The sequence below is a fragment of the Talpa occidentalis genome, unplaced genomic scaffold, assembly GCF_014898055.3.
Source record: "Talpa occidentalis isolate TD23 unplaced genomic scaffold, MPIMG_talOcc4v2.1 talOcc4.15, whole genome shotgun sequence".
NCBI lineage: Eukaryota > Metazoa > Chordata > Mammalia > Eulipotyphla > Talpidae > Talpa > Talpa occidentalis.
The window spans coordinates 57,702,524-57,838,092 of NW_023601543.1; the positions used below are offsets into that span (position 1 = coordinate 57,702,524).

Genomic DNA, 135,569 nt, shown 5'->3' on the forward strand with positions numbered 1-135,569 from the left:
CAATGCTCAGCACAAAACAGCACAGCTTGGGGCTCCCACCCGCCTCGTGGCCCTGAGCAGGCGGGAACACAGAGAGACATAATGGGCGAACCTGAGAGAACCTGGAGGACAATTGTCCCCCAAGTTCAAAACCACCGCCCACAGCCCAGAAGACATTACAGTAACAGCCCCGAGGCCTCAGTGCTCCCCATTCCAGTCACGGAAGACAGCGCCCGAGGAGACGCCGCTGTGGCTCCGCCGCCGCCATGCACGCCCACTCCGCGCACAGCCAGTGACCAGCTTCGTGGGCACGGAGCCCTGGTGCTGCCCCCGCAGCAAACCGCACAGCCAGTCCAGAGCCTAGCCCCCGCCCCCCATCCCGATGGGGACCCGCCTTGGTCCACCAACGCCGGCCGGGCCCAGGCCCGGCCTGCTTCTGACCCCCAACCCAGTGTGGGGCGAGCAAACCACCCCCCAACACCCGCCCCCACCTGGCGAGAGCGGTGTCCTTGGCCGCTGTCCACACGCTCCAGTAAAAGCGCCACGCAGCAGCGCCGACCTGCTCCAGCAGCCAGGGCTGGAACTCCTCATCCAGGACAGGCGGCGCCATTTGGGCCTCATCCAGGGACACTCAGCTCCCCTACCGCTGCCCTCAGGCGGCCTGACTTTCACCCCTACTGTCTCGCTGCACCCCTTGCTCCCCTGAGCAGATCCTCCCGCCAGCGCCAGGACACCTGCAGTCACGCATCACTCTGCCCGGGGAAGCCTCACCCGCCCGCTGACACGTGTCTGTGGAAACGAGGTGCCGAGTGCACCCCACAGGAGACACAGGACAAAGGGGGCCGCGGGAGCCACGCTGGGGGCTGTTCAGGTGGGTCAGTCCCACGAACGGGGCCACAGACCCCAGCACGGAGGCCGCACCCCCTCCTCCCTCCACTGCTGCAGCAGGAAGCCGTGGCCGCCACCCCTACTGGGTCAGGCCGTCTCACGCACAGGGACTACGTGCAGCCTGGCACCTCCGCCCGACCTACCCTCCCAATGCCTGGGGCTGGTTGGCCTCACTCTCGCTGGCAGCAGAGCGCAGCCAGCGCGGCCTGTCACAGCCCCCAGGCTGCAGCACAGACTTGCTCACCAGCCATGCGTGACCCCTCGGAGAAGCCCCAGCTCTGTGCCCCGAGCCTCAGCCAGACTGGCGACTCCCCCTGATCCCCTGATTGCCACGGCGACCTTTGCCAGGCCCGCCAGGACCGCTAGTAAGGACTTGGCCAGCATTTGAGAGAAATTGCCCCCAAAACTGTACTACTGGGGGAGCCTTAAAACACATACAGAACCCCCCCTCAGAGGGGACAGAAACAGTCACCAAAAGGTGGGAGAAACAATCATCCAAAGAAAACACTAATCAGAGGCTAATTAACCTGGGAGGCTCTTCATTGGTGTGCTGGCCCCACCTTCTTCCAAGGCCCCCAAGACCCCCTCTGAGGCTGCCCTAGAAAACTTTGCCACAGAAAAGGAAGGAGGGAGCAGGTGGTCTCCCAGCAAGGTCACAATAGGCACGGATTGTGTTATACAATCGAGGTCTATTTGGGACATAACTTGCCCACCGCTGGAAGGTCACATATGTGAGTTTCTAAAAGACTATCAGTCAGTGTCGTTTAAGGACCCCCCCAATTACCAATTGGTGTGCACAACTGAGTGTCCGCATTCTCAGGAGATCAAAGCAAGGTTTTTTTTTTTTTTTTTTTTTTTTTAGGGAAAAGAAAACAATGCCTGCAACTTAGCCTCAAATGGTTTAAAAACAATCCTAAGACAAAAAAGAAAGCACATGAGGCAAAAAAATTAAAAATTGGTGAATGTAAACAGTTTAGATCAGACTTTTCTCTTCTATTCCTTGTAAGTCTGAAATAATGTTTTTAAAAAGTTAAAGAATGGGAAATTTATTTATGGAAATAAAATTGGAAATTTATTCATGGAAGTTCTTTCTAACCCCTGATTTCACAGATCATGTAAATGGGGAATAAGGACATCTGTCTGTGCTCAATCTCTGCTTCTCCCTGTAATATTTTTTCTTTTACCTCTATTTGGGTATACTTGGTATACAAAAAACTATGCACATTTAATGTATACATTTTCATGAATTTGGACATATATGTACGTCATCTCCACACCCCAGGTACATATCTATTACAACTGTTTTTAATTTTTGAAAATTTTTTTATTTTAATTTTTGGACTTGCTTTTTGCTCTTTCATTTTTGCACACATTCCACTCGTCCTCCACTAAACAACCCGTTTCCCATACCCCATATCACGATGGAGGCTAGAAAATTTAGGATGGAAGCTTCACAAGGCCAAAAACTGGAGGTTTTGGCAGGAGAAATAACTAAGGAGTCGTTAAACCTGCTCTGGAATATTTGTAGGCAAAGACGGAAACCAGAGGTGGGGAGATGGAGAACTGAGTCATTGCAGAGAAACATCTGTCCTTACAGGTTAACCCAACCAGAACTTAGAGTTGATAGATTTCACAATAGATTAAATTCCACAAAGAATGAAATCCCCAAAGAATACTATATGATGACACTCCTTGCTCTGGGAAAATGCAGAATTTGTCCCAAGACTGCCCCCCTGTGTCTATGGAGTGTCCTTTAATAGCCTGTCCCTTTCAAATGCAGCTCTCTGCCCTGTTCGATGCAGTGCCTCTTTTTTCTTTTCTTTTTAACCTAATAATCCTGCTCTTTAAAAATGCAGCCTTTGCTTTTGTGTATATGCAAAGGTCTTCCTTACAAAACTCGCCACTGAATAGGAAACTGCAAAAATCATTCTCAAAGAACCCACTCACTGAGACTCAACAACAACAAAGAAAATAACCCAGTCAAAAAATGGGCAGAAGAGCTAAAAAGAAACTTCTCTGAAGAGGAAATGCAAATGGCCAACAGGCATATGAAAAAATGTTCAACATCACTTGTCATCAGGGAAATGCAAATCAAAACTACCATGAGATACCATCTCACACCAGTGAGAATGGCACATATTAAAAAAACTAGCAACAACAAATGTTGGCGAGGGTGTGGAGAAAAAGGAATTCTTCTGCACTGTTGGTGGGAGTGCAAACTGGTCCAACCACTGTGGAGAGCTGTGTGGAGATTTCTGGACCTACTAAACATAGAGCTTCCATATGATCCAGCAATTCCACTCCTAGGTATTTACCCAAAGGACACAGAAACATCAATTCCAAAGAACACCTGCACCCCAATGTTTATAGCAGCACTGTTTACAATAGCTAAGCTTTGGAAACAACCCAAATGCCCAAAAATAGATGACTGGATCAAGAAGATGTGGTACATATATACCATGGAATATTACTCAGCATTCAAAAAAGATAAACACATGCAATTTGCAGCAACATGGATGGCACTGGAAGGGATCATGCTCAGCGAAATAAGCCAAAAAGAAAAAGAAAAATACTGATGGTCTCACTCATAGCAGGAATCTAGAAAACTTAAATAAGGGACCAGGAAAATGAATAACTATAAGAAAGTGAAAATCAAAATCAACAAAAAACTATGAACCAGAGACACTTTTAGGGGGGCAGGGGCGGGAGGGGAGGGATTGGGGTCAGAATGGGGGGGCTGCAATTGTATGGGAATATAAAAATAAAATTTATTATTTTAAAAATAAATAAATAAATAAATAAAAACAAATAAAAAAAAAAAGAACCCACTCACTGAACCCCAACACCTGAACCCCATCATCAACTGTTAACTGGAAACAGTGTTAATGATATTTAGACAAAGAATTTATTGGCTAAAGTGTGGATATGAACGCTGGAAGCAGGTCCAACAGCTTTTACTCTGCAAGAACTATTCCAACAAACACAAATTTGAATTTAATTATTTAGGAAGGAACCATGAGTGATTGACATTAAAAATGTAATTATTGGTGGGGGGAAAAAAAAGAAAGAGAAACTGGTGGGTGACTGAGCCAGGATTTGAAGCTAAGCTATAGGGTCAGCCCAGGTTTTTGGTTGTGTGTTATTAGGTAGATAATTTTACAATTTTAAAACTGCAAGTTTTAAACCTTAACGTATTTAACTATCCTTTATCTGTTTACCTTCTAATTCTATTAAAAAGGAACAAATATAATTAGTCTTGACAGGGGGCATCTGGGCTAAATAGTTTTTTCTTTGTTTTTATGTTTAAACTTTCTTATTTTCTAACATTGTTGTTCATTTTTGTACAATATTTGATTTCTCCCCTTGGGTGTAGTAAATCTCCCACCACCACGTCACCTGTGAACCATCACCATAGTCTCCTGTGCTCTTCCCTCCCCTGTTTTGTCCCTCTCCCTTTCCCTCCCACTCCCCTGCTGTATGCCTCAGATCTATAGTTTGCCTGCAAATTTTGTCTTTTTTCAACCCTTTGTTCAGTTTCCCTATATTCCTCCTATAAGTGAAACTATCTGATATTTTTCTTTTTCCTTCTGACTTATTTCATTTAGCATGATCCCTTCCAGCTCCATTCATGTTGCTGCAAATGATATGAGTTTATCTTTTTGATTGCTGAATAGTATTCCACTGTGTATATATACCACATCTTCTTGATCCAGTCATCTATTTTTGGGAATTTAGGTTGTTTCCTTATCTTTGGGCTAAGTTGTTTTGACCTAAGATGTGCAGATGTACAGAGAAAGGCATGCCGGGATATAATCTCTTTCTAAAGAAAGCACTGTGGAGCTGCAAAGGGGGGTACCCATTATTAAAATCTTTATCTGGCTCCTTGGTCTTTAGTGGGGGTTGGAAAGACTGGCTGTACTGCAGACAGTAGACTTTGCACAGATGTTTCATAGACTTCAAGTCTATGCGGATGGCTTGCTCTCATCTACTAGAGAGGGAGGGGTTGCTCTCAGAAAATTTTGGGAAAGGTCACATTCTCCTCTCTTCATCAGATTACTGGTCACTTTGTTAGTTGCATTTGTGACCAATGTTGCACCTTCTATCCAATGCCAGGGTCGCTCTTGCATCTGCATCTTTCACTTGGACTTCAACTAAAGAAGTATGTCACATCTTGTCTACCAACACTTATGACCCAAACCTTGAGCCCTCTGTTGTCTGCCCTTCGCGCCTAGCGCTGTATCTGGAAAACAAAGCCAAACTTACATTTTTATATGTCGTTGTGCATTGAGTAATTCCATGTATTGGACTATTATAAATCAAGTGTCTGGCCATTTGTTACTTTTTTTAGGCTGGTATTGCTTATAACATTTATAAACTAGGAAAAGAAGCAGTAATAATAATAATAATAATAATAATAATAATAATCCCAGTACAAACATCATATTTCTTAACTAATTTGATTGTCTGAGCGCCTGTTTTATGCTAAGTCTTGCTGTGTCCTGAAGAACGTCAGTGAACTGACTGCCCATTAAAAAAAAAAGTGCAATTTCTCCCCAAGGCATTGGGTTTCCATGGAAATAATTCTATTCAGAGGGTTTAATTCAATCTTCCAGTCAATCATATCGATTTTATTCAGGTTGTAATTATGTTAGATAGCTCACAGCCAGATTAAACAGCTGTATCCAATTTCTGGAGGCAATACTATAGGTGCAAGGAAACAATAATAAAAGCTTTCTTTTATGGAAACAAAAGAAATAACAAAAGTCAAAGACTGAAGCAAACCACCAGTTCAGCCAAGAGTCCTAAGGGCAGTCTGTAAGATTCTTAGATGTCATCAGGTATTCAGAAAATGGCATTTAGTTATGTCCATGCACACTTGGTGGTTATCTCTCTAAGTTGATATCAAGTTTTCTACATCCAGTTTATGTGGTTTAAGAAAAGGACAGTAAGGGTTTTAATCAATCTAAGTTATAAGATTGGGAGGGAAAGAGAAAAGACTAGAAATGTCAGTTCAGAAAGTTATACCAAGACATTAGGCAAATTCAGGATCCAGTCTAGTCCACAGATTAAAAAGTGAAGATTTTTCTCTATCTGGAAAAAAAAGTAAAACAAAGAACCAAAACTATTTTAAACAAAGTTATTCACATTATATATAATATATATCATTTATATTACACTAGTTACATTAGTCCTCCATAATTCATTTAGTACCATGTAGAAAATTTTGACCCCTGGTTAGCAATTATGATGTTCTGAATCCAGTTTTGTTCCTTATAAGCTCTGCAATTTCTTTTTTAAAGATTTATTTATTTATGCATACAAGAGCCGGGGTGCAGAGATGAGGTGGTGGGGGGAGTGAGAGGATTCACCAGAGACAGAGTGGGGAACAGAACAGGCAAATGTACTGAAATCCACTGCTGAGGGGAGCAGAGGGCAAGACAGGGGAGGTCTGCTGCGCCATGTGGGTCACCTCCCTGGCCAGGGATCAAACTTGTCCTGCAGTGGCTTCAAATAGCTTCATAGTGCTGCATCTTAACCCCTTGTGTCACCAGAGAGGCCCAGCTCTGCAATTTCTTGTCCTCAGTTCAGATGAAAGAAAATGAATATTTGGTTTCCCACAAATATATTATTGATATTATAGTAAAATTCAAAAAAACTCCTCAGAACAAGTCATTGGATCTTATCTAGTTTGAACACATAAAGTTCTTTTTATAAGATATCTCTTACAAACTCTTTGTACATTTTAAAATATCATTTAATTTTTAAAATAACCAGTTCCACCTTGAGACTAAATCTTTCCTCAACAAAAATACCTTCCTGGGGCCTCCCTGATGGCACAGGGGTAAAGTCTCATCACTATCACCGCTAAGGCCTGAGTTAGATGTCCTGCAAGGGAGCTACCCACATGGTGCAGCAGACCTCTCCTGTCTTACCCACTGCTCCCCTTGGCAGTGTATTTCAGTAGATCCACTTATTCTGCTCCCTACTCTGTCTCTAGTGAATCCTCTCACTACCCTACACCTCTGGCCTGTACCCCAGTTCTTCTATGCAACAAAAATAAATCTTTAGGAAAAAAAATACCTTCCTTTTATTTTAACCAAACACATACATCCTGCATTCTTTACATATAGTTGTTTCCCTTATTATTTTTACTAGTTTTAATTTCACACCTTAATTAGAACTTTTAGCCCTTAAAACCTTAATTTCTTAATTTCTAGATTGTAAGCAGTTATAAAATCTGTGCTGTCATTATCTCTCAAGTAACTAATAATGTGCTAGAAAAGGTGCTTCAATTTTTCTAGATGACACATTTTACTCATAGACACAAAATTCCTTTAGTCTGCAAGAAGTCACAGGTAAACTTAAAAGTTCAGTAATTAACATTTCAGCAGAATGAATTAGATAGTCAATGCATTTCCATGATGAAACAGTAAAACCTTAATTTTCCAAAAGAGATTTTGGGAAATTACTTAATCATGCTAAAAGAAATAGATTTTAAAATGAACTTATCCAATTTAATTGATCTAGAATTAAACCAGCAAGGTCATTTTGCCTGAAATAATCCTTTCTGATAGCCCTGTGCCACTCTCTACAAATTCTCCTTCTGAAAGATTTATTCCACTTACATTTACCTATTATTTTTTTGAGTTTAGAAATACTTCATATAGGTCCCTTCTGAATGAAACACCAGGGAGTCACCCTGAATTATTGACCAGGACCTGAAGAGATGGAGCAGGCAAAGGAAGATTTTGGAGAGTTGCTTTGATAAAACAATTTATGAAAGCTCCTATACACTTTTGTCTGGGGAACTGAATCTGGCAAATTAGGTGGAAAACAGGAATCCCATCAGCTAGACTAGGGTCAGCAAACTATGGTCTTTAAGCCAAAGGCAGCCTGCCTGCTGTTTTCACAGAGCCGGTGAGCTAAGAATGCGTTCCCATTTTTAAGTGATCAAAAACTATCAAAATAAGAATATTTGGTGACATGCAAAAATTACGTGTAATTTATATGTCAGCATACATAAAGTTTTATAAGAACACGGTATGGCTGCTTCCATGCTACAATGGCAGAGTTGAGGTAGAAACACTCTGTGACCCCAAAGCCTAAAATATTTCCTAGCTAGCCCTGCATAGAAAAAGTTTGCCTATGCCTTCACTAGACCACATGAAACACATACAATTTCTTTAGACCAGCAGTTCTTAGATAGGAATAATTTTGCTACCCAAGAGCCATTTGGCAATGTCTGAAACATTTTTGGTTGCTTTAACTGGGAGTGATACTACTATATCTGGTGGATCCAGGCTAGGGATTCTGGAGGGCATCCTATAACGCACAGGTCAGCCCCTACAGCAAAGAATGAGCCAACTCCAAATGTCCATAGAGCTGAGGCTGGAAATCCTGATCCAGAGGACAGAGCCACAATGACATGTTTAGGGCTGGATAGCATGACCCCACCCTGAATAAACTGAACATGGCTCCTGCCCGGCACTCCGCTCTATGACCAGCCTCCACCTCCCCACTGCACAGGCCACTCCAGTCTGCTTCCCTGCAGGGCATCAACCTACTAAGCCCCACAGGCAGGCCTGCAGCTCCCCTGGGGAGAGCCATGCTTCACAGATAGGTGGGATCATGGAGGACTCTAAAGAAACGGAGCAGTGAAGACATGAGGTGTGTGTGAGGAGCCAGTAGGGCACGTGTCTAGTCGGGCAATTCAGCGGTTAGTGGAGAGGTGGTAAAGCAGAGGTGAAATCTAAGGCCGAGTGAAGCATTGGGTAGGTGCTGGGAAGGGAGGTGGTTGCAGTCCTGCACATGGGTGGCATGGCGAGGGCAGCTCAGCAATTAGGAGTCCTCAGAAGTAGATAAAAATAACAAAGTGGGCCTGGGGACATCATTGATAAGAAAACAGTAATCACTGGAAGAGGGTGTCTTTGAAAATTTTTTTCAATTTTATTTATTTTGCTACATCTTTGTTAATTTTTGGATAGTATTTGATTTCTCCCCTCCAGTGTAGTCCCTGTAGTTCTCCCATCACCATGGCATCCGTGATCCATCACCATAGTCCCTAGTGCTCTTCCCCACCTGTTTTGACTCCTTCCCCCTCCCACCATGCCTCAGATCTATGGTCAGCTTGCAAGTTTTGTCTTTCTTCCTAACCCTTTGTTTGGGTTCTCTATACACTGCATGTAAGTGAAACCATCCTATATTTATCTTTTTTCTTCTGACTTATTTTGCTTAGCATAATCTCTTCCAGCACCATCCATGTTGCCGCAAATGGCATGGATTTATCTTTTTGATTGCTGAGTAGTATTCCATTGTGTATATATACATCTTCTTGATCCACTCATCTGTTTTGGGGACATTTAGGTTGTTTCCATATCTTAGCTATTGTAAATAGTGCTGCAATAAACATAAGAGTGCAAGTTTCCTTTTGGATGAGTGTTTTTGTTCCTTTGGGTAGATTCCTAGGAGTGGAACTGTTAGGTCATATGGTAGATTCATTTTTAGTATTTTGAGGAACCTCCACACAGCTTTCCATAGGGGTTGGACCAGTTTGCACTCCCACCAGCAGTGTAAGAGAGTTTATTTTTCAACACATCTTTGCCAGCATTTGCTATTTGTGTTTTTTTTTTTTATATATATGGGCCTTTCTGAAAGAGGGTGTCTTTAAGGTACTTTAGAGCTGCTCCATGATTTGGGTAGAAAGAGCATTTCCTGTTAAATCCGCAACTGTCTTTATCTGTGTCTGTCATTCCAGCCCAGTGAACAGCAAGGTTGCCTTTCTCTTTTTTGTTCTGAGCTGATTTTCAATCTTTTTGTCCCAAAGAAGTTTGTATTTGCCATTATCCAGGTTCTATTGACCAAATACCAGCTTAGTGAACAGTCTGTAGTTGGACGAATGTCTGTTCTTTCCATTCCTTCAATAGCAGTTTGGTGTGGGATCATCTGACTGGACAGTGGCCACACAGTAGCATTTAGGATTTGGGGGATCCCACACTTGAACACTATAAAACAAATAAATACTAGGAGAATTATTATGATCAAATTATGTAGTGTGTTTCTAGGTCAAGAGCCAAGCTTACCCAAGTTAAATGAAAAGATTCCATTACTAACCTGAAGACTATGCAGAACCAGATATGAAGACACTAGCAAAAATACCAAATATCTTGATTGTTTGTTTATTCCTTTGATATTTTTAGTCATTGTTAAAGACCCCAGAGAATCTATTGGAATGAAAGTATAACATTCTTTTTTTTTAAAAAAAGATTATTTATTTATTTATTTATTTTATTTATACAAGCACTGGGTACAGTCAGAAGCGCGGGAGGGTGAGAGAATTCACCAGAGCCAGAGCGGGGAGCAGAGCAGGCAGAAGGACCGAAGTACACTGCTGAGGGGAGCAGCGGGCGGCAGGAGAGGTCTGCGCGCCATGTGGGACCCTCCTCCGGTGGCCGGGGAGCAGCCGGGGATCGAACCGGCACTGCAGAGGCTGCGGGCAGCTTCGCAACCCAGCGTTCAACCACTGCGCCACCGGGGAGGCCCTAACATTCTTTTTTTTTTTTTTTAAAGATTTATTTATTTGTTTATGCAAGCACTGGGTACCGTCAGAAGCGTGGGAGGGTGAGAGAATTCACCAGAGTCAGAGGGGAGAGCAAAGCAGGCAGACTGATGAGGTACACTGCTGAGGGGAGCAGCGAGAGGCAGGAGAGGTCTGCGCGCCATGTGGGACCCTCACCTGGTGGCCGGGGATCGAACTGGTGCTGCAGAGGTTGCAGGCAGCTTCACAACCCAGTGCTCAACCACTGCGCCACCAGGGAGGCCTGAAAGTATAACATTCTTTACCCTGAGAGGCCAAGATTATATCTAAAGTGGCTGTGTGGTCAACCCTGCTTGTCTAATTTCATGAGCCTCTTGGGCAAAGGTTTCTATGATCTTAGTGACATTGTCTAGCTTTTCTACTCTTCTATGAACAATAGCACGTAGACCACACCCCACTTTTCAGCCTTTTATAAAACATGGAATGAAGAGGCTTGGTGCTATAAGTACGAATCCAAAATTCCTCTTGAGTAGTTAAGTCTTTGAACTCAAATCAAAATCCAGTTTCTCTCCATGAATCAAATTATCTAAAGACATCTTTCTCTAAAAATAGATCTTTTTTGTAATGGGCCAAAAGAAATCCTGGGTGACATCAGGGGCTGCTCTAAAGGCAGACCAGTAGTTAACCAAGATGGCAGATCTGTCTTTGAGCAACATAACCCCTATGGGGTTGTCAAATTTTTGCACCTTTTAGCAAGAATGATCTAATGCCAAGCATTGACAATTTTAGTAATAGAGATTGACCATAAAGTAAATCTAAACCAAAAGAACTTGGGACTGTGCCTATGTAATATGCCTTTTTAAATATAAATTATATAAATGTGAGACAGTCTCTGAATATACACCATCTCCTCCTCAAATCTGTCCCAATTCTATTTTGGTGAAAGTTCAGTTACAAAAACATTAAAGTCTATAAGATAATCCCAAGCAGTGTTTCAGTGGAATAGTAATCCCCTTTCCTAGTTAGGTTAAGGAGTTTTAGTCTTTTGTTTGTCTGGTCTGTTGAGTTGTTTGACATCTAAAAATTCTGTCAGTGGTGAATAGAAATGAGGTGGCATATATACACAATGGAATACTACTCAGTTATAAAAATAGATGAAACCTTCCCATTTGGGACAACAGGGATGGAACTGGAGGGGGTTTATGCAAACAAAATAAGTCAGAAGAAGAAAGAAATACTGGATGATTTCACTCATATGGGAGCTATAAAGAAACAAAGCAAAGGAACAGACTGAGCTAAACCAAAAGAAACCCTATAAATCTGTAGAATTGAGGCTACAGAGGGTCAGTGGGTGAGGAACAAAGGGAGGAAGAGACCCAGTAATCCATGGTGGAGGATATTGGTGCTTTGGTGGTAAGTCTGCAGAGGCACGAGCCCATTTCCTTAAATCTTATATAATGTTGTGAACCAATATTGCCCCAATAAACAATAATACAACTTTTAAAAATAAAAATGAAAGAAATTCTCTCAGTGGTTGAGTCCAAATACCTTGAAAGCCAATTGATCTATTACGAGGACTTGGTTTAAGCAGAGCTAGGTATCATCCACAGAAAGTTGAGATAAACCCAACAGTGAGTCTTAATGTACACTTTAGTCAAATCGTGAAAATATTATATTCATATGCTGAAGTCACCATGGAGTGGATAAGGATATAAAGAGAAATACTAAGGATGGGGCCTTACATATACCATAGTTAGTAGGTAAAAAGTGCTTGTTAATAAGTCAGAACCCTAAGCTAGGAAAAGGGGAATAAGAACTAGAAAAATAATAAACAGTTTCTGCAGACTGAAGTGTGACTATGTGACGCCAAGCATTTTGCTCCATAGGTGTTGGACAGAAGCTCTACCTTGCTGATCTTGGATGGAGGTTTTCACCTTCATGCCAATAGATCAATGGTCTGTATGATGTTTTCAGGTGGGTCCCCTAAATTGCAAAGAAATGATAATGGAAGATTTCTCAAACCAACAGCACATGTGTATGCACTGAAGGAGAAAAAGTAACAATGTATAGTCACCATTGCTGATTGTGGAGGGTGGAATTCCATATATGAAAGGGCTTGTACTAGTGAATATCTGTGTGTGGGGGGGGGCACACAAATGGGACCTCAAGTTGAGTTTGAGAATGCGAGCTCGGAGAGGGTGGAGGACGGGGGCGGATATCCCTATGGCGGCATTTTGAACTAAATAAAAATGAAAATACAACATATCAAACTTTTTGAGATGCTGCTATGAGACCTATTTAGAGGAAAATTCACAGCACTCAACACCCATGTTAGAAAAGAAGAAAGGTCTTAAATCAGTAGCCTTAGCTTCCACCTTTAGAAATGAGAAAAAGAACAGATGTAACTCACAAGAAGCAGAAGAAAGGAAATAATACAGATCGAGGCAGAAACCAATAACAGAGAACAGATGAGAAAGAGAGAGAGGGAGGGAGAGAAAGAGAGAGAGAGAGAGAGAGAGAGAGAGAGAGAGAGAGAGAGAGAGATCTGGTTTTTTGACTGAATTGATAAAATTTATAAACCACTAGCTAGCCAGATTCATTTTTTTAAGATTTATTTATTTATGCATACAAGAACTGGGGAACAGACTAGAGGTGTGGGGGGTGAGAGAATTCACCAGAGACAGAGTGGGGAACAGAACAAGTGGATTCACTGAAATACACTGCTAAGGGGTGCAGCGGGTGAGACACAAGAGGTCTGCTGTGCCATGTGGGTAGCTCCCTGGCTGGGGATCGACCTCGTGCTGCAATGGCTGCAGATAGCTTCATAGGTTGAGTCTTAACCCCTTGTGTCACCAGGGAAGCCCCTAGCCAGATTCATTCAAATTTTCTGTGCCTCATATTTAAAGCTGTCGCACTAAGAAATGATCTTGAAAGTTACCGCAACAATGATGAGTCCCTTATCCTTTCCCAAGTCAAATCAAAGGGTCAGGAGATTGACATGCAATGTATTGGGTTGTCGGAAAAGTCATGACGTATTTTTTCTGTTTTTCCATGCAAAAATGCCTCATGACTTTTCCATCAGCCCAATAAATTATGCTCCTTCTCTAGAAGTCGTCCTGGGTAAGTGCCTGGTATGTGGGAAATAGGAGTAGCAGCAGTGTCAGAAGATAGTCATGTGGAAAGGACTCTGGACTGGTAATTTGGAGAACTGGAATCTATTTCTTGTTTGCAAGCAACAATTTTGCTGACTTGGATGACGGAGTAAATAACGTCACATCTTTAGACTTGCCTCAGTTTCCTCTGCAAAATGAAGGAGGTAGGCCTGAGGATTCAACTCAATAAATCACCATGCACTGAGGGTCTAGTTTGCTTTGACCCGGTACTAGGTAGCTGTTCTCTTGTATTGTATTACGTTGCAGATAAAACGGATATCAAGCAATTAATTTCAAGCATGATGACTCTGAGGAAATGGGACTATCGGGTGCTCTGGGAACATGTAGCAGGAAGTTACATAGAAGGGCAGTTAGGGAAGATCTCCTTGGGTAGACTTGGTTTAGAGGCTGAGTGAGCGGGAGCTGGACAGGTAAAGATTCGTCTGTTATTTCTGTTGTGGATTTCTACTTTAACTCCATTATAGTTGAAAAGCATAGTTTGGGGCCTCCCCTGGTGGCGCAGCGGTTGAGGGCTGGGTTGCGAAGCTGCCCACAATCTCTGCAGCGCCGGTTCCAACCCTGGCCAATGGCGAGGGTCCCACGTGGCACACAGACCTCTCCGGCCCCCCCTGCTGCTCTCCTCAGCAGTGTACTTTGTCAGTCTGCCTGTTCTGTTCCTCGCTCTGGCTCTGGTGAATTTTCTCACCCTCCCGCGCTTCTGACTGTACCCAGTGCTTGTATAAATAAATAAATAAATCTTTAAAAAAAAAAAAAGAAAAAAGAAAAGTATAGTTTGTATGGTTTCGATTCTTTAAAATGTGTTAAGACTTGTTTTATGATCCAGGATATGGTCTATCTTTGTGAGTTTCAGGTACACAAAAAATATGTACTCTGCTGTTATTGGGTAGAATGTTCTGTAAATGCCAGTTAGGTCAAGTTGGTTAATGTTGATGTTTGGTTATTTTATATCTTTACTGATTTCTAAATATATATATATATATATATATATATATATAGGTATTTTTACTTTTATTGGTTAAAATATTTTGTTTATAAGCCAAAATAAAATATCTCCTTTTATATAAACTAACTGATTTGTCAGTCTTTTTTTTTTTATTTATTTAATTTTATTTTATTTTTTTTTTGTTTTTTTTTGTTGTTTCTTTTTTTTTTTTTAAATATTAAATTTTATTTTTATATTCCCCCATACAATTGCAAACGCCCCATTCTGACCCCAATCCTTCCCCTCCCGCCCCCCCACCCCCCAAAAAGTGTCTCTGGTTCATAGTTTTTTGTTGATTTTGATTTTCACTTTCTTATATTCATTTTCCTGGTCCCTTATTTAAGTTTTCTAGATTCCTGCTATGAGTGAGACCATCCGGTATTTTTTCTTTTCTTTTTGGCTTATTTCGCTGAGCATGATCCCTTCCAGTGCCATCCATGTTGCTGCAAATTGCATGTGTTTATCTTTTTTGAATGCTGAGTAATATTCCATGGTATATATGTACCACATCTTCTTGATCCAGTCATCTATTTTTGGGCATTTGGGTTGTTTCCAAAGCTTAGCTATTGTAAACAGTGCTGCTATAAACATAGGAGTGCAGGTGCTCTTTGGAATTGATGTTTCTGTGTCCTTTGGGTAAATACCTAGGAGTGGAATTGCTGGATCATATGGAAGCTCTATGTTTAGTAGGTCCAGAAATCTCCACACAGCTCTCCATAGTGGTTGGACCAGTTTGCACTCCCACCAACAGTGCAGGAGAGTTCCTTTTTCTCCACACCCTCGCCAACATTTGTTGTTGCTAGTTTTTTTCATATGTGCCATTCTCACTGGTGTAAGATGGTATCTCATGGTAGTTTTGATTTGCATTTCCCTGATTACAAGTGATGTTGAACATTTTTTCATATGCCTGTTGGCCATTTGCATTTCCTCTTCAGAGAAGTTTCTTTTTAGCTCTTCTGCCCATTTTTTGACTGGATTATTTTCTTTGTTGTTGCTGAGTCTCATCAGCTCTTTGCAGATTTTTGTGATCAGTCCTTTATCATTAGTGTTGTGTGCAAAAATGTTCTCCCAGTTGGTGGGGTTTCTCTTTGTTTTTGTTATTGTCTCTTTTGCTGTGCAGAAGCTCTTTAATTTGATGTAGTCCCAGCTGTTTATCTTTCTCTTCACTATCACTGCTTTGGGTGATGTGTCTGTAAAGATGTCTTTGATGTGCAACTGATTTGTCAGTCTTAATGTAAGCATTGTTCTATGATACTCAGGTTTTATTTATTTATTTGTTTATTTGTTTATTTATTTAAGATTTGTTTATGCATACAAGAACTGGGGTACAGGCCAGAGGTGTGGGGGGTGAGAGGATTCACCAGAGACAGAGCAAGGAGCAGAACAGGTAATACTGACTGAAATACACTGCTGAGGGGAGCAGTGGGCGAGACAGGAGAGGTCTGCTGTGCCATGTGGGTCTCCTCCCTGGCCGGGGATTGAACTCGTGCTGCAGAGGCTGCAGACAGCTTCATAGTTTGTGTCTTAACCCCTTGCGCCACCAGGGAGGCCTGATACTCAATTTTTTAAATTTTTATTTTCATTATTGAGGTAACATGGGTTTACAATGCTGTATATGATTCAGGGGAACAGGCTCACACCTCCTCAGATGTGCATCGCCCTGCCCCACCCCTCTCACTCCCTTTGTTCCCACTCCCACCACCACCCCCCCATGTAGTAGCCTCAATTCTACAGCCATATTTATAGGCTTAGTTTTGTCAGTTTCTTTGTTATAGTTCTTTATATTCCACGTAAGAGTGAAATCATCTGGTATTTGTGTCTGTCCCTCTGGTTTATTTCACTCAACATAATCCTCTCTAGTTCTACTCATGTCGCAAATGGCAAGATTTCATCTTTTCTTACAACTGGGTAGTGGTTCATTTTCTTCTTCTTTTTTCCCCTCTAATTCACTTTTAATTTTTTATTATATAGTTATTTTATATATTTTTTACATAGTTCTTCATTTTTTGTACCATGTATGCTTTCTCTTCTCAGGTGCAGTCCCTGTGAAATTCCCACCACCAATTCACCCGTGCACCATCACCATAGTCCCTTGTGCTCGTCCCATCCCTGTTTTGATCCTACTTCCCTCTCCCCCGCTGCAGAATGTCTCTGGTTTATAGTTGCTTGTGGATTTTCATAATCATTTTATTGTAATAACTCCCCCCCATCCCTTATTTGGATCTTCTACATTCCTGCTATAAGTGAAACCATCCAGTATTTTTCTTTTTCCTTCTGGCTTATAGCACTGAGCATGATCCCTTCCAGCTCCACCCATGTTGCTGCGAATGGCATGAGTTTATCTTTTTTGATTGCTGAGTAATATTCCATTGTGTATATGTACCACATCTTCTTGTTCCAGACATCTATTTGGGGGCATTTATGTTGTTTCCATAGCTTACCTATTGTAAATAGTGCTGCAATAAACATAAGGGTGCAGGTGTTCTTTTGAATTAATGTTTTTGTGTCCTTTGGCATACCACAACTTCTTAATCCACTTCTCTGTCATTGGGCACTTAGGCTATTTCCATAGTTTGGCAACTGTATATAGTGCTGCAATGAACATAGGAGTGCATATGTCCCTTCACATTAGTGTTTTTGCATTCTTTGAATAAATATCAAGGAGTGGAATTGCTGGGTTATATGGTGGATCTATTTTTTTTTAAATTTTTTTAAAGATTTATTTATTTATTTATACAAGCACTGGGTACAGTCAGAAGCGCAGGAGGGTGAGAGAATTCACCAGAGCCAGAGCAGGGAGCAGAGCAGGCAGACTGACGAAATGCACTGCTGAGGGGAGCAGCCGGGGATGGAACCGGCGCTGCAGAGGCCTCGGGCAGCTTCGCAACCCAACGCTCAACCGCTGTGCCACCGGGGAGGCCCCGTGGATCTATCTTTAACATAAAATATGTATTCTTTTTCTTTCTCCCAACCCATAATACATATTTTTCGTTTTTCACACTTAGAATTTATATTTTCAAAGCTCACATGAAACCTAGAAACGTTTCTCCTTTATATTATTACTACATGTTCTACATCTATGTGTCAGTTATCAATTTATTTTTGCAGCTCTGAATACACTCTTCAATAGATGCCCTATGATAAACAGTGCATTTTTTTCCATTCAAGTGAGCACAATGTTAAGCTCTCTCAGTAGAGGGCGCTCGAAGGATGTGACAGGAGTGCTTCCTGCAAATTCCTGTGTAGGAAAAGGAAGGAGTCTGCCCTGTGGGTATCCAAGGCATCTTCTGGTGCCTGCTTGAGCCACAGGCCCAGGACATCTCTCTGTGACTTGACAGCTCGACCTGGCAAAAACTTGTCCACAGCCTTCTCGACACAGATCTGCCACTCCTTCTGCACCTGCCACCCATAGCTCTACTGTGCAAACCCTATGTTGCAGGGGTCCACAGTGCAGCCTCTTCCTATGCAAATTCTCCCTCCCCACTCAGCCCAGGTGTGCGGAAGACCTCTGTCCTAGCAAGCACCCAGATCCCTGTGGTGCACCCACACTGCAAGTTGCTGATCACCTGCTCCCCCACCTGCACTCCAGAGTTTTGCCTATTTGTCTGGAAACTTCAGACCAGCTCTATCTAATCTAGCCAAACTAGGAAATTTCTCTGCTGTCTGGCTGTAGGGACACTTTCTTCAACAGGGCCTGAAACTCAGTGGAAATATGTAGACCAAGAGAAACTGAGCTTGAGTTTAAGGACCACCTAAAAGTTACATTACCTATCTTTCAGAGCCTAGACATTCTTTCAGCTACTCTATGAAAACATGGCCACCTCTCAAAGAGAATTTTCGAAATGATTTTAATCAATGGATGGAGCAAAAGAGAGCATCTGGCCAATGTTAGAAGTGACGAGTGAAGGCTTTTGACAAATTCTTCCCTACAGATTTATTCAAAACCAGAAGTGAAGACATAACTTCAGGAAATATGAACTGGCCTGGTTCCCATGCTTGTTGAAAATGCTGTGGAGTCCCCTGTACCACGAGCCAGACGCCCTTGACACACCACATTGTCTGAGTCCCAAGGTCTCAAACCCTCTGGGAGACCCTGTCAACTTACCTGAGCAGAGGACATCTGGACACGAGTGCAGCTGCTACCTCCAGTAGAATTTAATTTATATACAGGGAGGGATAGCACTGGAATGGGGCAGTCACCTCATCTAGCCCACTTCTTACAGATAAACTCTTGGGGCCTGAATGGATAGAGAACTTGACTTATCCAAGGGATGGAGCTTCAGTGAGAAGGGCCACTTCACTGTTTAACTCCAGGAGAGCCATTCACTTCACGGTTTAGGTGAATGGCACTCACTGGAGTTCCACAGTAAGCAACCTGCACAGCTGTACATGGTGGCGCCATCTACAGGAGAGATCAAAGAGTGTAACCCGGGGAAGGAGAGAACTTTTGAGAGTTCAAGTGCCAGCCAAAGTAGCAGCACGAGCTTGGGATTTGACTTCACTTTATACATGGTCTTGTTGTTCATGCATTGCCTTGAAATTCTTTTCCTCACTTCTGGGAAAAAATTTTAAACTTCCCTCGTGCATTTTTTGTTTTTTCTTTCTGAAACTTCAGATATTGAACTTATGGATCAGTCCCCTAATTTTCTTTTTCTTTGTTTCTTTCTTTGAATGTTTTCTCTAAGTTCTCAGAAATTTCCTTGATCTTTCAATCATTCTATTGAATAATTTTATATTTGCTCTTGCATATACTTAATGACCCAAATTCTATTCTGTTCACTATTTATGAATAGTGATCTCTTTTCATGAAGGCAACACACACACTCTCTCTCTCCCCTCTCTCTCTGATGATAAAAATTACAACTTGTTTAAAGTTTCCTTCTACTTCCTGCATTGTCTCTATTTCCTCTGAATTACCTATTTTTAATGTCTATCTGTTTTCTGTCTTTCACATTGGAGCTTTTCCTCAAATACCTGATGGTGCTTACTCGTCCAGTTATGTTAAGGTCGATGTTGTATGAAGCTAGTTGGAGACTCAGTGGCATAGATGAGATTTGTCAATCAGTATGTACCACCAGGTACATATATGGTATAACCACTTTGGAAAACAGCCCAGCAATTCCTTATAAAGTTAAGCACACATTTACCATGTGAACAACATTCTATACCTAGATTTTTTTAAATCGTGATTATTCATGAACTTTTATTTAACCATTTGTTTGGAATTTTTTTAAAGATTTATTTATGCATACAAGAACTGGGGTGTAAGCCAGAGGTGTGGGGGGTGAGAGGATTCACCAGAGAGAGTGGGGAGCAGAACAGGCAGATCTACTGAGATACACTGCTGAGGGGAGCAGCGGGCGAGACAAGAAAGGTCTGCCGCACCATGTGGGTAGCTCCCCGGCCAGCCGGGAATTGAATTTGTGCTGCAGTGGCTGCCGATAGTTTGATAGCGCTGTCTTTAACACCTGCGCCACCAGGGAGGCCCCTACTTGGAATTTTTATTTATTTGTTTTTAAAGAAGTGGCATTTTCTTACATCCTTGTTAATTTTCTGACAGTACAGGATTCCTCCCCTTAGGTGTGGGCACCGCGGCCCTCCCACCCATAGTCCTCCACCATACTTCATTGTGCTCTTCTCCACCCCTCTCCTTCTTGGATGCCTCAGATCTATGGTCAGCTTTCAAGGGTTTATTTTAAGGTTTGTCTTTGTCTGACCATTTATTTGGTTCTCTGTATTCCACAGATAAGTGACACCATCTGGTATTTATCTTTCATTTTGAAATAATTTTAGACTTACAGAAAATTGAAAAAATAGCACAGAGAGCTCTTATATTTCCTTTGCCCATTTTCCTCTCATGTTAACGTATGGCATGGGCATGATATAATTATTATTATTATATAGAAATTAACAATAGAACAATAGTATTAACTGACTTACAGATTATATTCAGATGGCAGATCGCACCAGCGTGTCCACTGTCTCTCTTCAACTCCACTATCCAACCCAAGGTACCACATGGTATTTTGTTTTCATGCCTTTTAACTTTCCTTCAATCTGTAGGTTTCCTGTTCATCTTTCCATGTCTTTCATGACAATGACACTTCATAAGAGCACTGGTCAGTTATTTTGCAGAATTTGAGTTTGTCTTCTATCTCACTGTTAGATTGAAATTATGCATTTCTGACATGGATGCTACAAAGTGATGTGCCCTTCTTAGTGCGTGATGGAGAGGGCCAGGCACTTAACACATGTCATCATTTTACTGATGACGTTAACCCTCAGTGCTTGATAGTCCTGGGGTGTCTGTTAGACTTCTCAACCATAGACTTGCTATTTCTCTCCCTTTGTAATTAATAAATATCCTGGGAAACATATGCTAACACTATGCAAATGCATTGCTTCTCATCAAACTCTCGCCCACTAATTTTAGCACACGTGGGTGTATCTTGCCTGCAACAATTATCACTCTGGTGTTCTAATAGTGCTTCTACTACCCTTATTTACTTTGCATTTAATTATAATTATTTTGTAAGTCATTTCTTTTTCATTTATGTATTCAATTATTTGTTTACATCGATTTGGACTCACATATTTGTTTGTCCTGTGAGTTTTAACAGCATCGTTATTTTCTGTCTCAGGTTGTTCCATCTTTGGCCAGTGCAGGCTCATTCGGGTTGTCTTTGTTATCCTTTTGATATGCCCACATGTTATTTTTAAGCACTTCTTTACTTTCTGAGATATAAGTGTTCCCTGCCCTAATTCTACTTCGTCGAGAAACTCTGATTCATTTTATTAGAGAACATTTAGAAATGTAGAGCTGGTTGTTATGTATACTTACTAATACTGGGTTATCATTGCTTGCAGGCCCTCTCAGCTAACTTGGAGGCTTGGAGATGTGTGTGTGTGTGTGTGTGTGTGTGTGTGTGTGTGATATAAATCCTTGCAAATTTTCCTTCTTTCTTTTTCTTAGAGGAAGAGTGAGGATCAAAGTCCGAGAGAACACATCACATCCTGAGTGGACATCACCCCAGACTTCTTTCCGGATTCCAGCTCATCTCCAAGATGATTCCAAGTGATTCCAAGCTCATCTCCAAGCGATTCCAGCTCACTGCCAAGATCTCAGTCACCCAGCGTTACAACTTCCAGAAGCTATTGACCTGACTTCCTGAATAGGGCTGCTGCTGAGAACTATGGGTGGAACTAAGCGCCCATGTTGGCTTGAAAGACTAAACATGTTATGCTCTCTTGTCTTTCCAGTCTGGGCTCACACCCTGGCCGCCACTCAGACGGCACAGCTGTATGGTGGACAGCACCTGGCCACCTGCATCTCAGTTCTTCTCCTTTCTTTCTCTCCTCCTCTGCCTTCTCCAAGCCTTCCCCAAGCCTTCCCCCTCCTGCTTCTCCTCTTCTCTCTCTCTCCCTCCTCGCCCTCTCTCCCCTCCCTCTCTCTCCCCCCTTCTCACTCCCCTTATAAACAAGCTATTTTAAAATTAAATTTCTTTGTGTGTCAGCTTTTGAGTCTTGTCTTCTTAAGCATGCGGGTGAGGACTCATAACCTGGGTCACCTCCTTTTACTCAAGGATTATTGCCCTGTAACCTTCCAACCTTCAATCCTTCCCTCTCTGTGTCTCTGTTTCTCTCTCCCTCCCTCTCCCTCCTCTCTCTTCCAACTAACTAGCTCACCAGCTTACCAATTAAGGAACTACCAGCAGCCTCTGATTCCAATCCAGCACCAAAGGGTTTGTTCCAAGTTCCCCTTTTCCTTGATTGTAAATTCTCTCACTGACAGAAATCTGGCTCTCATTGACTACCCTATGCTTACCTACCTAGCTACAATATTGATATAGCTTCATAATTACTAACTCAAGTCCTTGGGAGAAACAAATTGATTAACTATAGTATTTATGTCCAGTACTGTTCCTCTATATCCTTACTATAGCCAGTGAGATACTGTTTCATAAGTCATGTAGGCTATGTCTTCTCTTCCCCACCACTTTCAGTATAATATTATTCATTTGTAAGTTAATTTCACTTTTTAAGTTTGCATTCCATTTTGGTTTCCTCCTATAGCCCTTTAGAAATGTAAATGTACACCACCACTAACTTTTGGTGTTTTACATTTCTGTGGGTTTCCCTGAATAGTCACCTATCTACCACTATCATGATGATACACGGATTAAAAGAAATATGTGTGTTCCCCCACCAAACCCTGAGTTTTGGGCAATATGAATAAAGCTGCTTAAAACATTTATCAATACTCAGCTATTAAAAAAAAGATGAAATGGTGTTTTCGGGACATATGGATGGATCTTGATACTGAGAAAATAAGTCAGAAAGTGAAAGATAGATAAAGGATGAATTTATTTATTTGTGGAATATAAATAAGCAAAGAACACACGGGGCAAAGCACAGCAAAAATAATTCTTACACTGTGGAAAATGTACTGGTTACCAGAAGGAATAGGATGGAGGGAAGAGGGAACCGGGGGAGGTCATTGGCATGGGCGTATTGGTGGAGGAGGAGTAAAGGATGTACACATATGGAGGTGTGCAAAATGTAATATAGATATGTAAATGACTGACAAATCAATATAGAAAAACATTCATGTATATAGATTTTAGTATGAACGTAAGTCTTGATTTAAGTGAATGCCTCAGAGTGAGATTGCTGGGTCGTATGTTCAATTTTATGTGAAACTTGCAATGTATGAGAATTCCAGTTTGTCCATATCCCATAAAGGACTTTGTATGGTCAGGCTTTTTGATTTTAGCCATGTAACAGGTGTGAATTACAGGTACTTCATTGTGATTCCAGTTTTCATTTCTCTAATGACAATGTTCAGCATATTTCCATGTGCTTATTTACCCTTTTTTGTGAAGTGTTTGCTCAAGTTTTGTCCGTTTTTGTTTTATTATAGTTTTTTTTTTTTCCAAATAATTTTCTCTTTGGTAGGCAGTTCATGTATGCTATTTTTTTAAAGATTTGTTTATTTATTTATACAAGCACTGGGTATAGTCAGAAGCGCAGGAGGGTGAGAGAACTCACCAGAGCCAGAGTGGAGAACAGAACAGGCAGACTGACGAAGTACACTGCTGAGGGGAGCAGCAGGCGGGGCAGGAGAGGTCTGCACGCCATGTGGGACCCTCACCGGTGGCCCCGGGGATGGAACCAGCGCTGCAGAGGCCGCGGGCAGCCTTGCAGCCCAGCGCTCAAATGCTGCGCCACCAGGGGAGGCCCTCTTATTATAGTTTTGAGAGTTATTTTACATATTCTAGATGCAAGTCACATGTGTTTGGGAATTATTTTCTCCTAGTATCCAGCTTGTTTTCTTTTCAAAAAGCACAATTTATTATAAAGTCTAATTTATCAATATTTTTAATGTATCATGCTGTTTCATATCATATATATTTGGTAACACAAGATCACAAGCTTTTCTTCCATGTTTTCTCCAGAAGTTCTATACTTTTAAGTTTTACATTTTAATCTATCAAATCTAAATGTAAAAGAAATACTTTACATTTAGATCTTTTTGTGGCAAATATATACATATTGCATAAATGATATATATATTACATATATTTAAAATGGTGAATTTTAAATAATATATATATTATGTAATATATAATTTAAAATTCACCATTTTAAATAATATGGTGGCATTTTGTACATTCACAACATTGAGCAGACATCACTTCTATCTAGCTAGTGCCAGAATATTTTCACCAGTCCAAAATACCTAATAAGCAGTCATTCTTCATGACACTCTTCCACCAGCCCCTGCAACCACAACTGGGTTTTGTCTTCCTGGATCATTACTTTAAATGGAATCATACAATATGTGGCCTTTTGTGTCTGACTTCTTTCATGTGGCATTATGTTTTCAAAGTTTATCCATGTTGTGACATGCATTCATGCTTCATTCCTTTTTATGGCTAGGCAATATTCCATTGTATGGATGTGCCACAGTTTGATGATCTGTTCATCAGCCCACAGATATTGTTTTTTTTCTACCTTTTGGCTATCATGAATAGCACCTCTATAACCATTTGTATACAAGTTTTTGTTTATATGTATATTTTGAATTATTTTGGAGTCTATACCTAGGAGTGGAACTGATAGATCACATGATAATTCTATGCCTAACTTATATCCTGGACAGTGTTGTTAGATAAGAAAGATAAATAAAGGGTACTTATATTGGAAAGGAAGAAATAAAACTATTTCTAGACATTATTATTTATATAGAAAAAATGTTTAAATCTACCCAAAAAAGCCTCTTAGAACTATTTAGCAGTTAGCAAGATTGCAGGAAACATTGTCAAATACAAAAGTCAACTATATCCTATATGCTAGTTATGAATAATTGGAATTTGACATTTAAAAATATAAGACATACACTACCAACACACAAAACGAACCACTTAGTTTATGTGGGCTCTGCATATTCAAATGTAAATAAAAATCAATGAAAGAAACCAAATATATTCTAAATAAATAGAAGGATAGACCATACTTATGAATCGTAAAACTCAATATAGTTAAGATGCCAATTCTTCCCAATGTTTTCTGTTATCTCTAGATACAACATAATTCCAATCAAATTCCCAATAAGTGTTTTTAGATATGGACAGGCTGATTCTAAAATTGATATGTTAAAATAAAGGAGCAAGAATAGCGGAAACAATTCTGAAAAAAACAAAAACAAAAACAACAAAGCTGGGAGATATGCACTATCAAATTTCAAGACTCACTATAGAGCTACAATTACCAAAATAGTGTGGTACTAAAAAAAGCCAGAAATACAGATCAGTGGAACAGAATAGAGAATCCCCAAACAGGCCCATGCAAACAGAGTCAACTGATTTTCTTTCCTGTCAGAGAAAGATGTACAAATACACAAGGGCAGGGAGAAGGCTAGTAGGAACCCTATGGTACTGAGCTTGAGTTAGAAATCGCAGTGTGTGCTCATACTTATTTTAATATAAAATAACCTTTATATTTAATATTTAGATATTAACTATGTATGCACACTTATAAGTAGATAGCTACAGTATAAATAATGTATACATGAGTTAGAATATATATATGTGTTTCCCAGTTCTTTGATACTCTTAGCAGTGATATACTAGCAATGAACACACCTTGTGCCAACAGCTTGTTTCCTTTTATGTATGTGTGTATGTATGTATGTATGTATGTATGTATGTATGTATGTGTACTTACAAAATTTTGGTTTACAACATTGTATATGATTTAGGAGAATGTGTTCATATCTCAAGAGCTTGGTTTCTAAATGCCACTTCCCAGCAAAAGGAATCAAACCTCCTTGGAGAAGTTAATAGCTGATTGATTCTAGGTCTGGAAGTGAGAAAATACGAGATGAGCCTGGACCATCTTACAGTTCCCTGCAAGTAAGGAAGTAACCTCCTCCACAATAAAAGGATGGAGGTATAGCAAAGGGATTCAGGAATCAACCATAAAGACCTGGGAGAGGGGCTGCAGAGGATTTTTCATTTTCGGAGCTCAAAGTTCAGCCTGTGAACAAACACTAGGTCAGTCAGAGGGAGTGCTGTCCAAAACATTTTGCTGGAGAGAGAGGAAACGGGAGGTAGGTCAGGAGATATCTCAGGCCTCGAGTCAAAGTGGATTGTAGTAATAAAGGTTCAGGTTCAAAAATCTTCATTATTTCTCTTCCTCTTCCTTCTCCTTTATAGTTATTTTCATGGAAGGTGTATTTTATTAAACTCCTACCTAATAAACAAAATGTTGATGACTTTCTTCATTATTTAAGCATTGATTATAAATTTCATTAGGCTTTAAACAATTTTAACTGTATTTTAAATTTTAGTATGGATGAAAAGTTCTAATTTTTAAGGGTTCTTTCCAAAACAACCTAAGTGAACATAGACAGATGAGTGGATAAAGAAGATGTGATGTATATACACAATAGAATACTACTGGGGTATAAAAAATGATGAAATCTTGCCACTGGTGACATGAATGGAGCTGAAAGGGATTATGCTAAGTGAAATAAATCAGAAGAAAGAAGACAAATAAGGGATGATTTCACTCATATGTGGAATAGGAACAAAATGTAGGAACAGATAAAACTACCCAAAATAAACCGTAGGCATCTAGGCAGAATTGAGGCTACCACAAAGGCAGGGTGAAGGGCATGGGGATGGAGAGTAAGGTTGGGAGGGAGCCCATGGACTATGGTGGAGGATTATTGGTGCTTCAGTGGTGGGTGCTATATGCTAACACACACCTGAAGATGTAAAAACCTATGCCCCTAAATCATATATAGATTTGTCTACCAATGTTAGCTCAATAAAAACTGAGAGCTGAATACCGGATGGTCTCACTTATAGCAGGAATGTAGAGGATCCAAATAAGGAATCAGGAAAAAAACTAATTATACTAAAGTAAAAATCAAAATCAACAGGCAACTGTAAACCAGAGACATTCTGGGGGTGGGGGGGAGTAGGATCAAAACAAGGGTGGGAAGAGCACAAGGGACCATGGTGATAGCTCACAGGTGAATGGGTGGTAGGAATTTCATGGGGACTATAACCAAGATGAAAATGCATACATTGTACAAAAGTGAAAAATGATGTAAAAATATATAAAATAAATAAATAAAACCACAGTGAAATACAACTTCACTCCCACTAAAATGAAAAGGAATAATCATACCCATGAGGACAGAGATAGGAAGCAAATGGAACATTTATATACTTCTGGTGGGAATGTAATGGTATACCATTTTGGAAAACAGGCAGTTAAAAACTCACATTTACCTACTGAATAGTTACTCAAGAGAAATAAAAGCTATGCCACACACAAAGACCTGTACACAAATGCTCACATTGTTTTATTTTTCATATCCATAAACAAGAAACAACACATATTTCTACCAATTCATTCTACATGAATGAATAAATTTGGTGTATCTATACAATGAAATACCGCTTAGCAATAAAAATAAATGGATATAGATACATGTAACAACACAAATGAATCACAAAAATACTTATGCTGAAAGAAAGCAGCCAATTAAAACAAGAGCTCTAACTTCAAGCATAAAAAAGAATTACATGGGACCTCCCTGGTGGTGCAAGGGGTTAAGGCGCAACCTATGAAGCTTTCCGCAGCCTCTGCAGCATGAGTTTGATCCCCGGCCCTGCCAGGGAGCTACCCACATGGCGCAGCAGACCTCTTCTGACTCGCCCACTGCTCCCCTCAGCAGTGTACTTCGGTCAATCTGCCTGTTCTGTTCCCCACTCTGTCTCTGGTGAATCCTCTCACCCCCCCAGACCTCTGGCCTGTGCCCCAGCTTTTGTATGCATAAATAAATAAATCTTTTTAAAAAAGAATTACAAGGAAGGCACAAGAAATAAGAGCAGATTAGTCTAAGATTTCTCAATGGAAGGACTCGATTTTAGAAGAGCAAAGTTTACCAATTTCTCAGGAAAAGAAAATGTAATGTAACAATTAGGGTTCAAGCCAGGAAGTATATTCACTATGGGTATTATAGAAAAAGGAACTTTTTATATTCATTAGACCATGTACAATTATCGGAGGAGCCAGGGAAGTGAAGACATGGAAAGACTTGACAGACTGCAGAAGTCACTAGACTATCCCCTTTGATATACTGGCATGGGGACAAAAGTCATTCTCCCAGAAACCTGAGTAGCCAGTCACACCCAGCTGCTGAGGTGAGACTAGGCCAGGGGAGCTGATGGAGAGTCTAGAAGAGCTGTTGCCTTGTGAGCCTGCAGCTTAGCCTCAGGTGGTCACTGAGCAGCTGGGCAGGGAGATGCAAAAAAGGGCTGAATAAAGCATGGAGGAGAGGGAGGAAGAACCGCAACCTCCGGGTGCCTGTGTCCGCCCTTCATCGTATCTAGTCTTAAACCTTTAGCGTCACGGTTGCACCTTTACTTTGACCCTCAAATCTCATGCAATTTCTACTTTTGGTCACCTGTAACCCGGAGTCAAACAGGACTCTTGAAAATGTATTTCTCAGTATAATCCATACAATAGCGCAAGAGAGCCCGATGAGCTATTATACTTACTATTGGAAAAGTTTTGTGGTGAAGTAACATTATCTGAGTTCAGAAATTCCTTCAGATTTACACTCACCAGAGTCACCAATGACCTCCTCACAAAATTCAAGACCGATTTTCCCATCCTCATATGAACTGACTTCTAGAAGGAGTCTATTTCCCAGGAGTTTCCTCTTTGGGAAATTGGAAGCTCTGTCTTCTATGAGCCCCTTGCTTACTTGGTATGTTTTTACCTCTCTGGCTTCTCCATCCCACTGTTCTCTATAGATAAAATCTTCTTAACTTGGTCCTCAAATGTTGATATATCAAGCCTTGACCCTGGACTTGCTTTTCCAGTTACTTCATTCCTTTATTTTAGGCAGTTGGATGAAACTAAGATATCAAAGACAAGCTCTCAAATTCCACCCCAGCACAGGGGGACCTTGGAATGCTCAGGAAGTGGGGGTGTATCTAATATTCATCAAGAACTTCTCTTTATGCATAATTCTGAGTGCTTACATGGAAATATGCATAGATTTCCTTCATATCTGCAAAGAGATAGGTTGAAATCCTAAGCCTCAGTACCTCAGAATGGGAACTTATTTGGAAATAGTCTTTGCAGACATAACCAAGTTAAAATGGGCCACTTGGGTGTGCCTAATCCAATGTGACTAGTGTCCTTATAAAAAGGGGCATTTTGGATACAGATAAACATGCAGCGGGAATACAATGTGAAGACACAAGCGAGAAAAAAAAATCCTGTGACTGGAGTAACGCCTCTATCTACAAGGCAAGGAATCCCTGAGGCTACCAGAAACTAGGAGAGGAATGGAATAGTTTCCTTTCTAGTGCCTTCAGAGGGCATGTGGCCCTGCTCACGATTTGACCTCAGACCTCTTGCCTCCAGAAGGGTGAGCCAATATATTTCTGTTGCTTTAAGCCACTCATTTACTCAGCCCCAGGCAGCTCATACATTTTTCATGCCAAATCTATGAGCTAGGCCCTAGTGTGTTCACAGCTGAAGAAACTGGGTCAGAGGTTAACTAACCTACCCAAGGTTACATGGCTAGTGACTGACAGAACCAGGATTTACACCCCAACACACTGGTTCTTGAAAATATCTACTTAATCATTATGCACATTGTTTTGTAATATTTTTAACAGCATTGCTCCCAATGACAAAAACCTTGAGGGGTACGTGAATAAATTTTAATATGCAAATGGCTAACTAAATTATTGTCTATCCATCCTAGGCACTATCATGCAGTTATTCAAGTTATTGTTGAGTAATAAAGCAAGATGCAGAGATGGTTGTATGACATGATCCCATACTTGGATATTAAAGAAGAAAATTCTATGGAGCTTCTATATGATTACAAGCATTGTAATATATGCATGCCTATATATACTTATAAGCACAGAGTAAAGCGTGAAAGTGTTCATAATAGTTGATCAGTACAGTTGCCCTCTGTATCTGCAGATTTTGAAACGACAGATTCAACCAACTGCTGATTGAAAACAAATACTGTGTCGTTAGGCCTGTGATGGTTATATCTTTGAACATGCACAAGCTTTTTTCTTGTTATTCCCTAAACACAGTACAACAACTATTTACATAGAATTTACATTGTATTAGGTATTATAATCTAGAGGTAATTTACAGTACATGGGAGGATGTGTGTAAGTTATACACAAATATTATACCACTTTATATAAGGGACTTGTGTGTCACAGATTTTGTTATCTATGGTCATCCTGGAACCAATGACCCTGAAGGGCAACTCTATTGGTTACCTGTTGGGGATGAATAGTAGAGGAGTAAATTCAGTGAATAAATGTGTTAGTTAATTCTTTCTGGGTAACACGGCACCCAAATTTTAGAGGAATAAATCAATAAACATTTTTTAAATCCATAATTGAGTTGTCTGGGTGAATGCAACCAATGGGAGAGCTGTTCTAGTTGGGGCTGGTGTATTGCTAAATACTGCTGGCCACGGTTGGCTTGACCAGGGTTGGATGACTACGATGGCTTCATTCACATCTGACAGTTGAAAATCTGGTGGGTCTAGGGTATGCTTCAACTGGGATGATTCTGCTTCATCATTGTTCCATGTAGTCTCTTATCATATGTTAGCACAACACAGGATTTTTTTACACATTAGGATACACGTTAGGATTTTTTACACAGCAGGAGCAGAAAGAATGGGTAAAGCACTTCTCAAGTCTCTGCTCCTGTCATATTTGCTAACGTCCCATCAGTTAAAGAAAGAGCCAAATCCCGTTTCAAGGGTTGGAGAAATGGACTCTACTTCTTGATTAGTGAAGTGGCAAAGTCACATTGAAAGTGGGCATATATTCTGATGGCAGCAGCCAAAGGAGACCATCCAAACTTTTGGCTTCTGTCTAGGTGTAGATATCTGGAAAGAACATAGCTCTTATTCTTATAACAAGAAAAAATCTGGGTAATCTACAAAATCATAAACATTTTTTGAACCCATCAGAGATCGCAGGGCAACCAACTAGTTTGATACATGCGGCAAGTGCCTCAAAGGAGATAGGAAGCTAGCACTGGGTCACCTCTGGCAGAGCGGGAAGATGGGCTCACCATACCAGCAGTAAGAATTCAGCAAGAATTTTTAATGAACTTCTAAAGGCTGACTATGTGATATTGTGAGACTATAGAGCCCCCAAGAGATAGAGACCTCAGAGTAGTTGGTTCCCACTTGCAGGCTCTTCTCTAAATACCTTGAGAGACAGGGTGCTCACAAGAAACACTGGGAGAAAGTCAGGAAACTGAAGGAAGCCTCTCTTAAAGGTATAGGTCTGAAGGGGGCAGGTGAGTGGGACCCTACCCCCTCACAGAACAAAAGCCTCAAACTACTAGGGGAAATGTGGCAAAGGCTACTGAGCCCGCTTCCCCCACCCTGCCCCAACACAGGTAAAGATTCACTGTGGCTAAAGGAAGGGAAAAGGAAAAAATCTTCTATTCATGGGGGAAGGACAGGAAACTGTCATGGACCCAGACCATTAAGAGCCTTCTGCCAGTGTGGGAGAGACAAGAGCACTGTAAAAGCCTCCCTCTCAGCACCCAGGGATATAGGATCTCCCTAAAACCTAAAACTCCTGCCTCCACTCATCAGGTCACTAAGACCCAGTCACAGCAGTCTACTACTATGGAAAGAGTCCTCCCTGGGAGGCAGGCACCCAGGAAAGGCCTAGAGGCAAGGGCGATATGCAGGAACAGTGAGACAAATTCTCTGCAAACCAGAACAATTACTAGAGAAATTTGAAGTGTAGTGGACACGGAGGGTAACCATAGCAACAACAAAGCCCAAACTCAGTCCAAATCCTAACTAGATAGACTCAGTGCCCCACATCAGTGACCTATCAGATCAGCCACGTCTATTTCCAGGAATATTTACCTCAGTTTCTCCTGTCCTACATACAAAATCTGATATTCTGCCAAAAATTAGATGTAAACAGCAAGAGAAAACAATCCATTGTCAAGAGACAACGCAATCAACAGACCCAGATTCAGCTGACCTAGATGTTGTTAACTATCATACAGGGAACTTAAAATAACACTGATTCATTCAAAGGGTGCAGTGGAAAATGTGAACAATAGGCTTGAAACAATGGGGGGAATTTCAGGAGAAAAATGAAAACCGGAAGGGTCAAGTGTAAATACCAAAAATAAAAAATAATCTGAAGTGAAGAATGCCTCCAACAGGTGCAAAGGTAGACCTAACAGAGCCAGGGTGGGGCGTAAGGATCAGTGAACTTGAGGTTGGGTTTGAAATACAAATAGAAATAAAGATTGAAAAGGGATGGGAGAAATATGTAACATTTCTCTATGCAATATAATCAATTTTCTGATCATAAATTATTTACGTAACCACATCATGCAAATATGTTCACCCCCATTATAAGACCTACAAATGTCTCATCCCAAATTATGTCAACAAGTTTAAATCCAGAACCTCAAGTCTTCTGTATCAGGTTCAGACATGGCTGATGTTCCTTGGGTACAGTTTCAGAGTTTCTTGATCCAGAGAACTGTGAGCTAAGTGACAAGTTACATGACACCCCCACCACAACACACACACACACACAGACACACAGACACACAGACACACACACACACACACTGGGGAGAGAAGACAAAATAACTGTAATACCCCCATTGAAAAGCAGGAGGAAGAAGACACACATATAAGTCACTGTTCCGTAACAATTTTGAAATCCCATAGAACAAATGCTGTCAGCTCTCCCTGCTCCTAGGGCAGATAATATATAATAGGTCACAGTTCTACCTGGAAATGGCTCCACAATCCATTTTAATGACTAGTTGTTCTTGGTCTTCTTTCTGAGACGTCCTTCTTTTCCCATAAGAAATGGCCAGTGTTTGCAGCTGAGAAACTTTCTCAACTTGCTTTCTGTTCACAGAAGTTAGAAAGGAGAGTTTAGAGGCCATTTTTCATTTTCAATTATTTCAGCCCTTTTAAGTCCAACGTGCAGGTAATTTTTTTCACTAGTAAAAACTGTTAAAAACTTTACAGGTTTTGTATGAATCTGGTTTGTATCTACTCCAAGCCACAAACGCCACATTGACAATTCTTTATAAGACAGGTCACTCTCTACTTTGAGCAGTGTCAGGCTACTGGGATAATGTCAAAAAGTTTCTAGAAGCCACTTAGCTTTTCCCAAGCAACAACTTAAATATTTCAGGCATTTTAACAAAGGGTCCTATAGCCCCACAGTGATTTGATCTTTACTCCAGAGGCCATTTTTCACTTTGAAAATATTTCTGATTGCTGGAAAGACTGGAAATGTGAAACATTTATTTTCCACCCTATCAAATCCCGGCATTTTTGTTCTTTTGAATTCAGCTTGCAAATGGCACAGGTTTGACTTTCGTTTATGTTTCATTTTCTGTACCTTATCACATGCATCTAAAAGCAGCAAAACGGCACATCTAACATTCCTCTGGAATTCCCCTTAGCCTGTTCCATAAGTTCACTTAGTACATTATCTTCCCACAGATCACGGTGACTGTCTTGCTATTTTCTTCCTCACAAAATAACCTGGGTTGCCATCTTTTCCAGCTGTTCTTAAGAGTAATCCTCTGTTTTTCCAGTCTCCACCTACTGTCCAGGCCCAATGCCAATGCCACCATTTATGTTTTGATACAACACCCCCCACATGCATACATTTTAAGGTATTACTCAGCAAATTTAGTAGCTTAAAACAATAATCATTTTATTTATCTCACATTTCTCCAAGTTGGTTGGGATAACTGGTGTGATTCTTCTGGGCTGGGCTGGCTTAGCCAGTGCTGGGGGTCAAGGAAGGCCTCATTCCTAAGTGCAATTGGTTTAAGGGGCCTCAGCCAGGTTGCCTCATCTTTGCTCCATATGGTTTTTCATCCCATAGTTGGGTAATGTGAGTTTCTTTACATGAAGGTCTCATAATTCCAAAGAGCAGCAGGAGAGGGTAAACTTCAAGGCAGGCTTTTCACACTTCTCCAGACTCGTTTGGAATCTCTTGGCTAAGGTACACTGGCCTAACTCAGAGTCAAAGAGGACAGAAAGACTCTACCTCTTAGTAAGAGAAACAACCAAATAACATTTCAAGAGGGTGATCAGAAAATGATGGCAGGAATCTATGGCTATTTTGTACTGTACCACAAGGTAAGCAGATAAAAATACCATGTCATGGAAACCACTATGAGTGATAGGATTATATTTATGTGTTCATGTGAAATTATATCAGCAGGTGTACATATATATATAACCATAATGACTTCAAAACTGTGAATTCGCGTGAGAGGAGTATTCAGCAGGAAAATTTGATACACAATTATATTGAATTCAAAAAAAGAAGTTCAATTCAGTTATTCCTATTACTGTGCAGTATGTTCTGCCCAAACACACTGCCTTACAGAACTGAGAGCAGGTCTACAAACAAATATACTATCTTGTTCCACTTTTCATTTTGTCATCACTTTAAATTGCTTAATATAACACATTAAACAGGACCATCATTTACATAATCTTGCACCCTTCATCTTATAAAGAATTTGGTGACCATTTGCCTTATAATACTTTCTATAGGAAGGCTTTTCCTAATGCCATCAAATTGACAGCATTTCTCCCAGTATGAATTCTATTATAATTTATGAGGCCAAGCAAACATGGGGATTCCTTCTCATGCAATGCTTTCTTAGAGGGTCTCTTCCAAATAATTTTTTCATCTCAGGTGAGGTAGCCTGATAAATCCTTTTTCTTAAACAGTGTATTCATACAGAACCTGCCTTGGATGGATTTATAATATACACTTAGACCTGACTTCTGTGATAAGGCTTTCTTATTTTCAAGAAACAGGATATGTTTCTTTCATGTATGAATATTGCGATGCATACTAAGAACTGATTTCTGAGTGAAGCCCTTTCCACAGTCGCTGCATTTATAGGGTTTGTCTCCAGTGTGAATCGTCTGGTGTTTATTGAAATTTGATCTATCAGTGAAGGCTTTCCCACATTCTGCACATATATATGGTTTCTCTCCTGTGTGAATTCGCTGATGCACTTTGAGATGTGGTTTCTTGGAGAAGGATTTCTCACAGTCAGGACATTTATAAGGCTTCTCTGTAGTATGAATTCTCTGATGTGTAATTAACTCTGACTTCTGGATGAAGGCCCTCCCACACTCAGCACAGACATAGGGTTTCTCTCCAGTGTGAATTGTCTGGTGTTTATTGAAATTTGACCTGTCAGTAAAGGCCTTCCCACATTCAGCACATATATAAGACTTCTCTCCAGTATGGGATTTCTGGTGAGTATTGAGATTTGACCTGTTGGTGAAGGCCTTTCCACATTCAGTGCATATATAGGGTTTCTCTCCTGTGTGAATTCGCTTATGCATCTGGAGTTGTGACTTAGAAGGGAAAGACTTTCCACAGTCACTGCATTCATAAGGTTTCTCTCCAGTATGTATCCTCTGATGCGCAATCAGGTGTGCCTTCTGTATGAAGGCCTGCCCACACTCAGTACATATGTAGGCTCTCTCTCCCGTATGAATTCTCTGATGCATCCTAAGTGTTGATTTTTGGGTAAAGGCTTTCCCACACTCATTGCATTTGTGGTGTCTCTCTCCAGTATGGATTTTCTGATGGATGTTGAGGGCTGAGTTCAGGGAGAAGCCTTTCCCACATTCACTGCATTCATAGAGTTTCTCTCCTGTATGAGTTGTCTGATGCCTAAGCAGAGATGCCACTTGGAAAAATGATTTGCCACATTCACTGCACTTATAGGGTTTTTCTCTAGTATGAGTTTTCTCATGCACAATTAATTCTGAATTCTGGATAAATGCCTTTCCACATTCAGTACATACATATAATTTTTCATCTCTGTGAACTCTCAGATATATACTGAGTAGTGGCTTCTGTGTAAAAACATTTACACATTTGCTAAGTTCATGAGGTTTTTCCATAGTATGAGTTCTCTGAGGTGCAAAGAGGTGTGGCTTCTGGGTAAAGATTTTCTCAAATTCAGCACATGTATTTGCTTTTTCCTCAACAGGAAATTGCAGATTGTGACTGAGTGCTTGTTTGAGGCTGAGAACTTTTCCACACTGGTTACCTTCACAGAATTTTACTCCTGTGTATGTATTTTCATGGTTACCATAAGAAGAGCTCTGGGTGAAAACTTGTCCTTGCCCAATTATTTTATCAAAGTTATCTGCTGCACCATTTTTACTACGAATATGTAAGTCTAAATTAAAACTCTTTCCAAATGAGTTATGTTTATGGGGTCTTTTCTGTGAAGGAATGGGGTTTGAGCTTTGATGAACATATTTTCCACTGTCTTTATATTCATAATTCCACTCTGTATTCAATATTCTCTTATTAATTAAAGAAGTATGACTCAGATGTTTGTTCTGTTGTTCCTGATATTTTTTCATCTGTTTAGCATCTTGCCACAGTTCTTCCAAAATAGAATACAAGGAGTCATCTCTTGTATTTTCAGCCTCCATTTCACTAGGAAATGTAGCTATTCCAGAAATTCTTCTAGGTGATGTTTTAATCCCAAACTTCCCATCTAAAAAGAGAAAGAAAAGTAAAAGTGACACAAAGAATAGATAAAAGATTAAAAGGTACACATAAGCTAATCCAAATTAAATATAGGGCAATCAATAAACCTGATGATAATGATGACAGGAAATACATGTATAAATAGCACTTACAATGTGCCAATCTCTTGTGTGACAATTATGATGTTCCAGGCACTGTTCTAAGAAATAGATAGATAGATAGATATATGAACTCATTTAATCCTTTCAAAAGTCCAATGAAGTATCTTTTACTATTATCCATATATTACAGATAAAGAAAGAGAAGTTCAGAATGGTTATATAATTTGCCCTAAACCATGGTTATTAAATGTTTGAGAATGGAGTTCAATACAAGCAGTCCAGCTCTAGTTTATTCAGAGGCTTGGCTATTAAGTGGGGTGTACTGAAGACTAAAAACACAAGGGCTTTAAGGGAAACATCCATAGAACGTATAAAACAGGAGAGAGGACAAGCCACCTGTGGTAGACTGAAAGCTGTCCACTAGAATGTGTCACCACTCTTTTGCATTAATAGAGTAGCAGCCAGGTATATGACTACCCAGTCATCTAACATTTTTTAACCTCCTTAGAAGACCGGTGTGGCCACATGATGGCTCTCATAGACAAAATGTACGAGAAAATGATGGGTATAACTTTCACACTAGAGCACTGAGACAGTGGGAATGTTTTCTTTACACCTTCTTCTGCCTTTAAAAGGGCAGGTAGAACCCTCTCAAACCTAGATTTGGCAGCAATGCAGATTTAAACATGAAGAGGCCACACACATAAAAAAAAAAAACCCTAAGAGGTGGTAGAGTAATGAATTGGAAGGAAATACATTCCTGAATAAATATGAGCAACAGGGCTTTCCAATGGTCTGTGATATCAGAAATGTTACATGAGCGCCACGAAATTGTTTAGTATTAAAGTCACTGTATCTTGTATTTATTACCGCACATTGGCTTTAACATAGTTAAAAACATTATTCTTGCCCATTGTGAGAATCATAATTCCATTACTAGTCCAGTTATGAGATATGAGATTCTTGATAAATATTTTAAAATGGAAAAAACAGACATAATCTTTTCAGCAATAGATTTTATACACTGTGAATACTCATTATGAGCATCAATCTAGTTCTCTGATAGTTAGCTTGATACTGTACTCCAGAAACATGCCCCATCTAAAATCTCATCCTTTTATTCTTTTTTAAAAGATTATTTATGCACACAAGAACTGGGGTAGAGGCCAGAGGTGCAGGGGGGAGGAGTGAGAGGATTCACCAGAGACAGAGTGGAGAGCAAAACAGACAGACTGACTGAAATGCACTGCTGAGGGGAGCAGGGGGTGAGACAGGAGGGGCCTGCTGTGCCATGTGGGTAACTCCCTGGCCAGCCAGGGATCAAACTCATGCTGCAGTGGCTGTGGATAGCTTCATAATGCTGAGACTTAACCTCTTGCGCCACCAGGGAGGCCCTCATCCTTTTATTCTTAAGTAGCATTTTGTTCTTACACATTTGGCTTTAATTTATTCTGGAGATATTAAGCGTTGGATTCCTAGGCATGCTTTTAAGAGTGGTTCCACTGTTTACTTTATTTAACCCATATAACTTATGAAACTTATAAAGCATATCAGAAAATATCTAGGTCACCTGTACAAATATTCAGTGTAAAAAATCTGCTCCTAGAGCTTCTGCACAGCAAAAGAGACAATAGCAAAAACAAAGAGAAACCCCACCAACTAGGAGAACATTTCTGTGCACAACACTAATGATAAAGGACTGATCACAAAAATCTGCAAAGAGCTGATGAGACTCAGCAACAACAAAGAAAATAATCCAGTCAAAAAATGGGCAGAAGAGCTAAAAAGAAACTTCTCTGAAGAGGAAATGCAAATGGCCAACAGGCATATGAAAAAATGTTCAACATCACTTGTCATCAGGGAAATGCAAATCAAAACTACCATGAGATACCATCTTACACCAGTGAGAATGGCACATATTAAAAAAACTAGCAACAACAAATGTTGGCGAGGGTGTGGAGAAAAAGGAACTCTTCTGCACTGTTGGTGGGAGTGCAAACTGGTCCAACCACTATGGAGAGCTGTGTGGAGATTTCTGGACCTACTAAACATAGAGCTTCCATATGACCCAGCAATTCCACTCCTAGGTATTTACCCAAAGGACACAGAAACATCAATTCCAAAGAACACCTGCACCCCTATGTTTATAGCAGCACTGTTTACAATAGCTAAGCTTTGGAAACAACCCAAATGCCCAAAAATAGATGACTGGATCAAGAAGATGTGGTACATATATACCATGGAATATTACTCAGCATTCAAAAAAGATAAACACATGCAATTTGCAGCAACATGGATGGCGCTGGAAGGATCATGCTCAGCGAAATAAGCCAAAAAGAAAAAGAAAAATACCGGATGGTCTCACTCATAGCAGGAATCTAGAAAACTTAAATAAGGGACCAGGAAAATGAATAACTGTAAGAAAGTGAAAATCAAAATCAACAAAAAACTATGAACCAGAGACACTTTTAGGGGGGCGGGGGTGGGAGGGGAGGGATTGGGGTCAGAATGGGGGATTGCAATTGTATGGGAATATAACAATAAAATTTATTAAAAAAAAAAATAAAAATAAAATTAAACATGAATGAAAAAAAAAAAATTAGCAACAACAAATGTTGGCAAGGATGTGGAGAAAAAGGAACTCTTCTGCACTGTTGGTGGGAGTGCAAACTGGTCCAACCACTATGGAGAGCTGTGTGGAGATTTCTTGACCTACTAAACATAGAGCTTCCATATGATCCAGCAATTCCACTCCTAGGTATTTACCCAAAGGACACAGAAACATCAATTCCAAAGAGCACCTGCACCCCTATGTTTATAGCAGCACTGTTTACAATAGCTAAGCTTTGGAAACAACCCAAATTGCCCAAAAATAGATGACTGGATCAAGAAGATGTGGTACATATACACCATGAATATACTCAGCATTCAAAAAAAGATAAACACATGCAATTTGCAGCAACATGGATGGCGCTGGAAGGGATCATGCTCAGCAAAATAAGCCAGAAAGAAAAAGAAAAATACCGGATGGTCTCACTCATAGCAGGAATCTAGAAAACTTAAATAAGGGACCAGGAAAATGAATAACTATAAGAAAATAAAAATCAAAATCAACAAAAAACTATGAACCAGAGACACTCTATGGGGAGTAGGGGGCGGGGAGGGGAAGGATTGGGGTCAAAATAAGGGGGTTGCAATTGTATGGGGAATATAAAAATAAAATTTATTTTAAAAAAAGTAAAAATCATTCTTCCTCAAAAAAAAAAAAATCTTCTCCTAGAAATCACAACAGACTCAGTAGAAATCAAAATAATAATCAGAGATTACTATGAATACTTATATGCAAACAAATTCAACAACTCAAAGGATGGACAAATTCCTAGAATGGTATAATCATCGAAAGCTAGACAAAGAAGAAATAGAATAGAACACCTAAACAGACCAATTACAAGCAGCAAATTGAGGCAGTAATCAAAGCACTCCCCAAAAACAAAAGTCCAGGTCCAGATGGCTTCACAAATGAATTCCACCAAACATTCAGCAGTGTATTAGTGCCTGTCCTACACAAACTCTTTCAAAAAATGGAAAAAGAGGAATACTACCAAATATATTCTATGAAGCCAACATTACACTAATACAACAACCAAACAAAGAGAGCACAAAAAAAAAAAAAAAAAGAAAGAAAAGGGCCTCCCCGGTGGCGCAGCGGTTGAGCGCTGGGTTGCGAAGCTGCCCGCGGCCTCTGTGGCGCCGGTTCGATCCTCGGCTGCTCCCTGGCCACCGGAGGAGGGTCCCACATGGCGCGCAGACCTCTCCTGCCGCCCACTGCTCCCCTCAGCAGTGTACTTCGGCCCTTCTGCCTGCTCTGCTCCCCGCTCTGGCTCTGGTGAATTCTCTCACCCTCCCGCGCTTCTGACTGTACCCAGTGCATATATAAACAAAACAAACAAACAAATAAAAAAAAAAAAAACATGCCTCTATAAAAAAAAAAAATCTAAAAAAAAAAAAAAAAGAAAAGAAAAGAAAATTACGGGCCAATCTCCCTAATGAACACTGATGCAAAAATCCTCAACAAAATCCTTGCCAACAGAATCCAGCAATGCATCAAAGGGATAATACACCACGATCAAGTGGGATTCATCCCGGGGCACAAGGATGGTTCAACATATGAAAATCAATCAGTGTAATCCAACAATCAACAACAACAACAACAACAAAAAAAACCCATACGATAATATCAATAGATGCTGAGAAAGCATTCAACAAAGCCCGACATCCATTTATGATGAAAGCCCTTGAAATTCTCGGGATACAAGGAACATACCTTATCATGATAAAAGCCATCTACGACAAACCCACCGCCAATATTATTCTCAATGGCAAAAAGCTGAAGGACTTTCCTTTAAGATCAGGAACAAGACAAGGATGTCTTCTCTCACCACTGCTCTTCAATATAATACTGATATAATACTGGAGGTCCTAGCCAGGGCAATAAGACAAGAGAAAGACATGCAAGGAATCCAGATAGGGAAAGAAGAAGTAAAACTATCACTATTTCAGACGATACGGTAATATACATAGAGAACCCTAAAAACTCCACAGAAAAACTACTCAAAATAATCAACCAGTTCAATAAAGTAGCAGGATACAAAATCAACACACAAAAATCAGTAGCCATCCTATACATAAACAATAAATCTGAAGAAGAAGAAATCAAGAAAACCATCCCTTTTATAATTGAAACAAAAAAAATCAAATACTTGGGAATAAACCTAACAAAAGAGGTAAAGACCTATACAAAGAATATTATAAAACACTGTTAAAAGAAATTGAAGAAGACACAAAGAAATGGAAAGACATCCCCTGCTCATGGATTGGAAGAATTAACATTATTAAAATGTCCATCCTCCCAAAAGCAATATACAGATTCAATGCTATTCCAATAAAAATGTCAATGACATTCTTCGAAGAAATAAAACAAATACTGATGAAATTCATATGGAACCACAAAAAACCACGAATAGCCAAAGCTCTACTGATGAAAACAAAGGAGAAAGGAGGTATCACACTTCCAAACTTGAAGCTATACTACAAAGCCATAATAATTAAAACAGTTTGGTATTGGAACCAAAACAGACACACAGACCAATGGAATCAAATAGAGAGCCCAGAAATAAAGCCACACTTATATGAACAACTAATCTTTGACAAAGGAGCAAAGACCATGCAATGGAACATGGACAGTTTGTTCAATAAATGATGCTGGAAAAACTGGACCTCCACATGCAAAAAAAATTAAACTAGACCACTACCTCTCGCCGTGCACAAAAATCAACTCAAAATGGATAAAAGAGCTGGACATAAGACCTGAAACATTAAAATATATAGAAGAAAATATAGGTAAAACACTATAAGACATACATCTCAGAAACATTTTTAAAGACTCATCACCCAAAGCAGTGATAGTGAAGGCAAAGATAAACACCTGTGATTACATCAAACTGAAAAGCTTCTGTACAGCAAAAGAGACATTAACCAAAACAAACAGACACCCCACTGATTGGGAAAAAATTCTTTGCACTCCAGTCAACTGATAAGGGACTGATCACAAAGATATATAAAGAACTCACATGGCTCAACAAAAACAAAATAAACAATCCAGTCAATAAATGGACAGAAGAACTTAAAAGATAGTTCTCCAAAGAGGAAATGGAAATAGCCAACAGGCATATGAAAAAATGTTCAACATCCCTTATAATCAGGGAAATGAAAATCAAAACCACACTGAGATACCACCTCATACCAGTAAGAATGGCACATATCAAAAAAACTAGCAACAACAAATGTTGGTGAGGATGTGGTGAAAAAGGAACTCTTCTACACTGCTGGTGGGAGTGCAAACTTGTCCAACCACTGTGGAAAGCTGTCTGGAGGTTCCTCAGTCTACTAAAAATGGAGCTACCATGCGATCTGGCAATTCCACTACTAGGGATCTACCCAAAGGACACAAAAACTGTGATTCAAAAGAGCACCTGTACCCCTATGTTTACTGCAGCCCTATTTACAATAGGTAAAATCTGGAAACAACCCAAATGCCCAAAAATAGATGACTGGATCAAGAAGATGTGGTATATATACACAATGGAATATTATTCAGCAATCAAAAAGATAAACTAATGCCATTCACAGCAATGTAGATGGAGCTAGAAGGAATGATGCTCAGTGAAATAAGCCAGAAGGAAAAAGACAAATATCGGATGGTTTCACTTATAGCAGGAATATAGGGGAACCAAATAAGACATCAGTGTAAAAAAATAATAACAGTACAAAACACAACAAAGCAAAAACAGACAATTATAAATCAGAGACATCCTGCAGTGGGGGAGGAGGGAGAGGGATCAGAAGGAGGGAGGGAGGAGCACAGGGGACTGAGGTGATGGTGCACAGGGGCATTAGTGAAGGAAACTCTATGGGGACTACACCTTAGAGGGTGGGGGGAAGCAAATATTGTTTAAAAATGAACAATGATGTAAAAAAATTAAAAATAATAAAAATAATCTGCTCCTACAGTAAAAAGCTTCTCATACCTTTCCTGAGCCTGCAAATTCAATGAAAATTATATAAATGAAGTCATCAGTCTAGAAAAGAGCTGTGCATGCAAGCTTAAAAGTTCTAGTTTATTTTCAAATCAAATGACATGCTTGTGTTCTCTTCCCCGTTTAGCCTGCTTAACATTTTCTATTGTGCCTTTTTAGAAGGTATGTGTGCTTCATTGCATGATTTTAAGTCTTTTGTTTTGAAAATTAATCAGCTCATATTGTTAGTGAGACTTTTTCCTGAATGTCAAAAGCAGACACCTTCTGTGCTATTCACTTTGCTAACTATTACAATAGATTTCTATTAAAACAGAAACAATCTGCAGGCAGTATACTTTTTAATATTTGATGCTACTCTCTTTACTTTCCAATTATAATTTGTTACATTGACTTCGCCTCAGCAGAATTTTTAAAAATATTTCTGGAATAGAGTAAAATACTCTTATATTACTATCCCCCACCAATTCAACTATTTAATATTTGTAAATATTTTCTTCATCCTTACTATACAAATAATGAAAATAAAATACAGCCTTTATTTTCATAAACTTTCAAAACTACTAGGGGCAAGGGCATATGAGGGGTGGGGAACCAGAGATGGAGAAGGGCAATACATTTTTAGGTAAGGGCAATTTTATGGAATAGAAGATAAGCTGAATGCAAAATCAAAGTGTCTGTTATCTGGATAGGCAGTACACAAAATAATAAAGAGCTTAGATGCAAAGACGAACTTCTTATACGATAGACAGTAAATACAAGGTGAACAGTTGAGGAAATCATGAATTAAGGAAACTGCACAGACATGACTTTAACTGCAAATACATGTGATATTGTAGATGGCACCAAGAGAACTATCTGTCATGTGTAATACAAATGCAGCAACTTTAAGTTTACTTTATAAGGCTAATGACAAGGATAGCAGTGTCTGAGGTAACAGAATCTATTGGTAGCATTTAAGATGAACTAGAAACAAGAGAAGAATCCACAAAACCCATCAGGAACAGAAAAATCCAAGCATAAGAAACTACAGACCTGTTATGAGATACTGCTGCTAGAAAATAAGATGGGCGAATATCTAAACAGTCTTCTTTAAAAAAGAAAAAGTAGGAACTGCAGAGTAATTAATAAGAAAGTATAACTAAGGAAGAACCAAGAAACAGCAGAATCTGACAGAATTTGGAATGTGAGGATTGGCAATGATGATGCCAATTCCTCACATACTAAGGATGAACATTGCACAGGAATTGTCCAGTATGCATGTAACTGTAACACTAAAGCCCAATTATAATACAGCAACTAATAGTATCAACATGGAAATCATCAGAATACAAATAAAAAGTTTAAGTGTTACAAATGGAAGATTTCTTTGAATTAATTACAAATATCTAACTATCCAAAGACAGTAAATAGCACCCATTGCCAGGGGCATCTCAACTGGAGAAAGCCTTTACGGAAAAGAAAACGAGCAAATTAGGTGCTCCTCAAGAAGATTAAAAAAAAAAAAAACCTAAATAGTTAAAAAAGATAAAATAAATAATACGAACAAGTAATTCATAGAAGGGGGAACCCAAATGGATAAGAGATATTATTAGGAAGGGGGGGGGGAAGACTCCACCCAGGACCTGGCATAATAGGGAGTTTTACTAAACCTCTCCCTTAAGCACAACTAGGTAAAACTACCTTTTGCTCATAGGAAATTTCGCCAGTTCATCACTGGGGATGGGAGACTGGCCCACAGATACTCTGCATTGAGGTTGGTGGCTCATGTGGGGACAGGCTAGGGAGACAAAAAAGGAGTTGCAGCCATGGTGACAGCCATTCTAGTCAGCTGAACAAGCGAGGGGCCAGACACAGTGTGGCATGCACAGCGGGCATGGTGAATTTTTTTCATCAAGGGGAAAGTTCAGACCTCCATGCACACAGGCACTGGGACAACTGGTTCAGTCACTGAGAATTTGGACACCAGCAGAGCAATTGGCAGAACCCTAACCCCTCTCTGCTGAGAGATGGGAGAGACTGACCTACTGTGCCTCAGAGAGAAATGACAAGGAGATAGCCTTGAAGACAGAGGCTTGAAATTTCCCAACTCATTTTAGGAAGCTAGCATTAACATGATACTATGATGAAAGATGCTAAAAAAACCCCTTAAGATTAATATCTTTCATAAACATAGAAAAAGCTTTACCATATATTAGCTAATGAAATCAGTGGAAATGACCATATTAGCAGGATAAAATGCTCATCTCAATAAATGCAGAAAAAACATTTAGATGATCCAATATCCACTCATGTTAAAGACTCTCATCAAACTAAGAACAAAAAAAAATTGCTGCAAATTAATATACAGCATCTAAGGAAAACCGTAGCAAATACACGTAGTGCTGCAAGACTAAAAGCCTTTGCCTTTGGATTGGAAACAAGAGAAAATAAAAATAAAGGAAAGTAAACTAAAAGGGAAATGATAAAAAGACAATAATAAATGCAGAACATTTAAAGGAATTTACAAAATGACTCACTAGAATTAATAAGGGAATCCAGTGAGGTCTCAATACAAGGTCAATCTACAAGAATCAAAGAGTTCTATTTCTACTAGGGAGAAATGAGCACCTTTAAGAAGTTATTCTAAATACAGTAACTGTTACTCTCTAGAAAAACAAAACAAAAAGCATGTACTGGTGGAATAAACAAAAGCAGGCAGATTCTGGGACAGAATCAGAAGTTAGAGGAAGAAAGAACAGAGATCCAAGTTGCTACCACCTTATGTGAGACCATCTTCAGTATGGTCTAACCTAGTTACTGTCTGCTATGACTAAGCCACAGAGCAGTATAACAGAGTACAGCAGTATCACTAAAACAAAATTGATAGTGTTCAAGATAAGGTCCAAAATTATTCAATTATGTGATGAACCAGAAAAAATATTTTTATGATCACTCTATAGTGTCTTCAGTAGTTAGTTTTTTAGGTATATTTTCCAGAGCTAACAGTTTCTATCTGATAGACAGTATGTTCCAATAGAAACAAGTCATACCAGAACTCTAATTAGTTTTGTATGTTTCCCTTCAATACAGGTTTTCCCTACTATCTGAAAGTAGAACATTCCTATGAAACCTTTCACAAGTCAAAATGGCAAAAAGGGAAGGAGCAATTACCATTAATTTGTATAGAACTTTTTTTTATTTTTTTAAAGATTTTTTTAAATTATTTACACAAGAGCTGGGGTACAGGCCAGAGGTGTGGGAGGGTGAGAGGTTTCACCAGAGACAGAGTGGGGGGCAGAACATGCAGACTGACAGAAATACACTGCTGAGGGGAGCAGCGGGCGAGGCAGGAGAGGTCTGCCGCACCATGTGGATATCTTCCTGGCGGGCCGGGAATCAAACCCGCACTGCAGAGGCTGCAGACAGCGTCACAGCACTGAGCTCAACCCACTGAGCCACGGGGGAGGCCCTGTATAGAACATTTTTTGAGCTTTCCCAAACTCCCAAAATAAATAACCTACCAAATCATAGCAAATAACACATAAAACTTAAAATGACACTAAGATATAGCAAAAGCAAGAATGATGTGATAAATACACAACCTGTATAAAGTTTTTCCTTCCTAGGAAAGGAACTTGGTGGTGCTAAGAGGTTCTCAGGGGACATGTTCCATCTAGAACAGCTTGCTTGAAAATAAACTAGCACTATTTTCATTTTTTGCCTTTTGTCATGAAAGCAAAAATCCTCTTTGGATTTTTTTTACTTAGCAAAACAGGTACTAATGTAAGTCTTCTGTAAAACCAAAGTGGCATAACACATTTTTGAATAGCAAGGGATAACTGTACTGATATTTGTTCTAGCACAATTTGTTGAAAAAACTTTCTTTTCCCCCACCGAACTACATTGAAATCTTTGTGAAAACTCAGTTGACCATACTTGGGTGGGTTTATGTTTGGACTCTATCTTCTACTCCATTTATATATTTGTTTGTTCCTATAACAATATCACACTATCTGGATTACTATAGTTTTATAGTGAATCTTAATACTAGGTAGTGTAAATCTTTTTCTTCTTTCTAAGACCGTGTTAACCATTCCAGATCCTTTGGATATCCATATAAACTTAGAATCTTCTTGTTAGCTTTTACCCCCAAAATTATAAATAACTGAACAAGTAGAACACAATTCAATAAGGCAATAAGAGATTCCAATAATATACAACCTACTTAATATATGTGTCATAGAACACAACACCCATCATCAGCTGAGTATATTATTTCCAGGTAACATGGAAAATTCCCCTACGTGGACCATGTGCTGAAATCATATAGAGTGTACTCTAAGACTATAACAGATTTGATAGGACAATACAGAGGAAATAGACAAATTCCTTGAAAAATACAACCTACTATGTCTGACAAAAGGAAAATCTAAGTAGCCCTGTCTATTGAAGAAATTGAATTTGTTATTATAAATTTCCTATTAAGAAAACTCCAGGTCCAGATGGTTCCATTGGTGAATTGCATGAAATATTAAAAGAAAAAGCAACAGTTTTTTCACCAACTACTTCAGAAAATAAAGAAGGGAATCCTTCACAACTTAATAGCATAACCTTAATCCCAAAACCAGACAAAGACATTGCAACAGAAAAAAGAAAACTACAAACCAATATAAAAAATGAAAATATTTTCAAATAAAATATCAGTAAGTAGAATCCAGTAATTTATAATAAGGATAATATATCACAATCAACTAGTATTTATCTCAGAAATGCAAGGTTAGTTTAGGGTAGTGCTTGAAAAATCAATAAATTCACATATTAACAAAATAAAAGTGAAAACTCACGATCATTTTAATGGATGAAGAAAAAGCATTTGACCAAGTCAACACTTAACTAACCATTATGAAAACAACAACAACAAAAATCTTCAACATGTAGGACTAGAAAGGAATATACATGATCTGATAAAGGGCAGCTTTAAAAACCCTACAACTAACATCATACTTATGGTATGAATATTTTGCCCCTAATATTGGAAACAAGGCAAACATGCCCATGCTCACCACTTCTATTTGACATCAAACTGAAGGCTTGAGACAGTGAAACAAGAAAAGAAATAGAAATGAAAGTGAGATTACAAAAGAAAAGTAAAAAAAAAGTGATAATGATTGCTTATATAAAAAACCCCAAGGAACCTACAAGAAAACTAATAGGTAGGGCCTCCCCGGTGGCGCAGCGGTTGAGCGCTGGGTTGCGAAGCTGCCTGCGGCCTCTGCGGCGCCGGTTCGATCCCCAGCTGCTTCCCGGCCACCTGAGGAGGGTCCCACATGGCGCGCAGACCTCTCCTGCCGCCCGCTGCTCCCCTCAGCAGTGTACTTCGGTCCTTCTGCCTGCTCTGCTCCCCGCTCTGGCTCTGGTGAATTCTCTCACCCTCCCGCGCTTCTGACTGTACCCAGTGCATGTATAAACAAACAAACAAATAAAGAAAGAAAGAAAACATGCCTCTATAAAAAAAAAAAAAGAAAGAAAAGAAAACTGATAGGTAGATTCAGAATGCCTCAGGATACAAAATCAATGTACAAAAAAATCAACCACTAGCAATGAGCAATGGGGGGGGAAATAATGTCATTCACAATAGTATCAAAAAACAACAAATACTCAGGGATAAGTTTCATGAAGGATACAGAAGACCACTACACAGAAAACTGTAAAACTATGTTGAAAGAAATTAAGGAGCTAGGGCCTCCCCTGGTGGCGCAGGCGGTTGAGCACAGTGCTGTGAAGCTGTCCACGGCCTCTGCAGCACCAGTTCCTTCCCGACCGACTGGCCAGCGAGGGTCCCACATGGTGTGGCAGACCTCTCCTGTCTCGCCCACTGTTCCCCTCAGCAATGTATTTCGTCAGTCTGCCTGTTCTGCTCCCCGCTCTGTCTCTGGTGAGTCCTCTCACCCTCCTGTGCCTCTGGCCTGTACCCCAGTTCTTGTATAAATAAATAAAAATCTTTATTAAAAAAAGAAATTAAGGAGCTAGATAAATGCAGAAATAAGCCATGTTTGTGGATTAGAAGGCTCAATATTGTCAAGACGTCAAGTCTCAATTCTCCTAAAATTGATCTAGAAAGTCAACTCAATTCCAAACAAATCTGTTTATAAAACTTACATGGAAATACAAATAACCTAGAAGAGCCAAAGTAACATAAAAAAAGCAATGCTGGAGAATTTATCTTACCTGATCTTAAGACTTATTATAAAAGCTACAGTAATAAAGAAAATATGGGTTTGCCAAAAGAAAAGTATTAACGGTTTTTTCCTTTTTTTTTATGCTATGGTTGTTATTTGTTTGTTTGTTTGTTTGTTTATTATATCATTGTTCATTTTTGTACAATGTTTGCTTTCTCCTCTCAGGTATTGTCCCCGTGAAATTCCCACCACCAATTCACCTGTGCACCATCACCATAGTCCCTTGTGCTCTTTCCTCCCCTGTTTTGATCCCTCTCCCTCCTTTTCTTATTTTAGATGCTCTGGCAAGTAGGGCCTTGAGGAGCCTTGCAGATCAGGAGAGACTTCCCCACCCATTAGTATAATTCCCAGAGACAGCAAAGGACTCTTTAGGGATACCTTTCATATGCAAAACAACCAAACCAATCAACTCTTTTACCTAGAGCTGCTTTGCCTCTGTCCTACTCTGGGTGAGGTACCAAGGATAGTTCCTACACATTGGAGACCTCTGAAATTACTCAAACTAGCCAATCCTCAACTTTCCCAGTCTGCTCACTCAGTTTCACCCATTCTTTCCCATGATAATCACAATAAAGACTCCTGCCCATCGCTTTCCCCTCATATCTTTTGCTTCCTGACTGATCCTTATGCTTCTCTGTGTGGCCTTGCCCTGTGTGGCACGCCCCCCCCCCTTTTAGAAACTGAATTACCAACTATCTTCTCAATGCAATCATTTCTGGATCTGTTAGCCTGAATAATACTAAAACCTACATTTTAAAATAAAAAGACATAGAACAATTAAATAGACTAGAGTTCAGAAATAGATTCAATTGTTTAAGTTCATTAATTGTTAAAAAATGTGCCTAGAAAATTCAATGGAAAAAAAGATTCTTCAACAAATGGTTCTGGAACAATTGGATATTGTATTGAAAAAATTAACATCAATCCTTAAACACCCAAAATGGACCATAGACCTAAACTGAAAGAATTAAAATGATAAAACTTACAGAAGAAGGTGATCTTGCAGTAGTCAAGATTTCTTAAACTGATCACAAAAAAGTACTAAAAACTTTCAAAAGATTATAAATTAGACTTCATCAAAATTTACATGTTTGCTCTTTGATAAGACTCCAGGAAGAAAATAAAATTGCAAGACACAAATTAGTACAAAATACTAAAATGCTGGCAATACAACTATCTGGCAAGGGAGTTATATCTGGCAAATATAAATAACTCTTATGGCTCAATAATAAGACAAAAAATGGGAAAGAAATTTGAATAGACCCTTCACAAAAAAAATGTACAAATTGTAAATAAGCACATGAAATTATACTGAACATCAGAGGAATGCAACTGAAAAACACAATGAGATACCATTACACATGTATTTTGATATAAAAAATTAAAGAAACTGATCACACCAAATGTTGGTGAAGGTGCGGAGTAATGGGGATTCTAATGTACTGCCCTAAGAATGTAAAATGACATAGCCACTCTGGAAGACAGTTTGGCAATTTCTTATAAAGGAAAGTATACACCTTTTATATGACCCAGCAACTCCATTCCTGGTATTTACCCAACACAAATGTAAGTATGTCCACATAAAGATATACCAGAATGTTTACTGCAGTTTTATTTACAATAAAATTTTATTTACCATCAACAGGTATATAGATAAACAACCTGCAATATATTCATACCATGGAACACTATTCACCATTTAAAAGGAACAAACTAGTGATAGAATCAATAACATGGATGACTCACAAAATTATCCTGAACAAATGAAGCCAGACCCAAAACAGCAATACAGTAGGAGTCCATCATAAGAAACCCTAATTAAGACAAATCTAATCTACAGGGACAAGCGGTATGAGGGAGTGCTTTGTGTGATGGATATCATACAAAAGGTGGATATAACAGGATGTACCTTTATCAAAACTCATCAAACTGTGCAATTCAAATGGATACATTCATTTTGTTATATGTAAACTATAGTAAAGTGATTTTATTTATTTTTTTTTTTAATAAATTTTATTGTTATATTCCCCATACAATTGCAGCCCCCCCATTCTGACCCCAATCCCTCCCCTCCACCCCCGCCCCCTAAAAGTGTCTCTGGTTCATAGTTTTTTTGTTGATTTTGATTTTCACTTTCTTGTAGTTATTCATTTTCCTGGTCCCTTATTTAAGTTTTCTAGATTCCTGCTATGAGTGAGACCATCCGGTATTTTTCTTTTAGTAAAGTTGATTTTAAAAGAAAAATGTTAAGTGACAGTGATCATAAAGTCAGAAGATGGGAGAGAGGCCTGGACATAGGTGAGATGGAAAGGAGTGGGAAGGGTGAAGGCAAGACCTACAAAGAGAACAGGGGGTGAGGCTGGGTGTGGGTGACTACTGGTATCTTAGAATGAGAAATGAAAGTGAAACCAAATGAGGAAGAACAGGAGTGAGGGAACCGACTGATGAGCAAGGAAAACAAATCCCTTAAAACCTGAATGTATTTTGTAAGACTCTAAGACCCTGGAGGTGGGGTTTAAGTAATGAAGTGTAAAGATAGAATGGAAAGAGAGAATAGTGGAGAAAGCAAGATCGACAGAGGGAAGCCTGATGTATGACCCAGAGCACAGGAATTGCAGCAATTCTCTTGGAAATAAAGGGAGAAAACAATTTGGTACCTGAGAGGCCACCATTATTTATCCTGAAGTTGTATCTAAAGTTTAGAACCTTCAAAAAAGCAATAATAACAGCATTCAAAAGGCATCAACCTCTCTTAGGAAAAAAAATGTCCATGTGTCCTGCCTGAATCCCACTCACTCACCTGAACAGCTCTGATGTGGGATTTCCCTCTCCAACATCCATGGCTCCTCTCCTCTCTCCAACTTGAAGATCACCTCTGGTTTGGGAATTTCATATCCTGTTAACATAATAGAGAATTGAAAGCAACTAGTTGCTTTCCATTTGTTCTTGGTAAAGTAAACACATTTCATTACAAAGAGTAATCATTACGAAGGTGAAAGGGTACTGAAGAATCGCAGGCAAAGCCAGGGAAAGCAGCTGAGAATAGGTGGGGATACCCTCATGGAGGCTCTGCGTTAGTTTCCTTAGGGCTGCTATACAAGGCCATCTTCTCCCTGTGTGTCTTCTCTTGGTCTTTCCTCTATGCATGTCTACTTCTATGCACAAATTTCCCTTTTTTTATAAGGACACTGGTTATATTTGATTAGAGTCCACTCCAAAGACCTCATTTTAACTTGATTATCTTTGTCAGGACTGTATTTTGAAATAAGTTGCCATACTAGAGGCTAAGACTTCCAAGTATCTTTGGTGGGGGGAGGCGAATGCAACCCATTAGAGTCTGTCTTCCAACCCCCTAAGGTTCACATCCTTCCTGTGTGTAAAATATACTAACTCCACCCCAATATCCCCCAAAGTCTTAGTGATTCCAGCATCAACTCTTAAGTGCAAAATTTCATCTGAACATTTCATCATGTAAATCACCGAAGTCTGTTCTGGGTGAGACTGGATATGAGTCATCCTGGAATAAAATTACTTTCCATGAAAATCTGTGCCATTTTGTGTAAGAAAACTTCATAAGTTTTCTGCTTCCAAAGTTATCTGCTTCCAAAATACATTGGTGACACAGGCATAAGATGGGCATTCCATTCCAAAGACAGAAGTCAGAAGTAAAGAAAAAAGAAATCACAGGTCCCAAGCAGGTTCAAAACCTAGCAGCACAAATTCCATTAGATTTTAAGGCTAGAGAATAACCCTCAGTGGTTTGATGCTCTGTCCTCCAAGCTCACCAGGGTGCTCCCCACCTTGGCCCTGGGCCAGGAATGGCACCACTCACTAGTGATCCACTAGTAAAACTTTGCTTCCAGATGATCTGCTGGCCTAGAGGTCCTAGTTCCAAAGGGAGGACTGCGCCACCAGGAGACACAACAACAATTCCATTGAGCTTGCAGTTGAGTCTGCCACCTGAACACTCTGGGCTCCTTATCCCTCTGAATCAACAGGCACAGAGGGGTACTGACTGCGGTGGCTGAGCCTGACCACCAAGCAGAAATCAGAAAGCTATATCACAATGGAGGGAAAGAAGAGTATGTCTAGAATACAGGAGGCCCCGCAAGGCAGGGTAACATGCCCTATGATTAAAGTCAATGGAAAACTACAACAATCCAACAAAAGTGGGATTAACAATGGCTCAGACCTTTCAGGAATGAAGGTTTGGATAATCTCACCAAGTAAAAAACCACCATCAGCTGAGATACTTGCTGAGGGCAAAAGGGATACCAAATGGGCAGTGGAAGAAGAAATTCTGCCTCAAGACTGCAACACAGAAACCTTACCTTGATTTTCAGTCTGCTGGCCTGCCCTGAAAATTTAGGACTTAAGATTGGGACATCAACCCTTACCTGAATATCTAGCCTGCTGGCCTGCCCTATAAACTTTAAACTTGCCAGTCCCCACAGTAAGATGAACCAATTCCTTAAAATAAATCCCTCTGCCACCATTCCTGTATATACATATATAGAGATAGAGATAGATAGATGAATAGAGAGATGGATAGATAGAGGCAGATAGACAGACACAGACAGATACAGATATATAGGATGATGTGTGCACATATGTATACCTTGTGTTCCATTTCTCTGGAGAACTATAATAGAGATTTTGGTATTGAGTATAGCTCTAGAGGAACAGAATCTTAAGGATAAGTTTTCTGAATTGGTTATGGGGTTTCTGACTAGATTTAAAGGCACTAGACATCATGATTAGATGTCTAGTCGTAAAAAAGGGATTGATAGTCCATGACATGATGCAGCAAAAGAGATACCAAATATCACCACTTCTAATCAAATGCTTATAAGAGGAAAGGTTCTTGGTGACCATGTATTTGATGGCAGAGAAATTCTTGTCAAACTTACAAGTCTAATAAGATTGCTTATCGCTCCTAATTGCACTCATAAAGTGGGGAAAGAAAAGGATGAGCTCACAGATTTGATTTTCCAGCTCAAGCACTGTGTAAACGACCTGATAATTGCTATGTCCGTCCTGAAATAAATTCTTCGTTGCTGTAGCTACAGAGCTGAGACTGCTGGAAACCAAACTCAGAGTCTCATCCTGTGAGTGGCTAAATTACAACACAAATTGAATCCCCACGCTCGCAGGTGTCTGCTGTTAAAGTGAGGGCATTGACTGGGAAGTAATGGGATCATGAACACCGGAATGGGGACATCTGAGGACACCTAACCTCTAAATTCAGATGAATCTTCTTGCCAGTATGAGCAGCCCTTCCACTCCTACCCCCGCAACCCCCCACCCAGAATATTAATCCTATTTTTTCTGAGGAACCTGCAATGACCTTCTCTGTGGCGCTCGCCTTGTGAGGCACTGCTGATTCCCCTAGGGGTCTGCTCCCACCACCCTTCTTTCCTTCTAGACCTATAATGAGACCCAAGTCCCATCAGGGCCCAAAGGCTGAGGGAGGTACAGATGAATCGGGGTTTTAGGAGCAGGCCCGGAGTCCGAGGACCCCAGGCAGGCTCTTCCTTGGCTGGTCTTCAGCGAGGAAAGAATTCAACATCAAGACCAGAGTTACAGAAAAGCAAGAGATTTATTGATAGGTAGGTAAGAAGGACAGGAAAGCTCTCTGAACAGAGAGGGGGCCCTCGGGGTAGCTGATTGAGGTGGCAAGAAGCAGATGCTTATATGGGTATAGTGGGCAAGGAGTGGGGGTTTGGCAGTTGGGTGTCTCCATGTTATGTCTCTTGCTGATTGGTTGGCCCCAGGGGGTCTCCTAGGCTCCTAGGTCCACTAAGTTTGTGGAGATCTCCTAGGCTATCCAGGTCCACTGAGTTTGCCCACGTTACCTGGCCTACCTTCCTGAAACTAGCCTTGGTCCGTTGCTTTAGCATCGCATTACTGTGTTGGTGTTCTGAAATCTCCAATCAGACTGACAAATGGACCTAGGGCTTGTGGGGTGGGGGGAGTAAGGGCACCCTCCTAGTTCCAACTGAGTGTTTCTCAATCAGGCTGCTAAGCGGACTTAGGTGCTTGGAGCACCCTGTTCCTAACTGACTGATGTAGGGTAAAGAAAATAATCAGGCTTTTCTGCCCTTCCGCCATCAGGATAGATGATGGATCCTTGTCCTGAATGCATGCCTGATGGCGGGCACCTGGAATAGGGTGTGGGCATAGGTAGATGGGATTCAGCTGAGCTAAGACTGTGCTTTTAAGGGCGGCATCACGGGGGGACGCCAGCAGCAGCAGCAGCAGCAGCAGCAGCAGCAGCAGCAGCAGCAGCAGCAGCAGCAGCTGCAGCTGAAGCCGAAAGAGAAGCCGAGAAGCAGCAGAACGAACGCTAGAGAGCCCAGATAGAGTAAAGACTTGCTGGGGGCTGGGAGGCCTGCCAGCCTCCCAGCCCCCAGCCCCCCAGCCAGCACCCCTGCCTGCCATATGCCTGGTGAACCCCAAATAAAAAACCTACAAAACTACTGAGGACTCTGACTCCTCCTTTACCCGGTCTGCATGGGATCAGAAAATCTGCACTGTGGTCCAGTTCCTGCCTTTACAGTTGGCGTAAGTCGGCAAGATCCATGCAGACGGGTACTGGAGTCCTCCGAAGACCTGGAGGGACTAAGGAGTAAAAGACTGCCTGTGACGACTCTGGAGGCGCCATGGCGGTATAGAAGATGGATACGTCCACGAGCTACAGGATGAGACCTGGCATGAAGGAGACGCCCGAAAGGACCAGCCAACGACACCGGAAAGGACCAGCCAATGACACCGGATAGGACCAGCCAACGACACCGGAAAGGACCAGCCAATGACCCCTGAGGCAGCAGGCCGTTGCTGAAGCAGGGAGAGGCCAATGGACTTCAACTGATGGACATGGACTGATGAACTTGGACTGACAATCCCGCCAGAAGGTGGAGGACCTTGGCAGGTTATGTTTTTTTTTTTGAGAATCTGGGGGTGGCCAGTGGGCCTAGATGGCCAAAAGCAGCCTGTTATGCCCAGCAGCCAGGTGGAGGAGAAAAGCCAACTAAGAAGGCAAAAGCTGGTGCTGATGCTAAGTTGAGAAGCCCTGAGCAGCTGTTAAGCAGCCTGAGTATGCTGAAGCCCTGTGAGTCTCGTAAAATTACCTGTGGGTGATGCCCTGCTCATTCTTGAGTGAGGGTGAGGAGCTGAGGAACCTGTCCTTGGGAGACGGGTGGGGAGCGTGGCTTGAGGTGGAGCCCAAGCCGCATGTAGAGTTTTGATCCCCGACCCATGTGCTTGTGCAGTGGGTTGGCCTGAGTGCAGGGGTCTGCGAGTCGCATGGGTGGCCATGAAGGCCTAATGTTGGAGCGACTGCAGACAGAAACCCTGAGGGTTGGCGATTACCCCCAACAGAATAAAATTGCCAATCCCAGAGCGAGTGCATCCTGGGGGTGGATTCTGTGTGTGGCTAGTAGCCGAGACTACAGCCAGAGAAGGCCAGGAAGCCTGACGGCTCCTGGTATGTTATAGCAGATGCCGTGAGTGGTTCCCCTCCCTCGTATGAGCAGTGCCTTCGGCAGCAGATTTGGTGGCTCATCTGCTGGTACCAATAATTGTCTTTTGCACTAGGTTGGGGCCCTGCCTGGACTTATTTGTGTTCTGTTGTATTTTGTTATATTGTATTTTGTTATATTTGATGTATTTGCTTTTGTGGACCATGGCTGCATTGTTTGTTTACTTAGAAAATTGTATATATATGTATAGACTGTATGGCAGAAAACCCTGAGGGGGTGGACTGTAGGGTAAAGAAAATAATCAGGCTTTTCTGCCCTTCCGCCATCAGGATAGATGGATCCTTGTCCTGAATGCATGCCTGATGGCGGGCACCTGGAATAGGGTGTGGGCATAGGTAGATGGGATTCAGCTGAGCTAAGACTGTGCTTTTAAGGGCGGCGTCACGGGGACGCCAGCAGCAGCAGCAGCAGCAGCAGCAGCAGCAGCAGCAGCAGCAGCAGCAGCTAAAGCCGAAAGAGAAGCCGAGAAGCAGCAGAACGAACGCCAGAGAGCCCAGATAGAGTGAAGACTTGCTGGCCTCCCAGCCCCCCAGCCAGCACCCCTGCCTGCCATATGCCTGGTGAACCCCAAATAAAAAACCTACAAAACTACTGAGGACTCTGACTCCTCCTTTACCCGGTCTGCATGGGATCAGAAAACCTGCACTGTGCCCAGTCCTGCCCTTTACAACTGCATATACCAATTTTCTAACCTCCTTCCTCCCTCACAGAGAGTGCCACATGAGGGAGTACACTACACTCCAAAAGAACTGCATGATTTGTCAAATTTATCCAGACAGAAATCTGAAAAAAATATGTGTGGAAATAAATATTAAGAACGTGGGAAAATGAAGAGGAACAAAAAGTTGGGTCAGGTCAAACAAATGTAATGACACAATAAGTAGATTCTGAATTTAATGTTGCCACTTGAATGGTTAGAAAGGGCTCAAACAGTTTGGTTGGTTGGCTGAAACAAACTAAAATGGGGTCTACATTGACTGCAGCTGAAAGGCCAGAACTACTTTGTTTCACCACAGAGCAAGGTATGCAAAAGCTTATGGACACTGGAATGTTAGCATGGGTTTATCACGAAGACCTGGTCCAGTACTGGGAAGGCGCAGAGGGACTGTAGGGTAAATGATCGAATGATCATCAGGCTTTTCTGCCCTCCCTCCATCAGGATTGATGATGGATCCCTGAGATCCTGAATGCATGCCTGATGGTGGCACCTGGAGTAGGGTGTGGGCATGTGAGGACGGCATTCACTTGGGCTGAGAAGGGGCATATAAGGGCGGCAGCGTGGAAGGGACCCACGAGAAGAGAACAAGTGAGGGAGCGGAACGGAATGACCGGAAGAGAAGCAGCAGAGAAGCAGAGGCTGGAGAGCCCAGAACGAGTGAAGATTCGCTGGCACCTCTGCCTGCCGTGTACCTGGTAAAATCCCAATAAAAGCCTGAAAAAGCCACCGAGGGCTCCAGGACTCCTCCTTCACCTGTCTGCTCAGGCCAGAGATCCTACACTGTGCCTTCCTGCTGCTACAGGGACACCCCAAGATTGTGAGAAATAAAAGTGTGCTTCAAAAGCTCTGTGATTGTCAAAAAAGATAAATTCATGCCATTCGCAGCAACGTGGATGGAGCTGGAAGGGATTATGCTCAGTGAAGTAAGCCAGAAGGAAAAAGAAAAATATTGGATGGTTTCACTTATAGGAGGAATGTAGGGGAGCCAAATAAGGGGCCAGAAAAAAATATAATAAATTAAAAACAAAATTAACAGGCAACTATTCATCAGAGACACTCTGCAGGGGAGGAGGAAGAAGAGGGATCAAAACAGGGGAGGGAATGTGTTCTTCCACAAGGGACTATGGTGATGGCGCACGGCTGAACTGGTGGTGGGAATTTTATGGGAACTGCACCTGAGAGGAGAAAGCATGCATTGTACAAAAAGGAAGAATGATGTAAAATATATACAAAATAAAATTAAATTAAAAAAAATGAAAGCTCTGTGATTGTGCTTCTCTCTAGGTCAAATTACAGTGGGAACTGCTGCCTCTGAATTGGGAATCCCCAAACGCAATGGGGATAACTGGATCCTGGTGGCAGGGGCCAAGTGGAGGCACTTAATTGCCAGAAGCAAGGTGGACATGGTTACCATAAGGGACAGCAGGGTCAAAGCTATAATCAGAATACTCTGATTCACAGAGACCTAGATGTTAGCTAATTGGCCTGTGTAAGAAGAAACGTTCTAGGTCAAGTGAACTGAAATCTAACTTGAAGTATAAAACAGAGAGTCTTGCTCCCTAAGTCGCAGACCTGGGCCACTGTATAGACCCAGTACCTTTAAGGAAGGGGAGGCTGGGCTTTTAAGGAAGGGTGTAGAGCCAGCACCCCAAGCCTTGCCAGGTTCATGATGCCGGCAGACTGAAGAAGAGTCAGGGAGCCCTGGGCAGGCCCAACAACATGTCTATTGAAGCAGCAGGAGACAAGATAGACAGCAGCCGCAGCATTCACAGCCCCCAGCCAGAAGTTGGGTGGCTTTTGGCCCCCTTGGGCTCCCTTGGGTCCCCCAGACCCACCTCAGACCCCTCGGCCCTGGTAGCAGCAAAGGCAGAAGCAAAGGTAATGGCAGCAGACCCCCAGGAGAAGCCCTGTTAGTTTTTATGATTTATAACAAAGCCAGCACAGGGTCAGATTTGACATCTAGGTTACACAAATATGTTTTCGCACAAGCGAACTATACATCAAGGTTATTTACTGCTTTCGGCACATGGGGACTACATCCCAAGGTTACATGGCACATGGGGACTACATCCCAAGGTTACATGGTATCTACTAAGCCACCTGTGCTGGAAGGTCACTGCAAAAATCAGCCTGAGAAACCATTTTTTTCACTCTTCCAAAAAATTGAGAAGGAAGGTATAATACCTAACACGTTCTATGAAGCCAACATTACACTAATACCAAAACCGAACAAGGACAACACAAAAAAAGAAAACTATAGGCCAATCTCCCTAATGAACACTGATGCAAAAATCCTCAATAAAATTTTAGCTATCAGAATCCAACAGTGTATCCATAAGATAATTCACCACGACCAAGTAGGAGTCATTCCAGGGACACAAGGATGGTTCAACATCCGAAAATCAATCAACGTTATCCAACACATCAACAAAAAGAAATATAAAAACCATATGATAATATCAATAGATGCCGAGAAAGCTTTCGACAAAGTGCAACACCCATTCATGATAAAAGCCCTTGAAATTCTTGGGATACAAGGAACATATCTCAACATCATAAAGGCCATATACGACAAGCCAACAGCCAGTATCATTCTCAATGGTGAAAAGCTGAAAGCATTTCCATTAAGATCTGGAACAAGACAAGGATGTCCACTCTCACCACTGCTTTTCAATATAATACTGGAAGTCCTAGCCAGAGCAATAAGACAAGAGAAAGACATACAAGGAATCCAAACAGGAAAAGAAGAAGTCAAACTATCACTATTTGCAGATGATATGATAATCTACATAGGGAACCCCAAAAACCCCATAGAAAAACTAATTAAACTCATCAATCAGTTCAGCAAAGTGGCAGGATACAAAATCAACATGCAAAAGTCAGAAGCCTTCCTATACACTAACAATAAATCTGAAGAAGAAGAAATGAAAAAAAATCCCCTTTATTATCGAAACAAAAAAAATCAAATACTTGGGAATAAATCTAACAAAAGAGGTAAAGGACCTTTACAAAGAAAACTATAAAACACTGTTAAAAGAAATAGAAGAAGATACAAAGAAATGGAAAGACATCCCCTGCTCATGGATTGGAAGAATAAACATTATTAAAATGGCCATCCTATCAAAAGCAATATACCGATTCAATGCTATTCCAATAAAAATTTCAATGTTATTCTTCAAAGAAATAGAACAATTATTGATGAAATTCATATGGAATCACCAAAAACCCTGAATAGCCAAAGCTCTCCTGAAAAAAAAAAGAAGGGAATGGAGGCATCACACTCCCAGATTTCAAACTATACTACAAAGCCATAATCATCAAAACTGCATGGTATTGGAACAAGAACAGACACACAGACCAATGGAATCGAATAGAAAATCCAGAAATAAACCCACAGATTTATGGTCAACTAATCTTTGACAAAGGAGCAAAGACTATGCATTGGAGCAAAGAAAGTTTGTTCAATAAATGGTGCTGGGAAAACTGGGTCGCTACATGCAAAAGAATGAAGCTTGACCACTACCTCACACCATACACAAAAATCACTCAAAATGGATTAAAGAACTAGACATAAGACCTGAAACCATAAAATACATAGAAGGAAATATAGCGAAACACTACTTGATATGCACATCAAAGACATCTTTACAGACACATCACCCAAAGCAGTGATAGTGAAGGCAAAGATAAACAGCTGGGACTACATCAAATTAAAGAGCTTCTACACAGCAAAAGAGACAATAACAAAAACAAAGAGAAACCCCACCAACTGGGAGAACATTTTCACACACAACACTAATGATAAAGGACTGATCACAAAAATCTGCAAAGAGCCGATGAGACTCAACAACAACAAAGAAAATAATCCAGTCACAAAATGGGCAGAAGAGCTAAAAAGAAACTTCTCTGAAGAGGAAATGCAAATGGCCAACAGGCATATGAAAAAATGTTCAACATCACTTGCAATCAGGGAAATGCAAATCAAAACTACCATGAGATACCATCTTACACCAGTGAGAATGGCACATATTAAAAAAACTAGCAACAACAAATGTTGGCGAGGGTGTGGAGAAAAAGGAACTCTTCTGCAACTGTTGGTGGGAGTGCAGACTGGTCCAACCACTGTGGAGAGCTGTGTGGAGATTTCTGGACCTACTAAACATAGAGCTTCCATATGATCCAGCAATTCCACTCCTAGGTATTTACCCAAAGGACACAGAAACATCAATTCCAAAGAGCACCTGCACCCCTATGTTTATAGCAGCACTGTTTACAATAGCTAAGCTTTGGAAACAACCCAAATGCCCAAAAATAGATGACTGGATCAAGAAGATGTGGTACATATATACCATGGAATATTACTCAGCATTCAAAAAAGATAAACACATGCAATTTGCAGCAACATGGATGGCGCTGGAAGGGATCATGCTCAGCGAATAAGCCAAAAAGAAAAAGAAAAATACCGGATGGTCTCACTCATAGCAGGAATCTAGAAAACTTAAATAAGGGACCAGGAAAATGAATAACTATAAGAAAGTGAAAATCAAATCAACAAAAAACTATGAACCAGAGGCACTTTTTTGGGGGTGGGGGGCGGGAGGGGAGGGATTGGGGTCAGAATGGGGGGGTTGCAATTGTATGGGGAATATAAAAATAAAATTTATTATTTAAAAAAATGGAACTTTAAAAAATAAATAAATAAATAAAACTTTACCTCTTTAAGCAAGTTAAAAAAAAAAAAAGAAACCATTTTTTTCACTTGCCCTACAAAGGGTGACACTGCCGAAAATGTATACTATTACTCTTTCTACCAGCCTTCCCTAAAGGGATCTACAGCACTTTCTCAGGGTGACCACACACTGGGGAAAAGGAAATAATCAAACTTTTCAGAGATTCGTGGACACTGGCTCTGAAGATCCAACATGTCACCGTGGCCAACCAGGACTAGGAACTTAGGAACGTGAAGTGATTCTAATCAAATGAAGTGATCTATAGCTTTTTAGCTCAGGTTCATCTCATAACGGGCCTGAATCTATCCTGTGGTTATCACCCTGGTTCAGGCAAGCAGACTAGAATAGACATACTCAGCAACTGGCAGAATCCCCATATTGGTTCCCTGACCTGTGGGACAAAGGCTGTTTGGTGGGAAATGCCAACTAGAAGGCATTAGAAAACGGTTACCAAAAGCAGCACTGCATTCTGTAGGGAGGGCAGAAATGAGTGCTACCATCAAGGAGTTAACGGGTGATTCCCATCACATTCCATTTGGCTTGCCTATGTGGCATGTGAAAGTAGATGAATCTTCGAGAATGACAATCAATTATTTAACCTTAACCAGGTGGTAACTCCAATACCAGCTACTGTACCAGCTGTTGTTTCATTTCTTGATTAAATTATCACCTCATACTTGATCTTGGCTTGGGAGGTGCTTTTTATTTAAATGCAATACCTCCTAGTAAAGGCCACTAGAAAGTTCTTTCAGCTGGCAAGGCCAACTATATACCTTCCGTGTGCTACCTTAGTGGTATCTCAAATTGCTTTCCTATGCCACAACTTAGTCTATAGGGATCTTTGATTGACTGTGCCTTCCACAGATGTCACACTGACCCATGACATTGATGATGCTGCAGATTAGACCTAGTGAACAAGCGTGGGAGCTTGGGTTGGGTTATTTTGTGTCTCAACTATTCTGTGTCTTTGCCTTGATTGTTCTTTGCTTTGACTATTCTGCACCACTCAGAGTATGAATAGGGAAAGTTTGAGATAAGGAACCTCTCAGGGCAAAAGTCCCGGTATGAGGATCTACACATGCTGAAAACAGCAATAGATGATGTGGTTAGAGTAGCAAAAACACTGAGGCTTCCCTTGACTCTCCCTGATTTCCCAGCCTTGGCTGGGCCCAGCTGGTTACACATCCCCTACATACTCGTGCATTCCCTGTTTGCCTGCTTGCTTCTTTAATCTTTTTTATTTTCTGTCTGATTCTAAATAAAAAGGAGACTGCCCTTGGAGCCGGGCTGCACCTTTATCGTGCAGTCCCTTAGGCTTCTCACAGTTCTGCACATGGACTTTGAGTAATCCTTTTTCATCCCACCACCACACGTTGTAACGAGACAAACAAGAAGTGCTCTGGACTTACAGGTAAGGCATTTGTGTATCAGAGGGTGGGGTGAAATCTGACAAAAATGTAGGACCTTCCGCCTCAGTGAAATTTCTTGGGGTCCAGTGGTGTGGGGCATGTTGAGTGATCCCTTTTAAGGTGAAGAATGAGTTTTTGTATCGGCTCTTCCCACAAGCAAAAAGAGGGACACCTACTGGGCCTCTCTGGACTTCAGAAGCAACACAGCCCTCATCTGGGTGTGCTACTCTGGCCTATTGACCAAGCTGTGAGTGATGCCCAGAACAACAGCAGGGTGTGCAACACGTGCAGACCGCCACACAAGCTGCTCTGCCATGTGGGCCAGATGAGCCAGGAGATGCAATGGCAGATGGGGATGGGGCCCTTGGCTGTTCCCTATATGTGAATCAGCTCAGAGCTCAGGTTCATGGCACAAAGCCTGGCTCTAATTTTGAGAAATAGTTTTTGGCTTGCTAGTGGGCCTCAACTGACTTGCTCATTAAATTGAAGCATGTCAGTGGAGGAAAAGAAATTGAACGTGGATTTGCAAAGTAATGGTGAGTGAACTCAGAAGAGTCCAGCGCTGAATCCAGTGATGAGGTATGAGATATGTGGCATACTTTCCCTGGTGCCGCTTGTACAGGCCCGAGTCCTTATGACAGAGGCCCAGCCTGTGGATGGTGTGAGGCCAGGAGCAGCCCCTGTAGCACTGAGTCTGGGTCTTCCCGGAGTGCTGTTGTTTGAGAATGCAGCCCAGAGTGGTGGTACACTCCATCTAAGGTTAAATACCAAATCCATGGTGAAAAGAGTCAAGTACAGCAGGTATGGAAGGGCAAATTGAAAAGAATTTTGAACAAGTTCAAATGAATATAAAACTATTAAGACGTGTGATCTCAGATCACCCATGGCAGCCCCACACCCTGGATAGGAGCCCTGCCTCCTCAGTCCTGCAATCAAGTATGTGGCTCATCCTCTAGAACCAAGGAGGTGATGGCCTGTCACCCCCCTACTTTCTGGTCCGTTGTGCCCCAGGGGCCCATGGTGGTGCCAGTAGCCTGCTGGTCTCTGAGCCATCCTGCGGTCATTCACCCCTTTTCTTGAAGGACAACATGCTCGAAGACAAGTAGCTTTACCAGTTCATCTCCCACCTATAGAATTCCAGAAATCCAACAACCTTCCTTCATTTCTCCCTACCTCTGTCTCCTCCAGCTCAAGCTTGCCGTATCTCTACTGAGATGATTGATGGATCCACAAGTCATACATCTGAACTCTTTAGCAACTGGTTGGTGTTCTTTCTAGCTAAGATCTCACCACTCACTCAACACTCACCTCCACCTGAGACTCCACAGAAAGGACCTTGAACATTCATTTCTACCAATGGTCTCTTTGTGGCAATCTAGGATTTCTCTATCAAACACCTCAAGACCTTTCTAACCTCCATCCATGATTCCAAAGTCCTTTCCATGCTTTGTGGGTATCTGTTACAGCAGCACCCCACTTCCCTTTATAACAATCTATGTTCCTGCCACAAGAAAGTACCACAAACTGGGTGGCTCAAAAACAGAATTGTCTCACAGTTCTGGTGCCCAAAAGTTTGAAAGCAAGGTGGCAGCAGGGATCTTTTTGAAGGTACTAGAGATAGAACAGTTCTAGGCTGCATCCCTGGGATCTACAGCCTGAGGTATTTCTTGGCTTACAGATGCATCACTCTAGTCACACGGTCATTCCTACCTGTGTGTCTTTGCATTGTCTTCTCTCTGTGTGTGTCTCTTTGCCCAGATTTCCTTTAGAAGTTCACAAATCATCCTGTTTTAGAACCTACCTTAGTAGCCTCATTGTAGCTTATTTCTGTAAAGACCCTTTTTTTCCCAAGTAAGGTCACCTTCTGAGGTACTGATTTCAATATATTTTATTTTGGGAACACAATTTTACCCATAAGCTCCTCAAAGATTCACAGGGTGGCCGTGCTTACCCACTGAGAGCAGGTGGCTGTAGTTCTCCAGCATCACATCCCGGTATAGGCACCTCTGAGTGGAGTCCAGCTGCTGCCACTCCTCCCTGCTGAAGGCCACAGTCACATCCTCGAATGACACTGACACCTATAAGAACACAATCCTGTTCAAGGCGACATGGTCAGCACCAGGGGAGGGGAAGAATGTAGATGGGAAATGTTTTTTTGTTTTTTTTTTTTTAACAGTTTGGTGCCTTTTTATTTACAAATTCAAATAGTTTTTTTTTTTTTTTACATCATTGTTCATTTTTGTACCATATTTGATTTCTCCCCTCAGGTGTAGTCCCCATTAATCTCCCACCATCACATCACCCATGAACCATCACCATAGACCCTTGTGCTCTTCCCTCTCCTGTTTTGACTTCTCTCCCTCCCCCTCCTCTGCCATATGCCTCAGATCTATGGTCTGCCTGCAAGTTTTTTTAGACAGGAAAATGTTTTTAATGATTTTTCACCAATATATCACACAGTATGGCTATTAAATAGTTGTACACATGTTGTACAGAATACAAACAGCTAATTGTAAATGTCTGCTGTTCATTGCATACAACAGTCAATCTTTTATTTTTAAAAATAATAATTTTGTACAGGATTTGACCTTGATCCTATTTTGTTCCTCATTTTTATGGGAAATTTGTGGTCTCTAACTTACGGAGGGAAACATGTATACTTACTTTTTTTTATCTCACAGAATCCCTCCATTTTTGCTTTAATTTACTTTTAAAGATATAGTGATTGGGCCTCCCTGATGGTGTAAGGGGATAAGTCGCAGCACTACGAAGCAATCTGTAGCCACTGCAGCACAAGTTCGATCCCCAGCCAGGGAGCTGACTCACATGGCACAGCAGACCTCTCCTGTCTCGCCCACTGCTCCCCTCAGCAGTGTATTTCAGTCAATCTGCCTTTTCTGTTCCCCACTCTGTCTCTAGTGAATCCTCTCACCCACTGTACCTCTGGCCTGTATCCCGGTTCTTGTATGCATACATAAATAAATCTTTAAAAAATAAAGCAACAACAATTTATTAAAAAAAATAAATATATGATGATTGTCTCTCGATGCCTTTTTATTGCTCATTTCTCTTTTTTGTCTCACTTTTTAATTTAATATATATGTGTTTGTATAGATATCTACAGATCTGCTTTATGTATAATAACTGGGTCTATCCAATAATCATACCAAGGCATTTATGCTAATCTTCCCCCCAAGCAGATTCAAGTGAAATTAGGTAGTTGTGTACTTCATGGACTATCAAAACTTAAAATTTCATTATTGATTTCAGTTCTGAGGCCAGACACACAATTCAAAATATACACGACTGGGTTAAGGCAATAAAAGCAGGCTGAAAGAAACCCCAGGATTCAGGACACAAACCTGTATATTTTGCTTACATCAGAGCCATAGCATGAACAGTAAATGGTGTGTGCATCTCATAGTTCTTTTATTGTAGTGTGAGGGGTTCTGAACATGTACAATAATTGCATAGCAGTGGGAAAGCAGCCATGTGACCTGCCTTCTACTTGTTGAATCAATTATTTGTCAACTTTGTGTGGCTGAATGTCCCAATCCTCTGATCTCCATGGGGTCTTAACAAAAGGTTGCACAGTCACACACATCTTTTGCTTATTTCTCTCACATTTTCCTGATAGTGCTTCAAAGCCATTTCTTAATTTTAACATATTGTACTATCAACAGAGGCTGACAACTTTCAAAACTATCAAATCCTGGTTCTTTGACTCTTTCCCTCTACCTCCTTTCAAATTTTGCTAAAAGATGCAAGAAGAAACTACACCCATCCAAAACTTTATTTGGAAATATTAGATAACTTACCAAGTTCATTAAGCACATGTTCTACATCCCACCTAACTTCAAGGGATAGTGTTATTAAGTTTCTATTAGTCTATAACAAGAATCCTCCAGTTTCCAAACATCCACCAGTAGATGAATGCATAAACAAATTGTGACATATACAATGGAAATCTCAGCAATAAAAAGAGCTACTGGCAGACACAACAATGTGGATGACTCTCAAAAGTGCTGTGTTATTTTATAAGTACAAGCCAAACACAGACATAATGATTCTATTTATATGGCAATCAAGAACAGGCAGGGCTAATTAATCCATAGAGATGAAAAGTCTTGACAATGGTTGCATCAAGGGAGAGGATATAGGATATATAAGAGGAACTTTCAAGGGTGATGGACATGTTCTAAATTTAACTTGAATGATGGTTATATTTGTCAAAACTCATCAAACTATACATTTAAAATCTAGACAGTTTAATGTATTTCAAGTGTGACTCAGTTTAAAAAAAAAAAAAAAAGGTGTGTTAGAAATATATTCAGGGTATATTGTGGGCCCCAAAGAAGAAACAGTCAGTTCTTCTGGGGGTGTAGGTTTAGGTTCCATGGAATTGGTACAGTTAAATTGCAAAAGAATAAGTGTGGTGGAGGTAAGATTTTCCAGAAAAGACAGAAAATGGTATGGAGTCAGGAAAATATGTGGTAATTAAGGAAAGAAAACAGCTCTTAAAAAGGAGAGAAGACTATGTAAAATGTCAGGGAGGTAATTATGTGAAAAATTCCAGAAATATGCTGGAGTCTGAACATGAAAACTGCAATTCTTTTAGTATTATATTGTGTTAGATATTTTATATATCAGGAAAGAGATACTGTTTGGATTTATGTTAAAATGATTATTCTTCCTCTAAGTGCTGCATTTCAGGATAAGCAAATCATGATGGAAATTTATTCTTTGCTGAAAAATGAGAACATGTCTCCAATCTATCTCAAACTACACAGTCCCAAAGGACTGTCTCTCACTACCTGTCCACTCTCCCTGCTCCTCCTTCACCCCCAACTAAACCTGACAATCCTTTCCTCGCCCAGAACATTTCATGTGCACCACCCCAGCCCTTTCTTCTACCCACTCGTTCTCCTTATTCTGTGGCTTCCCTCTCCCTTCAGCTCTTATTCCTCTGCTTTTCCCTCCTTGGCTGCATTAAATTCCCTGCTCCCAAATCCCATCCTAATCTGGATTGTGGGGCTTCCTCCAACTGTGATGAAAAGTCAACAAGCTGAGAGCCCACGAGAACTACATTTCTTTTCAGACCTTGGTCTTGTTCAAATTTCAGATTTACATGTTATTGTTAAAGACTTTCTAGACTTCTATAAGAATAGAGAAAATTTTGTTTTATTTTTTAAAGATTTATTTATGCATACAAGAACTGGGGTACAGGCCAGAGGTGCAGGAGGTGAGAGGATTCACCAGAGACAGAGTGGGGAACAGAACAGGCAGACTGACTGAAATACACTGCCGAGGGGAGCAGTGGGCGAGTCAGGAGAGGTCTGCTGCGCCATGTGGGTAGTTCCCTGGCCAGGCAGGAATCGAACTTATGCTACAGAGGCTGCAGATAGCTTCACAGTGCTGTACTTAAGCCCTTGTGCCACCAGGGAAGTCCGAGAAATATTTGTTAATCAACTCAGATTGGCCCTAAGGGCACAGTCTCCTGAGGGCCCTGATTTATATCAACTTGTGCAACTATTAGTGGGTCCTGGAGATGGAACATGAAAGAAATCAGAACATGTCCAAGGCAAATTAACACTATAGGAGTGTTAATGAACATGCAAATTAACACTATAGGAGAGAGACTTTCAGATTTCATTCTGTCTCCTCAAAAATTTACTAGTCAAAGACAGAAGATTGCAGACAACAAGGAGATGATCTCTAACTACAGAGATTTATAAAATGTTTAGAAGGATTATCCCATTCTCTCAATAATCAAACATCTGCCTTCATCACTAACTTTGTTAATTGGTTACAACCAGAAATCAGACACATTATCCATAAATATAATGTAAACTAACAAACTACTCCCCTCTCCTAAATATACCAACTAGCTCAATACTCTAAGGACTCCACAAATCAACACAATGCAAATCCATGACTTTACAACTCAAATAATTAGAAGGAAATAAGATGGCAATCTCCCCCCCACCAAACCTCCACAGATAGTGACACTTCCGGATATCATTATTATAAAAAGATGGATGGCAATGGACTGGGAATTTCCTGACCTTAAAATATAAACAGGAACAAAAGTCCAAAAATCCACCTCCATAACAACTTTCCTTGGAGGGACTCTCCCACTTATGTCCACAACTGAGTCAACATGCAAAAGGGAATAATCATCTCCAGCATAGGCATCCCACCATCTTCCTAGGTGACACAAGGGCAACACATTCTACCATTAATGAGAAAGGAAGGATCCTGGGACAAGGATAGAACTTGGCTGTTCGCACGGGCTAATTTGGTAAATAAAAGGTGAGACAAATCTCATGACTCTACGCCTGGACACCTGCTGCCATAAATTTCCTTGACCCATTGTTTTTTTATTTACTGATCTTCCCCCAGCCTGTACACTCCTGAGCTGCTTCTTTCCAGCTTGTAGAGTCCCATGTCTATTGCAGAAGAAGGGAGTGACAGACCCTGAGGCCAGACTGGTTCAAATTGGAGCTGCAGGCATGAGGACACACAGTCCCCATGAAACGTCCACAAGCCCTGCATGACCTCCAAGCTGCAGCTGATTGGTGCCCACAATTAGCAGCAAGAAATGGGCCACACTCAGATAAGCAAATGGGCTTTAGCCAAGTCCACTCTCTCTCTGAATTTTCAGGCAAAAAAGCGTAATTCCTTTTTTCTCAAACCCCAACTTAAAACCTATATAGAGCCCCAGCCCTGGCCTCTCAGAATGCCTCTCATGCCCAGAGAAATCTGTCCAGAGCCCCCATTACTTGTTCTTTCTCTTATCAGTAAACGCCGACTCCTCACCTGCTCTCACCAGTGTCTGAGGAGCCCTCTTTTTGGTCTTGACCAGAGAGTCTCAAGAGCCCTTCATGGGCTTGGAAGCAGAGGGTGGGAGGGCTCAGTCCATCCCTCCAATTCCCAGCAAGTGAAGCAGTGGACAGTGGCTGGCTTGCTCAGGCTTATCTGCATGGGTTGCTGGAGGGTGAGATTGGATCTGAGGGGCCTCTGGTCCCCTCCCTTGTCCAGTGACAATTAACATCTCTTATTTTCCCATCACCCTTAATCTTGGCAGAAGTAATAAATGATACCACTTCTGCCTTAGAAGTACAGCAGTAAGTTTAAACTCACTGGCTCAAGTTATTACAATCATTAACTTTCAATTTTCTCCTGGCCAGTCCAGGAGGTATCTGCACCATAACCAATACCTTTTGGTGTACTTACATGCAAACTACAGGCCAAGAAGAACAGTCATTAAAGGAAAAAACAGCTTGGTTTTATGAGGCTGATATGATCAGCCTGTAGGACATTTCTCTCAGTCAGAATACAGGATCCTGGCTTTGAGGTATATTGTAAGGATTACAAATCCTATTTACAACCTTATGCCTTACAGTTGGGGAGGCATCCTAGCTAGAGTCTTAAGTGCTACTATACAGTCAGTCTTCACAAATGACTCAACAACCTATCATAATCCAGCGGACGCGAAAACAACTCCATCTCCAACTGACTTTGCACATAGAGGCTGAATTTGAGCTGATAACGTCATACCTGGAGATCAAATCCAGACAGACGATGGTGTGAAACTGGATAGGCCCCATCACCTTGTTTCCAGACCTAGATCAAAAACAACCTCATAGTTGTCTTGAACAATAGTCTGGCAATGTTGAATTCCACCTGAGTCCTGAAAACAGTGATGATTAAAATTCCTTCCATCCTTTTTGTGTTCTTGAAAATCACTTATTCCAAAGAACACCTTTCCCCAAATGACTCAGCAAAGATTTGTTCTTTCTCATGACCACCATAGGACTTCTGAGTTTACCTGTAATAAGGGAAAATGCAGACCTTTTCTCCTTTTGTTGAACCTGTTGAAAGGTCAGACACAGACCCTGCCCAACTCCCATTCTTTGTTGCGTGAATGATTAAATGAGTTTAGAAGTTTGACCCCTCAAACCAGGGAGACACAGAAATAAACATTTCCTGTTCGGGTGACTGACTGAGTGCAGAAACAATTCCAGCTGTAAATTGCCACAATATCACTTGCCTTTCTATGAAAGGAAAAGGCAAAAATCCTGCTGAGACTCCCTGATCTTCAGATCTAGGGTGTTCTCTAGATTGCAACAGCCTAAATAGTTAATTTCTTTGTTCAGTTTTGTCTTTAACAGCTAAAACTATCAGTCAGCTTGAGGGAGTCACACTGAAGGCACTCTCAACCTGTGTCCCTGAATGCTGTAGGTCCCATTCAGGGGACCCCACGAACTGTAAACACCTTTTCCCTAGGGGAGATCCTGGGATTGTACTCCTTAGGCAGAGCCAGGCAGTGATTTGCCTCCCTCCCCAAATCATGATGATTTGTGCCTTCTGGGTGGTCATAAGTGACCTACAAGTGCTTAAGGTAGGACCAGTGGTACAGGTAGCCCTTAAATGACACTGGACATCTTTTCAAAAGGGAGCTACCCTTGACTGCTAAAAGGAGTTTCCTAGAGGAAAAAAAGGCTTGTTATTTATGTTAACCCTGAGGGCTATAATTCCTACAATAGGAATCATCCAATTAGAAAAAGCCGTAGGGAATTTGTCCCTGATTTTAGCTGGCATAATCAGCCACACTACCTTGTCCCTGGAAGGTATTCTGATCAGTGTCAGTTTACTGTCCAGGGTTGTTACAGATGATGAAATTGCCCTATTGGGATAACACAGAATCTGTGTAATGGCTAATACGTCCTGCTGTTCTTGGATTAGTTTCTCAGGTCAAGTGGAAAGGTCAATATGGAAACTTGAGAAGAAAAGAACCTGGATTTGAAAAGTAAACTTTGATGGTTTATGGGATTTGTTCAGCTAAGTGGATCCAGAAGCCAGGAAGTCACAATTGAGCAAAATATTACAAGTTGGCCTCATTCTGCGGCTTGGAGTCCTGTGATAATAGTGTTAGTGCTGCAGGAGACAAACTGAACAGATCTAGCCCCAGCCTCGCCTGTCAGATTAATCAGAATGGCTGACATAGTGGTACACACATGAGAAAATGTGCAGAATGCAGGACAGAGTAGAAATAAGAGGTGACTATTGTTGGCAGACAATTCTACACAGTTCTCTTATATTCCTGCATGTCTTATGAGAGTGCATGCTGCCTTTTGTACTAGATTATCTTTTTAAGAATATTCACCTAGCAACAGCCTTGGAACATGTTGTGCCTCTCTCCGGAGCAAAGGACATGTCTGCTTACTGCTCATTATAGAAGATTTGGGGAATCTAAGTAACCCACTGTGTGCAGGTGGCACCAGGTCCTCTTCACATCACCCCATAGGTACTAGGACGTGGGGAACTAGTGCAAGTGCTAAGACTCTGAATATTTTTGCCATCAATACTAAAGTTCTTTTTCTCTAGCCCAGGAGTTTAATGTCTTGCCAGCATCCAGGCCACTGTGAAGGGATCATTTGTAGGATAAAATCTCAGACCCTTCCCAGTTCTCTAAAGAGACAGAGGAACAAAGTGCAATATATGGACCTCATTTGGACTCTGATTTGAATTAATCAACTTTGAAAAGGCCCTTACTTTACCTGTCATAAAAACATTTTAATGTGTAGGCCTCCCTGGTGATACAGAGGCTGTCTCAGTGCTATCAAGCTATCACCAGCCACTGCAGCATGAGTTTGATCCCTGGCCAGGGAGCTAACTCAGAGGGCATAGCAGACCTCTCCTGTCTCCCCGCTGCTCCCCTCAGCAGTGTATTTCAGTAAATCCACCTGTTCTGCTCCCCACTCTGTCTCTCTGGTGAGTCCTCTCACCCCTGCACCTCTGGCCTACACCCCAGTTCTTATATGCACAAGTTAATAAAAATACAGCTTTAAAAAATAAAGCTGTAAAAATATTTTAATGTGTTGGCAGACCTCATTAAGAAAGTGAAAAAAGTAATACAGAAATGCAGGTTTTTAACAGTTCCTGCCAAAAGAGCAAGGGACAAAGAGAGGACTCTGACCATAAACAAAGTGAAGTGGAAATTAACAAAGACTTTAAAATACAATAGAAAAGAAGTACCAAAATATGAAAGAGAAAAAGTTCAAATATATGTATAATTTATCTTTAAGGAACTGGCCCAAATAAATTGAACAGACAAGTCATGCAAATATTAGGTCCCAGAAAAACTTACAACAAATAAAAGAACCCTTGGAATAGCAGTATACAGATCTTGCTGTTACCCACTGTAGACAATTAATAGAGACTGTTTTCATAATTAGAATATTAATTATATTAGAAAGTTAATGTTATAAAGGTAACAACCCAAAAAAACTTAGACCCTTCCAAATTACTAGAAAGAACACAAAAAAGAGCAAAATACAGCATATAGTAAAAGACATAAAAAAGCAGCATTAAAACTAGAAGGCATAATATAAAACAGATTTCATATACTATATAAAAATGCACAAGGATTATGAATGATGGTGGTAAAAAGGATGAACAAAGAGGTATCAGATAATGTAGCAAAAAGGAAGAAAGATCATCATTTTAATGTCAATCAGAGTAGAATTCTGGTATAGAAGAATTAAATAAGACAAAGGAAGATACTTTATAAAGATAAAAGACTCAATTCAAAACAAAGGACATCATCAATGTATGAGGAAGTGCCAATAGAAAGGAAGCGAGGTCTACATCCTAATGTCAGCCAAATAATTCTGTAAAAGCACTAACTCAAAATGCATTAGGAACCTGTATGTAAGATGTGAAACCATAATATACATAAAATAAAACATAGTCCAAACACAATATAACACTGGCTTCAGTGATGTCTTTGGGAACCTGATTACAAGGGAAACAAAAGCAACAATAAATAAATGGGACTACATTAAACTAAAAAGCGTCTGCACAGTGAGAGAGACTATCATTAAAATGAAAAGGGCCTCCCCTGGTGGTGCAGCGGTTGAGCGCCAGGCTGCAAAGCTGCCCGCAGCCTCTGCAGTGCCAGTTCAATCCCTGGCCACCAGCAAGGGTCCCACATGGTGCAACAGACCTCTCCTGTCTCACCCGCTGCTCCCCTCAGAAGTGTATTTCGTCAGTCTGCCTGTTCTGTTCCCGGCTCTGTCTCTGGTGAATTCTCTCACCCTCCCGCGCTTCTGACTGTATCCAGTGCTTGTATAAATAAATAAATAAATCTTAAAAAATTTTTAAAAACAATAAAATGAAAAGGTACCCTACTGAGTGGGAGAAAAGTATTTGCACATTATACATCTGAAAAGGGCTGACATCCAGATCTATAAAGAATTCAAAGAATTCAGCAAAAAGAAAGCAAATTAACACAACTAAAAAATGGGCAGGAGCGCTAAATAGATACCTCTCCAAAGAAGACATGCAGATGGCCAACAGGAATTATAAAACAATATTCATCATCACTTATTAGCAGGGAAATGCAAATCAAAATCACAATGAGATACCACCTCATACCCATAAGAATGGTCCATATCAAAAAGACCACAAACAACAAGTATTGGTAAAGATGTGGAGAAAAAGGAACCCTCGCACACTGTTGGTGGGAATGTAGACTGGTCCAGCCCCTATGGAAACAATATGGAGGTTCCTCAAAATATTAAAAATAAATTTACCACGAAATCCAGCAATTCTACTCCTTGGTAACTACCCCCAAAATGCAAAAACGGGGCCTCCCTGGTGGCGCAAGGGGTTTAGACACAACCTATGAAGAAATCCACAGCCACTGCAGCATGAGTTTGATCCCTGGCCAGGGAGCCACCCGCATGGCGCAGCAGACCTCTCCTGTCTCACCCACTGCTCCCCTCAGCAGTGTATTTCAGTCAATATGCCTGTTCTGCTCCCCACTCGTCTCTGGTGAATCCTCTCACCCCCCCCCCACACATCTGGCCTATACCCCAGTTCTTGTATGCATAAATAAATAAATCTTTAATAAAAATGTAAAAACACTAATTTGAAGGGATTTATGCACTCCGATGTTCATCAAAGCATTATTTAAAACAGCTAACTTATTGAAACCACCTAGATGCCCAATGACATGTGTGGATAAAGATGTGGTACATAAATACAACAGTAGCATTCAGCCAAAAGGAAAAAAGATGAAATCTTGCTATATTCAACAAAATGGATGGAACTGGTAGGTATTATGTTAAGTGAAATAAGTCAAAAAGGGAAAAACAAATACTGATTTCACACATATGTGGAAAGTAAAGAAACAAAGCAAAGGAACAGACAAAATTAAACCAGAATAAACCTTAAAAATCTGACAACAGAATTGAGATTATCAGAGGTGGAGGGTGGGGAAGCAGAGTGGGGAAGGGAGCCTGGGCCAGTGGGCTGTGGTGGAAGATTACTGCTGCTTTGGTGGTAGGCTTGGCAGGTAACATACAACTGAAGAGGTGTGAACATTTACTCCTAAATCATTTACGGTGTTGTAAACTAATGTTACCTCAATAAAAATGATACAATTTAAAAAATAATAAGTAGAGATAACACTCAATCCAAATTAAAGTATTCAGGTCATCATTAATATATAAGGAAGTACCATCAAAAAAGAAGCAAGGTCAGGGCCTCCCCGGTGGCGCAACGGGTTGAGGGCCTCGCTGTGAAGCTGTCCATACCATCTGCAGCACCGGTATAAATAAATAAATCTTTAAAAAAATAAAATAAGCATATTTATATAAATTACTTTAATAAACTACTTTTAATTTTCATAGGTATGGTTTATCTTTGCTAGCTCTGTAGTTGTAGTTATTATAATCCATATTACAGCAAAGTTTTAGATTATTTTTCTTTGCTTGATCATTAAGTTTCTGAAAAGGGTGGGTTAATGGTACTATTAGGGCTTCCCCGGCGGTGCAGCGGTTGAGCGCTGGGTTGCGAAGCTACCCGCGGCCTCTGCAGCGCCGGTTCGATCCCCGGCTGCTCCCCGGCCACCGGAGGAGGGTCCCACATGGCGCGCAGGCCTCTCCTGCCGCCCGCTGCTCCCCTCAGCAGTGTACTTCGGTCCTTCTGCCTGCTCTGCTCCCCGCTCTGGCTCTGGTGAATTCTCTCACCCTCCCGCGCTTCTGACTGTACCCAGTGCTTGTATAAATAAATAAATAAATTAAATAAATCTTAAAAAAAAAAATTCACTTTAAAAAAAAAAAATGGTACTATTAACTGTTTCTACCAGTTTTTAATTGATATAGGTTAAGGATATAGCTTTAGCTATAAATGTGTTGATAATTTTTACAATTCTTAATATTTAACAGAACAGTTTGAGTCATCTACCTTCATCATTTCTGATGTTTTTCACCTTCCATTCCCCCGGTCTGATACTAAAGATGCAACCCCAGGTTTCCATTTGCCCTTGTTTGCCAAGTCTACAGTTATTTATCACCTCAATTTCATATTTTCTGAATCTTTAAGTGTAACTCATGTTTATAAAATAAGGTTGAACCTGGAAGTATATGGTTGTTTTGTTTTTCCCCATCTAATCCAAAAATCTTTCTTTTAATAAATGATATTAGCCTATTTACAATATGTGATTACTGTAACACTGGGACTAATTGCTATTTATATATTTCTCTTGGTTTCTTTCTCCTTGGCATATCAAAATTTTTATGTTACTCCTCCTTAGTGCTTATTTGTAAACTGTCCATTCTATTTTTATATTTTAACTCACTTATTCTAATAGAAGACCATAATTAAATGCATGTTTCTCTAACAAACTCCAATATCTATGGCCTTCTCCTGGACAAGAATAAGAGAACCACAGGATTCTTTGATTTTCCTTTCAGTCATTCTCCAACTACCTCTTGTGGGATATAATTGTAATTTTATTTTATTTTTGAATTTCGGACTGATATATATGTTCATATACATTTGCAATACATTTTTTCATTTAGATAGTAGAAACAAAAATTGATATAAAAATATATCTGAAGAAAATTTTAATGCATTAATAGCAAATACAATAATTATTTGAAAAAATATAGACATACCCTACTCTTTAATAAGAAATCTGAATCATTATAAACAGATGAATCATCCTTTTTTAAATATAAATTTAATGCAAGTTTATTGACAATAGCAAGAGAATTATTTTTCAATTTGATAGACTTGTTAGGGGGAAAAGGATGTCCTAAAGCTAATTCCATACAGGCTTTGTGGACTCTACACCCCACTCCAGACCAAAGCCAAAAGACACTGGGAACTCCAAATCCCATCACCACCAAAGGGAAGGTGGCTGGGACCTGAGGGTGGGGTTAAGCAGCCAGGTTTGGTATAAAGCCAGACACGTGGGCTTTGGAGGGGATCCCCCCATTTTGGCTGCCCGCCAGCTCGCCATCCAGCCAGCTCTGAGAGTGCCTTTGGGTTTCCAGGTCGGCGGATCGGGTAGGATGCATTAAAGACTTTATTTCCCTATTTTCTCCCTGAGTTGTATATTTCCTTAATTCCCTTTCCCTTGTAAATAAACCTTTTATTAACCTTTTGTGTGCGCCTGTAGTGGAGTATTAATAAGTCCCTTTTAAGTGCGCGGGTGAGGACCCACAGCCAGGCAACCCGTTTTATATTGGGGTTGCCCTATAACAGACTGATTTAAATTGTGTACAGGAAATAAAACAATCCAGAAAACTGTAAACTTCTAAACAAAAATAGACTTTTGCACTATGAGAACAATTACCAGAAAGGAAGGGGGTAAGGGGTATGTGGGTAAATCAGGAAAAAGGGGACAATGGTATGTGAAGGACAGATTTGGATGTAGCAGTAAACATAATGTAGTGTATAAACATGTTATTAGGCAATGTTACTTTTTAAAAAAGTAAATTTCTGAAAAAGAAGGGTAATCAGAATAGCCCTAAAATAAGAGGAATTAGAATCATAAAGCTTATGACTACAGATCAATGGAACAGAATAAGGTCTGTTATTACATACTGCAATGTATGCATGTGCTAATGCAGTATTGCATGTTAGTGGGGAAAACATTGGTTAGTCAATAAATGATGTTGGGACAGTTGTATAGGCATCTTGCAGAAAATGAAGATGGATCCCCAGGTAAGACTTTACAACAATAATAAAAATCTAGATAGTCACAGAAGAAAAAGTGAAATCCAAAAACATGAAAGTTATTATTATTATTATTATTATTGTTAATTTTTTTCTGGTCCCTAATTTGGTTCCACTATATTCCTCCTACAAGTGAAACCATCCGATATTTTTATTTTTCCTTCTGGCTTATTTCACCAAGCATGATCCCTCCGCTGTGAATAGCATGAGTTTATCTTTTTTGATTGCTGAATAGTATTCCATTGTATATCCATACACATATTCTTGATCCAGTCATCTATTTAACTAGTAGGCAACTATAAATAAAAGACATTCTGTGAGAGCAGAGGAAGAAAAGGGATCAAAACAGGGCAGAGAAGAGACCAAAGGACTACGGTGATGGGTCACGGCTGAATTGGTGGTGGGAATTTTGAGGGGAATACACAATGATGTAAAAGACATAAATAAAAAAAATAATAAAATAAAAACATGAAAGTATTAAAAAATAAAATAAAAGGTTTTTTTTCCCCCAAATACATAGCCAAGCATTAGGGAAGGCCTACGTAGTTATGACACTTTCGGAGGATGCAAAAAAAAAATAAACTGAATTGTATGAAATGCATAAAGAAAACTGCAAAATTTCCATTTAAGAAACAAATCACATATATTCAACCTCAGCTATAATAAGAGAAATGCAAATTAAATCTGAACTGAGTTATCATGGTTAAACCTACTAGATGGGTCAAAAAGAAAAAAACAGTATGATAAGACACTGAGCTGCCTTAGGTATGGTGAAAGCAGGCATCCTTACACAATTGATACAACCCACAAGGAAAGCCATTTTGCTATAGCCATCAAAAATGAAAATGCATGTATGATTTGCATTGAGAATCCCATTAATTGAGATATATACTCCTCCCTGTGTTAACTAGATATGTATAGGGATTTTCACAGCAGCACTGATTGAAATAGCAAAGATTGAATTATCTTAAATGTCTATTAATAAAGGACTGGATGTACTTTGATATATACATATAGTAAGGTAACTCATTACATCGACTAACATTGAATGATCACTAAGATTGTTAAGTGAGAAAAGTATATGTTAGAAAGTTTTTAAAATGGACATGGGTGTGTGTGTGTGTGCGTGTGTGTGTGTGCGTGTGTGTGTGGCTGCATTTGGAAAGGGTATATGGGAGACTGTGAGTATATATTTTTTCCTTTTTAAAAGACTTTTGTTATGACATACAAAATGCATAAAATATAAATATTGGGCTTACCTAATTATTCAAAACAAGTATTTGCCTAATTTCCATTCCAGTCTGTAAACAACACTGCCAGATCCTTGCCCAAAAACCTTCCTCATGTCTCTTTCCCTCCCAGCCCACAATCAAGAAAGCCACTCTCTTGCCACTCATGGTCAGCACTTCCTTGCTTTGCTTTCTAGTTTTGCCACATAACCACACATGCCTATATAACACAACTTTGTTTTGCCTGTCTTAAAAATTATATAAATTGAAACAATACGATTCTTTATGTCCAGTTTCTTTCACTCAATATTATGTTCCATTTATTTCTCCATTCTATTATTAATGCACATTTAAGTTACTTCCAGTTTCTGGTTATTACAAGTAATGCTGATTTCTGCTGGCTATTTTCCTAAGAGGGAAATTGGTTCCTCATTGGCCCACATATACTTTGATAAAGAAGGCTAAAATATTTTTCAAATAGATCATATTAATTTATACTCCTACCAGCAGCATATGAGCCACTGATAGAAGCTGATATATCAACAGCTATATGTGCTGACAGGTACATTATGAGCTGCTGATATGGTTCTGTATCCTCAGTAATAGTTGTTACTGTCAGTCTTCTTAATTTCAGCCATTCTGGTAGGAATGTAGTGGTATCACACGATGGTTTAAATTTGCATTCCTGTGGTAACTAATGAGGCTGAGACCCACCTTAACTGTTCATAAGTTATTGGATATCTTCTTTAGTTATATGTCTATTCAAGAAAAGCCTCTGACTTCCAGGCAGTGTGCTTTTTCTCATTGTTTTGTTGCTCTTTATATATTCTGGATAAAAGCATTTGTTATCTATCTCTTCTCTCACTTGGGCCTTTTGATTTTCTTCTTAATAGAACTGATAATCATCAAAGCCAGAACAGTAGTTACCTTTGGCAGTAGGAAGATTCTGGAATGCTGACTATGGACTCTTTCTAGACCTACATAGGAATAAATCACTGAGCTGTGTGTGTCTGTTTTGTACACTTCGCTGCATATATATATATATGTATATATATATATTTCACAATAAAAACATTTTTTAAAAGATTGCCTTAATCTATGAATGACCCATTAATTCTTCTCTTACAAGTACAGTTCAGATAGGGGTATATTAACAAATGAACATGAGGAGACAGAAACAGAAATGTTGATGGGTAACATTGTTTATAACTCATATGATATTTCACCAAAAGACTTAAAATTAGTAAATTGATAAGATTTGTTTAGGAATCCTCTTATAAAATAAAAAGGAGAAAATAAGAATGTATTCTCAACTGCTTTTATTTGCATAAAGAAATCCAAATCACACAGAAAAAATTAACTGGACAGATGTATTGGAGAGAGATGAGTAGACAGGAAAAAAATGGGTAAGGGAATTTATTTATTTATTTATTTTTTAAGAATTATTTCTATCAATTTATTTATTTTATTTATTTTTAAAGATTTATTTATTTATACAAGCACTGGGTATAGCCAGAAGCACGGGAGGGTGAGAGAACTCATCAGAGCCAGAGCAGGAGCAGAGCAGGCAGAAGGACCAAAGGACACTGCTGAGGGGAGCAGCGGGCGGCAGGAGAGGTCTGCGTGCCATGTGGGACCCTCACCCGGTGGCCGGGGAGCAGCCGGGCATCGAACCGGCACTGCTGAGACTGTGGGCAGCTTTGCAACACAGCGCTCAACTGCTGTGCCACCAGGGAGGCCCGGGTAAGGGAATTAGACTGCATAGGTTTTATATTTTTAAACTTTACATTTTTAAGTTTTTGAGTCCTGTATCTTTATTATTATTCAAAATTATACCCCAAAAAACTACTACTAATATCATTGGAAGGATAATGTTGCATCCATAAAACAAAATAGCATGCTATTAAAAGGAATATTGTGAAAACAAAAAAAGCTATTTGAAATAAAATAAAAATGTGTGATAGCACTGAGAGACAGAAAGGAAGATTTGGAAGATAAAACATTTTTTAAAAAAACTACTAAAAAGGAAAGCAAAAAAAAGGAAATCAGTAGAACAAACAATTTTTTTAAAGAAGATCAATAACCGAACAAGAATAGAAAAAAAATGTGAGTAGAAAAAGACTAGATTGGAAATAGGCTTGTAAATTTGTGCAAAAAAATTAGTTTTTTAAGATTTACTTATTTATGCATACAAGAAGTGGGGTGTAAGCCAGAGGTGCAGGGGTTGAGAGGATTCGCCAGAGACCGAGTGGGGAGCAGAACAGGCAGAACTACTAAAATACACTACTGAGGGGAGCAGCGGGTAAGACAGGAGAGGTCTGCTGCGCCATGTGGGACCCTTGCCGGGCTGGCCGGGATCAAACAGGTGTTGCAGAGGCTGACGGACAGCTTCACAGTGTGGCGCTCAACAGCCTGCGCCACCAGGGGGAGGCCCACAAAAATTATTTTTAACCTAGAGTTTTATACTGAGCCAAAAAGACAAATAGAGTAACAGGGCCAAATAAATACATCTCCATGGCATTTATTGATTAACAAATATTTCTATAGATATATTTATATAATTATACATATTAAATAAATATATATTTGTATGACATTTTCAGATAGACCTGTTATCCATCCATTCTCAAGAATATACTGGAGGATGTGCTCCCATAAAATGGTGGGGGGAGGGAGTAAACTCAAAAAGAGGATGTCAAGGATCCAGGAAACAGGAAAAGAGACAGAGGATTCCCAGGAAGGGGATCTGACATAAAACATAGCTGGAGGGGATTTCCTGAGGGTTGGAGAAGGGAAAACATCAAAGTAATAGCTATATGCAAAACTGAGAAGCAAACAGATCCATCCTCAGCAAGTCAACACACTCCAAGAGAGATTTCTTCAAAGAGAAGACACTTCTGCCCAGAGATCAGAGCAGCCCCAACTATTATTACCTGTGTGACCTTGGGTCATATAGTTTTCCTCTATGCCCCAGTTTTCCCCTCTGTAAAATGGAGGTAAGAATAGCCCCTACTTCCTCCCTGGTGGCGCAGTGGGTTGAGCGCAGTGCTGTGAAGATGTCTGCAGCCTCTTCAGTGCTGGTTCAATTCCCAGCCAGCTAGGGAAATTGCCACATGGCACGGCAGACCTCTCCTGTCACACCTGCTGCTCCCCTCAGCAGTGCTTTCAGTCTGTCTGCCTGTTCTGCTCCCCGCTCTGTCTCTGGTGAATCCTCTCACCCTCCCGCGCCTCTGGCCTGTAGCCCAGCTATTGTATAAATAAAAATAAATAAATAAATATATATATTTTTTTTAAAAAAGAATGGCCCCTACTTTTCAAGGTTGTTGCAAAGATGCATTAGTATATGTAGAGCACATACAATAGTGCTGGACACAATATAAACATTATATGAGTGTAAATACTGTCACTCTGGTTACTAGCTAAGTCTGAATATACAGCAAGAAGACTTAAATCCCTGGGAAGAATCTGGAGTTGAATTGTTGATAGGTATACAGTAAAGCAAAAAAATCACTAAACCAGAAAATGGTTGATTCCAGGGAAAAGAAAAACATTGTACAGAAATCATAGCATGGATACTAAATAAATCAACTGTCCCTCATCAGTGAGGTAGTAATAAACACTGACAGTGGATCTGATAAAAACACAGAATTTTAGGAAAATGTGTATGTGAATAGGGGTGTTTTAGAAAAGCTAAGTTTCCATCTTCCATAGTATAAAGTAATAGATAATACCCAAAATACAAATGGAATTTGTTAAAATGATTAATCATCCTTGTCTCTAAGGACCTAGAACCTAGAAGAAACAAAGCAGGAAAGAGCTGTTTATAAAGAAGGCTTGAAGAATTATTTGACACCTTTTACCACTTATAAATAAAACTAAAAATGAATTGCAAATTACAAAGTGGCAAAATAGTTATAAAATATGTAAGAATGATAAAAGGTTATTAACCTTAATATTAAAAAATCATTAAAATTCATAAGCTAAGCTAAATAAATCAACAATAGGCAGGAGAAGGACATTAACACAATGGAAATGAATGACTAATAAAAATGAGAGAAAGTGGATTAACCTGCCTGGGGAAAAAATATCATACAAGTTAAAATAAGAAGATGCTATCTTTCATTCTGGATGTATTTCTACCCCTAGACACCTCTTCCTCTTCCTCACCTCACAGGAGTTGCCACATCCCCTCATGTCCCCTGGCGTGCTCTGGTTTGCCGGCATGTTCCCTCAGGCTCCCTTGCTGACAGCTCCACTCTTTCCAGGGGTCCGAAGCTCAACCAGAGATGCTGGAGGTCCTTGGAAGGAAGATCCTGTAGTCTTCACTATGAGGTCTGGGCCAGGGACTGCACAGAAGCTCCAAGAAACCTGGAAAGACAGTGTCCATATGGTCAGTCACTCCACATTCACCACACGAGTACTTCCTGGGGGGCACCAAAGTACAGTTTACAGTACTGGATACTGTGGAGTAGACAAAGTCCAGTCAACACCTATTGTCATTACTCATCAAGATGGAATGTGACCATGAGATTTGGACTAAAATTAATTCTAGCTCTGGCAATGTTTTGTTATGAGAATATGAAAATGTTTCTTCAGGTTTTTTTTCAAAATGAATCAGACCTAGCTCTCTCAAGTGGTTGTGAAAATTAAATGAGACGATGTTTGTAAGCCATTTAGCAGTGAACTGTGTTGGGTAAACATTTAATTAATATTAGCAAGTATTGTCACAGGAAACAGTGTATTGTGCAAAAGCAGGTGCCTCATTTAATTTGCACAATGATTCTGTCAGCTGTATGTTGCTATAATGATTAGTATTTCATTTCATGGACTCAGAAACAGGTTTGTTGATGTATGTCAAACCCAGTCTATCTGGCTTCAAAATTCCCATTTTCAACATTGTACCACACATTCCCTTTTACATGGTAGGCTCAAAATAAACCATAGTTCTATTTAACAGATTTCAAAAAATCTAACTGATTTGGAATAAGAAGATTAAGTTTCTTCAAACAAAAAAGACATTCCATGAGGAAAATATTGATAGCCCAGGACAACAGTTTTAAAATTACTTCAAAAATACCCAGAGTGAAAACTATTTCTCCTGCTGAGGGATCCAGGTAAGGTACAATTTTATTCTGAGCAACTAATTAATACAGCTACATAGATTTAGTCATTCTTATTGGGAAAGGCAAAATAGCCACAGAAAATGAAGAGGAACTTAATTAAATCAGCTGAAGTAAAAAAATGGGATAAAGGGCCTCCCCGGTGGTGCAGCAGTTGAGCGCTGAGCTGCGAAGCTGCCCGCAGCCTCTGCAGCACTGGTTCCATCCCTGGCCACCGGCAAGGGTCCCACAAGGCACACAGACCTCTCCTGCTGTGCCCGCTGCTCCCCTCAGCAGTGTATTTCATCAGTCTGTCTGTTCTGCTTCCCGCTCTGGCTTTGGTGAATTCTCTCACCCTCCCGCGCTTCTCACTGTACCCAGTGCTTGCATAAATAAATAAATAAATAAATAAATAAATAAATAAATAAATAAATCTTTGGGGGGGAAAAAAAAAAGAAATGGGATAAAGGCACACTAAGCTGGCATACTAGCATGAACCTGGAGTCATCTTGTCCTCCAAGGACCCCAAGGACCCCATAGATAGGCATCAGTGAAGGAGCAAGTGCACTCAGAAGAAAATTTCAAAGAGGACTTGACAATCAGTGTTTCTAGAGGAGGTGGGACAGATACTACCAGAGAGGGTAGGAAAGTCTGAGAAATGGTCAGGAACGATAATGGGGTACTAGAAAAAGAATCCACTCTTCCCCCAGTTGGAAGCTAGAGGCTTCTGCTCAGCTCTGAGCGGTCAAGCAAATACTGCCTCCCAGAAAGCATAGCATCCAAGATGAATACCCTATGCCAATACCCTATGTCTTGCAATTCTAATGCTAGTCCATCACAGCAGGACTGGGAAGAAAAGCAGTCTAGTTTAATCCATGGAAATAATCACAGAGCATGAAACAAAATGAGGCAGAGGAATTCATCCCAATAAATGAATCAAGACAAAACCCTGGGGAAATTCCCTAATACAAAAGAATTAACCAAACTGCCAGAAGATTTCAGAACAACAGTCTTAATGACGTTTACTCAAATTAGGAGAATAATGGATGAACAAAATGATGACTACAACAAGGACAGAGAAACTATGAAAAAGCTTCCAAACAGAAGTCAAAGAGATAAAGAATGTAATAGTTGAATTTAAAAATACAATAGAGGGGCTCACCAGCAGTCTCAATGATGTTAAGGAATAAATTAACAAGAGGAGAAGACAGGGAGGTGGAAATCATCCAAAAGACCAGCAAAGAGAGAAGAGAATTAAGAAAGATGAAGACAACATAAGAGACTTCTAAGAAGACATCAAAGGAAACAAACTTTGCATCAAAGGGATTTCAAAAGGAGAAGAGAGAAAGTGGCAGAACTCCTACTGGAAGAAATAATAGCTGAGAACATTCTCAAACTGGGGAAGGAAACAAACATCCAGAATCAGAGAGCTAAACACGTTTCAAAAAGAAAATGAACCCAAGCAGATGTACACACCAAGAAACATTATAATTAAAATAGCAAGAATTAGAGATAGAGAATGCTAAAAGATCCAAGAGAAAAGCAAAAGTCATATATAAGGGGACACCATAAGATTATCAGCAATTTTTCAGGAGAAACCTTATAGGCCAGAGGGAATAGCACTACATATTCAACACGCAGAAAGGAAAAGCTCTCCAACCAAGAATCTTCTATCCAGTTAGGTAACACAATTAGAGAAACAATAAAAAGATTTACGGACAAACAAAAGTTGAAGGAATTTATCTCCTCTAAATGAACATTGCAATAGATATTAAAGGGACTTTCATAAAATGAAAAGAAACCTCATACAGAAGCAACAAGATGACTTATGAGGACAGTATTATCCTGATACCAAAAGCAGACAAGGATATCACATACAAAAAAATTACAGACAAATATCCCTGATGAACACAGATGCAAAAATCCTCAATAAAATCTTACCAACCCAAATTCAACAATACATTTAAAAAATCATACATCCATTCCCAAGTGGGATTTATCCCAGGATGCAAGGATGGTTCAACAGTCACAAAGTGAGCAATGTAATCCACCACATTAACAAAGGAAAGATAAAAATGATGATATCAATAGACAGAAAGCATTTGCAAGATCCAACATCCATTTATGATAAAAACTCAAGGATAGAAGGAACATACTTCAACATAATAAAAGCCATATACAATAAATTCACACTTAATATCATACAAAATGGTGAAAATTAAGTTTTTCCTCTAAAATCAGGTACAAGACAAGGACAGCTACTCTCACCACTAATAATCACATATTATTGGAAGTTCTAGCTAGAGCAATTAGACAATATAAAGATAAAATATCAATCCAAATTGGAAAGGAAGAAATGAAACTATCACTATTTCCAGATGGCATGATAATATATACAGAAAACCCTAAAAACTCCACCAAAAAAACTATTACATACCATAACTCAGTAAAGCAGCAGGTTACAAAATGAATATACAAATCTGTTGTATTCCTATATTCAAACCATGAACTAGCAGAGAAAGAAACAATCCCATTTACAATAGTACAGGAATTAAGTATTTAGGATTAACAAAAGAGGTGCAGTTCTATACAATGAAAACTATAAAACCTTGTTAAAAGAAACAAAATAAGTCACAAGTAAATTGAAAGATATTCCCTGCTCATGGATTGTAAAAATTAATAATGTAAACATACAGACAGTGCAATACTTATCAAAATTCCAAAAGCTTTCTTCATGGAAATAGAGCAAATGTTACTGAAATTTGTATGGAACCACAAAAGTCCCTGAAGAGCTAAAGCAATTCTGACAAAGAGATGAATGAGGTTATTACACTCTCAGACCCCAAATTTTACTACAAAATGATAGTAACAGAAACAATATAATACTAGAATAAAAAAAAAAAAAGACACAGCTCAATGGACTAGAAATGAGAGCCCAGAAATAAACCCACACCTATATGTTATAGTTATATGCTTAATTTATGGCAAGAGTCAAGGACATACAATGGTAAAAAGAAAGTCTATTGAAAAATGGTGCTGGGAAGATTAAATAGCCACATACAAAACAATGAAACTAGACCACTACAACACCACACACAAAAATTAATTCAAAATGGATCAAAGACTTGGATCCAGGAACTGAAACTATAGAAGACATAGAAGAAAACATGGGGAAAACACTCTGACATTGGTTTTAGGGATGACTTTGAGGACTTGACTATAACAGCAAGGGAAGCAAAAGAAACAATAAATATTACAAATGGGACTGCACAGAATTAAAAAGCGTCTGCACAGTGAAAGAAACTATCATTAAATGAAAAGACACCCTACCAAGTGGAAGAAAATATTTGTGTATCATATATCTGACAAGGGGCTAATATCCAAAACTTACAATGAAAAAAAAAAAAAACTCAAGAAAGCAAATAACTCAATCAAAAAAATGGGCAGAAGAGCCAAGTAAGTACATCTCTAAAGAAGACATGGCCAACGGGCATATGAAAAAATGTTCATCATCACTTATTATCAGGAAAATGCAAATCAAAACCACAACAAGATACCACCTCCCATACATTAAGAATAACTCATAACAAAAAAGACCAGAAACAAGAAGTTTGGGCGAAGGTGTGGGAAAAAAAGAACCCTCATACACTGTTGTTAAAAATATAGTCCAGCCTCTGTGAAAAACAGTATAGAGGCTTCTCAAAATATTAAAAATAGATGAATTATATAATCCAATAATCCACTCCTAGGTATCTACCAGAAGAATACAAAACCACTAATTTAAGGTATATGTGCACTCCCATGTTCACTGCAATACTATCTGCAATAATCACGCAAAGGAAACAATCTAAGTGCCAATGACAGATACATGAATAAAGAAGATGCAGTATATATACACAATATATTACTACTCAGCTTAAAAAAATGAGATTTGGAAAGATATGGAATTTTGATAAGTATCGCACTGTCTGTATATTTACATTATTAATTTTTGCAACCCATGAGCAGGGAATATCTTTCTATTTGCAACAATATGGATGGAACTAGAGAGGATTATGCTAAGTGAAATAAATCAGAAGAATGACAAATACCAGGTGATTTCACTTATATATGGAATACAAAGATACAAAGAAAAAAAAAACAAAGCAAAGACACAGACAAAAACAAACCAAAATAAAACCTTGACATCTTGACTGCAAAGCTGAGGCTGCCAGAAGGGGAGTGCGGGGGAATGGAAACAGCGGGGCTGAGGCCCTGTGGACTATGGTAGAGGATTAGTGGGATTTTGGTGGTAGAAGTGGGTGATAACATACATTTGGAAAGATATGAATCTATACCCCTATGTTTAAAACTGTGTTTTAAACACTACCTCGATAAACACAATTAAGTATAAAAATAAATAAAAAATTTAAAAATAAATTGGGTGAAAAGGAAACAAGAAAGTAAAAGAAATTAGGAGTCAAATAAAATATAAGGCATGAACAAGTTAAATTTTAAACAAAGAGACTATTACGCCAAAGACAAAGTATGCTCTCTTTTCTCATGTTCATAGAACTTTTATAAAATTCCATTAAATAACCTAGCCATAAAGAAAATCTGAGAGCTGTTTTAATATTGGGAATTGACTGGCTATAGCCTTTCCAATATAAGGTGTTCCACATTATTAATCATTAGGGAAATGCAAATTAAAACCAAAATGTTTCATTCATTAGGAGACCACTTGATACTCATTAGGATGGCTAAAATAAGAAATAAAAACAATCACATTTGTTAGTGAGATGTGAATAAATTAGAGCACTCATACATTGCTGATGGAATTTTCACATGGGATAGTCACTCTGAAAAACAGTTTGAACAGTTCCTCAAAATGTCACCTATAGATCCAGCATATGATCTAGCAATTCCATGCCTAGGTATCTACCTAAAAGAAATGGAAATACATGTCTACTCCAAAACTTGTACACAAATATCTACAGCAGTGTTATTCTTAGTATCCAAAGGTGGAAAGCACCTAAATGTCCATCACTTGATGAATAAACAAAATCTGGTGTGTGTGTATATATATATATATATATATATTGGAATATTATTTGGAAATAAAAAAAGAAATACTGATGTATGCTAACAACATAGATGAATTTTGAAATCATCTTACATGACATAAATCAGTCACAGGAGAAAGACAAATACCATATGATTTCACACATGTGGTAGACAAAGAAACAAAACAGATGGACAGACTAAACAAAACAAAAATAAACATTTAGACTTTAAGAACAAAATAGTGGTTACCAGAAGGGGAACTGGGATAAATCTGGTAAAAGGGATCAACTATATGGTGATGGATGAAACTAGAATTCAGGTGGTGAACATACACAGATGTTGTTTTAAAAGCTTGTATGCCTGAAATCCATGCTATGAACCAAGATTACTTCATTTTTTTTAAAGCCAGTTAGTAAAGATCACATATTTTGTGATTCCATTTATGTGAAATTTCCCAAATAGGCAAATCTACAGAAACAGAAAATTGATTAGTAGTTGACTAGGGCTGAGGTATCCGGGTAGCATGAAAAGTGAATGTCTGCTACTGTGTACAAGGTTTCTTTCTAGGGTGTTGAAAGTCTTCTAAAATTAGATTGTGGTGATGGTTGCACAACTCTGTGAATGTGCTAAATCATTCAATTGTATACTTTAAGTGGTGAATTTTATGGTATTAGGATATATCTAAATAAATCTGCTTTGTATATCTATATACATCTATTTTAAAAGAAAAGAAACACTTTACTATATAACCAAGGATCAAAGTAGAAAGTCAATACAGAAGTTACACAATTTTATCGGAAGTCATAGAATACATTAAAATTGTATAGAGTGAAATTCACAGCATTAAATGGCTTTATTTTCATTTCAAATAAATATAACTAAAATAAGCTATGTATTCAACCAAGAACATTAGAAAAAATGTTAAGCAAACAGTAGAAAAAATGTTAAGCAAAACCAGTAGTAATTAATAAAAATAAAACCTTAAATAATAAAATAAATATATAACAATAAGGGGGTTAAAGAAGTCAAAGAGCTGATACTTTCAAGTGACCAATGACATAGATAACCCCTTAGCAACCAGATAAAAGAGAATTAAAAATCACACATGTGCACAAGCACACACACACACACACACATACACACACACAGAGAGAGAGAGAGAGAGAGAATGGAAAATAAGAAAGGAAAAATCTTTCCCAGATAGGGCGGTGTTTTAAAGTTATTATTGTGGGATATTTTGCAAAACTGTATAGCAACACATTTTAATACTAATGTGAAACAGGTGCTTCTCCCAGCAAAATTTAATTTAACAGAGTTAATACAGGAGGGAAAAAGAAAGACATACAAATGTTTAAAACCAGGGGGAAAAATTACAAAACACAGCAAACACAAACAGGGAGACTGAAAGTTAGCAAGGAAAAACATTTAACAAGCTTCATCAAATTGAAATCATGCAGAGTATGTTTTCTGATTATAATAACAATGAACTAGAAATCAACAACAGAAAGATAATAGGAAAATCTCCAAACACTTGAAAATTAAACATTACATTTCCATAAATATATTATATCTATAAATGTATAACAATACAGTTCAGATGAAGTCTGAAGGGAAATTAGAAAGAATGAAAACGAAAATACAAAACATAAAAATTTGCCAGATGCAGATAAAGCAATGTTGAGAAAGAAATATAAAGTACCAAATGTTCATCTTTGAAAAGAATCAAGGTCTTAATCAACAATTTCAATTCAAGAAACTAGAAAAAAAGAACAAAGTAAACCCAAAAAGCATGCAGGAGGAAGTAATGTAAGAGCAGAATCAATGCTATTGGAAACAGAATAACAATAGTGAAAAGTCAATGAAACCAAAAGCTGGATCTTTGAAAACATCAATAAAATTGGTAATTCTCTAACAGGATTGGCAAAAATAAATGAGAATACACAAATCACCAATATCCAAAATGAAACAGGGGCTCTAACTACAGATTCTGCTGTCAGTGAAAAGACAGTAGAGGAATATCAGACAACTTTATGCACATAAAATTCAACAATTTGGATGAAAAAGTTCAATTCCCCACAAAACACAAACTCCCACAACTCACCCACTATAAAACATATAAACGGTATTAAATAGGTAATATGAATAGCCATATAACCACTACAAAAATTAAAGCCATAATCGAAAAGTTTCCAAAAGGAAATTTCCAGGCCCTGATGGTTTCACTGGAAAAGTCTTACACTTAAAATTTGCATAATTTTATACAATTTCTTCCATAAAATAGAAGAGGAAAGAATACTACCCAACTCATTTTATGAGGCTATATATTACCCTAATATTAAAACCAGGCAAAGATAGTACAAGAAAAGAGAACTATAGACCAATAAACTTTGATGCAAAAATCCTCACACAGAAAAGTATTAGCTAGTAATTACTGCAATAAAGGAAATTATCCATCACACCAAATGAGGTTTATTTAAGGAATGTAAGGCTGGTTCGATATTCAAAATCCAATCAGTATAATCTCTCATATAGAATAAAAATTACAAGATCCTATTAATTTATATAGTGTTGACAAAATTCAATACCCATTTATGATAAAAATAGGCAGGTCTTTGACCAATGGAACAGACAAGAGAGCCTAGAAATAATAGCCTTACACAAGTATAGTCACTTGATCTTTGACAAAGATGCAAAATGAGTCATTCAAGGAAGGACAGTCTTCGACAAATGGTGCTTGAGTAATTGAACGTCCAAATAAAATGAACCTCCATCAAAGTCACACTTTATACAAAATATAACTCAAAATAGATCATGGATAAAAGAAAGGAGAAAAGGACAAATCAACATCACAGTGGAGATTTATCTTTCCTTTCTCAGTAGTAGAAGCAGACAGAAAATAAATATAAACTTCAAACACCACACCTGACGACTAGAAAATTAAATATTATTTTCTAGTTATATGTGGAACATTTATAAAAATTCACCACAAACTAGGCCATGGGTCTCCTCACAGTTCAAAGAATGAGCTTCATTTGACATTTTTCTGACCACAGAAAACTAGGGTTAGAAATATATTCAAAAGATAAACTTTCAGGAACTGAAAACTGACTTCTAAGGAACTCATGGGCAAAAGGAAAATTATCAACTCTTAGAAAACACTTAGAACATAATGGTCCAAACCTTTGGTTCTTAGAGTGAACTTTAAGACCTTAACGTTGATAAGAGAAAAGAAGCCTGCAAAATAATAAGTGAATCATCTAACCACAGTTAAACAACTTATTCCAACGGGGACCACCCAGAATGACCCAACACTCACCCTCCCCAGATCCCCATCACCTCCACATCCCTCTGACAGTGAGCCTTGAGATCCTGACAACTATTAAGCCGCGGCTGAGAGCAGCAGCCGCTTCCGGTCACCACCTCTAGCCCCACCCCTATCTGCGTTTGGGCATTCACGACGTGGGCGTGGTTCTGCGCACGCGCAAAACCACATTCGAAGCCGCCGGCAGCCAAGAGTCAACATGGAGATGTTACGGAAGCCGTGCTTTAGAGCGTTTAGCGCCGCTCTTGGCTGCTTTGGAAGGAGGGTGACATGGCCGCGCCCAGCTTGCGCTTCCCCATGTGGCGCGCCATGTTGAAGAGTGTTCCTTCCGAGCTGAGGATGAGGATGCCCCTAATCTCATAGATCAGAGGAGGGTTGCTGTCCACAAATGATAGGGGCGTTTCTCTGGGAGGACTTCCTGGAAGAGGGGTCTTGACTCTATACTCTATGGATCGGTGCAGTCATGTTCAGAGAAGCTGAGGGACCGCTGGGAAGACACAAAGGTGCCAGTGGCTGTTATCTCTTGACAGGTACCACAGAATGAGAAGGCTGTAGGGGGAGAAGTCAGACTGGTTACCAGCCTCTCTTGGAACATGCCCTGAGGGAAAATGGAGAAGAAATCAGGGATGTGCAAGCTGTCCTAGCACAGAGCACTGCAGGGGGAAGGAGAGGAGTCAGGGTTAGAGTCTCCTGCTGTGCTGGCAGGGCTTGGCTGTGGGGTTTCAGTCCTCCCATAATCTGCGTTATCTGTTACTCCGGCTACCCCAACCAAAATAAAAACATGTGCAGATGATAATTTTTGATGTTTCCTTAATCTAATGTAATAAATACATCTATAAAAACATCTTTAGGGCCTCCCCAGTGGCGCAGCGGGTTGAGCGCCAAGCTGTGAAGCTGTCCGCAGCCTCTGCAGCGCGGGTTCAATTCTCAGCGGGCCAGGAATGGAGCGGCAGACCTCTCCTGCCTCGCCTGCTCCTCCCCTCAGCAGTTTCTTCGGTCCGTCTGCCTGTTGTGCTCCCCACTCTGTCTCTGGTGAATTCTCTCACCCTCCCATGCCTCTGGCCTTTACCCCAGTTCTTGTATAAATAAATAAAAATAAATCCTTAAACAAATCTTTAGGAAACATTATTTTTATTTCCTCATAAAATAAAATTGATACATGGACGTCCCTTTACTTTGCAAATGGAGCTTTATAAAACAAGGCTTATTCTGCTGCCTCTTACGACCCCGATATGGGAATTATGGAGATGTCCCTGTACTTCTGGGAGATGTCACTGGGGCAGAAAGGGAAGAAACCCACTGCCCTTCACCTGGGAATGCTTATTTATCCTTTTAAACCAAATTAAAATATCTCTTCCTCCAAGGAATCCTCCTGACAGAGGGAGATGATTTTGTACCCCCAGGAAGGCCTTTTTGAATCCTCAGGTGAGAAAGGAATTTTACAGGAACCTGGCGGAGACTCAAACATGTTCTTGCTGGATACTCTCAGTCCATTCACATGACCTCTGGCCTTCAGCTTAACAATCAGGAATGCAAGGGGTGTCCAATAAGCCTAAGACCATGCAGGACTAATTTGTAGTCTGAGAGTTCCATAATCATCAGTCAATGCGGAGGCCATATATCAGAGGGACTGTGGGACAGTTCACCAAACAAAGGAAAAGACTGAGTTACAGAATTCTGAGGAATGGTGTTGGTCAGATGACATGGATATTATAAAACTGACTTGCTATAAGAAATGCAGAAAGTACTAAAATGATAGAGAACTTGCAAGTATTTAAGACCTTATTTTTTCATTTATTGGATATTTATTAATTACCAGGCACTGCACTTGGTACTTGATAATTGGTAAGAACAAAACAACTTCCAAATCCCTAACTTCATGAACCTGACATCCTAGTGGGGAAGAGAGGCAATAAACATTGTTTTTTAAAAGATCATAACTGGGATAGGGCAGAGTGATGTGAGTTGGAAATGCTGGGTTTTTTTCTTTCAAGATTTCAAAAACGATTTTCTTATTGTGTACATGGTTTTCAATCAAAACTCCAATGTAATACTTATCTGTGTTCCTCTATAGATAAGGTGTTTTCTCCCCTCTCTGAATTCTTTCAAGATTTTCTCTTTGTCATTGATTTTCTTCAGTTGGAACAATATGTTCTTAAGTGTAGATCGTTTTGGTACTCTGTTTGTAGTTCTTTGAGCTTGCTGGATCTGAGGTCTGGTGTCTGCCATAAATTTAATAAAATTCTTTGCTTTTATTTCTTCAGCCACTTCTGATTTTCCAATTTATGTATATGTTATACCCTTTGTAATTATCTCACAATTCTTAATTCTCTTTTGTTTTTCTTTCATTTTTTTCTTTGCATTTTAGTCTGGGAAGTTTCTATTGCTATCTTCAAGCTTACTGATTTTTTTACTCAACTGTGTCCAACCTACTTATGAACCATGGAAAGTATTCTCCACTTCTGTTACAGTGCTTTGCTATTTCTAACATTTCCTTTAGAATCTCCTTTTGGGTTCTCATCTCTCTTCTTACATTAAACAGCCTGTTCTTACATGTTGTCAAATTTTCTGCTAGACTGATTAACACATTAATGTTTCTTTAAATTCCCTGTACAATGATTTCCCAATCTGTGTCATATCTGAGTCTACCTTTGATGCCTGTTTTATCTCGTCAGACTGTTTGGTTTTTTTTTTTTTTTGCCTTTTAGCATGTTTTTGCAGTTTTTTTTAAGCCAGCCATGATAGATTAGGTATCTAAGGTTAATAGGCCTTTGGTTTTAGGCTTTATGTCACTCTGACTATAAGCTGGGCTGTGTTTAATGTTTGCTGTAGCTGTAGGTGCCTGAGATTTCAGATTTTTCTAGTGTTCTTGTTTTTGTTTCTAAGAAGGAAAAGAAAAAGATGTCTTTGGGTTCCCCTTAGAACTCCACTAAATAGACTGTGTATCTTGCATGTTTTTTAGGGTTTTTTCCTTTAAATGTTTATTTCAAGAAACTTTAGAGTCAGAATAATACAAAGCATTCTCATACATCCTTCACTATACCACAAAGCTACAGTGATCAAACAGTATGTTATTGGACTAAAAACAGGTACACAGATCACTGGAATGGAATTGAGAGCCCAGAAATAAAAGCAACTCTTTTAGTTTTAATCCACTGTCATTATAGTGGAAACTTGAAGGAGAGGAAGATTATCTAATGATTAAATTTTGGTATTTTAGTGTGATATGACCTTCAGAAGTGTGTCTTAGCCTTTTTATTCTTCCTTTAGAATAGCTAGGGAGGATAGAGAGGGGTCTGAGGTTGACCAATTGCTCTTGCCCCACAGAGCCAAGTCTCTAGAAAAAGTTCCCATAGAGAGCAGGTCTTTGATATGGAGAAAGGTCTGGGTGTAATTGAAAATGGTAACTAACTTTCCTTTTGCCCAAAATTTGAGAGTTTTTTCCTTGGATCTTCACTTTGAGAAACTAGAGGCAAAATCCACAAAGGCATGAGTCTTCCCAGAGATTTCCCCATGCAATCTAATGCACACATAGCCGCTAATAATTTGTAAAAATCCCTAGTGAAGTATTCTTACTAGTTTTTGGCTCCAGTGGCTTCTGCTCCAGACAAGGTAAACTGATCTCAGCTGTGATCTCTCTGTATTTGCCTGTGTCTCCAGATTTTGAGGTGACAGTTTCTCTGTAACCTCAGTTCTCTAAAGTCTATTAAAAAATCATTGATTTTCAGTTTATTCAGCATTTTATCTCATTATCAGGATGAGAGTGATGACTCCCAAGTTCTTCATATGTCAGGGCTGAAACTGGAAGCCTGTAGGCACTTTCCAAATCTTATCAAATGGTGCATTTTACTGTATGTAATGTTTTCATTAAAAATATAAACAAATACTGATCACTTTTTAAAAAAGATTTATTTTTATTTATTTATGCATACAAGAACTGGGGTATAGACCAGAGGTGTGGGGTTGAGAAGATTCACAAGAGACAGAGTGGAAAGCAGAACAGGCAGATTGAAATACACTGCTGAGGGGAGCAGCTGGTGAGACAGGAGAGGTCTGCTATGCCATGTGGGTCAGCTCCCTGGCCAGGGATCGAACTCATGTTGCAGTGGCTGGCAATAGTTTGATAGCACGAAGACTTTTACCCCCTACACCACTAGGAAGGCCCCTCAAATACTAAGCTCTTATTTATGATATGCATGTTGAAGTTTTTAGGGGTGGTGTACTGACGGCTGTAAAAATATGTTAAAATGCATCTAAAAAGATGAGTTGATAAGTGGAAGGAAGGATGCATAAATGGATAGAAGATAAAACAACTATAATAAATGTGTTTTGTGCATGCTTACATTATTTTTTTTTTACAAATCAAACTTTTATTCTGAGGAATTCACTGCACAATATCTTTTTTTAAGTTTTATAACTTTATTTGATATTCAGTGGTTAATGCTCATCCACACTGACTGTAGATTTTTGGAAGTTGCGACAGGTACTTAGGTAACCAATGTACACAGCTTGTTTGGTGACTCTTCATCCCCATAAAGTTTCTTGGACAACTGCATAGGGACATGGGGAGAGACATCCCTTATTCCTTTGGCCCAGACAGCTTTGTGGAGCCCAGTGTTAATGCACACATCTGGAGCGCCTGTTTCCCTCGTTGCAAATTTTCCATCTCTTTTAGTGCTCGAGGAGCACGCTTCTTGAAGCCCGCTCCGTGGATGTGTTTGTGAATGTTGGTGGTGTATTCCCCGGTAACTACCTCGTTGATGGCAGAATGGCCACTGCACAATATCTTAAAGGCAAGTAACGTGGGGGAAGCAAACACTACTATTTCCTTCCACCCAGAGTGGGAGAGAGAATGCCAGCAAATGTATGACAGCATCAAGGCACAGGCTGAGGAAAGTCAGATCCAGGGGCCTGGGAGTTTTCAGCTTTTGGAGTCCTTGGAGCTGGAGGGAGCTATCCCCAGATTCCAGTTTTCCCCCACAGAGGGCACCACCCCCAAAAGGGGAAGATGCTGAGGACTGGGGAAAGGTAGGAAAAAGGTGGGAGGTGGGCCCTCCATAGCCCTCCCTATTTGGGGGAGGAGAGGCCACAGTACTCTGTAAGCAGCGTTAGAGGGTGTGGCTGTAGTGTAGCAGGGGAGGCCAGTTTGACAGTGGGCTGCCTGCTGGGGACCGTAGTCACGACAGCAGAGGTGGTGAGGAGCCTGAGTGGGGGCCTAGGTGCTGAGGGACAGGATCTACAGGCTGGATGAGACACTGGAAGGGGCTGGCATTGCCATGAACTTGGTTGGAGGAGAGGAAGACTGAGGCGGGGCAGCAGCTCCTGCAGACACCAGTGCCTGGATGGGCAGCACAGTGGAGGCAGGGACCTACAACAGGCAAGGAGTCAGAAGGTCAGGCTGAGAGGCCTGCAAGATGGTCAGCATGGTCCAGGGTTGAGTGATGGTCAGCGTGGTCCTGTTGACCTACTGAGCCTGCACAGCAGCCTGGGCACAGGCCTTGACCACACAGGCACAGAGGAGGGGCCCAAGGGGCCCAAATTCTGCCTGATGAGCAACCCAATTATCAGGCAGTGTGTACAGCTTTGCCAGGGCGAGGGCACAGTGTCTCAAGAGGAGACTCTGCACGTGATCAGCTCTTGTGCAGTCAATCAGCTCTTGTTGCTCACACTGGGCCATCCAGCACACAGTGGATCCGCTTCCCCTCCTGCTGAGGTCATGGCAGAATAAGTTTTAATCATGCGGTGTCCCAGCTCTGCCAGGTAGCAATAGAGCCATAAGACATCGTCCACGGAGTCTGTTGGTGAAGGTCCTGGCCCAGATGTTGTTAGTGCTGGTGCTGAAATGCTTGCAGAGCTGGGCCACCAGGCAGACCACTGAGTCTAGGAGTGATTGTCCTGGACACTCAGTGATTGTCCACATCTGGCCGCAGGCAGAGCTTTCTGCTCACAATGCAGGTCATCACAGCTGGAATCAGCTTCTGCACATATTTTTCTAGATACAGCGTAGGGTCGTACTTCAGCACCGTCATGGTCCTTCAGCAGGGCCAGGTTGCTCTGCGCCACACTCACGTGGCTGGCCCCTCCGCCACCACCACGATGAAGGTGCTGTAGAGCTGTAGCGCCTGATAGAGTTTGGAGTCCATCGCAGTGCTCTGCCTCACTTTCGTCTCTTGACCTCACGGACCCCACAAAGGCCTCAGTGATTGCTTTGCAGTTCAGTTGCTGCTCCACAGAAAACCCATGGATACTTCGGGGCTTCAGTTGCAAAGGGGCCGCCTCCAGCAGGAGTGGCACCTTCTCTTTCCATTTGCTATCAGAGGGCACAGCCCCTTGAACTTTGCCTTTCAAGAATCTGTCCTCCTGGCCTGACTTTGGTGACTTCAGGTTTCTGTAGCCTCAGCTGACTCCTGCTCTTTAGGCACTGAGGGTGGGTTCTCCGAGCAGGCTGGCAGCCATCATTGCTTAACCAGTGAGGAGATATCATATTTGAGGAGACATCCAGGCACATCCTGGGGAGAGGTCGCTCAGATCAACCTCCTTCCCTTAGTAGAAGTAAAGTTCCTGGAAATAAACTCCGGGGAGTGGAAGCTATAGAGCAGATCGACATGGTGTAACTTCAGCACGTAGCCAGGATCACGGGTGGGAAGCGCCTGCCGCTTCCCTGTGTACATGAATTTCAAGGCATCCAACGTAATCCCCTTGACGTGGTAGCTGAGCTCACCGCCAGCAGCTGGCCAGTGTCCTCCTGAATCTGGGCAATGCTCACTGACTCAGCCACCACATTCTTCACCTTCGAGGGCAATACCGAATTGCTGAGCTTCAGCTTCTTCTTAGCCACTCTGCAGCCCCTCCTGACCTCTCTCGCAGGGTGACGCCCAGGGTGAGAGTTCAGAGACCCCTGTGCTCAGCTTCACTCACTGTTGGCCTCACCACCCACCAAAAAAAAAAATTCTCTCAACTTTTTTTTTTTTTTATATCTGGAAACGTTCACAATAAAATGCTGGGATGACTGTACCATACTGTACATAATCATTTGTAGCTTGGATATTTTTCTACTTAGTATTCCTCATGGCATTGGGTATCACTGTAGTTTGTTTATTTTGACTTTGGCAGGCATCTGATTTGTTTCCAGGTTTTTATGTTGTGAACAGGCTTTCATGAGTGTCCTTTTGCATGATTTCTGGGGCAGAAGGGCAAGAGTTTTAGGGATATTCCTAGGAATGAAGTCACTGTACAGTGAGATATGTGAATTCCCAATTGTAGAAGGGAATGCCAAGCTGTTTTTTTTTTGTTTTTTGTTTTGCAAAATGGCTTCATTAATTTACACCAACATTGTTTAAGGGATCTTGTGAGTCCACCCTTCCCAAAATTTAGTCTTGCCCAACTGCTATATTTTTGCCAAATGGAAGGGTAGAAGCTGATATCTCGCTGTGGTCTCAATATGCATTTTCCTGATCAACATAATTTGTTAATTATATTGTTAATTTCTGCTTTAACTTACTTCTTTTGTGGCTGTTTTGTTTTCTTCTCCTACAGTTTGTTCTAAAAGTTTAAATAATTTGTTTTCAGTCTTTCTCATTTACTAATAAATGTATTTTGTGATATAGATGTTAGGAATATCACTTTACCCATCCCATAGAGACTTTGTGTAGTGCTTTCTTACTCTCATGGTTCTAAGTAGTTGTTAATCAATTTTAATTTCCTCCTTAACCCAAGTATTAATTATATGTGAGTGTCTTTAATATTCAGACACTCTGGTTTCATGTCTACTTTTTATTGTATTGTGGTCTGTGAATATGGCCTGTGTGGTATCATTTTGGAAGATTCTGTATTTAGTTTGTGATCTAGTAAGAGGAGAATTTTTAGGAATGTTTGATTTATGTATAAAACAAGTACATTCTTTGCTGAATACAAAATAAAGATCAAATAAGCCATCCAGTTTCTTAATTATATTATTCCAGTCTTTGTAACTTGCACAGTTAATCTACTGGATTTGTCAGTTTCTGTGAGATGTTATTCTTGCATTGTAATTAAATCTTTGCAAAAATTTCTGTGTTGTATCAGTTTTTGTTTTGTATATTTCAAAAACATACACACACATAAATGCTTATCTTGGTGTCTGCATGCTTTTAAATTAAGAATCTCTGTTTATCTCAAAATTCTTTGCTTTGAAATATATTTTTTTTTAAAAAGGGATGGGGGCTTCTGTGGTGAGTGGCACAGTTAGGGCAGCTTGATTGCTCTGTGTGCAGAAGCATAATTTTTTTGGTATTTGGGCAGCTGGTGATCGTTGGTACCAGCACCACCCAAATTTTTTTTAAAGGTATCTATTTTGTCTAATGTAAATATTATTACCTGTGAATGTTTCTCTTTCTTTTTTTTAAAGATTTATTTATTTATGTATTTACACAAGCACTGGCTACAGTCAGAAGCGCGGGAGGGCGAGAGAATTCACCAGAGCCAGAGCGGGGAGCAGAGCAGGCAGACGGACCGAAGTACACTGCTGAGGGGAGCAGCGGGCGGCAGGAGAGGTCTGTGTGCCCTGTAAGACCCTCGCCTGGTGACTGGGGATGGAACCGGTGCTGCACAGGCTGCGGGCAGCTTCGCAACCCAGCGCTCAACCGCTGCACCACCAGGGAAGCCCTGTTTCTCTTTCTTTATATCCAAAAAGACAGGTTTATTATACAATAAAAGGGAAAAGAAGATGCTTGCATCGACATAAAAGGGCAGGAAGAGCTGCTTGTGAATATTTCCATCCATTTCCTTTCATTTTATAAGAAATTTTTTTCATAATTAACTTTTTACATATGTACCAAAATAGAACAAATTGTATACTGAATCCATCACTCCCCTTCAATACTCACATCCCTCTTGGTTATTTTATTTTTAAAATTTTTTTAAAGATTTATTTATTTTTATACAAGAACTGGGATACAGGTGAGAGGCGCGGGAGGGTGAGAGGATTCACCAGAGACAGAGTGGGGAGCACGACAGGCAGACAGAGCGAACATACTGCTGAGGGGAGCAGCGGTCGAAACAGGAGAGGTCTGCCACGCCATGTGAGTATCTCCCTGGCGGGCTGGGGATTGAATCCGCACTGCAGAGGCTGCAGACAGCTTCACGGCTCTGCGCTTAGCCCACTGAGCCACGGGGGAGGCCCTCTTGGTTGAGTGTTTTAAAGGCAATACCACACTTCAGATTTTTTCACCCATACTTCAGCATAAATCTCTAACATCTAAGAATGCTTTTCTTTTGTGGTAATGCTGCACTTGAGTAATTATTACTTAGATTTTACTTTATTAATTATTTATGAATAATAAAACATCCTAAAAGATGCTTTTACAGGCACATTAGACAAAAAACAATCATTGACCACATCAATTGAAAACAGTTCACTGACGCCTATCATTGGCGTGGCTGGTATAGAGGCTGGTTCAAAGTAGGGACACACTTAGGTTCACTCCAACACAAAGACACGGTGGGACTAGGAGGTATCACCTTGACTTCCCTTCCCTCTTTTTTCTCTGTATCTCCAGGGAAAGAGTATACCCCACACCCACCGCATCCCTTCTAGAACACTCCACAGTATTGCCCAGGGGAGGGTTCCATCCTGACATTTCTCTCCTCTCCCCCCGTGATACCTCACAGATTCTTGCTTTTCCTCTTCTCGTTAATAATAGCTCCACTCCCTGTTATGCCATGCCCCTAGCGGTCTCTCAACTTCTCTAGAAGAGAACTCCAGAGACTAACTGTAAAAACCCCTGTCCGCCAGGAAGTCTACCCAAAGAGAGGCAGGCTCCTCTTCCAAGGCAGCCCCACAATTCTGAATGGGTGAAGCAGCAGGCAACAGCTTCTTCCACCCTATAATATGGACACACCTCCAAGATGGCAGCCCCCATGAAGCCGCACCACTCAGGTGTAGCCATAATCCAGGCCCAACAAAGTTGCCAAAAGTAAGGAAACACAGGCACACACGGAGACTGCTCCCTGTTGATTGCAGACACTGCTTTGCAGACGCGTTCGAGCATGTACATCAGCACCCCTCACCCCAGGCCTCAGCAGACTCCGTAGTGGTAGAGGTCAGAACTTAAAAGCGAAGGGGTTCAGGAGCTTTTGGGTTGGCGCCTGAGCGGCACTGCACCAAGTTGATTTTTCAAAATCACCCCATGGTGAGTTTGAAGGGGCTGGACATGGAGGTACTATGGAATGAGTGATGCAAGGAGTATATGTCGGGGATGGGTTTCTATGGATTCAGTGATAGAGGCTTTTATATTGGATGCCCAGGTAATTATCAATCAACCTTCCTTTTTCTAGTTTAAGCATTAAGACCACTCACTTGCATCTAAGACTCGGGATCCATTGCATCATATTATTATTGTTCCTTTCCAAGTATTTTAAAATTTTAGCTATGATTTTTTTGTTTCACCTGTGTCATTTTGAAGTGTGTTTCTATTTGCAATAAAAAGTTCCTCCTGTTAATTATTTCTAATATAATTTCTCCGTGGTCAGATAATGTGATCTGTGTTGTGAACATTCCTTCAAACCTGTGGAGACTAAGTTGTAGCCTTTTGTATCTTCCCACAAATGTTCCAGATATTGCTTTAAACGAATATATTCTGCAGTTGTTGATTGTGTTGTTGAAAACTTGTATTCCTGCTCTAATTATTTTTTTGCCTACTTGCTGTGCAGACAGCAGTGAGGTGGTGATGTATGCATTTCTCTTTGCTTGTGTCTGTTTTTTGCTGTATTTGAACCTTACGAGGTGCAGGTGTGTATTTTTAAAATAGATATTGCCAAATGATTCTCAAAGATGTTATATATGTACACTTTTTTAATCCATGTATGTGTATGTATGCATGTGAAATATTCCCACCAGCATTTCTCCAAAGCCTCTCCAGCACTGGAAGATTTTGTTCTTTTTTGTTTTTTTATAATTTTGAGAGCTGAATAATTAATTACATCTAGTTCTGTTTTATTTTTTCTACCTATCAGTGACATGAGACAGCTTTTTTTTTTAAGATTTATTTTATTTTTATTTATTTATTTATACAAGCACTGGGTATAGTCAGAAGTGCGGGAGGGTGAGAGAATCCACCAGAGCCAGAGCCGGGAGCAGAGCAGGCAGACTGACGAAATACACTGCTGAGGGGAGCAGCAGGCGGCAGGAGCGCGCCATGTGGGACCCTCCTCCGGTGGCCGGGGAGCAGCCGGGGATCGAACCGGCGCCGCAGAAGTCGCAGGGAGCTTCGCAACCCAGCGCTCAACCGCTGCGCCACCGGGGAGGCCCAACATGAGACAGCTTTTTAACATCAGTTAATTGGGCATCTAGATTCCTTCTGTGAATTTTTATATTCTTTGTCCAATCCTTCTCTTTCCCCTGGTCTTTTTACATAATAAACTTTCCTGTATTCCTTCAATTAAACATCACTGGTGTCGTATCTACTCCCATATCTGCTAAGATCAAGTTCTGGACCTTTTCTTACATTTTATTGGCCTATTTATATTTCTTTTGATTGCATTAGTTTTATTGTAAGTTTTAATATCTGCCCACCCAAGTGCCTCTCAGTATTCCTTTACATAATTTTCTTGGCTGTTTGTAGTTGTACATTGAGTTTGGTGTTGTCTTACCAAGTTGAAAAGAATTGAAATTCTGCTTGGAACTTCATTTCTTCCATAGGGTTATCACTTAAGTGGTTATATTTTTATCTTGCTATATTCCTGTCCAGAGATAGAGTCTGTCTTTCCATGTAAGTTTTATATTATAGAATAATAATTATTTTTTTCTTAATTTGCATCTAGCAACTTTCTTTTTATGTTCATATTTTAGGTATTTTGTGTTTGTTGTCATTATTGGAAAGAGGATTGTTTTCTTTTCATCTGTTTCCATCTGCTCTATTTATTTTCTTGTACCCCATCATCTTATCAAAATTCTTTATGCAAGTTTCCTGAGTGTAAGGTCAGGAAGGACACGGTGCAGGTTTTCTATGATCCAGCAGACCAGGTAAAGGAGGAGTCAGAGTCCTCAGTGGTTTTGCAGGTTTTTTATTGGGGATTACCAGGTACACGGCAGGCAGGGGTGCTGGGAGGCCGGGAGGCTGGCAGGCCTCCCAGCCCCCAGCAGGTCTTCACTCTGCTCTCAGCTTCTGCTTCTCCTGCTTCTCTCTCGGCTTCTGCTGCTGCTTTCTCGGCTTCTCTTTCAGCTTCTGCTGGCGTCTTCATGACGCCACCCTTAAAAGCCCAGTCTTAGCCCAGGTGAATCCTATCTACATCTGCCCACACCCTACTCCAGGTGCCTGCCATCAGGCATGCATTCAGGACCGTAAGGATCCATCATCTATCCTGATGGCTGGAGGGCAGAAAAGCCTGACATTTTTTTCCTTACCCTACACTGAGTATACAATATTATTTGCAAATAAAAATTATTTTTCTCTCCCTTCTTAATATTTAGTTCATTCCATCTTCATATTAGTTGCATTACCTAGAGCTTTCAATACACTGTTATAATAGATACAACCCCTGTTGTTACTAGTTTGAATGGAAATGTTTTCAGTGTTTTACCTTTTAGTGTTGTGTTCCTGGTGTCAAAAACAGACCAGCAGCTAACCTGCCCACCTGTGATTATCCTTTCCTTTTAAAATATAAAAACAAAGCAAAACAAAACAGAGGCCAGTCTTGAAAGTTCCCTGAGCAGACAAAATTAGTTTTGTCATACAAACAAAACTTGATCTATCTTATTTTGCAGGACTAACTTGACCTGGGTTGTTTCTTACTTATGCCTCTGGAGATCATAAACAAAACTTGAACTGTTTCCCATGATCTGTAGGAGGTAACCACTGACCCTACCCATACATGCAGACTCCCCCAACCTCAGTGGACTCTCCTGTAGCTTGTGACAGTTTCCATGTCCCGAATTACAATTTCTCAGCTATCCCCAAATAAATTAATGTTTTTGACAATTTTGAGGTTATCGCAGTTTAGGTCTTTATTTATGTTGACACTGTTGATTGAAAGACTACCATCTTTGGGCCTCCCTGGTGGCGCAAGGGGTTAAGACGCAGCCTATGAAGCTAACGGCAGCCACTGCAACAAGAGTTCGATCCCTGGGCAGGGAGCAATACACATGGCGCAGTAGACCTCTCCTGACTCGCCCACCGCTCCCCTCAGCAGTGTATTTCGTCAGTCTGCTGTTCTGTTCCCCGCTCTGTCTCTGGTGAATCCTCTCACCGCCCACAACTCTGGCCTCTGACCCCGTTCTTGTATGCATAAATAAATAAATCTTTAAAAAAAAAAAAAACTACGATCTTTGCTGAAGTTCTGTAGCTTCATTCTAGCTTCATTTTAGTTTGAGAATTCCTGCTGGATTGTTTCAAATGCCTCTTTTTCATACCATTCGACCACCCAAATGCCTTTTTCTATCTAGTGATATGATTGTGTTGTTCTTCTCCTTAATTTGTAATGTAATAAATTGATAGGTGTTGGAAAACCCAATTTGGTTATAGAATAATTCTTGGAATATTTGTTGGATTCCAATTGCTAATGTTTTATTTACTATATTTGCATCCATAAAATAAAATGATCTCCAGATAATTGCTTGTCTTATTAGGATTGTATTTTTTAAGGTAAGGTTATAGTGCTTCATAAAATGAACTTGGAAAATTTCCAAATCCTTCTATTGTTTAAAACAAGTATTGCAAACTTTTTCTGTAAAGGGTCAGATAGTAAATATTTTATGCTTTGGCAGTCTTTTAGTGTCTATTGCAACTACTCTGATGCTGTGGCAAAAGCAGCCTTAGACACGTTTGTTTTCCAATAAGATATTATTTACGAAAACAGGCTATGGAACAGATTAGACCTGCAACCTAATTTATGCCAACCCCTGATCTAGAACTGTTCAAAAAGTGTAGAAATACTGTTTTTAAAAAAGTTATATTGCATCCCCTGAGTAATTTTGTCTTTTTATTTTGTACTTAACTTTTCATTTTGAAATAATTATAGATTCACAGGACATTGCAAAAAATCATACAGAGAAATGCTGTCTTTTTAAATGGTGTACATTACTGCTTGATTTCTGTTCACGGGTCACTTAGAGTTTCTTTTGTTCTTTTCCCTTTTTGAGTTAATTTTGTTAATTTCTATTTTGCTGGGAAAACATCTGTTTCACCCTAAAATGCTGCTGTGGAGTTGCACATAATATTCTTCTAGAAGTAAAATTTAGTGAAATAGTCCCACTAGTAGTATTTGTTCCTCATTCCTAATATTGTGTTGTTTTTCTTTCTATTTATCATGTTTGTCAGGTGTTTATTCCTTTAGCTGGTCATTTCAAAGGATTAGCTCTTCATTTATTTATACTTTCAATGTACAAATATATAGCAAACACATTGATTTCATTTAAGGTTTATTTTATTAATTATTATATCCTTGAAGTTTTAATTGTATATTTTGGGTTTTCTTTTTTCTATCAGGGTTCCTAAATTTGTTAGTCCACAAGCTTTGCCTTTACATATAATTTTTATGTTGATTGGATGCTTTTGACCTTGAATTTCCCTTTGATAATTGTATCACCAAACCAACTTTTCTTTTTCTGAACTTTACTTGGTATGTCTTTGCCCAATCCTTATTTTGCAATCTGTCACTATGTTTTAGTTATGCTTCTTATACCTATCTCATTGGACTTGGTTATTAATTCCAATCATATCTCTCTCTTTCATTTGACAGAATGAGTCAGCTACTTTAATTTCACATAACCATAATGTGCTTAATTTTATGCCTTGTTTCTTATTTTATTTTTACTATTTATATTCTTGGCTTTCTTTGTCTTATTCTTACTTTTCATGACTTAATGTAAGTATGATCATTCATCTCCCATTTCAACCCACCCACCTTTTTTTAAGTCAGGGGATTTTAATTTTCATAAAATCTTCAAGGATATATCTTCTCATTTCTATCAAGCATAATTAAGTCTATATTTTCTTTATTAATTTATTTAAATAATACAAATAGGCAGAATTTACCTTTTCTGCCTATTTGACAAAGTAAAAATTGTATACATTTAAGGTATACAATGTGGTGGTTTGATATAAGTATATTCTTTTAACTTGAAACAACTTAAGATCCAAATACGTCTAAACATTCCAGCAGACATTAAAATGTAGGATGGTTTATACCTGTACAAATCAAGATCATCAGTGAAGTGTGCTAGAAGAACCCTGTTCACTGAGTTCTGCTTTAGCCCTATGTCCTTGACTTCCTTTGAAGGTGGTCTTAAGTCAGTAATCCTCAAACTTAAGGGTGTATCAGAATCACCTACTGAGACTTGTTAACACACAGGTTGCTAAACTCCACATCCAAAGTTAGATATTCAGTAGGTCTGAGGTAAGACCTGGGAATTTGCACTTTCATAAGTATCTCAAATGCTGTTCCTGGTCCAGAGAACACACTGTGGGAATCATTGTTCTAGAAGATGACTGTGACAAATCCTGTTATGCACCTATACAAAAAGAATATTGAGGACATTCTCTATTATTAGGCTGATCCCCTGTTCAAGTTACATCTGTTGTTCCAGCATAATTATTGATGCCCCTTTTGTTTTCTACTGTATCACCTCACCTGTAAGCCATCACCTGTAAGCCATCAATTATCAGGAAATCTTTACTCTGGAAAAATTGTCATATTTTCTTCCCGTGGCCAATGTAAATCCTACAAATGGCTGCATTCCTCTCCAGACATGTCTGATAGGAAGAGCTGAAACAAACTTGCAGCTCAATTTTAATTACTCTGCAGGCAATAGGACTTGAATCTCAACAGTCTAAACAGATTTTGGTGTTCACTTTGTCCATTCTGTCTGTCTTCTCTGACCTAATGTCATACCTGGACATTTTGCTACAAAGATTCTTGAATGCCTCCTAAGGGCCACTGGAAAGCAATGAGTGCAAAAACCAGACACATCAATTAATAATTCACAAGAAACTTGGTTACTGCCTGTGTTTCTTGGAAATTAGTATAAGTTTGGGAAGTAAAAGTTGCAAAAGGGAGGAGAGATGTGTGGCACAGTTCAGATTCACCAGCCTGGAAATGCCCAGAATTCAGCTGGACAAGAAGCCATGCCCTGTGGGAGGCCCAGGAAACACCATGTTTCAGTAGCCACAAGTTGTGTACCTGTGACTAATATAATTAATTGTGTGATGCTTGGTAACAGAAGATTTCTTATTGAGAACAAAGAAATAATTGTCCCCTCCTAAATTATTTACCTTTTAATATCTGTTCTTGCATTCTGACCTGAGATTAATTTCTAGAAAATAATCATGTATGGGCACAAAGATTTAAATGCAATAATTTCATCATAGTTGTGTTAATAACAGTCAAAAGCAAACCATCATTCATAAAACTTCACTAACAACATATTGGTCATATACATTATGATACCTTCCAAGAGGTAGTAGCTGTAATTAGTAAGGTTAATATAAATAGTGAAATTATCATAAGGGAAGTAAATAGATTTGTTACTTTCATTTGGAATATTTTGGTTCATAAGACCAACAATTACTTTTATCCTTTAAGGCATGAATTAGTAGTTCTTACATACTTTCTCTGTAAATAAGAAGTTATAAGCTTGTATTGCTAGATCCAGAATCTAATGTTTTTGTTATACTGTATTTACAGTATATTGGCCCCAAGATGATTCTGGGATTAAGTGATAAGAGTAAGAGGGGAGGTAGTAGGTGTAAGGCCAAAAGAGCATTTTCTAATGTAAATGATGGTTTGATGTTATTTAAATGATATGTCTATTTATCTTGTTCTGTAGGGATTAGTATGTAGAGGGAAAATAGCACAGTGATGACTATATTCATCCCTATGAGAACAATGGTAGATGTTCTCACCATGAGAATAATGATATTACTATGAATAGTTCTCCAATTAGATGAATTGTTGGAAGTTGGGCCAAGTTGGTAAGGCTTGCTAGTAATCATGCTGCTATTATTGGTAGCAGTATTTGTATTTTGTGAGCTAAAATTATAGTTCATCTGTGAATTTGTTCATAGTTAAAATTTTCTAAACAAAATAATATTGAGGATGTAGGGCCATGAGGAATTATTAGCACTGTAGCTCCTATAAAACTTCATGGTATTTGAATTAAAAAAGCTATGATTTCTAATGCTGTACAGCTGATGGAAGAGCACATGATGAGTGACTTTGTAAGTTTGTTTGGCATAAGCCAATAAAATTGGCTATAATTAGTCCTCATAGGGATAATAGAAGGAAGGATAGGTGACAAAATGTGTGCATGGGTTCAGTATGGTTGTGGTTTATATTATTTCATAGCCACCTAATTTAAGTAGTACTGCTGTAGGCACTATAGAGCCAGCAATGGGGGCTTCTACATGTGAGGGCTTCCAAGGAGGGGCATTTTTGCTATGAATGCTATTATGCATGCCGGTCAACAGGAAATAGTGAGTTCAATATTGAATTAAATATTGGTTTATTATAAAGCTTAATGAGTCTACAAAAAATTGAATAAAGATGCATGTCATAAAGAGTAAACAGTATTCCTCGTAGTATGTAAAACAGGAAATAAACTGCATTTGGTTGTTCTGTTTGGTTTCCACAGTGGGTAATAATAATTTGGTTGAACTAGTGTAGCTTGAAATAGAATATAAAATGAGATTAGTTCTGTGGCAGTAAAGGTTGTGATTAAGAATGTTTATAATAGAATTAGCATCATGAAATAAAGTTTTTTTCAGTTATATGACTTTTTGGATAGGAGAAATTGGCAATGAGTATTAGGGGGAGAAGTCATATTATAAATGTTTTTGTTTTTTTTATTAAAGATTTATTTATTTATGCATACAAGAGCTGGTGTACAAGCCAGAGATGCAGGGGACTGAAAGGATTCACCAGAAACAGAGTGGGGAACAGAACAGGCAGACTGACTGAAATACACTGCTGAGGGGAGGGGCAGGTGAGACAGGAGAGGTCTGCTGTGCCATGTGGGTAGCTCCCCGGCTGGCTGGGATCGAACCCACACTGCAGAGGCTGCAGACAGCCTCATAGCACTGCGCTCAACCGCTGCACCACCAGGGAGGCCCATAATTATTTTTAACATTGAATAAGGTTAAGGTCTTTTACATTATCAATTTCATATGGATTTGATACGATGATTAGTAGGAGAGTCTTACTGCTGCTTTGCAAGCTGCAAATACTAATAAAATAATAGATGTTATACTGGCTGTAAATATTTAGCATTTTTAATGGTTCCTATAATGAACAGAGATAATATTATGCCTTCTAAACATGGTAATGAAGACATTAAGTGGGATCAATATATTAATAGTAATATAAGATACTGTAAATGCTAAGATGACAATATAGATTAAGGACATTTGATAATCATGAAATTAGTCATATATAATGAGTTAAAATCATTTGCTTAACTTAAACTAATTATCATATTCAGTCCATTTTAATCTTTTTAAAATTCATAAAATTCATGTTATCAGTAGGTCTGTAGTTAGTAATGAGATTAAGACTAGTGATAAAGTAAGTATACTCTTTAGGTTACCTGTTTGGGATGCTCAGGGCAAGGATAAGAGGAGTGCAATCTTTAGGTTGAATACGATGATGCTAGCAGGAAAAAAATTGCTGAAAGGGGTAGGAGTACGGATCCTATTGGGTGGAAGCTACATTCATATGGGCTTGTGTTTGTTTCTTTTTTTTTTAAGATTGATTTATTTATTTATACAAGCACTGAGTACAGTCAGAAGTGCAGGAGGATGAGAGAATTCACCAGAGCCAGAGTGGGGAGCAGAACAGGCAGACTGACGAAATACATTGCTGAGGGGAGCAGTGGGCGTGGCAGGAGAGGTCTGCGCACCATGTGGGACCCTCACCGGCTGGCCGGGGATCGAACCGGCGCTGCAAAGGCTGCGGGCAGCTTCGCAGCCCAGCACTCAACCCCTGCGCCACCGGGGAGGCCCTTGTGTTTGTTTCTTACATAAATACTCAACTGTGGTTGTCAGAATGCAAGTGCTATGAATAAGGATGCCAATAGTGTGTTGGCAAGTAGTGTTGATGTGAGATTTATTATTCTTTCTTGGGTAATATCTGAACTAGTTGATAGGTAGTCAACTGTACTTATACTAAAAGAATACAATCCCTACAGGGCCTCCCTGGTGGCACAAGGGGTTAAGCACAGCACTATGAAGCTATCCACAGCCTCTGCAGCACAAGTTCAATCCCTGGGCAGGGAGCTACCCACATGGCGCAGCAGACCTCTCCTGTTTCACCTGCTGTTCCCCTCAGCAGTGTATTTCAGTAGATCTGCCTGTTCTGCTCCCCACTCTGTCTCTGGTGGGTCCTCTCACCCCACACACACGTCTGGCCTGTACCCCAGTTCTTGTATGAATAAATAAATAAATCTTTTTTTTTATTAAATAATAAATTTTATTTTTATATTCCCCCATACAACTGCACATGCCCCATTCTGACCCCAATCCCTCCCCTCCCGGCCCCCACCCCCCAAAAAGTGTCTCTGGTTCATAGTTTTTTGTTGATTTTGATTTTCACTTTCGTATAGTTATTCATTTTCCTGATCCCTTATTTAAGTTTTCTAGATTCCTGCTATGAGTGAGACCATCCGGTATTTTTCTTTTTCTTTTTGGCTTATTTCGCTGAGCATGATCCCTTCCAGTGCCATCCATGTTGCTGCAAATTGCATGTGTTTATCTTTTTTGAATGCTGAGTAATATTCCATGGTATATATGTACCACATCTTCTTGATCCAGTCATATATTTTTGGGCATTTGGGCTGTTTCCAAAGCTTAGCTATTGTAAATAGTGCTGCTATAAACATAGGGGTGCAGGTGTTCTTTGGAATTGATGTTTCTGTGTCCTTCGGGTAAATACCTAGGAGTGGAATTGCTGGATCATATGGAAGCTCTATGTTTAGTAGGTCCAGAAATCTCCACACAGCTCTCCATAGTGGTTGGACCAGTTTGCATTCCCACCAACAGTGCAGGAGAGTTCCTTTTTCTCCACAACCTCGCCAACATTTGTTGTTGCTAGTTTTTTTAATATGTGCCATTCTCACTGGTGTAAGATGGTATCTCATGGTAGTTTTGATTTGCATTTCCCTGATGACAAGTGATGTTGAACATTTTTTCATATGTCTGTTGGCCATTTGCATTTCCTCTTCAGAGAAGTTTCTTTTTAGCTCTTCTGCCCATTTTTTGACTGGGTTATTTTCTTTGTTGTTGTTGAGTTTCATCAGCTCTTTGCAGATTTTTGTGATCAGTCCTTTATCATTAGTGTTGGGTGCAAAAATGTTCTCCCAGTTGGTGGGGTTTCTCTTTGTTTTTGTTATTGTCTCTTTTGCTGTGCAGAAGCTCTTTAATTTGATGTAGTCCCAGCTGTTTATCTTTGCCTTCACTATCACTGCTTTGGGTGATGTGTCTGTAAAGATGTCTTTGATATGCAAATCACGTAGTGTTTCACCTATATTTCCTTCCATGTATTTTATGGTTTCAGGTCTTATGTCTAGTTCTTTAATCCATTTTGAGTTGATTTTTGTGTATGGTGTGAGGTAGTGGTCAAGCTTCATTCTTTTGCATGTAGCGACCCAGTTTTCCCAGCACCATTTATTGAACAAACTTTCTTTGCTCCAATGCATGGTCTTTGCTCCTTTGTCAAAGATTAGTTGACCATAAATCTGTGGGTTTTAAATAAATCTTTTTTAAAAAAGAATATGATCCTTACAGGGATATTCAGACATGATCTACGAAATGTCAGCATCTAGTTACTGCTTCAAATTCAAAATGGTGATTGGAAGGAAAGTGGAATTTTATTTGGCATAGGAAGCAGACAGTAAAGTAGAGCCAATGTAGTCCTTGATACTATGAAGAATGTTGAGCCATAAATTCCATCTGAAATGGTAAAGTGCTTCATAGTACTCTGATGCTTATAGTAAGATGAAATAAATTCCTGGAGTTCCCGTGGGAACCCTAGGTTCCTATGGGAAGTGGATTCCTGTAAATAGGGTTTGCATTATGTGTTTATGGTTTCTTCTAGTAAGCTGTTGTCAGCTCAGGTAATAGAAACTCTGAAGTCTAACAGGAGTGAGGTGTTCAGAAGTGGGACTCCTAGGGGATTTGGAGTTTTTGCCTGTGGGTGTTCAGCAGTCACCTTATTCAGGTGCTGGGGCTAGTAATGGCAGAAAGCTGGGAAGAAACTGGCAAAAAAAGAAATTTTCTGAAATAGTAGATAGGATTATTCCATATCAGTCCTTTTTGAATGGTGTATAGTTGCCTCGGAACGTACCTTCTGGAATGTCTCATCATTTATATAGTTAATATGTTGTTTGGGACTAAATATAAGAGGGATGTTGATGTCAAATGAAATCATATTACCAAACTGGATGTTAGGTGAAGGACTGATAAGGCTCCTGTAAGTGGTCAGGGCCTGGGATATACTGTATGGACTGGGATATGCTATATAATATACATGAGTTTGGTGGATTGTTAAGTATTATAAAGTAAGTAGAGACTTACTAGTAATATAAATACATAGGCTTGAATTAAAGGTATAGAAAATTGGAAATAATATGTGGAATTGTAATAATAAATGTGACAATACTGTTGTGGGGCTTATATTTATTGAGGTGAATGTTGTTCCTCAAATTAAGTGATTAGTAAGTGACTAGCAGTAATGTTAGCTGTTAGTTGTACTGCTAAAGGTAGTGGTTAAATAACTTCAGCTATTTTTGGTTTCGACAATTGCTTGCATAGGGAAGAGCAGGAGAGTTATTCCTTAGAGTGTGATGTTTTGTTGCTAAGGTTTCCAAAATGGCATTTGAGGCCATGTGGTGGGCTGCTCTGTAATTCTCTTCTGTCTCAGGATTTTTACTCTTTCCTTTCGATCTCCTTCTGAGATACTGCTTTTCAGTCTGTGCCATCCTTTGTTAATGTGTTAAGTTCTGTGATTTTGGGTTTTTATTTGTGACTATTCCCTGATCTCTGCCTACTATTAAACCTAATGAGCCTCTGATGATTATTGCAACTCAGGCTGAAGCCGACAATGGTTCATTGACTCCAAGTGGAAAAATTCGCGCTTCAGGGTTGAGATCAAATAAGGCAGATGAATCCTCATGATTGAGCTATAACTGATGATTGCAGGCCTAATAGATTTTTGGAGTGACTGGGTTTTGCAAAGTCTGAATCCAAAAAATTAGAGAGCTTTTATCTGCATTAAATTTAAAGGGAATCTTTTGTTTGTGCTGCTTGGGGGATACTTGCCATTTGAATTTTCGGATTTCTTTGATTGCTAGTGAGAGACAAAGTTCTAAGGCCCTGGCTTCCTACTAAGAAAGATTTGTTTTGGAAAGTACTATTTGATTTGAGTGAGTCCTCTGAGGGCACCAGGATGAAGTCTATAACCTCTGTGTTCAAGGCAGCCACTTGTGATATGCTTTTGCACAAGATAGTCACACAAGCTTTGGTATCTTCCATGTGGTAACACCAGTCAGAACTTGCAAGACAAGAATTTGTGACCTCTGCTGTCATCTTACCCCAGTTTGGGGGACTTGATTGTTACTCTGGTTTTTATTGCTGCTCTTTTAGTTTCAATTGCAGGACACCCCAGAATTGACTTATTAATAAACATTGGAAGCCCTAAGATGGTAATTAAGTCTAACAGTCTTCCTTGGTAATTGCTCTAACCCTTTTTTCTCCTTCCAGAGTCTAAGATGGGGTCTGCAACCATGCAAACCCTCCGTGCTGTCATCACTCTCCAGCTGTGGGAATTTGATTTTGACTCTGTGGAAAGAACTTGGTTTTGATTTTGTCTTTTAATTTTTGATTTTTACCATTTTGTTTATGCGAGGTTTTTTTTAAAGGGGCCTATGTTTTATCTTGCCTTTTCTTTGTCTCTTTGCAGACAGACTGTTTTTGCAGATGCATATGATTCAGGTGAGCAAACAGCCTGGCTACTTCAATGTGAGTAAAACTACCTTTCCATCAGGCAGAAGTGAAAAAAACATCTAGCCTCAGAAAATTAAGATTTGTCCTTGTAAAGAAGCAAGAGAAAGCTCTGTGTGTTTGCAAATGAGTAATGTTAGGCAGTTAATAACAGGGAGAGTGATGCCTAAAGAAAATTAACAGCCAACATATCCAGGACCCCAGGAAATACTTGCCAGCGTAAAACCAGGGCAGGCCCAAGAAACACCCAGAAGGGGTAAGGCAGAACCCCACCCCAACCTGCTGCGGCAGCTTACAAAACTACACCCCAGGAGTGCAGTAGTGGGGGAGTGACTTAGAAACACTTGCAGGGACCGATAAACTGTCGGGAGCACCCGACAGTAAACCCCAGAAAGGGATGGAGTAAGCAGCCCCCTGCACCCACCCCATTTAAGCCAGGAATCCCCCGCCATTTGGCGCAGTTGTTCTTCCATGGGCTCTGCCCACTGAGACCCCGTCCTGAGTGGACTGTCGCTAAATAAACTTTGCTTTGTTTTGCTTGGGTGAGGCTTTGAATTCATTCCTGGCCATGGTCAAAAACCAAGGACCCCTCTCAACCTGGTTAAGTCTGTAGTTGCATGAGTTATTCCACATGGGTTAAACGCAAACGAAGGGCGCTGTCTGTGCCCATGTGTTGTGTGTCTGTACATCATCCCCTCTATGTCTAATTATCATGGCCTAGAAGGGGAAAAATTTGTATAGATGGTCCCCATAGAAATTTTGTGCTCAGAAATATATGGGGACTGATATAAATACTTACAGGAAGAAGCATGGTCTGGGATATTCTTTGGTTAATGAGAACTAATTGGGATTGAATAAGTTGGTTTGAAACTCATGTCTATAAAGTTGTGGTATTGAATGTAATTTTTTTGTTTCTTCTGCCTTAGTCATTGGTGTTGGTTATATACTGCACAAAAGAAGCAACCTATGATGAACTGCTTACATTTTTAAACATCAGATAAAATGGAAGTTGGGAAATTAAAGGTTTTTGAAGGTTAAGAACTCCAATTATGTTGTCAAATTGTCTGTTATATGAATGTCCGATATTTGTTTTTATCATTCTGACTTGTTTTTCTGCACATATATTTTTGAAATGCCCCCCATTTTGTTGAAAATGACTGTATTTCGTGCTTTCTTGTGGCTATGTAATATTCCATGGTATGGATGTATCACATATTTTTCATCCATTCACCTATTGAAGGAGATTTGGGCTGCTTCCATGTGCTAGCTAGTGTAAGTAATGTTGCTGTAAATTCTGTAGGGCATATGAGTTTTTATGTTATGGATGGTTTCCTGTTCTGTGGCTGTATGCCCAAGAGTGGGGTTGCCAGGTTGTGCAGTATTTCCATTTTTAAGTTTTCAGGCAAATCCAGATTGCATTCCATATTGGTTCCACCCGTTCACATTCCTACCAATAGGATTCCTTTTTCTCTTCATCCTCTCTAACACTAGTTGTTGGGGGGCTTTTTGATAGATGTCATTCTTATGGGTGTGAGGTGGTATCTTGTTGTGGTTTTCATCTGTATCTCTTTTATTTGGAGTGACAATGAACATTTTTCCATGTCTTTTGGCCTTCTGGATATCCTTTTCAGTGAATTGTCTGTTCATATCTGCTGGTCATTTGTTAATTGGATTATTTTATTGTTGTTGAATTTCATATCACTTGGACAGTAATCCCTTATCAGTTATATATTGTGTAAATATTTTTCCCATTCAGTAGGGTGCCTATTTTAATTGTCTTGTATTATCTTTTACTGTTTATAAGCTTTTTAATTTGAGGTAATTCCAATTATTTATTTTTAATTCACTTGCCATATGGGTTGAGTTACCAAAAATATTTTTATTGTTGATATCATGGAATGTATCGCCAATGTTTTCTTCTATGTATTTTATTGTTGCAGGTCTAAATCTTTAATCTATTTGGAATTAATTTTGTGTATGGTTTTAGCAAGTAATCCAACTTCATTCTTTCATGCTTTCCAATTTTCTTAGCACAATTGACTAAAGAGACTGTCTTTTCTTTATTTATGGTCATGATATTTTATCAGAGATTGGGTGCTGTAGTATATGTGTGGATTTATTTCTGGACTTCACTTCTGCTCCACTGGCCCATGTATTATTTTTGTGCCTAAACCATGTTGTTTTTAATATTGTTGGTTTATAGTAAAGTTTAAAGTCAGGTAACATGATGCCTCTCTTTCTTTCCTTTGTTCTTAAGGTTACTTTTGTAATTCAAGGCCTTTTGTGGCTCCATTTAAATTTTAATATTTTTGTTCAGTTTCTTAAAATTAGGATAATAGAATTGTTTTTTTTTCTTTTCTTTTTAAAGATTTATTTATATATTTATGCGTAGAAGAACTGAGGTGTAGGCCAGAGGTGTTGAGGGTGAGAGGATTCGCCAGAGACAGAGTGGGGAGCAGAACAGGCACATCTACTGAAATACATTGCCGAGGGGAGCAGCGGGCAAGACAGGAGAGGTATGCTGCACCACGTGGGTAGCTCCCTGGCTGGGGATCGAACTCAGGCAGTGGCAGTGATAGCACTATGCCACCTGGGAAGTCCCAAATTGTTTTTTCTTGTGCATTTCTTGTGCCTGTGTTAGTTAGTTTAGTTGTTAATATTAATGAAAATGGCATAAAGGATTAAGGAACTAATTAGGAAAAAAAATATTAGTACATGATCATGAAAGTGTAAGAGTTCATCTGTAACAGGTGATGTTGTATCTTCAAAGCCTGGCTGAAAAGGGTATTCCATGGAGATATAAAAGGTTTGCACCTATAATTTTACTTTGACAAAGTTATATAATATTTCACTAGTATCTTGCTTATTTATCAATAGAAAGACATAATGGTTATGAAATTGGTTGGAAAATAGTTAAAGGGGGTTCAACTCCTTCTTTTCTTATTTTATGTAAGTTGGTTCTTCCAATGTATTTGATGGTGGAGGGTCCATGTAGTTAGTCATCCAAGATGGGCAGTTGTTAAGTCTACTATGTATACTTTTCCTTTGGATGAGAATGCTTCTCAAACTATGAAAATCATATAAATATCACTATTGTTGGTGAAATGAATGAAGCTATGGATGAGACAGTATTTCATGTTATGTATCCATCTGGATAGTCTGAATAACCTGGTATTCCTGAAAGACCAAGAAGTACTGCAAGGAAAAAAAAGATATATTAATATCTACAAATACAATTACAAAATGAAGTTTTGCTCAAGTTGAGTTGTGTGTATAACCTGAAAATAGAGGGAAGCAATGAACAAACCCTCTTATATTGGCAAATATTGCGCCTATTAATAACACATAGAGGAAATGTGCTATTACATAATATGTGTCATAAAGAACACTATCTAAGGGTACGTTAGCTAGAATAATTCCTGTTAAACTGTCTACTATGAATAGGAAAGATAAAGCTTAGGCTCATAATATGACTGACACTTGTTTAATGTTATCTTTTGAAGGGTTGCTCGTCAGGTAAGTACTTTTACTCCTGTAGGAATAACAATAATAGTAGCTGATATGAAGCATGTGTGTGTGTCGATGCCCAGTCCGACTGTAAATATGGAGTGAGCTTATACAATAAAGCTTAGGAAACCAATAGATATTATGGCTCACCATTTATATGTAGCAAAAAGGTTTGTTTTCCTGAATAATATGAAATAATATGTGAAATTAATCTGAAACTGGGTAGAATGAAAGTATAAACTCTAGAATGAGAGTATGAACTCTAGAAAGAGGGTATAAACTTTTTCTAAGAATAGAGTAAGTGTTGATATAAGATTGGATCTCCTCCTCCAGTAGGGTGAAAGAAATTAGTATTTAATTTCAGTTTGTTATGTTGGCGAGGGTGTGGAGAAAAAGGAACTCTTCTGCACTGTTGGTGGGAGTGCAAACTGGTCCAACCACTATGGAGAGCTGTGTGGAGATTTCTGGACCTACTAAACATAGAGCTTCCATATGATCCAGCAATTCCACTCCTAGGTATCTACCCAAAGGACACAGAAACATCAATTCCAAAGAACACCTGCACCCCTATGTTTTATAGCAGCACTGTTTACAATAGCTAAGCTTTGGAAACAACCCAAATGCCCAAAAATAGATGACTGGATCAAGAAGATGTGGTCCATATACACCATGGAATATTACTCAGCATTCAAAAAAGATAAGCACATGCAATTTGCAGCAACATGGATGGCGCTGGAAGGGATCATGCTCAGCGAAATAAGCCAAAAAGAAAAAGAAAAATACCGGATGGTCTCACTCATAGCAGGAATCTAGAAAACTTAAATAAGGGACCAGGAAAATGAATAACTATAAGAAAGTGAAAATCAGAATCAACAAAAAACTATGAACCAGAGACACTTTTTGGGGGGGGGGGCGGGAGGGGAGGGATTGGGATCAGAAATGGGGGTTGCAACTGTATGGGGAATATAAAAATAAAATTTATTATTAAAAATAATTTCAGTTTGTTAATTTTATAGTGATTCTGGCTGCTAGTACTGGGTGGGACAGCACTAACAGTACAGCCGTAACTAGGCCAGATTAAACAAATAGTGGCATTTGATATTGAGTTATAGTGGTGAGGGGGTTTTGTTTTTATAAAAGTAATAAAATTGATGGCATCTAAAATTGCTGAGTGAAGGAAAAAGATGACCAGATCAACTGAAAATCCTGTGTGACCAATTCACTAACTGACGGTGGGTATAAAGTTTAGCCTGTTCCATCAACTGCTTAAACTATTGATGATAGGTGTTGAAGTAGGAATTATGGTAGAAGAAGCTGGGATTAATATTGTTTATTTAGTGGAATGCTATATCAGGAGAACTGATAATTTGTAGACTCAATCACTTTCCAAACCCTCCAAGGTATAATGGGTATGACTATGGAGAAAATTACTACAAATGCATGGGCAGTTATGATCACGTTGTAGATCTGGCCATCCCTAGTAGGGAACAAGTTTGCCCTAATTCAACATGAATAAAAAGGTTTAAAGCTCTTCTCACTATGCTTATTTCCAGGTAGGTGAGGAACAGCAGGCATAAGGTGCCAACATCCTTGTGATTTGTTGAGAATAACCAGCGGTTTGTAAAAAGCTAGACAGAGCTAGAGCCCTCTTTTTGCCAAGCCCCATGGTGAATATCACCTTGAATTGTAAATTTGAATTATCACTTTGAATCCTGCTGGGCTTCACAGACTTTCTTTTCCCTGATAGCAGAAGTAGATTGAGGGTCTCTCTGGTGGCGCAAGGGGTTATATCTCAGCACTATGAAGCTATCTGCAGCCACCGCAGCACGAGTTCGATCCCTGGCCAGGGAGCAACCCATATGGCACAGCAGACCTCTCCTGTCTCGCCCACTGCTCCCCTCAGCAGTGTATTTCAGTAGATCTGCCTGTTCTGCTCCCCATTCTGTCTTTGGTGAATCCTCTCACCCCCTCACCCACACCTCTGGCCTGCACCCCAGCTCTTATATGCATAAATAAATAAAAAAAATTCTTAAGAAAAAAAAAAGTAGATGAAGCCAGCTGACTAGGGTATTTACCTGTTAACTACAGTTTTGTGGAGTGGAAACAGACCAATCTAATAACAAACCAATCTGCCTTAATAAAAGTGTTTGATTTGCATTCAATTGACATAGGATAAATTCTGTGATCCTTAGTTTCAAGAATTAAGCAAATGATCTTTGCTTCATGCTTTGAAGGCTCTTGGTCTCTGTTAACATAAATTTCTTTTTTTTAAAGATTTATTTATTTATATAAGAACCAGGGTACAGGCCAGATGTGCCGGAGGGTGAGAGGATCCACCAGAGACAGAATGGGGAACAGAACAGGCAGACTGACGAAATACACAGCTGAGGGGAGCAGCGGGTGAGACAGGAGAGGTCTGCTGCGCCATGTGGGGTTCTCGCCAGCCGGCCTGGATCAAACCTGGCTGCAGAGGCTGCGGACAGCTTCACAGCGCTGCGCTCAACTGCCTGCACAACCAGGGGAGGCTCTGTTAACCTAAATTTCTATTCCAGTACTGATAATATTGGCATTAATGGAAGAAATAGTATTGCTATTATGATTAATGGTGATAGAGAAGTTATTCACTTTGTTTTTGAATTATTTTATGTTATTGATGGAAACATGGTAAGTGAGGTTAAGTAAATTGTCACATGTAGAAATATAAATGGAATAGTGCTACAATTGTTGTTGGTGTTGGTAGAATAATGCTGTTGGTTTTTGTTAGTTTTTTATATATTTATTTGGGTAAGAATCCTGATAATGAGGGTTATAATTATAATAAGTGGTGATACAGTTACAGTAAGAATGAGAATATTAATTAGGGGTATTTTACTTAATATATATGAGTGATGATATTGTGGTAGATGAATTGTGTATGAATAGTATGAATGTAGTGTTATTATAATGTAAATTAATGAATTTAGGATTATTATGGTTGGATTGTAAATCAAATAGCTGTTATTTGTCTTATGTTATTTGTCCTATTTGAGAGTGCTGCGAATTTTCGTCATGTTTATAAAGTCAGATCTGATGTCATTGGAACATTTTATATAACTTAGCGTACTTAAAAGTGGAATGGGAATAATCCAAGTTTGATGGCTGGGGTTTATAATTATTATGAGGAATGCATTGGCATATAATTGCTCATTGATCAGAATATTATCAAGTTAGTAATAACAGTTAATACAAGAAGTATGGATGGAGTGGCTGTATTAAAAATATTTAGTGGATGTTTTTATGGATTGTGGGTTAAATTTTGTATTAAAAATGAAATGATTGCTAATATATTTATTGCAAAGCCAATTCAGATTATTAACCAGTGTGAGCTTATTATTATACTAAAGTTGTTTCTAAAAATGATGCTGAATGAGATCATAGAAATACGGAAATTTATTACTATGGAAAGGACAGAAACCAACATTTTTGGCCTATGGGAGCAATAGCTTAGCCGACCTTACTGTAGAACGTGGTGTAACATGGTAGCTCAGATTTTTTAGTACTCAGGAGTAGGTTCAATTCCTATAACTCAAGAAATGAAAGGGCTTAAACCTCTATAATCATCTCTAGCAACGTAACTTTTGCAATGAGAAGTCAGGTAATGATACGTAAAAAATGAGCCAGATTCTGTCAGGCAGCCTAAGTGGACCTGAGGCCGTACTCGGACTTGGCTTCCCCGGCCCCGGGCCCCAATACTGTCTCCTGACTGCTGGGAGCTGGGGGTCGGGGGGCAGGGGGTTCCAAGCGCTTCTCCACTGACTGCTGCCTACTAGGTGCCCAGAGCTTCCTCTGATGTGCAATGCAGAGGTAGAGGAGGGTGGCTGGAGGCGCTGGCGATGGGCACTGCCAATGAATTGACCCTCCCAAGGAGACGATGGGCTGGGAAGGGGGTCCTATGTGGGTAGCAGGGATGCCAGCTCCTCCCTGCCCCATCCCCATCCCTGCTGCCACCTCCACCTGCCCCAGCAGCCCTTGCTTTGGCCGGAAGTGCGGTGTATGGGTACCAACAGCAAACACACCCGGCACAGAGCTCACTGGAGCAGACACTGCTGTGCGCAAGTGGGGAACGGCGGCGTTTGGGCGTGTACCTGGTCTATGAGGCCAGGGACCAGGGGCTTCTCCAGCTCAGAGACCCTGGCCCACGTGCACATCTTGATTTTTTCTCTTGGCGAGCGTGTCTTCCCTTTCTCCGGGTGCTCTCCCAGGGTATCCACTTCAAGCTCTGCCCTTGATCCGCCGGCCACCCACAGAGTGCGCACCACCAAGGTGGTGGTGAGGGCTGGTGGGGGTGGAGGGAAACCCATAAGTTTGGGGGCTCAACCGGTCCCCCACTGTTACTGCCTTGTCTTCCTCTCCCCCTTGACCCACGCCCCTGCCTCTCCCTCTCAGGAGCCTATGAACCCTCTTGGGGTCCAACTGGCCTTCTCTCCCCTCCTATGTCTATCCATCTGGTCTGCTTGGGGCCCTGCTGGGAACAGCTGCCTGCTCTTCTCTCCCTCTGTCCACCCAGTGGGTTGAGTTTGAATCTGGGATGAAGGGAGGTTGTGATTTCATTACTTACCTTTTTTCCCCACCTCTGCTCTTCAACCTACATGTCAGTTCTGAGGCTGAAGGGTTTGACTCATGACAGCCCCCAATCCAATTCTATTTTCTGATGCAAAAGTTAACTAAGGGATTTGGAAGGGTTTTGGAGGAGGCAAACTGGAGGGTAGAGCTGGGTTATATAGAAACAACTACTCTCTGGGGGAAAGGTAGGAGGAATTCTAAACATTTCTTTTTAATTTCTACCTTCATAGCTCATGAGAGATAGGGAATGGTTGGCATGATTGCAACTATGTACCATTATATCCCCTAACACATTATTTTCTTCCCCTTCCTTTTTTCCAGCACTCAGTCTCAGAGCAAAGCTCACCCCACCTTGCAACCTCCCCCAGGTATTTTCACTGTCTAGACCCTTTCCCCTTTGTTCAGCACAGTTCCTCTGCTCCAGGCCTTTGTTGCCCACATTTAGGGCTCCAGTCAGAGCACCTGGGAACAGGGGTTTAGACTCCTCGGAGGAAGAGTTTTGAGTATAATCTATTTTTCTAGTACCTCTTGCCTTCTGTCACATATCAGCTTTCGTCATCTACTTTGATGGCCAAGGTCAATTTATGTTCCTGGGGGAAAGGGAATATGGCTTGTATTATGGAAATAAAATGTATTTGCTGCTTTTGTGAAAAAAAAATTTGTAAGAGACATAAAAGTTGGTCATGTCAGAATTGTGGATGTGGGGCCTCCCTGGTGGTGCAAGGGGTTAAGCACCGCACTATGAAGCAATCCACAGCCTCTGCAGCACGAGTTCGATTCCTGGCCAGCCAGGGAGCTACCCACATGGTGCAGCAGACCTCTCCTGACTCGCCTGCTGCTCCCCTCAGCAGTGTATTTCAGTCAGTCTGCCTGTTCTGTTCCCCCCTCTCACCCCCCGCATCTCTGGCCTGTACCCCAGCTCTTGTATGCATAAATAAATCTTTTTAAAAAAAGATTGTGGAGAGGGCGGAGCAACATGGCAGCGAGGAGACGCTGCGAGTAAGATCTCCCATTAAAAAAAGTTAATAGGGAGGAAAAGCGGCAGGTCCCAGTGAGAACCGGGACACGGAAGATAAACGGGTGACGCCAGCAAACTGCCCGAAGAAGAAAGTGGCCATAAAAGAGGACTAGAAGGGAGGGAAGCGCAGAACCCTGCTCCCCTCCCCCGCCCACAGAGGCGGCACTCTCCGACCCACCGGCAGAGAGGAGGAAAACAACAAACTAAAACGACCCACAAAAACAAACGACGAAGCAAGCGGGACTGTGAGTGGAAAGGAACTATTGCAGCCACCACACCCCGTGAACGGGAGCTGTGGAGAACCCCCGCAGGATCCGCCGCGGAGGTGAGCTCCGGGCGCCCATTGAAGAGAGCCCCGCCCAGGAGGAGACCAGCCCCAGCACACAGCCCCGGCCGCCCGGTAAGCCTGCGCGGAAAGCGGCGCGCCGGAAAAACAGACGCGGAGCGGGATTGCAAGGGGAAAGCGGCGCGGATTGCGCGGATCGGATCGCAGCTGCCCAGGTCCCCGCGCCTGCGACCTAGGCTTGCGGGAGACGACCTAGGCTTGCGGGGAGACGCGCGGAGGCCCTCCCGGAGTGAGCAGGAACCAGGCGCCCAGGCAGGGGAGCGGGATTCAAAAGGCGCCATTCCCGCGCCACTGATCTGGGCTACAGCCCGCGTCCTGGAACTGAGGGCTTTGGAACTGAGACCCGGGGCACGAAATTAGGGGCGTGGGTTCCCCACGACGGTGGGGCACAAGGCAGACACAGCACCCCAAAGCCATTGAGGTGTACCCTAACATCCCTGCTCTGCTCCCTGTCCCACGGGGTGGAAAATCAGCTCCCCAAGGGCTCTAGGAGAGATCTCTGGCGCCACCTAGCGACTTGAAGCCAGCACAGGCTCCTGAAGGAGCTAGTGGCCAGCTGGGGAGTTAGCCCACGCCGGGCCCCTTCCGAACAAGTAGTCTGAGCCCACAGGGAGAGCGAGCACCCACAGCCGGGGCAGACCAAGCACGCAGAAGAGTGTGCCTGAGACCGGACGCGCAGGGAGTGTGTCCCACATCACCATTATAGAATAGGGACATTTCTTCAGTAAAGACTACCTGCAGAAGGCTTCCTCAGGAGCCAGAGGTGAGCGGGGGAAGTTCGCCCACGCCAGACCCCCTCTGGCCTGCAGTCCAAGCCCAGAGGGGGAGCAGGAACCCACCGCCGGGGCAGACCAGGCGCACAGGGGAGTGTGTCCCCACATCGGCATTTTAGAACAGGGACCTTTCTCCAGTAAAGACTGCTTGAAACTGACAGATGACTCCTGGAGGAACCAGAGGGGAGCAGAGAAGCCCACCCAAGATGCCGGCCAGTCCCAACTACACAGTGTCCCAACGCATACAGCAAATTAGAAAACAGACAGTAGGGAGGAGAAGAACCACACGCAACCTAGCAACTCTCCAGAGAAAAAGCACACCACAAAAAGAAAACCAGCCCCCAGATGGCAACGACAGTAACTTGGAAGAACTTCTGAGCCTTCCAGAAAGAGAATTTAAAATTGCCGTGATTAAAAAACTGACAGAAGTCATAAAGGAAAACAATGATAAGGGAAAAATAATCAACGATCAGAAGAATGAAATTGAGTCCCTAAAGAGGGAAGTAAAAAAATGCAGGAGATCAAAGAATTAATGGAAGAATTCTGGGAAAAACAATGAAAGCAGAATTGATGAAATGGAAGAACGAATAAGTACTCTTGAAGACACAGAAATAAAAGAACCAAAACAGAAAAGGAAAGAGAAGTACGAAGGAAAAAGAATGAATAAAGACTTCGGGAACTATCTGACTCCATGAGGAAAGGAAATATAAGAGTTATAGGAATACCAGAAGGAGAGGAGAGAGAAGTAGGAACAGAGAAAATATTCAAAGAGATAATTGAAGAGAACTTCCCAAATGTGAAGGAGGAGCTGAAAATTGATATACAAGAAGCAAGAAGAACACCAAACTTCCATGACGAAAGGAAAAATACAGCAAGACACATAATAGTAAAGCTCCCAAGAATCCAGGACAAGGAAAAAATAATGAAGCTGGCAAGAGGGAAGAAACAGATAACATTCAAAGGAAAGCCAATCAGGCTGACATCAGACTTCTCCGAAGAAACACTACGGGCAAGGAGAGAGTGGAGGGACATAGTCAACAGACTCCAAGAAAACAGATGCCAACCAAGAATACTCTATCCCGCAAAGCTCTCCTTCCTCTTTGAAGAAAGAATATGGACTTTCCCAGACAAACAGAAACTCCGGAATTTCATTGCAACTAAACCCCCACTCCAAAAAATACTACAAGGAGTCCTAAAGCCAGAACCTCAGAGGGACGAATAACAATGAAAGAAGGCCAAAAAAAAAAAAGTTATTAAAAGAATAAATAAATAAAATCAAAGGAAAGACAAACACAATGGCAAATACAGATGTTAACATATCAATATTAACTCTAAATGTAAATGGACTAAACTCTTCAATAAAAAGACACAGAGTTGCAGCATGGATTAAGAAACAAAACCCAACCTTTTGCTGTCTCCAGGAAACACATTTAGCTACAAAAGATAAAAATAGGCTCAAAGTTAAAGGATGGAAAACAATCCTACAAGCAAATGGACCAAAAAGAAAGCAGGAACAGCTATACTTATATCAGATAAAACAGATTTCAAACTCAAAAAGATAAAAAGAAACCCCAATGGTCACTACATTATGATCAAGGGGACAATACTTCAAGAAGAAATAACACTCATTAACATATACTCACCAAACGAAGGAGCACCAAAATATATCAGACAACTGTTGTCCTCTCTGAAAACAGACATCAGAGAAAACACATACGTAGTGGGAGACTTCAACACCACTATCAACAATGGATAGATCAACAAGACAAAAAATAAGTAAAGAAACCAAAGCTCTAAATAAGGACCTAGAGCAATTGGGCTTAACAGATATCTATAGAACACTAAACCCAAAAAACGGAGTACACATTTTTCTCAAGCGCACACGGATCATTCTCCAGGATCGATCACATACTGGGGCACAAGACAAACATCAACAGATACACCAAGATTGAAATCATATCAACCATCTTTTCTGACCATGAAGGCATCAAACTAGAAATAAACCATAAAAAGAAGGCAAGGAACTTTCCTACCTCATGGAGATTAAAAACCACACTACTGGAAGACCACTGGACTAATGAGGAGATGAAAGAAGAAATTAAAAAATTTTTTGAATTGAACGACAAGGAGGACACCAATATCCTAAATGTATGGGATGCAGCAAAAGCAGTAATAAGAGGAAAATATATAGCAATAGAAGCTCACATCAAGAAACAAGAAAGAACTCAAAGAAACAACCTAATCTCGAAGCTCAAAGATCTAGAAAAAGAACAACAAAAAAACCCCAAAACCAGTAGAAGAAAAGAAATAATAAAAACCAAAGCAGAAATAAATGAAATTGAAACTAAAAAAACAATCCAAAAGATCAATGAAACCAAGAGCTGGTTCTTTGAAAAAATCAATAAAATAGACAAACCCTAGCCAGGCTCACAAAGAAAAAAGGGAGAAAGCACAAATAAACAGGATCATCAATGAAAGAGGAGAAATCACAACGGACACAGCAGAAATCAAAAGAATAATCAGTAACTACTATGAACAGTTATATGGAAACAAGTTTAACAATCTAGAGGAGATGGACAAATTCCTACAACTCTACAATCACCCAAAGCTAGATAAAGAAGAAATAGAACACCTAAACAGACCAATTACAATTAGCGAAATTGAAATGGTAATCAAAAACCTCCCCAAAACAAAAGCCCAGGACCTGATGGATTTACAAATGAATTCTACCAAACATTCAGAGACGACGAATAGTGCCTATCCTTCACAAACTCTTCCAAAAAATTGAGAAGGAAGGGACAATACCAAACACGTTCTATGAAGCCAACATTACACTAATACCAAAACCGAACAAGGACAACACAAAAAAGGAAAACTACAGGCCAATCTCCTAATGAACACTGATGCAAAAATCCTCAATAAAATTTAGCCATCAGAATCCAACAATGTATCCATAAGATAATTCACCACGACCAAGTAGGATTCATTCCAGGGACACAAGGATGGTTTAACATCCGAAAATCAATCAACGTTATCCAACACATCAACAAAAAGAAATATAAAAACCATATGATAATATCAATAGATGCTGAGAAAGCTTTCGACAAAGTGCAACACCCATTCATGATAAAAGCCCTTGAAATTCTTGGGATACAAGGAACATACCTTAACATCATAAAGGCCATCTATGACAGCCAACAGCCAGTATCATTCTCAATGGTGAAAAGCTGAAAGCAATTCCATTAAGATCTGGAACAAGACAAGGATGTCCACTCTCACCACTGCTTTTCAATATAATACTGGAAGTCCTAGCCAGGGCAATAAGACAAGAGAAAGACATCCAAGGAATCCAAATAGGAAAAGAAGAAGTCAAACTATCACTATTTGCAGACGATATGATATTATACATAGAGAACCCCAAAAACTCCACAGAAAAGCTAATTCAACTCATCAATCAGTTCAGTAAAGTGGCAGGATACAAAATCAACACGCAAAAGTCAGTAGCCTTCCTATACACAAACAATAAATCTGAAGAAGAAGAAATCAAAAAAAACATCCCTTTCGTTATTGAAACAAAAAAATCAAATATTTGGGAATAAATCTAACAAAAGAGGTAAAGGACCTATACAAAGAAAACTATAAACACTGTTAAAAGAAATAGAAGAAGACACAAAGAAATGGAGAGATATCCCCTGCTCATGGATTGGAAGAATAAACATTATTAAAATGGCCATCCTTCCAAAAGCAATATACAGATTCAATGCTATTCCAATCAAAATTTCAATGTCATTCTTCAAAGAAATAGAACAATTATTGATGAAATTCATATGGAATCACAAAAAACCCCGAATAGCCAAAGCTCTCCTGAAAAAAAAGAAGGGAATGGAGGCATCACACTCCCAGACTTCAAACTATACTACAAAGCCATAATCATCAAAACTGCATGGTATTGGAACAAGAACAGACATACAGACCAATGGAATCGAATAGAAAATCCAGAAATAAACCCACAGATTTATGGTCAACTAATCTTTGACAAAGGAGCAAAGACTATGCATTGGAGCAAAGAAAGTTTGTTCAATAAATGGTGCTGGGAAAACTGGGTCGCTACATGCAAAAGAATGAAGCTTGACCACTACCTCACACCATACACAAAAATCAACTCAAATGGATTAAAGAATTAGACATAAGACCTGAAACCATAAAATATATAGAAGGAAATATAGGCGAAACACTACGTGATTTGCACATCAAAGACATCTTTACAGATGCATCACCCAAAGCAGTGATAGTGAAGGCGAAGATAAACAGCTGGGACTACATCAAATTAAAGAACTTCTGCACAGCAAAAGAGACAATAACAAAAACAAAGAGAACCCCACCAACTGGGAGAACATTTTGCACCCAACACTAATGATAAAGGACTGATCACAAAATCTGCAAAGAGCTGATGAGACTCAACAACAACAAAGAAAATAATCCAGTCAAAAAATGGGCAGAAGAGCTAAAAAGAAACTTCTCTGAAGAGGAAATGCAAATGGCAACAGGCATATGAAAAATGTTCAACATCACTTGTCATCAGGGAAATGCAAATCAAAACTACCATGAGATACCATCTTACACCAGTGAGAATGGCACATATTAAAAAAACTAGCAACAACAAATGTTGGCGAGGTGTGGAGAAAAAGGAACTCTTCTGCATTGTTGGTGGGAGTGCAAACTGGTCCAACCACTGTGGAGAGCTGTGTGGAGATTTCTGGACCTACTAAACATAGAGCTTCCATAGGATCCAGCAATTCCACTCCTAGGTATTTACCCAAAGGACACAGAAACATCAATTCCAAAGAACACCTGCACCCCTATGTTTATAGCAGCACTGTTTACAATAGCTAAGCTTTGGAAACAACCCAAATGCCCAAAAATAGATGACTGGATCAAGAAGATGTGGTACATATTACCATGGAATATTACTCAGCATTCAAAAAAGATAAACACATGCAATTTGCAGCAACATGGATGGCGCTGGAAGGGATCATGCTCAGCGAAATAAGCCAAAAAGAAAAAGAAAAATACCGGATGGTCTCACTCATAGCAGGAATCTAGAAAACTTAAATAAGGGACCAGGAAAATGAATAACTATAAGAAAGTGAAAATCAAAATCAACAAAAACTATGAACCAGAGACACTTTTAGGGGGGGCAGGGGCGGGAGGGGAGGGATTGGGGTCAGAATGGGGGCGCTGCAATTGTATGGGGAATATAACAATAAAATTTATTATCTAATAAAAAAAATTAAAAAAAATAAAAAAATAAAAAAAGATTGTGAATATGATACTCGAATTTAGGGAAGAAATAGTCAGGAAAAGATTTTTATTAGTAAAGCTTATTGAATATAATTATGATATGTGGAGCTGTGAAATACTCCTGGGAATAAGATTGTTGTGGATAAGTTTATTATAATAAAGTTGGCATATTCTGCTAGGAAGAGTAGGGCGAATGTGTCTTTTGCATATTCAACCTTGAAGTCAGAAACTAGTTTTGATTTTCCTTCCGTTAGGTCAAAGGAAGCTGGGTTAGTTCCTGCCAGTGTTGAAATAAATCATATTATAGCTATTGGTCATAAGGGTAAAATTAATTTGTGTACTGATAGAGGTTAAGAGTAGAAAATTTGGGATGGAGGCGTCGCAAGACCAGAAACTAAAGAAATGAAAAATCCTTTGGTGCCAACTGCTATACCAAGTGTCATACTGCTATAGAAAATATCAGGAGGCAGACCAGAGTTGGGGAGATGGAGATTGAGGGCCATTATAGAGATCTGTCCTTACAAATCAACCTAGTTACACCCTAAAATTGATTAACAGTAGATAACAATTCCACAAAGGAGTGAACCCCTCCCAGATAGAACACTATATGAGTACAATTTCTGCAGCTCTCCTGCCCGCTTGTGCCTAAGCAGGCATTTTTCATGAAACTTTTCCTTTTGTAAAGCAGGACCAGCAGCTCTCCTGCCCACCTGTGACTCTGCCGGGACCTTTTTTTTTTTTTCCTTTTCCTGACATTTGTGCAAATGTCTTAGTCTCCTGGGTAGGCTCACCACGGCCACGTGCAGCTGAAAGGGAAACTGCGGAAACTTTTCTTTCAGAGGCAACCTAAGGATCCCACTTTCTGAACCCAAAATCTCATCAAAACAACAAAATATATTCTTAGGTGATGATTAGTGTTGGGAGTGTAAACGACCCATTTGTAAATAGGATTGCTAATAGATAATTGTTAATGTCACTTCATATGAAATTGTGCTTCTGCTTGTAGCTCTTCAGTTAATGGATATTTTAAATTTGAGGCTCAGCCCTATCAGAGTATAGGCAGCTAAACTTGATTCTGACTGATGTGATGGAGCACAGCCCAGACAAGGCCACGTCCCCTTGGGAGAAATGCTCTGCTTTCAGGCAGAAATTCCTTTCCCCCTCACTGGCCCTAGACCTTTGACTCCATATCTCATTTCAGTGATTTGGGCAAAAGATGTAAGTGTAGGGATTTCACCACGGAAGTTCTGATCCCAGCAGAAAAGCTGAAACGCCCTAAATGCACCAATAGTGGATTAATTATAGCTTATCCACAGGACATAGCACTCTCCACCCATCATTTGTGTATGAAGGAAAATATTTACTGCCTAGAAAGTTATGCTAAACTGCCAAGTTCAAAAGGACACGAGCAAATGCTGTAACTCCATCTTTAAATTTGAGCTGGAGTGTAAGATGTGTGATATGCATGTGCACTCCCTGCCCTCACATATGCCCACACACATGCTCACGTGCACACACAAATGAAAAAACAGCTAGGAGCAGATAGAGCTAAATGTTAACAACCCTTAACGGTGGGCAATGCTGGATTTACAAGTAATTTTTCATTCTCATTTATTTGCTTGCCTGTGTCTTCCAACATTTTATTGTGAAATTATGAAATAACGAAAATTCAACAAATGGTGCTGGGAAACTTGGACAGCCACATACAAACAAATGAAACTAGATCATTATTTAACTCTATGCATGCAAATTAATTAAAAATGAACTAAAGACTCAGATATAAGGCCTGAAACCATAAAATGTATACAAAAAAACATAAGCAGTACAACCCTGGACATCAGCTGCAAAGTTGTATTTGGGGACTCAACTCTACTGGCAAGGGAAACTAAAGCAAAAATAAACAAATGAGACTTCATAAAACTAAATGCCTTTGTACCACAAAAGAAACCACCACAAAAACAAAAAGTCACTGTGTGGACTAGGAGAAGATATTTTCACATCACATGCCAACAAAGGATTAATTTCCAAAATATGTAAGGTACTCGGACAACTCAACAACCACAAACAACCTAATTTTTAAAAACTGAGCAAAATTTTAGACATTTATCCAAAGATGATATACAGAGGCGCATGAAAAATGTTCAGCATCACTTACTATAAGGGAACTGCAAATCAGAAGCACAATGAGGTATCACCTCATTGAGAGCAAAACAATGGTTAGTAAGAATACCTGTTGTGGTGAAAAGCACACCTTGGTGTACACACTCCATAGTCATAGGTTAACTTATGATAGAGTAGGGGTTTTGAGTTAAAATGATAAGTTCATCTTTGTAAAGTTTGTATTCTTGAACTGACAACATAAGGAAATATATTCTTCAAATAAACAGTTTTTAAAAATTCAAGAAAAATCCATAATACTATTCCTCTTACTGATGCAAAAAGAATATCTTTCTCTACAAATAAAAGTCCAATTGTATTCTGATCAATAGTAGAGAAAACATAAGTTAAATCATTACTGTTAAAAATAAAGAAGTAATTGTACAATTAGTAGAAATAAAAATTTCCCCACTAATGACATCAGGGAGAGTGACAAAAATGAACGAAACTTCACTAAGCTAATAAGAAAAAGCAAAAGATAAAAGTTGTAATTAAGAAACAGTAAAATCATAATAAGCACAATATAAAACAAAAAGAAGAAGTTATCATAATTATGCACATTGAAATGGCTGGATCTCAAGACAAAAATGTGGGATTAAAACAAAATATATATTTATAGCTAGGTACAAGAACTGTATCATAAACTAAAGAAAAATGCAAAATAAACTTTTAGGGAAAGAATACCAGGTAAGTGACAGCAAAAAAAAAAAAAAAAAAAAAAAAAAAGCAGCAACAGTGGTGTCCTGTGGTGTCCTTATCAAAGTAAATCAATGTCAAAAGCGCTAGACACAAAACAAGAAAAATACATAACAGTATTATGCAAAACGGCCTAAGGTTTACACTTTAGGAATCCCCCCAACCCCAAAAAATGACAAGGAGAACTTTGTTTGAAAATATTCTAACATTTATTCTATCTTTTGATAATGTACAATCCATGTAAACAAAAAGACAAAAATTCACAGTAAGAAACCTTAATCATCAAACTAGATTGAAATCTGTACATAACAGAAAATACATTTTTTTCTCTTATATCCATGAAAGATTTACAAAATTCGGTTGAGTATATGGAACATGAAGAAAAATCCTGAGAAATGTTTTTAAGTTCAGATTCAACAGGCTACATTCAATGCTTATGGTAAAATAATAATTACAAAAACAAAAGA

General features: G+C 39.9%; 1 protein-coding gene and 1 pseudogene across 2 annotated transcripts; both read right to left on the reverse strand.

Moving 5' to 3' along the window:
- Window positions 1–27,413: 27,413 nt before the first annotated feature.
- Window positions 27,414–93,823, reverse strand: ZNF81 (zinc finger protein 81). 2 transcript variants are annotated; one of them, XM_054695752.1, is made up of 5 exons: window positions 93,753–93,823; window positions 84,442–84,642; window positions 65,961–66,087; window positions 52,412–52,507; window positions 27,414–36,703 (listed from the first exon to the last, which is right to left on the reverse strand). In XM_054695752.1, exons 2-5 carry the CDS (start codon window positions 84,496–84,498, stop codon window positions 35,001–35,003), a joined length of 1,983 nt encoding a protein of 660 aa, XP_054551727.1. In that variant the 5' UTR covers window positions 84,499–84,642; window positions 93,753–93,823; the 3' UTR covers window positions 27,414–35,000. The 2 variants fall into 2 exon arrangements, with proteins under 2 accessions (XP_054551727.1, XP_037368352.1); XM_037512455.2 differs by having other exon boundaries at window positions 93,733–93,823.
- Window positions 93,824–98,317: 4,494 nt separating this feature from the next.
- LOC119245679 (transcription initiation factor TFIID subunit 6-like) lies at window positions 98,318–103,637 on the reverse strand (annotated as a pseudogene).
- Between the last annotated feature and the right edge of the window lie 31,932 nt (window positions 103,638–135,569).

Excerpts from the sequence above, each read along its gene's own strand:
- ZNF81 (XM_054695752.1), bottom strand. The coding sequence starts at position 84,498 with ATGCCGGCAAACCAGAGCACGCCAGGGGACATGAGGGGATGTGGCAAC. Across the intron at positions 66,088-84,441 it reads GATGTGGCAACTCCTGTGAG|GTGTCAGTGTCATTCGAGGA; the intron begins GTGAGGAAGAGG and ends GTGTTCTTATAG. Across the intron at positions 36,704-52,411 it reads CCCACATCAGAGCTGTTCAG|ATGGGAAGTTTGGGATTAAA; the intron begins GTGAGTGAGTGG and ends TTCTCTTTTTAG.